Source organism: Durio zibethinus, chromosome 2, assembly GCF_047325235.1.
Source record: "Durio zibethinus cultivar Kanyao isolate XHJ-2024 chromosome 2, ASM4732523v1, whole genome shotgun sequence".
Taxonomy (NCBI): Eukaryota; Viridiplantae; Streptophyta; class Magnoliopsida; order Malvales; family Malvaceae; genus Durio; species Durio zibethinus.
In genome coordinates this window covers 34,331,446-34,451,770 of record NC_143163.1, presented here as the reverse complement: position 1 = coordinate 34,451,770, position 120,325 = coordinate 34,331,446, and the positions used below count along the sequence as shown (strand labels likewise).

The 120,325-nt window shown below is 32.3% G+C and overlaps 11 protein-coding genes, 1 non-coding gene and 6 pseudogenes across 24 annotated transcripts in view; 9 read left to right on the top strand and 9 right to left on the bottom strand.

Annotated features, from left to right (window-relative positions):
* Positions 1–3,932: 3,932 nt before the first annotated feature.
* LOC111317687 (protein Iojap-related, mitochondrial-like) lies at positions 3,933–11,585 on the top strand (annotated as a pseudogene).
* Positions 11,586–12,459: 874 nt separating this feature from the next.
* LOC111317969 (3-oxoacyl-[acyl-carrier-protein] reductase 4-like) lies at positions 12,460–16,993 on the top strand. The gene is made up of 11 exons (XM_022920523.2): positions 12,460–12,827; positions 13,086–13,228; positions 13,762–13,815; positions 14,279–14,359; positions 14,435–14,480; positions 14,565–14,659; positions 14,742–14,774; positions 15,054–15,188; positions 15,520–15,613; positions 15,962–16,044; positions 16,666–16,993. Exons 1-11 carry the CDS (start codon positions 12,644–12,646, stop codon positions 16,696–16,698), a joined length of 981 nt encoding a protein of 326 aa, XP_022776258.1. The 5' UTR covers positions 12,460–12,643; the 3' UTR covers positions 16,699–16,993.
* Positions 16,994–17,613: 620 nt separating this feature from the next.
* Positions 17,614–18,655, top strand: LOC111317473 (TLC domain-containing protein At5g14285 pseudogene; annotated as a pseudogene).
* Positions 18,656–19,320: 665 nt separating this feature from the next.
* Positions 19,321–24,126, bottom strand: LOC111317968 (uncharacterized). Of its 5 annotated transcripts, none has more exons than XM_022920515.2 (16): positions 23,946–24,126; positions 23,775–23,850; positions 23,474–23,605; positions 22,679–23,039; positions 22,500–22,595; positions 22,334–22,413; positions 21,930–22,005; positions 21,670–21,846; positions 21,333–21,437; positions 21,139–21,234; positions 20,960–21,052; positions 20,822–20,860; positions 20,660–20,701; positions 20,299–20,429; positions 20,050–20,176; positions 19,321–19,848 (listed from the first exon to the last, which is right to left on the bottom strand). In XM_022920515.2, the coding sequence occupies exons 1-16, from the start codon at positions 24,019–24,021 to the stop codon at positions 19,687–19,689; spliced, it is 1,869 nt and encodes a 622-aa protein (XP_022776250.1). In that variant the 5' UTR covers positions 24,022–24,126; the 3' UTR covers positions 19,321–19,686. The 5 variants fall into 5 exon arrangements, with proteins under 5 accessions (XP_022776250.1, XP_022776251.1, XP_089609007.1 ...); XM_022920516.2 differs by having other exon boundaries at positions 22,334–22,410; XM_089752881.1 differs by having other exon boundaries at positions 23,775–23,825; positions 23,946–24,076.
* Positions 24,127–33,609: 9,483 nt separating this feature from the next.
* On the bottom strand, positions 33,610–36,148 carry LOC111317472 (lysine histidine transporter-like 2). Its single transcript, XM_022919897.2, has 7 exons — positions 35,598–36,148; positions 35,009–35,392; positions 34,520–34,913; positions 34,304–34,409; positions 34,114–34,205; positions 33,951–34,019; positions 33,610–33,811 (listed from the first exon to the last, which is right to left on the bottom strand). The coding sequence occupies exons 1-7, from the start codon at positions 35,771–35,773 to the stop codon at positions 33,713–33,715; spliced, it is 1,320 nt and encodes a 439-aa protein (XP_022775632.1). The 5' UTR covers positions 35,774–36,148; the 3' UTR covers positions 33,610–33,712.
* A 4,981-nt stretch (positions 36,149–41,129) lies between these two features.
* Positions 41,130–43,439, bottom strand: LOC111317966 (glyceraldehyde-3-phosphate dehydrogenase, cytosolic-like). Its single transcript, XM_022920514.2, has 11 exons — positions 43,384–43,439; positions 43,243–43,275; positions 43,041–43,141; positions 42,832–42,947; positions 42,641–42,740; positions 42,338–42,545; positions 42,145–42,242; positions 41,870–42,012; positions 41,694–41,777; positions 41,467–41,556; positions 41,130–41,373 (listed from the first exon to the last, which is right to left on the bottom strand). The coding sequence occupies exons 1-11, from the start codon at positions 43,385–43,387 to the stop codon at positions 41,322–41,324; spliced, it is 1,029 nt and encodes a 342-aa protein (XP_022776249.1). The 5' UTR covers positions 43,388–43,439; the 3' UTR covers positions 41,130–41,321.
* Positions 43,440–45,788: 2,349 nt separating this feature from the next.
* On the bottom strand, positions 45,789–45,862 carry TRNAV-AAC (transfer RNA valine (anticodon AAC)). The gene has a single exon. It is a non-coding gene; the product is annotated as a tRNA-Val (tRNA).
* A 995-nt stretch (positions 45,863–46,857) lies between these two features.
* Positions 46,858–48,488, top strand: LOC111317965 (uncharacterized). The gene is made up of 3 exons (XM_022920513.2): positions 46,858–47,363; positions 47,905–47,993; positions 48,144–48,488. The coding sequence occupies exons 1-3, from the start codon at positions 47,331–47,333 to the stop codon at positions 48,289–48,291; spliced, it is 270 nt and encodes an 89-aa protein (XP_022776248.2). The 5' UTR covers positions 46,858–47,330; the 3' UTR covers positions 48,292–48,488.
* A 2,281-nt stretch (positions 48,489–50,769) lies between these two features.
* LOC111317964 (putative ABC transporter C family member 15) lies at positions 50,770–56,481 on the bottom strand (annotated as a pseudogene). The gene is made up of 10 exons (XR_016333126.1): positions 55,765–56,481; positions 54,255–55,684; positions 54,065–54,151; positions 53,380–53,982; positions 53,106–53,270; positions 52,636–52,930; positions 51,990–52,510; positions 51,858–51,921; positions 51,530–51,768; positions 50,770–51,233 (listed from the first exon to the last, which is right to left on the bottom strand). The product of XR_016333126.1 is annotated as a putative ABC transporter C family member 15 (transcript).
* Positions 56,482–62,332: 5,851 nt separating this feature from the next.
* On the top strand, positions 62,333–63,958 carry LOC111317471 (mitotic spindle checkpoint protein MAD2). Its single transcript, XM_022919895.2, has 7 exons — positions 62,333–62,619; positions 62,722–62,737; positions 62,848–62,978; positions 63,098–63,218; positions 63,326–63,429; positions 63,521–63,642; positions 63,736–63,958. The coding sequence occupies exons 1-7, from the start codon at positions 62,547–62,549 to the stop codon at positions 63,790–63,792; spliced, it is 624 nt and encodes a 207-aa protein (XP_022775630.1). The 5' UTR covers positions 62,333–62,546; the 3' UTR covers positions 63,793–63,958.
* Positions 63,959–64,688: 730 nt separating this feature from the next.
* Positions 64,689–69,697, bottom strand: LOC111317962 (trihelix transcription factor GT-1-like). Its single transcript, XM_022920507.2, has 5 exons — positions 68,738–69,697; positions 67,610–67,648; positions 66,136–66,267; positions 65,650–65,874; positions 64,689–65,213 (listed from the first exon to the last, which is right to left on the bottom strand). Exons 1-5 carry the CDS (start codon positions 69,282–69,284, stop codon positions 65,014–65,016), a joined length of 1,143 nt encoding a protein of 380 aa, XP_022776242.1. The 5' UTR covers positions 69,285–69,697; the 3' UTR covers positions 64,689–65,013.
* Positions 69,698–69,827: 130 nt separating this feature from the next.
* LOC111317963 (uncharacterized) lies at positions 69,828–72,513 on the top strand. 4 transcript variants are annotated; one of them, XM_022920510.2, is made up of 2 exons: positions 69,828–69,976; positions 71,442–72,513. In XM_022920510.2, exons 1-2 carry the CDS (start codon positions 69,965–69,967, stop codon positions 72,336–72,338), a joined length of 909 nt encoding a protein of 302 aa, XP_022776245.1. In that variant the 5' UTR covers positions 69,828–69,964; the 3' UTR covers positions 72,339–72,513. The 4 variants fall into 4 exon arrangements, with proteins under 4 accessions (XP_022776245.1, XP_022776244.1, XP_022776243.1 ...); XM_022920509.2 differs by having other exon boundaries at positions 69,840–69,976; positions 71,354–72,513; XM_022920508.2 differs by having other exon boundaries at positions 69,854–70,218; positions 71,354–72,513.
* A 138-nt stretch (positions 72,514–72,651) lies between these two features.
* LOC111317470 (uncharacterized) lies at positions 72,652–73,894 on the top strand. The gene has a single exon (XM_022919894.2). It carries the CDS (start codon positions 72,984–72,986, stop codon positions 73,170–73,172), a length of 189 nt encoding a protein of 62 aa, XP_022775629.1. The 5' UTR covers positions 72,652–72,983; the 3' UTR covers positions 73,173–73,894.
* Positions 73,895–75,581: 1,687 nt separating this feature from the next.
* LOC111317961 (F-box protein SKIP14-like) lies at positions 75,582–78,299 on the bottom strand (annotated as a pseudogene). The gene is made up of 2 exons (XR_016332698.1): positions 77,229–78,299; positions 75,582–76,302 (listed from the first exon to the last, which is right to left on the bottom strand). The product of XR_016332698.1 is annotated as an F-box protein SKIP14-like (transcript).
* Positions 78,300–79,617: 1,318 nt separating this feature from the next.
* Positions 79,618–84,505, bottom strand: LOC111317960 (uncharacterized). 3 transcript variants are annotated; one of them, XM_089752818.1, is made up of 7 exons: positions 84,266–84,505; positions 84,042–84,178; positions 82,838–83,190; positions 82,018–82,114; positions 81,622–81,903; positions 80,459–81,484; positions 79,618–80,087 (listed from the first exon to the last, which is right to left on the bottom strand). In XM_089752818.1, the coding sequence occupies exons 1-6, from the start codon at positions 84,405–84,407 to the stop codon at positions 80,483–80,485; spliced, it is 2,013 nt and encodes a 670-aa protein (XP_089608944.1). In that variant the 5' UTR covers positions 84,408–84,505; the 3' UTR covers positions 79,618–80,087; positions 80,459–80,482. The 3 variants fall into 3 exon arrangements, with proteins under 3 accessions (XP_089608944.1, XP_089608943.1, XP_089608949.1); XM_089752817.1 differs by having other exon boundaries at positions 79,618–81,484; XM_089752823.1 differs by having other exon boundaries at positions 79,618–81,484; positions 82,838–83,173.
* Positions 84,506–94,355: 9,850 nt separating this feature from the next.
* LOC111317686 (respiratory burst oxidase homolog protein D-like) lies at positions 94,356–96,113 on the top strand (annotated as a pseudogene).
* Positions 96,114–97,825: 1,712 nt separating this feature from the next.
* LOC111317959 (putative thimet oligopeptidase) lies at positions 97,826–115,117 on the top strand (annotated as a pseudogene). Its single transcript, XR_016332682.1, has 19 exons — positions 97,826–98,192; positions 98,330–98,451; positions 98,567–98,730; positions 98,964–99,054; positions 99,302–99,459; positions 100,715–100,742; positions 109,754–109,834; positions 110,268–110,348; positions 111,206–111,298; positions 111,962–112,042; positions 112,129–112,291; positions 112,385–112,506; positions 112,598–112,670; positions 112,860–112,967; positions 113,102–113,197; positions 113,273–113,318; positions 113,647–113,743; positions 114,423–114,496; positions 114,594–115,117. The product of XR_016332682.1 is annotated as a putative thimet oligopeptidase (transcript).
* Positions 115,118–119,468: 4,351 nt separating this feature from the next.
* LOC149520149 (uncharacterized) overlaps positions 119,469–120,325 on the bottom strand; it is a 1,089-nt gene continuing 232 nt past the window's right edge. The window contains exons 2-5 of the mRNA XM_089753447.1: positions 120,188–120,325; positions 119,972–120,063; positions 119,642–119,857; positions 119,469–119,536 (exon numbers count right to left, since the gene is read on the bottom strand). The exon at positions 120,188–120,325 is cut by the window's right edge and continues 113 nt beyond it. Of these exons, the coding sequence (XP_089609573.1) occupies positions 119,469–119,536; positions 119,642–119,857; positions 119,972–120,063; positions 120,188–120,325 (514 nt within the window). The remainder of the gene's footprint in view (positions 119,537–119,641; positions 119,858–119,971; positions 120,064–120,187) is intronic.

The following is a 120,325-nucleotide window of genomic DNA, read 5'->3' as shown; positions in this document are numbered from 1 at the left end:
ACATAAACTAAGATATAGCACTAATAGAATATATAATATCAGGTCTTGTAATAGTTAAGTACGTTAAGCTTCAAACAAGTTGTTAGAACTTTCTTGAATTATTCAATAACTTTTCTTCCTTTTTCTTCAGCTTCAAATATGGCTCAATGGGTGTAGTAATTGGTTTTGACTCCATTATACTAAAACGCTCCAAAATGCTTATAGCATAGCTCATTTGAGATACAAAATATCCTTAGTCTGATTTTTCAACTTCAAGAACAAGAAAACATCAAACTTCACTCAAATTTTTCATTTTAAATAAAGTTGAAAGATCATCCCGTAGACAAGAAATTTCAACTTTATTGTCTCTACTAATTATCATGTCATCCACATACAACAAAACTAGTACATACATATTTGATTCTAATTTCACAAAAAAACTAAAATTTGAGCTTAGAACTTTAAAACCACAAAAAGTAAGATATTGAGCAATCCTATAATACCAAGCTCATGGTGCTTATTTCAAGCAATATAATGTCTTTTTCAATCGACAAACATGATGAGAAAACTGCTTAGAAATGAAACCTTTAGGTTGCTTTAAGAAAACATCATGGTCTAGCTTTTTCATAGAAAAATTCACTCTTTACATCAAGCTGCCACAGCTTTCAACCTTTAAATACAACAGGTGAAATAATTGATCTCATAGTCACCATCTTTACGACTAGATTAAAAATCTTTTCATAATCCAACCCATAACTTTGAGAGAATCTACAAGCAACAAGTTAAGCCTTGTGTATCTTAATTGTTCCATCTAGTTTATTTTTCAATTAATAAACCCACGTGCAAGTAATTGGTTCTTGATTTTCTAGTTTAGGTACAAGCTTTCAAGTTTCATTCTTTCTTGAGGCTTCAATTTCATTTTGCATTACTTTTTCCCATTCAAAACATCCTTTAGCTTCATTATAACATCCTAGTTATTTATCTAACATTCCTAAAAAGAAACATAAAATGACCGAACAATAATTTAGTTGTATTTCATAATTTTTAAGATGATCTGGCTATTTTTTCTCCCTTGTTGATCTTTTTGTAATATGTTGACCACCTATTGAATCTATGTTTTTCAGTCTGGATAGTAAAAGAGTTTTATTTCCTTCACGTTTAAACCATCATCATTTAAAGCTTGCACATTTGGCTTAGGGAATGGCTCCAAAATTTTTAGATCATCACCATTAAGAACAACACCATTGCTAGTGAGTTTTAGGGTGAAACAAGAATATGGCACCTCATTGAACACAACATCTTTAGAAATAGTGAATTTCTTTGTCTTTGGATCCATACACCTTCATCATTTCCTATATAAGTGATAGCCAACAAATACACATTTTTTGCCCTTGGATCAAGTTTAGTTCGATTTTGTTTAGGAACATAAACATAACAAGTTGATCCAAATACATAAAAAGAATTTACATTTGGCTTTATCTCATATAACAGTACAAAAGAAAACTTTTCTTTACTTAGTCATGAAGGTAATTGGTTTACCACATGACATACACACCAAATAGCTTCTACCTAAAACTTTTGATGAAATTTCTTGTCATGTAGCCATGACAAATTGTTTACACAAAGGTGAGCCAATATATGTTTAGCTACTCCATTTTGTTCAGGGGTTTTTAGACATATCATTTGGTGTTGATGTTATTGTCGTTGCAATATTTGAAAAATTGATTTGATATGTACTCACCACTATTATCACTTCTTAAACATTTTATCTTTCGGTCAAATTCTTTTTTATGAAATTCTTGAACTCAATGAACTTGGATAAAGCTTCACTCTTTTCTTTTAAAAAATGCACCTAAGTGAATTAGAGAAATACCATTACATAATGCTAACCACTATAACTTGTTTTTGTTAGGCCCATCAAATCTATATGAATTAGTTTGAACAAATATAACCTAAGGTTAAATAAACTTTTTTAAAAAAAAAAGATGTGATTTACCATATTGACATCCCTGACAAGCCATATTTTTTTGTACATGTTTAAAGGCTGAAATTCCATCTAGCATCTTCTTTAAGAAGCTTATCTTTAACATTTGATAGCCTAAATGGCCTAATTGCGCATGGTAAATTGTTGCATTGTCAGTTTGTCTTGTTTTTTTTACATAAGCTTCTCTCGCTATCATCACGAACAAAGTCCTCTTCTTATCACCAATAAGAATTACCTTTAGCTTCAACATTTCTCATCGTATCAGCTACTTTGACATTGTTTAACCCAAACAAAATATACTTTTCAAAGTTAGTAATTTCAAAAACTAAAATTAGATTTTTCTTCAAATCTAGAACTGGGTAAACATTGTTTAGAAGAACACTCCTAGCCTTGGGTTCATCATAGAGTTTCACAACATCTTTTTCTACTGGATGAATTAAGTTATCAGTCATGATAATTACTCTTTCCTTGTCATGCTTTCACAATTCTGACAATAATGAAACATTACCGATCAAATGATACGAACAACCAAAATCTAGAATCCAGTCATTTTTATAGTCGTGTAGTTAATAAAAGTTTTAATTGAGTTTGATTGGCAATACCGATGTCACTATTTTTGACCATTTCAATAGCAAAACATTATTTTTATTTAATTTGATTATCTTTCTCATATTCGTATGCAATATTTGCCTTTGAGAGCTTAATGTAATAATTCTTCTAGATGTGCTTAATTTTTTCGCATCTAAAGCATTTGATAGGATTATTGTTATTTCCCTTCCTTATATTTGAGCCTTTTAAAGAATTATTGTTTTCAGTTGTAGTAGCCTTCCCATTTGATTGATCTTTTGATAATAAGATAGTTTTGTATTCAACACATTTGCTTGTCATTTGCATAGCTAATGCCTCTTGATTAGAGAGCAAGTTCTCTAATTTTTCATTTAATGGTTCTTGTGCCCATCCTTTGATTAAGATAATAAACAACATATATTCTTTCATCAAGCCTCGAATAAGGTAGCATAATATACGTCATTCACTAATCTTTTCATCTAATTTTAAAATTTTAGAACAAATATTCTTAATTTGCAAGAAATATTTTGAAATTGACATACCTTTTTAGGTTATTGTTTCTAACTCATTTTTCAAGAATTGTACTATTGTCGTGTTTTTATTAATGAACATTTTCGCAAGGATCTCTCATACTTGTTTTACAAAGTTAACATCATGAACATGATTAATGTCCTCCTTGATAATTGAATAATTTAACGCAAAAAGTGTTTTTTTACACTTAATCTTTCTTTTCCTTTGAGGTTCAACATTCTCTAAAGTATTTACAAAAATATTTATGTTAGTACCAGTGATAATCTCCCATAAATCTTGACATTGTAGGTAAGACCTTGTACCCATCCTCCGATACTTATAGTTTATGCCTACAAGTCTCTTAAAACCATATTGTGTACGAGAATTTCCTTTAATAGCTTACATCTCCTGAGTAATTTTTTTTCTCAACAATGTTCAAACTTCTCCAACAAACATTGTTTGATAAAAAAAATACTAACGAACTAGAAATTTTAATCAAGGCTCGATACCAACTCCGATTTGAATCAAGCTTTGATACAATTTAAAAAAAAAAAACAGAGAAAAAATTTATAAAACTAAGAAGAAAAGATAAAGGAAAACTACTAAACAAGAATGTTATTATTCTTGCTTAATCAAGTGTTATCTAGACTACACTTTGGAACGGATAAATATAGACTCCTCATTCCAATGTTACAAAGCTATACTGTTCAAAATAAAGCTAATTCATTAACTCTTAATAAGACTTTACCTCTTAAAAATAATCAATAAACTAACAAAACCCAACCATAAAAAAATAAGTGTAAAAATTGTCCTTAAACACTCTAAGATTTTTGAGTTAGTATAAAAGATTATTGAAATAAAATAAGTTCTAGTAACATGCACTACTTTTAACATGCATCTATCTACAACATCATTGCCTTCTCCTCTCTCACTAATCGATCATAAAAGCTAGGGTTTCTAGGTTTAAACCAAAAGTTTTTTTCATTCAGTACGGATAGTAATAGTAAAAAATTACTGAGCTGCAAGAAGTGAAAGAAGTTCTTAGTGATTTGAGGACAGATGACTTGACTGTGGTTCCGATTGAAAGGCAATGCTATTGGGCAAATTTCATGGTCATTATCACCGGTAGGTCCACGTGGCATGTAAAGAACATCGTTCGAGCCCTAATTTATAAGGCACGCTTCTTGGGTTTTCTTTTTTCAACATAAATTTCTTTCATTCCCTATTTTTCTCCATAAATCAAAGAATTACTAGCCCATTATTAGTGATTATTTAGAGGTGAAAGCTGTTCATTTAACAGTAGTTATCTCATATATACTAGAACAGGTTAGACAGAGGTAAAAATGAGCTAAGCTGATAATGCTAACAAGTGTTCGAGGGTAAGAGACGTGAAAATGGATTTATGTTAACTCTGGTTCGTGCTGCATTCCTTATTTTTCTTTAACTTTATCCTTTTCTATCAGTCAAGTCTTTACATGGTTGTATACTATTGAAAAGATACAAACCTTTCCATGTTGAAAACAAATAAAATGAAATGTAAGGAGTAAGGTTGCTAAGATAGTGTTGCTATCGATTTTTATGCAAAAATCAAAATGTCAAATAGAATGTTCGTAATTTGCTTTTGTATTTTACTTTCTGAAAATAAAAGGTCAATTGCTATCTATTGTAATTTGTTTGTTGTTGAGGCAAACCATAGCTAGTGTGCTTATCTTTGAGAATTTTTCTTAGGGCTTAACATATATTGGTGGTTAGCAGTTTTTATTCTAGAAAAATATTCTAGAATTATATTATCTAATTTTTATATATTATCACTAGTTTCTTGCAAGTTGTATACCTCGCTGATAATTTATTTTTATGAGGTGTTTCTTTTCTTTAGGTAGAGTGATAGTTCATGCTCTTGAGGAGAAGGCAAGAGCTTATTATAATTGGGAAAATCTTTGCACTATGAAGATGGTTTAGAAGAAACCAGTTAATTTAAGTCTATAAACTTTGATATATAATGATGAACTTCTAATCTTTTGGTGTTGATTTTTATAAAACTGTTTAGAACCCTAGATGACCAGAGATACTTAGGTTTTGCTTTTCTTTCGGATAGCCCACGATATTTGTCTCATGCAATTTCATTGGTTTCATGGTGTTACACCTCAGGAGAACATTCTAGAAAACCTTTCTTGATTGCAGACTATAGTAGGTTCGAGAAATCTAGCCAAACTTTGAATATAACTATGAATGTGTTTATATTTCAATTAATTGCAATAGCGAGCATTTGGTTAACATTGGCACATTTTACAGTTAGGTAAAGTAAAATAAAATTAGGGTCATAACTATACAACCACTCGTGTATCAAATGTAGACTCAGAGTAGAGAACTAGAGATATTCAATTCACTGAGATACAAAAGCAAAATAATCCTTATATATTGTTTACAGTTCAGTCGTAGGATTGCCAAAATCTACTTTATTTGTTGATTACCTATAACTTATAGGTCAACCTTATCTTCATCTTATTAAAAAAGTGGGGGTTTAACCCAATGTAATTGATTTTGGACTAATAAAAAGGTCATGGGCCTTAGTTTTTCTTTTTACACAGAGCTCTAGTTACTTAATAAAAAAAGTGAAACTATTCTAAGGTGAAAAAAAAAAGAAAGTGGCATCACAAATCAAGAAAAAAAAAGCTAAAAAATAGAGAAAAAAAAAAGAGAGAGTTGATTGAACGAAAGTCAATCCATGATTGAGCTAAAATTTTTTTAGCTGATGTATGATTCAGAGTTCTATATTCTTAATGGTGAAGATCGAGTTTGAAGCTCTCTATGAATAAATCTAGGATATATTTATTGAGTCACCTATTTGATGAAATTTTTTCAATTATCTATCTAGTTATCGATTAGCTCTAGTTTTAGCCAAAGAAGAACTTTGTATATCCATTATTTGATATTGAAGTTTTTTTTGGTGATTCATGATTTTTTCCTTTACACTGAAAGATTTTTCATATAAATCTTGGTATCTTTATTTTTTTTACATTATTGATTATTGATTGTTGTCTGTTACTACGAATTTATTACAATATATTACTTTTGTGTTATTATATTTATTGCTTTAGGCCTAATAAATATTATCAAAACAATGGTTATTTTAAGACATCGATACAAAAGTAGCTCAAGATAGAAGTAAATTTTATTTAAGATCATTGAGGGTGATACATGTTTCATGATAAAATTAATAGCATCAAATTATTCAATTTAAAAACCTATGATAGAAGATATTTATACTATAAAGATTTGTATAAGCCAGCACAGGTGATTCGACTAAACCAGCAAATATGAAGGATGAAAGCTAGAAGAAGTTAGGCAAAAAGATGCTGGTTACAATCAAAAAATAGGTTAATATTAACGTGTTCCATCATATAACGTAAGAGACAGATGTCTACACTATTTAAGAAAAATTAGCAGCATTGTATGAGAAAAAAATAAGTATGAATAAAGTTATACTTGTTAAAAAGCTTGTAAGTTTATAGTATAGGGATGGATGATCTATTACAAAGCACTTGAGTAATATTCAAAATATATCTAATCGGATGACTACTATAGAGTTTAATATGGATGATGAAATGAAAGTATTGTTTCTTTTAAGTTCATTGTCAAACAGTTGAAATACTCTAGTTGTGACTATTCTTAATTTAGCTCTTGATTATAATGTGACATTGAAGATGGTAAATGATAGTTTGCTTAATGAAGAAGCAACGTAAAAAGATGTAGACCCTAAAAATCAAGCTCTAGTAACAGAGAACAAGGGTAAAAATATAGACAAAAATCATAACTCAAAAAGTCATAGTAAAACTAAACATAGATCCAAGTTTAAAGATAAAGTGAAGTGTTTCTGTTGTGGTAAAGTAGGTTATATAAAATGATACTATAAAATCTTGAAGCAAAAGTGAAAAGATGAGAAAGATAAGAGTTTGAATGATGGTAATGTTACAGTAATAAATTCATATAGTGATTCAGTTACTTTAATTTATACACATGATGATTGTAATCATGTTAGTGATCATGACATTAAGTGGATAGTTGATACATGAGCGACATATCATTATATTTCTAAGAGAGAGTTGTTTACAATTTACGAAGTAGAAAACTTTGGTTGCACCAAGATGAGAAACAAGAGCGTATCACAGATTATTGGGATTGATGATATTATGATACAAACTAATACGGGTTGCATGTTGAAGCAAAAATGAAAAGATGAGAAAAATAAGAGTTCGAATGATGGTAATGTCACAGATTGTTGGGATTGATGATATCTTAAAGTAAAAGTGAAAAGATGAGAAAGACAAGAGTTTAAATGATGGTAATGTTACAGTAGTAAATTCAGATAGTGATTCAATTATTTTAATTTATACACATGATGATTGTAATCATGTTAGTGATCCCGACATTGAGTGGATAGTTAACACAGGAACGATATATCATTGTGTTTGTAAGAGAGAGTTGTTTACAACTTACTAAGTATAAGACTTTGGTTGCACCAATATGTGAAACAATAGTGTGTCACAGATTATTATGATTGATGATATTGTTGTACAAATTAATACGGGCTATATGTTAACTTTGAGAGATGTTAGACACATTCTAGATATGAAAATGAACTTACTTACTATTAATATCCTTGATAAAAAATTATATGAGAGTCGACAAAAAATGGACAATGAAAACTTCTCAAATGATCTATGGTAGTTACAAAGAAAAAACTATGCTGCACAATGTATAAGACATGGATGCAATTAAACTATAATCAGATAAATGCCATTGAGGATGATGCTTCAATAAATTTGTAGCATAAAAGGTTGGCATACATGAGTGAGAAAGGGTTATAGGTTTTGGCAAGGCAATCTCTCATTCTCTTGACCAAAGGTATATCTCTTGATTTATATGGTCATTATTTATTTGGTAAACATCGTAGAGTTTATTTTTGTAAGAGTTCTCAGAGAAAAAAATAAATTAGAATTGATTTATTTTGATATATATGGTCCCATTGAGGTTGAGTCATTGGTGGTAGCAGATATTTTGTTACTTTTATTGATGATGTTTCACATAAGACTTGGGTGTATATGTTAAAAAACAAAAGCCTAATATTATAGTATTTTTAAAAATTTTATGTCATGGTAGAAATGATGATAGGATTACCCTTAAAGTGTATTCAAATGGATAATGGTAAAAAATACACATCTAAAGACTTTGAAGAGTACTGTTTAAAGTATAGGATCAGACATAAGATGACAGAACTTGAAATATCGTAGCATAATGATGTAGCTGAAAGAATGAACCGTATCATTATGAAAAAGGTCAGATGCATACTGAGAATGATAAAATTACCAAAGTCATTTTGGGTTGAAGCAGTCAACATAACTTGTTATTTATTTAACAAATCATCATCAATTTCTTTAGGCTTTGACATTTCAGAAAGAGTGTGGATAGAAAAAGATGCTTCATACTCTCACTTGAAAGTTTTCGAGTATAAAGCATTCATGTGTGTATAAAAAACCTTGAGGTCAAAGCTTGACAGTAAAACCATACAATGTGTCATAAGATATGATAATGAGAAATTTGGTTATAGGATATGGGATCCAGTAAAAAAAAAAGACAGTCAGAAGTAAAGATGTGGTTTTCTATGAAAAAAATCATAGCAGACCTAAAAAAAAATGAGAAGACTACACGAGTTACTATTGAGTGTGATGTTTCAACACTAACAAAGGTTTCATAGGAAAAAACCACATAAAAATAAGTAAAAAATAAAACTTGAGGATATGAATGAGCCAACCATAGTTAGTGATGAGTCAGATGCAATTAGTTTTGAGCAAATTGAGCAATCTATTCCATCAGAGAATGTTAAGCAAGGGGAGCTACCTTTGGCATCAGGTGAAGTAGAGTCTCAGTTTATGAGATCTACTAGAAAGCATAGGCCATCTATCAGGTATCGAAGTTTAGATTTTATTTCAATTATCAGTGAATGAGAATCAGAGAGCTTTCAAGATGTGCAAGCTACTCCGGATGTAGTGCACTGATTAAAAATAATAAAAAAAGAGATAGAGTCATTGTGAAAAAATGATACATATGATCTTGTTAAATTTTCAAAAAGAAAGAGACTGTTGAAAAATAAATGGATGTTCAAGTTGAAAAAAATGGTGACAAACTAATGAGGTACAAAGCTTGATTGATAATGAAAGGTTTTTCTTAAAAATCAAGCATCGATTTTGATGAGATCTTCACTCCAGTTGTGAAGATAAGTTTCATTCAAGTGGTACTAGGATTAACAGCTAGTTTGATTTTGAGCTTGGGCAACTTGATGTCAAGATTGTATTCTTACATGGTAACTTATAGAAAGACATTTATATAAATCAGCTTAAAGGTTTTGAAGTAAAAGAGAAAGAGCACTTAGTTTACAAATTAAAAAAAAAACTTGTATGGTTTAAAACAAGCTCTGCGACAGTGGTATAAAAAGTTTGATTATTTTATGGTGAACCACAATTATAAAAAAATGACAGTAGATTCTTATATATATATAAAAAAAAATTCTTGATGGTAACTTCATTATTCTCTTATTATATGTTGATGATATGTTAATTGTGAGACAAGATGCTGGTATTGTTTGTAGGTTAAAAGAATAATTGTCTAAGTCATTTGATATAAATGATTTAGGTCTAGCAAAGCAGATTCTCGGTATGAATATTATTTGAGATAAGAAAGCTAAAAAGCTATGGTTATCACAGAAAAAGTATGTTGAAAGGGTGCTTAGTAGATTCAATATGTAACATGCTAAATCAATTAGTAATCTACTTGCCAATCATTTTCATCTGAGTAAGAAATCTTGTTCGGTGTTTAAGAAAGAGTAACTAGTTATGTCTAGTATTTCTTATTTTTCTACAGTCGGTTATTTAATATATCTTATGGTTTGTACATAGCCTGACATCGCTCATGCAGTTAGTACAATATGTAAATTTCTTTCTAATCCAAAAAGGTTCACTGAGAAGTAGTAAAATAAATTTTTAGATATTTGAAGGGCACCTAAAAAATGTGCTTAAGTTATGGAGTTTCACAACCAGTTCTAGAAGGGTTTATTGATACTAACATGACAGGTGATCATGATGGTATGAAATCTATTTCGGGGTATTTGTTTACTTTTACAGAAAGTGTTGTATCTTGACAGTTTAAGTTACAGAAATATGTTACTTTATCAACTACAGAGGTTGAATATATTGTAGTAACCAAAGCAAGTAAAAAAATGCTTTTGATGAAACATTTTCTTCTTGAATTAGAGTTGAATCAGAGAGAGTAGTGATGTTTTGTGATAGCCAGAGTGCTTTAAATTTGAGTAAAAATATCATGTATCATGCTAGAACAAAGCACATTGATGTTAGATTTGAGTAAGAATGTCATATACCATGCTAGAACAAAATACATTGATGTTAGATATAACTGATTACATTCAATAATTGAGGACAGCAGATGTTGTTGAAGAAAGTCTATACTGATAAGAATATAATAGATATGTTAACTAAGATATTTTTCATGAAGAAGCTTAAGCTCTACAGTAACTTGACCAAAGTGAGTTTATTAGTCAAGGTAAATTCTAAATGAAACTGCTATGGTGATGAATTTTCTTCTAATGGGGATAGAGGGAGAGATTGTTAAAAAAGTAGGGTTCAGCCCTATATAATTGGTTTTGGACCAATCAAAGACTATGGGCCTTAGTCTTCTTTTTTACATGGAGCCCTAGTTACTTAATAAAAAGAGGTGTAGCTATTTTAAGGTGAAAAAAAAAGAAGGTGGCATGGCAAACCAAGAAAAGAAAAAAAAAGCCAAAAAAATAGAAAAAAAAAAAGGATGGAGAGTTGGTTGAACGAAAGTCGATCCATAGTCCGATTAAGCTGAAATTTTGTCAATAGATTTATGATTCAAAGTTTTACATTTTGAACAGTAAAGATCGGGTTTGAAGCTCTCTATGAACAAATGGTATATTTGTTGAGTCACCTATTTGATTAGATTTTTTCAATTATCTTTCTAGTTGTTGATTAGTTATAGTTTTAGCTAAAGAAAAATTTTTGTATATCTATTATTTGATAGTAGAGTTTTTTTCTAGTGGTATGTAATTTTTTTTCTCTACACTGAATGATTTTTTACATAAATCTTGATGTATTTTATTTTTTTTTGTATTGTTGATTATTGATTGTTATCTATTACTATAAATTTATTATAATATATTACTTTTGTATTGTTGTATTTATTACTTTAAACTCAACACATTTGATTCGTTTAATTGAGAAAAACACCCAACATTCTCTTGTTTATCTTCTAGGGGTCTCTCATTATTTTCCTTTCTTGCTTTTTGTAGCATTTTTTTTGTCAAATCTTCCATGCAGATGCAAAATATCTTTTTGCTAGCCTATCTCTTAAACTAATATTTCCTTATTGTTTCGTTCTAGAGTTGGCAAAAGCGTTAGTAAAGGTCCGTCAAATTAATAATTCCAAAAAGCCAGCCCCGAGAAGTGCTTAATCAAATGAACTCATTTGTACGAGTTGATCACTCGGATTTTGCAGTTGTAGTTTGTTAGTACACGATAAAGTTGTTTGCTTGCTGTACTTGAAAACTATAGATAGATATATGATACAATAGTTCTTTCTGGAGCGTGTGTTGTGCTGCTATATTCAGCCTTTGGATGGCCTGTTTCTGTTTATCGAGGAGAAACCATCGTATTTAATTTTCAACAATTAGTAGTCAACTTCGTGAAGCTGATTGAGTATCAAACTTGAAAAGAAAATTATTGCGGCATGAATCATATCTTATATAAATATAGAAAACTAAAGGTTTAGGCAAATCTTTATATTAACATGCTTGATGATTTATATGCATCTCATGGTTTTGCTGCCATATTGCTCAATTTTATGATTATTATTTTCATATTTGACATATATGAATGTGACCATACTATTTTAATAGTTATACCAAGAATAATAAAGAATACTATGTTGACCGCAATTTGCAAATTTTTCATCAGAAAATATTTTACTCGGAATCATATAAACAACAAAAAATGCAATGGTATAACTTGTAGGAAACGCCGTCGTCTTTACAAATCACACCTGATCTGTGAAGGACTTGTGGTGGGCCACTGGCCTCCATCCCTTGCACAGTTGAGCTGACCAACTTAATTTTCGTCTAATTAATTATCAGATTTACATTAAAGCCCTCAGAACACCGTTCATATTACTGCATTGCCACCCAACGGGTACTAGCGTTTGTCATCGGCCATTGATTTTCATTGTAATTATCAGGGAAACAAGACCCATTTTTGAACACTCATCAAATCCACCAAGGGGGAAACACAGGTCCTACAAATTGAATAACCGTCCACACTCTCTTCGTTGGAATCGCCCACTCTCAACAGTCTCCGGACTTCCCAAAGCAGGACAAAACCACACGCCAAAAAACAATTTTCCTCTGTTCTTTCGGCTTTGTATAAAGCATCACAATCTTCATTTCTGGCTACTCTATTCGCTTCTCGTTCTTATTCTCCTCTCGCTCTTCGCGGATTCTTCGGAGCTTTGATTCCAATGGCATCTGTTGCCGGATCCAGTGTCATTGCCTTGAAATCCCCCTCGAAATTTGGAGTTTGCGGTGACCGAAGAATTGTTCAGGTTCGGCAATGCTCTCCGATTTCTGGCCGAATCGGATCGGTTCATACTCGGCCATGCATCAGTCTCCAGTGCAGATGGAGGAGATCGTTTGCTTCCTCTGGTATTTGTTTTCTTTTGCTTTTAAGCATTCATTTTCATCTTTATGGGATATTTTTCTGCTCATTTAGCAGAAAAGCTCAGCATGTTTAGGAATCAAGGATACTTAACTATAGTCAAATTTATCGTCGGAGCTTGTGGAATTTGTTACTTAGCAAACAAGCAACATTTGTTGATAATCTGAGAAATTATTGAAAATTTGGAAGACAAATTTTAGTTAACTTGGCTTTTGATTTTCTTTTTTTTGTTCTTCCTTTTCCAGGTGTAAGAGCGCAGTTCGCCACTGCTGAACAAGCTAGCACTGAAGCAGCTCAAAAAGTGGAAGCTCCCGTAGCCATAGTTACTGGAGCTTCTAGAGGAATCGGTAAAGCGGTTGCATTGGCCTTAGGAAAAGCAGGCTGCAAGGTTAGTGGGTGTTCCTTATCAGTATCTGACTATCTTTTCGAAGGAAAAGAATATCTCTCTTATGTCATTGGTCATTGCCTCAAAATATGAGGCAAAGCCATAGTAACAATGCAACTTGTGGCGGCTGAAGTCTTGACTAATAGGATAACTTTGTTACATGATGTATTAAATTTGTTGTTGACTTAATAATAATATGATTTGCAACAGGTTTGCATCGAGTTCTATCTCTTGAATATGGAACTGGTTACCATTCTCATGTTAAGAGTAAATTGTTCATGATTACTGTAATGTAGATTAAATTACCACTCAAATCTTGTTTAAACTTTAACTGTTGAGTAATGGGGTGGACTCATGGTTAATTATGCACTGCATAACGTCCTTAAGCCTTACCTTCTTCTTCACTGATAATAATTGCTTCTGAAGTGAACTTCAAAGCACTTTAAGAACAAGTCTTTTAACTGCTAAAGCAATATTTTATATTTACTACAATTTTTTGGAAAAAAGCGGTAGTTGATGCCTTTGTGCTATTGCAGGTCCTAGTAAATTATGCTAGATCATCAAAGGAGGCTGAGGATGTTTCAAAAGAGGTGACCAATATGCCCTTTGAAGCATTTTATATGAACATTTGAGTGGGATTTTCCTTCCATTTTCACTGATTTTGTTGTGTAATGCATAAGAATTCAAATCAGTAATCTGCCATGGTTTTCTAGAATGGAGTCTTCCATTTCAGTAGCAGAGGAGAGTTTGTTGGCTGCCTAAAGCTACAATCTAATTCTAGGATTTCTTATGTGCTCATTTTTGCATATGCTTGTATGCATCTAAAGGAAAAATCACAAATATGACACGTTTTTCCAGATATAATAATTGGATTTTTTATACTTGACTTTTTGTCACCTTTAGTTTCTACTTAAATCTTGCTTTAGAGTGCCTTTTTGTTTTTATTTTTTTATTTTTTTATTTTTTTTGTCTGTAATGTTCTTTAGGCAGTGGTTAAACTATACTGCATGGATGAAATGACTAATGTTAGTAGATCATGTGACTGTTTTGTAGATTGAGTCATATGGTGGTCAGGCTCTTACTTTTGGTGGAGATGTTTCAAAAGAAGCTGATGTGGAGGCAATGATAAAAACTGTGAGTGCATGTGTCCTTTAATTCATATTTTGTAATTTACTGGTCAATTCGTGTTTCATGACTTTATATCTGCAGGCTGTTGATGCATGGGGAACTGTTGATATATTGGTGAACAATGCAGGTTATTGAAAATCCTTTCTTTTCTTGTTAGTTATTCAATTCTTGATTTCAATCTAGTCCCTTAATCTGGTGACCATGATTTCAGGAATTACTCGGGATACTTTGTTGATGAGGATGAAGAAATCACACTGGCAGGAGGTTATTGATCTGAATCTTACAGGAGTGTTTCTTTGTACACAGGTTTGAATGCTGGGCATCTGACTGATTATTGTAGTGGATGCTTGTATTATTTATTGGAATTGAGTTACTTTTCTTTTTGCAGGCAGCAGCCAAAATAATGATGAAGAAGAAAAAGGTAATAGGATATTTTCAATTTTAAGGTCACTGACTCATGGGTAGAATACTTGCTTTGTCAATTTGTTTGAAATTGAACTTTGTACCTGCAAATTTACTGATTTAGTCTGTAAACCTGAGCTTTAGTATTTTAACATGTCATAGCTTCAAAGACGCATCTTTCTTGTTGATTCTTTCTCTTTTGTAGTGTCAGAAATAAAGAAAAAGATTTTTTTTGAGCATGCATCAAGATTGCTGTTTTAGAATATGAGCCATGCCTCAATATATGTTATAATTTCAGGGAAAAATAATTAATATAGCATCAGTTGTTGGTCTGGTTGGCAACATTGGGCAAGCCAACTACAGTGCTGCTAAAGCAGGAGTTATTGGATTGACAAAGACTGTCGCAAAGGAATATGCCAGTAGAAACATTAATGTAAGTTTCTAGAGTTATTAGACTTTTGTTCCAGTAATAAGAAAAATCCTGGGTTTTGCTTTTTAGAATTATGTTGATACTCCAACTCTTCTCTTGTGCAAGATTTGCCCCTTTTGCTTAAGGGGAAAAAGAATTACAATATGCAATGTTGGATAAGGTGAAGAAAGATGAAAGTTAATGTTTTGAATATTCAGTTATTGACGTATAATGAAACATGAGGAAACGAAACAATAAGAATGCTATCCTTATATGGGGCTGAGGGAGTAGGGTTTATGTTGCTAATGCTGGGTATGCTCACTTTGATAATGTTTTATAAAAAAAATTCTTCCAGGTCAATGCTGTTGCCCCAGGATTCATTGCATCTGATATGACTGCCAAGCTTGGGGAAGATATTGAAAAGAAAATCTTGGAAACAATCCCCTTAGGTGAGGGATGATTATATAAAATCAAAGTTCATAATTTCTGTCTTTGTGGATTTCTTGTTAGTGCTTCTCAAATTGTTAGCTTTCTGAACCCTAACAAAGTCACCAAATATTTGATACCTTTCTTCTGAAATGCCTGAGAGTTCTTATTTATGCTGATCTTGCAATGTACCAAATACATCGTATCTTTGTTGATTTTACTGTACTTGCACAACTATCTTCCATTGCCTTTATTACTATAAACTCGTATTGATAATCTGATATCCTAGTTTCACTGATTCAAATTGGATTTTTAGTAGTAATGCTTTGTAATATTCACAGCAGTGATAAAAATATTTGTTATTGATACAGGAAGGTATGGTCGACCAGAAGAAGTTGCCGGACTGGTGGAATTTTTGGCCCTAAACCCTGCTTCCAGTTACATCACAGGACAGGTTATAGATCTATTTTATCATTATGCCTTTTTCTATATAAAATTCATGCAGTGTAATTGACGAGCTTTTGCTATGACTCACAAGTATCCATGACTCCACTGGCTTGCTAATAAATGATGCCTAAAGATTAACTAGGCTGAATGCTATCGATGTATTGCATCTTGCCTTTGCGTGCTGCATGTGCATTTGCTTAGGCTAATATATAACCTTGGGGCTTGGCCATGCATGCTACGATATAACTTTCTTTGCTAATTGATTGCATTGCCTCAGTCAGCTTTATCGAATTTGCTGCCCTTGCTACATGTTGGCATTTATATGGTCTGGCTTTAATAATTTCCTTGTCTTACTTGTCTGTGAGCTATATGCTAGGGCAAGCTTATTGAATTCTTCTCTTGGCCTTGGCATTTAATTGCCCTGGTATTGCACTGCTTTGTTTGGCAATTCATGAGCTTTCATAAGGTGGATTGACCTTCATGGAAAAGCTTGGACAAAAACTTTGCTGAGGTGCAAGGTTACTGTCTAAATCAATCCCTAGGCTTACCATGGTCATGCCACATCAAGTCTCATGGTGATTTCTCTGACCTTCTCGTAACTGATAGCCTCGGCACTGTTGTCTTGCAGGTGCTCACCATTGATGGGGGAATGGTCATGTAAAATTGCTACCCTCTCTCCCTCATTAAGCTCTCGGCGGTTGTTTCCGCAACTACAGCTGGACTTCAATTAAGATATAGCTTGTTTAGTGGAAGCTGTTGTTCGTCAGTTATAGCTTTTGTAGTTTGAATTTTGGCAGCATTTAACTTAAAGCATGTTGTGAAACCAAACGAAGCTATGTAACAGATTACAGTTTGTAGGCTTCGTTTGGCTTTGCGGAAGAGTGGTTTTTGAGCATTTTGTCAGCCTCATACATGAAGTTTAAACATTTCAACCAAAGCTTCTTAAAATTCTGTTACGGGGAATGTTTCCGACTGGATGAGGTTGGTTCTTATGACAACAACCGACAGCATTGATTATTTATTCTGATACATGGTTCTGGATTCATGAACATGGTTCCGTTCAAGTTGGATTCGTGCTCGAATGGGCTACGTGATTCTAGCACAGTTAAACCAAAATTTCATAGCAAGTCTAAAGTAGAAGAGCATATTGAGATGCCCGGAAGCAATTATAATAAACTATAAGAGACTTGTTCAAGTTAAAAATAAAACTTGGTCGCGGGAGCTTTACTGAGCCATTTATGTATGACGGGGAAAGTGGAAAAGAGAAAGGAAAGAATTGGAATAACGAAAGAAGGAAGATGTTCTCTTTCCAGAAATATGGAAATTCCCGAAGAGGCGAATATCCGGCGGAGCATAAAGGATAACGTAAACTCGCTACTCGGGTGTACGTACTCTTTACCTGGGCAGAGTCGTCCAAGAAAAAGAACAAAGAAAACTCGCTTCTTTATTTTTTTGGATTTCTGAACGTATCACCGATCGCATAGCCCCTTTATTCACTGTTTATGTCTAAGCCCCCTTACGTCACACACATGAAGGCACCGCTCTGAATTAATCGGCAACTTACAAAAAGGTTAAAGTCCTCTCAAAATTCCAGGTTTCTCCCCTGCCTTTACTCTAAGTCCAAACCTAAAGACCGGGAGTAAAGCCCCAACTCCCAAGCTCATCCTGGTTTCCTTTTCAATTTTGCAAAAACTCTCTCTCTCTCTCTCTCTTTCGATTATCATGGAGATCATAGCCCTTTGCAGCCCAAGTTTGCTGACATTCTTCTTTTTGTTTCTTTCCATTTATCTCTTTGCTTACTTTTCAGTCATCCGTAACTTGGGTCCCAAACACCGGCCTGAAGCTTCAAGCTGCTTTATCTCCTTAGCTCATGGAACGCCTGCAGTTTTCATGGCTATTAATGCATTAATAAACACCCAATTCCCTCCTTCCTTTGCTTCTCCAAACTCTGTTTTACACAACATTGTACTCGAATACAGTATTTCTTACTTCTTGATGGGCCTTCTCCATTATTTAGTCTTTTTCCCTACTGATATTCTCTTCATTCTCCACCATTTAGCCACATTGTATGTCTTTTCCATGTGTCGTTACATGGTTCATCGTGGGGCATTTGCCCTTCTCATGCTACTTATTCTTTCTGAAGTTACAAGCCTTTGTCAGAACGTCTGGACTATTGCTGGTTTCCGAAAAGCTGATGTTCGTGCTGCTGCAAAATTGTGCAAGCTTTTGTGTCCTCCGTTTTGTGCTTTGTATTCTGTTGCTAGGGGGATTATGAGGCCGTTCCTTGTATATAAGATGGGGATCTTCTATATCAATGGATTGGCTGAGAATTTGATTCCAACATGGGCTTGGTCTTCTTGGATGGTTGTGATTATTACAGCAATCTTGGTAACTACAATTTGGGTATTTGATCACTGGATGGACTGGTATAAAGAAACTATACAGCTGTGAAGAAAGTGATCTAGAAATTGGGGGTGCCTCCAACTTTCCAAGAGTGGATAGCTCGTCGGAGGAAGATTATAGAAAGGTGATTGAAGGGGTTGCAGGCAATGTGTACAGGAGTTTTGATGTACTTCCACCATTCAGTTGAGTAAATGTAATCTATAAAATTCTGAATGCTTCCTGTGCTATTATAAGACTTCAGCTTATAATGTACCAATGCCTTTTCCTGTGTCTCACTGCATTATACATTTAAAATAAAAATCTTTATTTCTTTTTGATGCACCTTTTCTGATAAAAAGCACATTTTTTTTTCTTACTCTTTTAATTATTTTCTTCATTCTAAGCTCTAAAAACTTATTAGTCAAAATCTTTCCGTTAAAATCATTCTTTACGAAAATGTATTTTTTGAAAGTTTTAAAAAATTTTTAAAATTCCATTTATGAAAGTTTAAAGATTTTCATGAAAATAAAATTTCGAAAACTTTTTAAAATTCTTAAAGATCTAATTTTGAAAATCTTAAACATTAAATCAAATGTGACAGGAGTGTAAAATTTAAAACTCTATAAAATTCATTTTTAAGAACTTTAAAAATTCAAAAGAATTTCGAAAATAAATTTTCAAAAATCTTTTAAAGTTTTCAAAAATTCATTTTTAAGAACCTTAAACGTCAAATGAAATGTAAATTAAATATAAAGCTTTTCGTAAAAATTATGCCTTTCTGAAATATATTTATGAAAATTTTAAAAAAATTTTATAAATCTATTTTCAAAAACTTTGAAAGCTTTTTGAAAATTCATTTTTGAAAGTTTTGAAAACTTCTCAAAAATCTTTAAACATAAAATACAAGGTAGAATTATAATTTATTAAAAGATAAAATTGTTATTAGAATATCAATTAATAAAGCCACTTAAGCGCTCTAATGAAATGTAGATAATTACAATTATAGAACAAAACCAATGGGTTCTCCACCTGGTTTGAGCTAACAAAAGTACATAAGACAGTTACATCATACATGAACATACATCAAAAACGGTAGGGACAAGTCTATCATCCCATCCCACTTTTTCTGTACTTGAACTCAGATCCGTTAATCCGCGAACTTTGCCTTTTTTGCTTCCCTAGGGCAATTGATTCCCCAATATGGTGGACCAATACCATATCTATCTGCATGTTCAGGATATCTCTTGCATTGAAAGAATATCAAGACTCATATGCCAATAATTGAAGCATTCATCTTATCAGGACTCCCTTGGTATTTGAGCTCTACAAACGTGCCTCCACCCTCTCCCTTGGCCAGTCTTCCTGGGTTAATACAAACACATTTTTTCATTTGTTCTTCCCCTTCACTTGTTCCCCCAAGAGATACCACCTGCAACCAGGGAGAATATGCAGCAGGATGCACGAGGATTACAATCCTTTATAGTTTCTAGTATATTACAACATTTGTTGCAGAAAGTTAGATAGTATCCTCTAGCTAATGCTAACATCTTGGAGCCATGATTTCTTTGTTGCTGTTTGAAAATTAAGTTTGCACTGAAAAGCAGTTTGGCATTGATGCATCGTCACTAACCTTGACAAAGTATTTGATGTCTGAAGGTAAGATGAGAAGATCCGGAACTGAAGAAATATTAAGAGCTTCAGGGGCCAGGGAGAAATCCAATGGAACACCTTCTGCTGGTGGATATAGTGGATAAAAGCTGTCTCAGAAAAACATCAATTAGTAAATATGCTTTGATAGGTTAATGCATCTTATTATTTGAAGCAACTAATAAATTATCGAGTGAACGAGTCTCAACCAAAATAACTTATTAAGACATACCTACGTTGGCTAAGAATGTGACTGGCAAGTCTACTCAAGCGATCACTAGGTGTTCCATCCACTGAATGTCGTGACAACTCCTCTCCACTAAGATGTTTGAGAATATCTACAGTGCAGCAACCTATCTTGACCTGAAACCCAAAATTATTGGTATTAATAAACTGATGCATGCTCTTTCTCACTCAAGTTTAATCCTTCTTAATTCTGCAATCAGATTAAAAGTGAAAGCTTTATATATCATCTACATACTGTTGATGATTGCTTGTAAATTCATGTGGGTCACCATCAAGCACAAGTTTGACAAAAAGGTAAATATAGCAAAGAACGGATTTAAGTTGTATAAAGGTTGTCATTGCTTTACCTCATCTGCCTCAAAAATCCCTGGATTTGTGAGACTGGTTATCTAGATAAGAATGAAGAAAAAAGATCTTGTTAATTTAGGAAGCAAATTGCGAAGCGAGTAGGAAGTCAGCAGTAGTTCACCAGATGAACAGCTCCTTGACTATTAATACATATAATATACCTGATGTTTAATATCAAGTGGATCAAGATCAAAAGCAGGCTGCACAAAGTTCAAATACAAATCTCAGTATTTACCCTATTTCAAAATATCATCAAATCAAGCAAAGTACTGTTCACTTTATTTGGCAAAAAAATGAACCTGAGGGAAAACAAAATCATGATTTGCATCCCGTACAGATGGAATGATAACCACCTGTGCATTGGATCCCATGTATCCCAAATAATCTTGCACCTGAAAATATCAATGAGAAAAACAGATGATTAAAGAAGCACAAGTACTTTGTCCCGAATTGAAATAGACTTTTGCTTCATATATACCATCCTAAGAACCTCCAATCGGAATACTTCATCAAAACTCAGATCAACAGTTCCTTTCTTGATCTGTGGATGTTCAGAATCGATAAAAGGTCCTAACTGAAAATTATCAATATGCCAACAAAAAAGTTCCCTAGTTAGTCAAAACGGTAAAATCATTCAAAAGCATTGGACTAAAAGATGCAGGAGGTGCACACCAGTATAAGCAACTGTGTGCACTTTCTGGTTGCGTAGGTGAGCAGTTCTTTCAGAGGCTCAAATAATAAGTTTTCCGTAGTAGTGAATGGGCCAGCTGCAATAATCTGTCCAAACATCCATCACATACAAATAATCTGTTATAAACAAAAAAAAAAAAAAAACAGAAGTCTTAAGAGAAGACGAATCAACATTAAAGAGAATTCAAAATTACCATGATTGCCTGTGTCCAAAAATTAAAACCTAAGATTCAATTGGTGGAGTTGTAACTTTATAATGAGGTGCAATTAACAGTGTATGCTAAGAAAGTTATTTGATAAAGAATATTATCTTACACACCAATGTTATCTCTGTTGGTGAGCTGGGAAATTTTGTTGCCTGAATCTCCTCATCTAAAGCTTGCTTCTTTGCAGGACGCAAATTTGTATCAGCAGCAAAGGACAAAGGAACAGAATCTACCAGCTCTGATGCAATCAAACAATGCCCACTAGGATTGTGACCTTTGATGCCTACAACCTGCATAGAAGAAATATTTCCAGGCTGATCTGGGATTTTCAACAGACCAAACAAGACTAATGATCTCTTATAATGTTTATTACCTGGCCTGGAAAAACAGAGAAATGGCTCAGTTTATTTAACTCTAGTCGAACACGTTGCCCTCCAGAATGCTCAACACTGTCAAAAGGCAGGAGACTTAATAAAATATTAAACAACAAAAAAAGAAAGCTAGAACAGCACAGGGCCAATACTACTTCCTAAATGGAGAAAGGTGTCAAGAGTAGTCAGGTTCTCCATTTACCATGTGATGCTCTTGTATACAAACTAACATATGCCAGAAAACATTGAGTACCTCATCTAGAGAAAATAATTCGAGAAAGAGAAGACCTCTCAATCCTGATTTAGGCTGAATAAAAGTATCAAGAAAACCTATTTATTTCCTCTTAGTTGATTGATGTACACGAAGTCAAGAATATAATAAATAGAAAGTCCAGGACATTTTTACCTGCTTTGTAACAATATGGACTTATCATTTAAATGACCCTCACCATCACAGCAGATCATTCCAACAGCAAATATGCTCTTCTGAAGCAATAAATTTCTTTAGATGCATGGACAATAAAAAAAAAAAACTAGCAGAGAGAAGAAAGACTGGTGAAGCAGTCAACTACCTGTGAAGCAACTGATGGATCCACTGGTTCCTCGTAGAGCCCAGATGCAACAAGTGCAGCTGCATGATTTCTAATGCGGTTTTCAAGTGCATTGAACTGCACCAGCAACAAGCCATCTTAGTAATATACATTGCAGATAAAAACAACAAAGTATTTATTCTATAATAACTTTTAGGTACCCTGTCTTCAATCCTGTCATATATGAATCTGCAACCTGGTTCTAGCCATGATCTGTGGACCACCAATGAATAGCTTTTATTCGGTTGAATCCTTTTAATAATGTCATCCTCAAGATTCTCATGATGATGCATGCCATTCATGGTCTCCGTTGTAGGAAGATTATCAATTTTTAACTTCACCACAAATTTATTACTCCGTTTACCAAACGGTGTCACTAGTTTTGATATCCTCCCAGAAGAACAAATGTTCCCATTTGTTTTTTGTGCGGAGTTATATTCATCCAAATGGAGTATCTCAGATTTGTCTGATGGAGTTCCAAGAACAACTTCATTTGAATCTTCTCCTTCATCATTTAAAATCCTAGGCAAATCACATCCCATGAATTAAAAACTACACTTACATCTGCTCTATAATGTAATCCATAATGCAGCACTTGGAGCCTGGTTATGCCCATCATAGAAAAATAATAGAGTTACGTACTTAACAAATTATCCTTGCAAATTCACTGATCTCATATAAGTGGGCAGGAAGTAGCCCTGGGTGCATTTAGAATCACCAAACCAAACAAAAAAATGTAAACATCCACGAATGCATATCAATTGTAATAGGGGATTCAACCACAGGGAGACACACAATTCTTATTCTCTCAAGTCCCATGCTTATCCACTCATTTGATCTAACAGGCAGGATACACCAGCAAATTCTTTTTTCTTTCTCTCAATAACCATGAACAATTACAAAATAAGCAAGTGAAGAGAATGTTTACATAAAAAGAAAATAAATAAAATGCTTACATGTCCACGTCTTTAAAAGAGTACATATGCAAACCCGGCTCCCTTTTAACAACCGCCTCTACTTGCTCATCCTGCAGGTGCCCTAAAAACCCGTACATGTCTGCATCCTTTACAACTGATTCATCAAGTTGTCTGCACCAAGATTAGCTTTTAACCAGATTATTACCACTTCTATAAACCTAATAAATCTTCAAAATTAAGCAAAAAGAAAAAGAAAGATATTATTCTCAAAATTTCTCCCTACTTGATAATACAAACAAAAGAATGTAATTTATAAAAGAAAAGAAAAGGTCGAAATTACCGATTGAGATAATAAACCTCCCAGCTTGAGACGAGATCTGAAGGTTCGAGACTGTAATTTAGACAGAAAGCACGGCCTAATCAAGAAATAAAAAGAGTTGAGATCTTTTTTAGCGAAAAATAAGAGTGAAACAGTGAGGGGAGAATTGAAATTAATAAAAAAAAAACTCACATTTCTTGAGTATCTCTTCTTCGTCTTCAAGAGTGAACCCGCTCTTCAAGAACTCTGCTTTGATCTTCTCTTCCATGTTCCTCTCTCTCTCTCCTTCTCTCTCCCTCTGTCAATCTAGGGTTTACTTTTCGCTGATGCAAGAAATGGCGGGAACGTATTTGCTTTTGATAAATAAATGAAAGAGCTTCTGAATGCATCACAGTTTTTTCATCGTGCATTTTTTTTTTAAATTAATTTTTAAGTTAAATTATTTAATTATTTTTTATTTTTAAAATTTTAAATATTCATAACTTTATAACTTGGATATATAATTTAACGAATATACATATGATAAGATATTTAACCTTAAAATTTCTAAAACCTAAATTTAAAAATTCAATTGAAAAAAATGTTTCGTTGATGAATTATTACATCATTATAAAGAAAAAGTATGATTTGTTTTAAATATTTTATCTGCATGAAGAAAATATCATGCTTGGAAAATTCTTAAGATTGTTCAAACCCCTACACAAATGGTACAACCTCACTTGACACCTTCTACAGTCCTAACATATCATCCTCATGTTTCATAAATCCTATCAGATCTATAAAGGTTTTGTCATTTTCGAGATACATTCAGATATCTATGTGTGTAACCCATACTCTTTGTAAAACTCAATCTTTTTATATACTCATGAGTACAAACTCCTTATGAAATGACTCTGTAAAATAAACTAGATTTAGATTCCTGTAGAACTCCTTCATTTTAAAAAAAGAACCATGATGATAGTACCTTACAGAATACATCCAAAAATTATATAGTCACTTTGACTTGTAGACTTCTGAACCACTTTTCAATAATTGGTGGAGTAATCTATCTAGAAGACTTGTAAAATTAGATCTTCTTAATCCAGCCACATTAGCTTAACTTTCTACAAATCGTTATTGGCACAAAAAGCTACTCATAGAGTTAGAAAAACCATGTTCCTATTATTCTTATTGACTTTAGTTCAAATATTTTTTCAAAGACTCTACATATCTTTATAATCACAGAAAAAAAAAGCACATTAGAAGATTTAGACCTTCTAGAAATTCCTACTTTTTCAGGCACAAAAAATTGCAAAATCTAAGCTTTACAAAAATCAGATCCAAACTAACCCTTACATCATATATGCATGATGCAACCGGCTACCTAGGATATTCTTATGATTTAGATTTCTCTCATTTTCAAGAATTTCACAAAGACTAATACAAACACATCTTAAAACTTTCAAATCCTATTCACAGAGATGAATATGAAAACCAAAAAAATGTTTCTCATGCTAAAATAGTTTTAAATTGGTAAACTAAAAATTCTCTCTAGTAGAATACATACTTGCATAGAATTGAAAACAAGTTAGACAAGTTAGTCATCATTTTAACCAGAGCCTTATTAATTTTCAAAATATTATTTTTGAAATCCAATCAAAGATAATAATTTTAGATCAAGAACTTAGATACATGGCTAAAACCAATACTGAATTCACTTACGCTTTCACAGAAAGAGAGAAAGAGACGAAAAGCTTAAAGATTCAACTTGCAGATCTGTAGAATCAACTTTGTCAAAAACAACAACAACAACAACAAACAACCTTTAGTTATAGTTTTTTTACTCCCATCAACATTGAAATGCATGACACCTCTTATCAAGCTTACAATCATCTTCCTTACTAACCATACAATCTTCCAACCTCACCCTCAAAATCTTTTTTCACATCATTTCAGTAAAAACCACCCCCCAAATCCACACTAACATCCTCACAACCAAGACAATATTTCACTCTCATATCAGACTAACTAGAATAACTTCCCTTTAGTACAATTGAAAAATGGATTCACAGATTTAGAAAAAAAATAATCAGTTGATCCAAAACCAAAAAAGAGTTATAAAAAAAACCACTTATTCAACCTTTAAAACCAAACCAAGCTCAAGTTTTACACCATCAAACTCTACACCTCAACCAGATCAAAAACATGTACAACTCATCATTTCTCTTACACAAACCCATTCAAAAATGATTCATCATATGGCACAAGAAAATCCCCCTCAATTTTTCATTAAAGATATCTTTTCCTCCACTTTTGAGATAGAATCTCAGATGGAAACAATTGAGTCAGATGTTAATGGGTAAACAAATGTTTATCCATCCAGTATCTAGAAGATTTTTCAGAATGATACTATGAAGCCAGAAGAATTTCTTGTTTTAGTCTAAAAATTATGTATAATTATGTGTGATGATGTTTTTCAGCTTTCCTCCATAAGCCTACTAGCTAAGTTTATGTTGATGCCTCACCATCAAACTTTCAAGTCTACTTTATATCAGCTTTGTGTCTCTAGTTTGAGTTATGTCTACTTTTTTGAAGTACTTTATTAAAGTAACTTTAAGTAAGTCATGAGCTTTAATCATGATATGGTCCTATTAGGTTAATATATTTTTTTGTATAAATTGTAAGCTTTTCTCTCATAAGGAATAAGGTTTTAAGGTTTTAAAGTTTTTAAAAAGTTTTAAATCCTATATTCTTCAAGAAGTTCTCATTTGTAAGAAATCCTCTATTATAAAATATGTTTAGGTAAAAAATTCTTTGTTCCAGAAGAACTTGTACAATAGACAAGGACACAGCTAAACCTCAAATTTTTTTATTTTAAAACTATCAATCTTGGTGATATTTATAAGATGATGTTAAAAGCCTTTGATAAGATTTACAAAGAGTATGGATACACTATAAACTTAGTGAACAACTCTAAAAAGTTAGAAAAATCATGTTCTTATTCTTCCTCTGGACTTTGTACTAATGAATATACAAGAAGATTGATTTGTATATAGAGTATTGGTTGCACACATAGATATCTAATATGTCTTAAAAATGACAAAACCTTTATAGATCTGACAAGGTCTATGAAATATGAAGATGACATGGTAAGACTGTGAAAGGTGTCGAGTAAGGTTACACCACTTGTGCAAGGGTTTGAACAATCTTAAGAATTTTTCAAGCATGATATATTTTTCATGCAAATAATCATAATTGGATAAGGTCACAATAGTAAAAAATTAAGGTGCTAGTGATTAAGGTCCATCTAATATCTTTTTGGATTAATGGTTGACTGATAAAAAAAGTAAATGAGTCTTTTAAGCTTTGGGATTGAGTATAGCCATGTAGTAAAGGTGACAAAGACACCACATAAAATAAACTATTTTTTTTTAGAACTAAAGTAGGTCAAAAAATCTGAAGGGATGGATGAATGGGTATTCAGGATGTATTCCAAGTAATTGAATGAAGGTATCTCCAAATCTTCAAAGTATTTTGGACTAGTATTTGAACATGAGGTGTGGAGCTTTTTTGTTAAGAGATTTGATTACAATGAGTCTTGGTAATTTTGGAAGGAGGTTTTCAACTGAGATGTTAAGAAAGTCATATAGTAAGTCAAATTCATCATCAAAGTAAGGTGTTGTGGAAGAAAGAATAGAGGGATTTTTAGAGGATAAAGCTTAGGAGGAAGAGGGTGAGGAATTCATCATTGAGATTACTGGAATAATCTTTAAGGGATTTGATGGAGGTCTGGGAGAAAGTCTGGTTAACATGTATTGGAGAACATTGTCCTTACCTTTTATATACTCTATAGTAAAAGAATATTATGAGAACCACTAAAAAAGTCTGAGCAACTATGCATTTGGCATCTATTTTTTTTTAAATTAAGCATCTGGTCAAATGCTGACATATCTAGTTCTATGAGAAAATGGTATCCAATGAGGTCAATTTCAAATATTTAAATTTCATACTTTATAGCTAAAATATTTTTTAGTGTAAAGTGATAATCAAGTTTTGAATATTTTGAATCTACTGCTTTTGTAACTACATATTTGTCTGGTTTCATCTTTTTTTCTAAAATGATTAATAACCTAATAAAACCATGTCATGATTAAAGTTCATGACTAAACAAATGACTTGACTTAAAGTTACTTTAATAAAGTTACTTTAATAAAATAACTTTAGAAAAGTAGACATAAATTGACATAAAGTAGTCTTGAAAGTTTGATGGTGAGGCATCAACATCAATTTTTCTTGGAGGCTTTTGGAGAAAAGCTTAAAAACATCATCATACATAATTATACATAATTTTGAAGTAGAACAAAAAATTCTTCTGGCTTTATCAGCATCATTTTAGAAAATCTTCTAGATACTAGTGGATAAACAATTGTGTACCCATTGAAATAATTCTTTTTCAATGTTTTCAGGATCCTTGTCATAGTGTTGGAATAGTTGATTGTACATTTTGTTTTTAAATCCATCTTTTATTCTTATAACATCTTCTGAATTCTACCAATAAAGATTTATAAAAAGTTGAGCTAATATGGCTAAATTAAGAAGATCAAAGTTTACAAGTATTTTGGATAGATCACTCCATCAATTATTGAATGGTGGTTCAAGAGTCCATAAGTTAATGTGATTGTGTAATTCTTAGATGTACTCTAGAGGGTACCACCACCATGGTTATTTTTTAAAAGAAGGGAGTTCTACAGGGATCTGAATCTAGTTTATCTTATAGAGTCTTTTCATTAAAAATTTGTACTTATAAGCATACAAGAAGATTGATTTGTACATAAAGTATGGGTTACACATATAGATATATGAACGTGTTGAAAATGGCAAAACTTCATAAATCTGACAGGGTCTATGAAACATAAAGATGACATGGTAAGACTATGAAAGGTGTCAAGTAAGATTGTACCATTTGTGTAGGGGTTTGAACAATCTTAAGAATTTTCCAAGCATGATATATTTTTCATGCATATACAGGTTTATATTGCAAAACTCCCTTCTTTAAAAAAAAAAACTATGATGGTGGTACCCTCTAGTGTACATCCAAAAATTACACAGTCACCTTAATTTATGGACTCCTGAACCACCTTTCAATAATTGGTGGAGTGATCTATCCAAAAGACTTGTAAACTTTTATCTTCTTAATCCAATCACATTAGCTCAACTTCCTACAAATCTTTATTGGCAGAATTTAAAAGATGTTACAAGAATAGAAGATAAATTTAAAAATAAAATGTACAATCAATTATTCCAACATTGTGACAAGAATCCTGAAGACTTTGAAAAGGAATTATTTTAATGGCTAGACAACTGTTTATCCATCTAGTATTTAGAAGATTTCCCATAATGATTTGATAAAGCCATAAGAATTCCCTGTTGAGGAAATTCTTTTGAAATTTGAAGAGTAACAAAGTGCTCTTGAGTTCTTGTTGAAAGAATACATTGATCAAAATTTGTGGCTTAAACATATTTTTTTGGAGCTTGATATTTTGTTTCAAAAAGGTTTTTATAGATCTGGTAAGAAAAGTGGAAGAATTTGAGAAAGCTATATAGGAGTTTATAAAAGGAAAAACTATTTGTTGGGATTTTTTCTTTTTTAGGATATAATCTACTTTATAAAAAAATTTCAACTTAGAGGAAAAAGATTTTTTAAGTACAGAAGAAAAGGGAGAAGATAAACTAAAAGAATATCTAAAAGTAGAAGGTTGAGAACTACTAGTATTTAATAAATCCGTCATTGCTTTCTGGAAGAAAGAGGGAGCAACTTTTAAACCTAAAGGCATAACTATCTACTAAAATTGATGTTGAATGATGTAAAATAATGTTTTGTATCTATCATGTGGATGTATACCTAATTGCCAAAATATTACTTTCAAGTCAAATTTGGAAAAGACTTTTGCTTAAGAAAGGTTTACAAACAAAGATTTTCTGTCTGGAAAAAAAAACTTATCATTTGCAAGAAAAATGTTAAGTGGCTTGTAATTAATTAGCAATATTAATTTTTCATGTATTTGTTTTGAATGTTTGTTGACATAAAACGCTTTACATGTCCATAGAGAAGAAGTTGGTTCAATTAATCCTTGAGCCTGGGGAAGTGAACATTCTTAGGTTGTTAGCTTGAAATAAACTGGGTTTATGCCTCAATGATTTGCTTTTGTTGGGTTGGCTTTTTCATCTTTTTTAAAGGGAAGAGTAATGAAATTTTCAAGATTTTTTCAAAGAAGGTGGTTGCATTTCTGGAGGAATTCTGAATGATTTTCTGCACATAAGATTTGAATGAATTTTTTTCTAAATTCCTAGAAGAAATTTGTCTGAATGGTTATGGTGAAGAGGTTGAGAAGGTTTTTTCAACTTCTAAAATAACTTTCAAACTTTATACTTATTTTCACTGAGTCTTAAACCTAGTATGCTGGTAATAACATTAAAACCAATAACAAAGTCTTTCTGTGAGAGTGAAGATGCTAAAATCTTTTGAGTTATTTGATAACCTGAGAAAACCTGAAAGGTAACAAGGTTGTTAATAAAGTTTGTAGAGAATACGTTTTCATCAGTGGTCTTGAAAAGGTTTTTTATTTTTTTCAAGTTTTTTAAGTAATACAATGAGATTTGCTATGGTTTGCGCTACACCAATATCAAAAAATACAGTAACTATTATAAAAGGTGAGTGTTTGTGAGTGAGGATCTGAACTAGGGCTAAAGGCAATTTTGGAAGTTACAATCACAAAATAAATGTCATGGGAAAGGAGAATTTGGTGTTTCGAATTAATTTTACATTTTAATCCCTTCATTTTCCATTATTAGCAAGAATACCCCTCTTGGGCTTTTTAAGTATATACGTCGATAAACGACAGCAGGAAGCACACAATAAAATATTAGGGGAAAGGAGATTTTGGTGCTCCAATTTAATTTTATATTTCAGCCTCTTGCTTTTCCTTTATTAGCAAGAATACCCCTCTTAGATAGGCCTGTTAAGTATTTTCCCCAATAAACGACAGCTGGGCTCCTTCCACTAGCCACACATATTCTTGGCCTAACCCATTATATTTATTTATTCATTCTTAGTCAAAGCCCATTTTATTTATTTATCTATCTTTTAAATTAATAGAAAAGGATAAATTTTTTTTTAATTGATAATAATTTTACTTGAATATTTTAAATTTCATTTTAACAATGACTAAATATTTCTTAAATGGTGTAACAGTAAAAAATTAAAAAGTAATCCACAACATCAATTTTTTATGTCTGATAATTTTGTATAATTGTAATAGACTCAAATTTTTTGGATAAGTAGCACTTTTATTATCAAAAAGCAAAAACATGCTATTAGAGATGAAAAAAAAAATTGAGAAAATCGATTTAAAATTATAGTAAAAATATAATGTTTGATCTGATTTTTTTTATTTGATTCAGATTAAGTTCAAATATTAAATATATATATATATTAAGTTTGAATCATATTTTGAATCAAAAAAATAAAAAATTAAATTAAATCGAATTATATATTTTTATTAGTTTTTATATATATATTTAAATTTTATAAAATAAAAATAATTATTTTATATCTAAATCTATTTAAATATATTAAAAATTATATTAAAATAATATATAAAAAATAAAAAAATTTAAAAAATCATTGAACTAAACTGAATCAATAAAATTAAGTTCAGTTTAAATTATATATAAATTTAATTTAAATTCCAATTAAAATTTAAAAATTCATAATTTTATTCACTGTCCATAAAAACCAAAACAAATTGAACTTAATCTAATCTATAATCACCCCTACTTGCTACCAAGTTACTAGAAACAATACACGTGCTGTCCAATTGCAGGTCAAATATATCCCTACTTAGCTCTCATCTCTTACAAATTTTTTATTTAACAAGATAAAAACAAATACTTTTTAAGTCCAGTTAAACGTAGCCCATTTACATCTCTTATTTATCCGTACTGTTTCCTCTTACTGGTAAATTCTTCTGTTCCTTTCTGTCCATCCAATACACAACGACAGCAGACTCAAATTGTTGTTATTTATTATTATTATTTTTAATTGGACTTGCTTCACAGTCTACTCTCTTTCATTCTTTTCTTTTTTATTTCCCTTTTTTTTATTTTTTAGAATGCAATAATAATAACAAAAGTAAATTACATATATATACCTTATCATCAAATACGATTTGAGTTTATCTTTTAAATTTTAAAATATAATATTTAATTATTTATAATTTATTTTATTATATTTTTACCTAAAATCATTATTTTTTTTCCTTCATTTTCATATTCAATTCATTCTCTCTCTAAAATCAAATGAATTCAATAGTTTACAGAAACATTTTACATAAATTTACAGAAGCAGAGTCGGTACAACACAAACAAGCATTAATTGCTTGCAATTAAGGAATCAAGCATCAAACAGACAAACAGTTTACAGAAGCAAAATTTCAACAGAAGCAGAGTTGGTACCACAAGGCCATACCCAGCTGCCATACTCACAGAAGCCAAAAGCCAACAAACACAAATCACCAAATTGAGAGCTTCAACCCATTAAACCTAGAAGCAAACCTGAACCTTACACTCGACCAACCCAAAAACCCAATAATCTAGTAAATTCAAGAACAAGCATCCCCGAGATACAATTCCTAATAACAAAAATTTCATTCTTTAAAAGACACAAAACCCAAAATTTGCATACAAGCAGATAAGCAAAAAAATTCAAAATCTCAACCAAGAACAATCAATATAAGCAAAGAACACCATTAGTAGGAACATCCAATAGCAAAATCAAAATTTTGGGTCTTGGCTTGAAATTGTTTTTTTGGGTTTGTGAAGAAGAGTTTTTCAGTAGTTTTGGGTTTGGTTGCTTTCAAAGGTTTCTTTTCAGACTAAGGAAATGATGCGCTGCTGCCGAAAAAAGGTGTGGCAGCACAGTCCCTAACTTTGGTGCTTTGATTAGGGTTTCTTTTTCTGGTTTACAGTGGTGGTCACTGGTGACGAAGGAAGAAAACGGCAACTGACGATGGTAGCGCAATGGACAGTGATAGTGAGTTTCGACAGAATCTGGGATCTTATTTTCTTCAATTCTGAAATGAAGGCATAGAACTTAACCTGTAGAAAGCTATTGTAAAAAAAATTGAAGCATTAGAAAAAGGAGAATCAATAGAAATAAATTTTATTGAAAATAACTTTTATAGAGAGAGAAAATTCATCTGATTTTAGAGAGAGATAGTGAATTGAAGATGAAGAAGAAGAAAAAAATTAAAAAAAAAAAAGAAATGGAGAAAGTAATGGTTTAGAATAAGAATACAATAAAATAAATTATAAGATAATTAAATATTATATTTTAAATCTAAAAAGATAAACTCAAATCACGTTTAAGATATATTTATATAATTTATCTTAATAATAATAATAATAATAATATACAGCCAATTAGAGCCTTAATTCAAAATCAACTTAAATAATGTTATGGAATTTTTTTTATACAGTTCTTCCATAAAACTGTACTCTCCCTCTCCTTGTGCATATTATGGTTTTTGAATGTGATCTTCAGATAACAATTGCAACATTCTGAATTTCAAGTTTTTGTCATCATAAAATTTTTAACATTGTGGAGTTTCTAAATTAAAATTTGTCCATAATAACCACAATTTTAAAGAAACTATTGATTACAAATTGAATTAAAAGTAATCAATTAAATTTGACAACTACTTGGATTTTCAATAAAAATGTAAAAAAATAACAAAGCAACTTTTTTTTTTTATGATACAAGGAAACAATACAACGTAGTAACAGGAACATATGAAGTGCCAAAAATTATGAAACATATGCACAGATAGACTGTCTCTTTTGGGCGCTATTTGATCATCATCAATATTTCAATGACTTTGAGATGCAGGTATATTCTATCCCTGTGGTAACTCGGGATAGAATTACGAGAAGAACTCGTAGTCCTTGGCTGAAATGATGATTTTCCTCAGCCCTCCAATGGGTGAAAGAACCATCAGCAAAACACCAAGAACAATACATATCTGAATGGCATTCATTTAAAAATTTAAAAAAAAAAAAAAAACAACTTAAGAACTGTCAACGTAGGAAGTCCAAAGTTTTAAAAAGATGGTCAGGATGTTGAATTTGACAGGTTCAATATCCAATGTCGGGGTTACTTACCCAGTTTATTATCCAACTTATGCTGAATCTTTTGGGTTTGCAGATGATAAGCCAGATGATGCAGGGGAGCTGTAAAGCAAGACATTTATACAGTTTAATATTTTACCGGAAAGGATTGTGTTTGGTTCCAAGTAAACGGTAAGAAAGAGTAAGAAATCGTTACATAGTATGATGTTGGTGCAAATGCAAATCCTCCAAAGAAGCTGAGAAGACCTCCAAAGAATGGGAAGCATATCCCAACTAACATTGTGAATGCTTGCAACATAGGAAGATTAATAATGACCATAAGATATGGTAAAACTCAGATTTTGTGTGGGAGATATAGAATGTTGGGGCAAATTGGGACCATTTACCAACATATAGACTGCGACTAATTATGCGAAGCCTCAAACAAGGTGTGAAACGCATTTTCTTTACCAAAAAACTCTCCATCATGTCAAACACTGGCATTGCATATAGCTGCAGTTTATCATGTTAAAGGGAAATTCGGGGTCGCATAAATTGTTACTTCAATTAGAGGACAGAAAATGAAATGCGAATGTGTAGATAAAGGAAGTAGCAAATTCTACCTGATAGCTACCAATGATATGGATGATGACAAACATGTTAGCTGTAGCAATAAGCCAGATGGGCTTCTCCAATGACAAGAGGATGTTGTCATCAATGGCGTTTCCGAAAGCCCAGTAACCAACAAAAGCGACAGGTAAGTAGCAGATTGCCACAATGAGATATGCAACAACGACACCCTTCCACATTGGGCCCTTGGAAGGTTTTTCAGGAGTGGAAGCGATTGTTGCTTGGATCTCCAAAACCACATTATGACCAGCATAGGCAAAAGCTACTTCACCCAATCCGGCAAGGAAGTCAAAGACTTTTCCGGGGGTGGTTGAAGCCTTGTATGAATAGTCCACCTTTGGTTGAACACCCTTTTTAACAGATGCCGCCCAAGCAATGGTTGAGTAACTGCATAAAACAAGAAATAAAAGTATCAATTGATGAAACAATAAACAGTGAAAACACACTGGAAAATGTCACTAACAATTTTAAGTGATGTTTACCACAATGACATGACTGCCGCAGCCAGTGAGACACCAGATATAGAGTTAAAGTTGGGGAGATGGGAGAGAACAAAGTGGACAGAAGCGAAAATCATAATGAAATAAGTGAGCTTGATATCTTTGCAGTTGGGGCAAACCATATCATGAAACTTCTTCAATGATTGCCCTCCAGTGACCATGTAGACAATGTCAGTTCCAACTTCTACAGTTAATTGTTGGGGTACGATGAGCCAGAGTCCAAGCTTTTCACCAAATGCATACTGACCAAGCTCATGGTACCTGTCGAAACGCTTACCAGGGATCATCTCGTGCATTTGAACCATTTGCCAAAGGGTGTACAATGTGATGACCCATGATAAAACCATTATAGTAACCCCAGGACCCCTGCAATCCATCCAAGTCAAAAGCATATGCAAAATCTTTGTCCCATATCGAGCAATTGCATTTCACGTGACATTGGCTATTTTATTTTCTGCTTAAATTTAATGCAGAAGTTTCGGGAGGATCTGAATGCTTTCAAAACTCCTTAATATGTATATTGTTCATCAAAAACCCTGAAAAACAACAAAAGAATAGAAAGAAAACATACCATCCAAGCTCTGCCATGGCATACGGAAGGCTGAGAACACCAGCGCCGACCATAGCAGTGACATTGTGGAAAGCTGAGTACCACCACTTTGCATTCCTGGAGGAAGTAATGGGAAGCCAATCATTGATGGCCTTATCATTGTCTCTTGCTTGGCTTTCTGACTTATTGTACACCATCTTTTTTAATTCGAAAATGGGAACCTTAAAACAAATCCGTCCGGTCTTTAACACAAAGAAACCCTCTCTCTATACATATATCTGTGCAATGGGACTCAGTTGCTTACTTAAACCGCCATTTCTCTTCCTGACTGAATTTTGAATCCTGACAGGTTTGGGATAAGCGGAATGGATAAGCAGATAGCTTCAGCAAATCTCCCTCTCCCGATATTCCCCTTAACCATGCATGGATAGATTTCTCTTCATAACTGAATTTTGAAGTTTGTGGGATTAGCGGAATGGATAACGATATAGCTTCAGCAAATTTCTCTCTTGATTTCCCAGTAACCATGGATAGATAATAAAGGAAGAAAACAGTAATATATATCCGAAAAATCAAAATCAAGTATGGCAAAGTTCGTTAAAATCCATGTTTAAAAATTAATACACCAAAAATACTTTGTTTGCGTGTTTTCGTAATTTTATTTTTAAAAAAATTAACAGTATAAAGCTTTATTACTAAGATTATCTAGAAGAAAAAAAAAAAAGGCCTACCCGGTAGGCTTACAGACCTTAATTTTTTTTAAACAAAATATAGATACTAAATTATTAAAATTTTGACATTTTAATATTTTAAAATATATTTTTAAATTTAAATTAAAAAATTTTAATTTTTTATTAATTAAATAATATTCTAAGACGAGTTGAGCGGGACTGAATGTCAAAAAAATCTTATCAAAAGCTCCGTACGAGTCAAGCTAAATCCATTGAATTAGACGGATTATCTGACTAGACGGATAATTCTAATAGAATTCACTCTTCTTTTTTTAAATGATAAGGGATCTAACAACTAGAACTTCGGACTTGTACATTAATTTGCAAAAATATACTGTAGACTAATAAAATGTTCGTTTAGTGATAAGTAATTTGATTTCAAGCGAATTTTATTTTTTAAAGACAGAAATTCTCTTGAAACTTAGAAAAAACTCCCTTGGAAGGAAAAATAATTTAGGTGATCATTATTTTTAGATCACTGATATTTCATTCCTCGAAATAATGACATCATTTTTGTCACTATTTTCTTACAAAATATATATAAATATATATGCCACGCATCGAGATTTAAGCTTTGAATCCGCACGACTTCGAGACCTGGACATCCATTCATCCGACGTATCAAATCAGCTTACTTGTCACGGTTCATACTATTATAAGGTATTGTCCGCTTTGACCCCTTTGACCTCACGATTTTCTCTTACAAAAGGCATCTCACAAGGAAGAAAAAGGTGGTGTGAATCTTTTTATACTTCAGTGACCATCCTATTATATTCGATGTGAGATTCAAGACTCTTCCTTAGGTCCGTGACATTTTCCTTCACCCAACCTCGTGACATCTTATGGAAAAAAAGAGGATCTTGTATCAGATGCACAAAAAAAAAGAAATTTTAGATCCGTTCTTTCAAATCAAGAAAAAGATGTTGAAGAAGATTATGATAAATCATACAATCAAAAAAAAGGTAAATCATACAATGAAGAAAAAGATAAATCATACAATCAAGAAAAAGATGTTGAAGAAGATTATGGTAAATCATACAATGAAGAAAAAGGTCAATCTTCCGGGGCCCAAATAACTCAATTTTCTCCCATGAACTATTTGTGTCAATGGATTTGTTCGATCCAAAACTTGAGACAATGGGTGTAATCCGAAAAAGGATTCATAAGTGGTTGTTAATGGAGTCGAAGTTACCAAATTATGAGGAGTCGGTATCAATTTATGCCTAATTGCTCCGCATATAGTTCCTCTAACTACATTTTCTAAACGAACCAGAGCCAATCCGAATTGATCTTATAAGAGATCCGCTACAGAACGAATATGCTTATTTTTCAAATGATTCATATCATCAAGTGTATCCATTTTTAGGTCCGTGACATTCTCCCTCACCCAACCTCGTGACGTCTTCATCACGGAGGCTGGCCACCCTATCTACTTCCCTCGAGGTGCTTGGCGTAGATCGAACGGTTTAGGACTAGCTTTGATACCACTTGTCACAGGTCGAGACTTAAGTTTCGAACCCGCGCAGCTCCGAGACCTAGCCATCCACTCATCCGGCATCCCAAATCAACCTACTTGTCACGGTTCACACCTTTGTAAGGTATTGTCCGCTCTGACCCATCTGACCTCACGGTTATGTCCTACAAAAGGCGTCTCACAAGGAAGAGGTTGTGTGAACCCTTTTATACCTCAGTAACCCTCCTATTATATTCGATGTAGAATTCGAGACTCTTCTTTAGGTCCGTGACATATACTCTATAAAAAATACTTAAGTATTTAATTGTATAATAACAGCCAAAAATTCATATAAATTAAATACTAGTAAATTATTTTTTATTATCTCAATATCATTTATGAGATTTTTTATGTGAGTGATTGGATTTTAAAGATAAAAAATTTTTCTAGTTATTATACATTTAAAATTTTCTAATAAAATTGACAAAAACAATTTACTATTATAACGATCATAAATTAAAATTTAATTACTATCAAACTAACCCAACAAATTAATTTACAAATTAATCTCTTAAATAATTTTAAAAAATTAATCACTTAAATAAGCTTAATAAAGAAATATTTATATTATGAGTCAATGGTAGTTTTGGCACTTAAAAAATTTGAGAAACTATACAATTGATATTTAAACTAGAAATATGTATTTATGGATACTATGTAATATTTTGATCATCAACTAATACCATTAATGAATTTATTCACTGATATCTAATATATATATATATATATATATAAAATAACATACAAAATTACAAAATAAGGTATGTCATGTAGATGCTTATATAGATAGTTTATATTTTTTATACATAAGAAAACAATTTAATTTTAATTCTCTATTAAAGAATCCTATTCAATTAATTATTTAATTTTAAAAATATTTGAAACTTTAAAAGTTAGGATTATTTAATTCTTTCAACCATTTTATCTTAATTTGAATAAAAATAAATTTATCTCAAAATTCACTCTTTTTAAATATATACAATTTAAAATTTAAATAGTTTTTTCATATTAAATTCCTAAATATTAGGAACAATAAGAGCATTTTATATCATTTTCAATTAAAACTACCAAGTCTATATTTCAAATATATAGATATATATAGCATTTATAAGGAATTTGATTTCTTTTTTATCATTTATTATGTTTTATTTAAATTAAAAAAAAAAAAACCATGTGTCTTAATTCCCATCCAAAAATTATCTTAAGATTTTAAATCTTTTTTTTTTTAGTTTACAATTTAATTTTCCCTAAAAAATATGATGCATGTGTCCTATGCAAACAGGTATGATACTAAAATGTTATGAAATAAGCTTTTTGTTAACAAGATTGACGAACCAAAACCTGAGACTACGATCATGATAAGCTTTAATGAAAAAATCGAGAAAAGCAATCATGTTAGCTGAGGAGAATGATCTTCAAGGAAGTTAAAACCTTTATTTCAATCCTCTCTGTTTGAAGCAAGATAACAGATAGATAGATATATCAAGTGAAGAATTGATTACATTTCTGTTTTTTCTCGTGTTTTTAATATACTGTTTGTTGAATAATTGATTTCACTTCAGGCTGCTGTAGTCTTATAAATAAACGTAAAGATTCCATTGAGGACACTGATGGAGCTGATGTTGGTAATGAATAGGCTATCACTAAATATGTGGATGATATCTACAAGTTCTACAAGCTCCCAAGAGTAATAATCTTTCGCTTTTAATAATATATTTTTTTCTTCTATATATTTCATATTCTAACATTATAAGTCTTCTTATGCAGGATGAGGGTCGATTAAATGATTGTATGAATTTGCAACAGATATCAATGCAAAGATGAGATCAATTCTCATGGGTCGGTTGCTTGATAGTCCACCGTAAATTCGACCTTATGCCAGAAACACTCTTACTCTGACTATTGTTGATCGATTCCTTTCGATGAAGGTTGTACCAAGAAAGGAACTTCAGTTAGTAGGAATCAGTGTAAAGCTTGCTCATAGCATGCAAGTATGAAGAGACGTGGGCACTAGATGTCAGGGATCGAGATTTAAACTTCGAATCCGTACGATTTTAAAATCCGAACATAAATTCATCCGACGTTTAAAATTATATAAATTTATAAATGTTTAAAAATGATTTCACAAGATGAATATTATTTTTGTAGGGTAAGAAATAAAGTAAGCTTTAGGTACATTTATTTTAGTATTTAAAATTATTATTTTTTTAAAATAAATAAAATTTATCTTAAAATTATATAAATTTGTAAATGTTTAAAAATGATTTCACAAGATGAAAATGATGCAAATGGAAGAAAGTTAATTTGAAATGATGAAATTTTTAGTTTTTACTTTAATATTTTGTTGGTATAATTAATACTATTATTTATAATATCTTTTGGATATTTTATTATTCTTTTAAATATTATTTTATATATTTGAAATTTGTTAAATTTTTAAATAAAAATTTTAATTTTATGATGATTTGATATTTTAATTATATTATATATATTTTTATATATCTTGAATATAAAAATAATTAAATAGTTTTTATATGTTTACATATTTAAATAATTAAATATAATTTATGGCTTGCACGGGAAGCAAAATTAATTTGACTAATAAAATAAAATCAATCATGTGTATGTCACGTGTGAAATAAAAAATTTTAAATAATTTTAATATAAACATAGATGTCATATCAAAATTTTCAATTCTTTAAAATTTAGTAAGCAAATGTTTTTTTTAATTTGTTTTTCAAAAAATGAAAAGCAAAAGAAGGTGGGTCTCGGGAGGGTCCAAGTCGCGCGGGTCGAGGAGGACAGAATTCGGTTTCGAGACCGTTTTTGAACGGGAAGGTGGCAGGTGGAAATTGGGTGGTCGGTGATGCACATTTATGATCTATATATTTTCATGACATATTCTTACTGATTTGTGTATGTATACACTGGCCGATGGATGAGCTTGGATTTTATGATTGAAGCTTGGCCCAACACCCAACCTTAATTGGCATAAAGAAACCTTTTCTGTCGCTTGAAAGCCCAAACTTGGATTATGTTAGGTGAAGAGTTTTTTTTTTTTTTTTTTGTTTTTTTTGTTTTTTATCAATCATAAATATAAAAATGATCATGGGGATACACACCAAATACAAAACACAATTTTAATTTTTTTTTATCAAATTCATATATATTTTTTCTAAAACTTTAATATATTTTCTTTATATTGTTTTATTTAAAATTATCAAATTTAATAAAAATAAATAAGGAGAAATCCTGTCATATGTGGAAGTTAAAGAGATAATACTAATTAGAAGAGGAAAAAAAAAGCAATAAGAGAAAATATAGTATTATTCTGGTAAAATTGTTCCCTACACCTTGACATAATACTTATTGCTTTATTAATGCGAAAATGCAGAAATAGAAACAGCCAAGAAGGTAAATCTCAGGTTTATTACAAAGTACAAGCAACTTTCAAAAACCAACCATCTGCAACACAGATCACACAATCGAATTGGCTTAACTTCAACAAGCTTGGGTGGATGCCATGTGAACAATCAAGTCAATCACACGAGAACTGCAAAACAAGACGGGCCAAGTGTCATACGACCATAACCAACAATTCAGAGGCCATGTATCCAAAGGAAAATAAAGCGAAAGGCTGCATTACCTATAACCCCATTCGTTGTCATACCAGGCGACAAGTTTCACGAAGTTCTTATTTAGAGCAATACCAGCCTTTGCATCAAATATACTTGACCTGAGTACAGCACAAAAAAACAAATAAAAATCAACATTCGGACACTAGGACAACTTGTACGTTATGATCACCAATTCCTGTCTAGTAACATAAATGCAAAACCTAGACATGGAAAAACAACAAAATTTTTATCTTACCTGCTGTCACCAACAAAGTCTGTGGAGACAACATCTTCTTCAATGTAACCCAAAATGCCCTTAAGCTTGCCCTCAGACTCCTCCCTGCAATCATCAGATCGTGGATGAGAAATCAAATAATGATACCATAAAGACATTGAGGTTCCACAAATGGTATTATCAGAAGACTTAATTACTTGATAGCAGCTTTGATCTCGTCATAAGATGCAGACTTCAAGAGCCTAACAGTGAGGTCCACAACTGATACATCGACTGTAGGAACTCGGAAGGACATTCCAGTCAATTTACCATTAAGGGCAGGCAGAACTTTTCCAACAGCCTACATATTTACAAAATCATACAATAAATATATAAGAAGGAATTGAACTGCTACATCTGTTAAGCTAGCATACCAAATTCCATAACTTTATATTGCAAAAAAAGAAGGGACTAATCAAATCAAAACATATACCTTGGCAGCTCCAGTGCTGCTAGGAATGATGTTGAAGGAAGCAGCTCTTCCACCTCTCCAATCCTTCATTGATGGTCCATCAACAGTCTTTTGTGTGGCTGTGACCCAAAAAGAATTAAGAAAAAGTTAATTAACCCATTAATCCATTTTAAAGAGTTGAAAAAAAGGTTAAAAAAAAAAAGTCATCACTTACCAGTGATGGAGTGAACTGTAGTCATGAGACCCTCAACAATTCCAAATCTGTCATGGATAACCTTGGCAAGGGGAGCAAGACAGTTGGTAGTGCAGCTAGCATTAGAAACAATGTCAAGCTCAGGCTTATATTCTTTCTCGTTCACACCCACTACAAACATGGGGGCATCTTTGCTTGGAGCAGAGATAACAACCTTCTTAGCACCACCCTGAAAACAAACACCAGCAGCAACGAAATTCCAGTCAAGCTTCCAGATAATACTAACTAAAAAACAAAAACCCAACAAAATTATTTTAAAGAAACCTTCAAGTGAGCAGCAGCCTTGTCCTTGTCAGTGAACACTCCAGTTGACTCAACAACGAACTCAGCTCCGGTCACCGCCCATGGAATCTCCTCAGGATTCCTAAACCATCAAACAAAAATAATTAAAACCAAAAAACAAACAAACCCAGATTAGAAATGGGATTTTGTTTAAATAGAATAGTTATTTTTACCTGATTCCGAAAACCGTGACAGGTTTTTTGCCGATGAGAAGGGTTTTAGAGTCTTTGACCTTAACATCATGGTGTTTCCATTGTCCGTGAACGCTGTCGTATTTGAACATGTATGTCTACATTTTCCCCGCAAATATTAAAAGGAAAATGACGATTAAGACTTTAACCACAGCTTTTAAAATTATAACCACTGGAGTAATTAGTTATACCATGTAATCAGTGGAAATGAAGGGGTCGTTAACAGCAACGAGTTCAACATCGTTCCTCTGAAGAGCAACTCTGGCAACCAAACGTCCGATTCTTCCAAATCCTGAACCATTTTTCATTTTCATGTTTAGCATCTAATTAACCATAAATCCACACATGCAAAAACATTTAAAAACAGTACAAAATAATAGATCGGATAATTACCATTAATCCCGATCTTAATCTTCTTGTCTGAAGCTGCTTAAATCAAGTCAAACGAATGATTACAAAAATAAATTAATGAAGAAAAAACTTATTAACAAAACGAAATGAATTGAAAAAAAATGATTGATATGAAGTCATTACCCATTGGCAATTTATGATTTTAGAGCTACGCAAAGGGTTTTAAAGTAAGATTTAGTGAGGAAAGAAGGAGGCAATGAGGGGTTTTTAAAGGAAGGAGATAGAGAAATATGAAGGTGAATTTTCACGTGACGAGAGGCGTTTAAATTTTCCTTGAGGAAAAAGAAAAGCCGAAACCGGAATGGTAGCTAGGGCCGTGGTTTTTTTTTTTTTTTAAAGGATCTTGTATTAGCTGCTGGATTTACTTAGGACTTAGGAAGAGTACGTCCACGCGCAATAATGAGATATGACTTTCACTTTTATTAATTAGAGAGGAGGTTGATGAAGACGGTGAATTCACTTGCTTGATCGAGAGTGGGAATCGGAAATTTCTACTTTGAACATTCAGCAGCGTCAAAGCCGCTGGGTTAGAGGAGTCAAAATCAAAATGGAAGAAGATTTGAACATTACCCAATGGGAGCTTTACATGTCTCTGGAGCGTCTTTTACACATTTGTCCAAATAAAAGGTAAGATCACGACTGATTTAATGAAATTGGTGAAAAAAAATGAGCACGTCGTATCAACAAAGAATTCTAAGAATATACTTTTTTTCAGAACAGTCCAAAAAAATTGTTTTTTAATTTTTGGTGTGAAATAAAAAAATTTAATTAAATTTTAAAAAGTAATGAGTTTCTGTTCTTTGAATGATTATTTAATCCAATTAAATGCTAAAAAGAAATTAATATCTGATGTGATAAAAGTTTTTTTCACGAGTAAATTATCCAATTTTTTTTAAGTCAGGGGATGCACACTATTATACGGTATCATATGATATTATTTTTAAAATTAGTATGATAATTTAATTATCAAAATGATTTTATTATTCATGATTTAGAATCATTAATTCTTAATAATTAAAGATCATTAGATTTATTTCTATTAAAAATCAAATATTATTTTATTTAAAAATATTAAAATAATCATGCACTTTATAATAGTTATATAAGTTAATGATTTTAATTTTATTTTAAAATAATAATTTGTATATAAAATATTAATAATATTTTATTTACTTCATAATAAATATAATTAAATTATTAAATTAAAATTATATTTATTGGTAGTAAATTAGTTTTTATAGTATAAATTATGTAAAAATATATTTGAATTAAAAATAAAATTAATATATTAAAATAAAAATGTTATATTTTAAATAAATTTAAGAAATTAACAAAAATCACACAAAATATTTTTGAACTTTTTACAACTAATATTAGCTTTAAAATATAAAAATTATAATAATAAAATAATTACAATTAATTTATAAAAAAATATGTTTTTAATTCACATATTAAATTAATAATATTAATTATTATTAATTTTATATATTACTTTGAATTGGTAATAAAAGTTTCTTATTCCTTTAGATGATAATTAAATTATCCTATAAAATAATGATTTAATAATTCTTGATGATTTAAAATTAGTGTCACGTAAAACCATTAAATAATTATCAAATACACAAATTTAATTATTATGTATAAATTATCGTAATTTTTTAAGTGATCATTTTATACCAAGTGAAAATTTTGATGTTTTGTTCTCTTTTCTTTGGATATAATTTTCCAAAATTTATTATGATAATAAATAAATAATTTCTTCTAGAATGTGCTTTACCGTTTATTTGTCTTTTTGGCAGAATATTCATGTAATCATTTATCTGCAAAATTATTGATTTTTTCTTTGGCATTTCTTTTCTAATTTTCAACGTTGTTGTTTTGTATTTGTCCACTTTACTTTGGGTTAATCATAATTTTGGAATTCAAATTTTAAAAAATATACAAATTCATATCTTAATTAAAAAAAATTGATCCTGAACTTTTAAATAAATAATTTCTCAATTCAAATTTATAATAACTCATGTATTTGTGTAGAATAAAATATTAATAATTCATATTATATTTTATATCAAAATTATAAGTTACAATTTGTGTAAATATGAAAACATAAAATATTTTTTATTTTGTTAATTTTTATATAATTTTTATTAAAATTTTAAATTATGTGATTTTTACATTTTTTTTTTATTATTTTTGTAAGATGTTATCGTATGATTTTTTAAATAATTAAATTTAAATTCAAAAATTACTATACGACATTCGTGTGAAAATTCAAACAAATATTTAAATATTTTATTTCACCCATGACATACGAATGGCAGCTTATTAATTTATTTAATATTAAAATTTTCGGCCAATTTTTGCATTAAAAATTAAACTTGAAGATGTTAAAGTGTTTTATTTCGTTTTTGATGGTCAACAGGGAAAATTAAAAGCCATGAAATCTGAAAATTGAAAGCAGCAGTGTGAAGCCCCGAGCCATTGCTCGGTCGCAAAGGATAAAATAAACTTCAAAAAGAAGATATTTATGGCGTCGCCCGGACTCGAACCGGAGACCTTCAGTGTGTTAGACTGACGTGATAACCAACTACACCACGACACCTTCTGGTGGTTCTTAAAGCTATTAATTATTATTAATAATAATTAAACCAAAATTCAAAATTTTACTGCATGTTTTGTCGTTGTAACTATGTTATTGTAATTTATTTATAAATCTAAGTTTAAGTAATGATTTTATTGTTTTAATTAAATAAATGGTAATGGTTATTATTTTGGTTTCATATTGTAACAATAAATAGAAATTTAGAAATAGTGCCATTGCCAATCTTCCCTCATGAATTCCAGCTAATGTTAGCTGGTGAGCATTCGTGGTTTGCTTCGATTTCGTGTAATTAATAAAGGAGTTTTCTAACGACTTTCTTTTATTATACGAGTCATGTTACTTGTTCAATTAATTATGTCCCAAATTTAATAAATAATTTTTTTTATAAAAAAATTACATGCATTGAAATTTAAATTTTAAATTTATTAGATATTATATCTTAAAAATAATTATATAAATTAATCAAGTTAAATTTTGGATTCAACATTTAAATATAGATTATTGACACATTAGGAGAGACAAATGTGAGGGGATAATATTTTCTTTACTATATAAAGTTATATAGTTTCACCTGTTTGCATTGAAAATTATCAATGAAGTTAACTATTATTGTGTTTAATTCGAAATTATAATAAATAAAATATTAAAAAATTTTAATATTATAATTATAATTATAATTAAATATTATATTTATATGATTAATTGAATAATTAATTATTACATTATAATTTTTTATCAATAATTATTATATTATAATTAAATTATAATAACTGAATAATCAATTAACAAAATAAAAAATCCTAAGCATAATAAAACTTAAATATAAAATATCAGGTTCGAATAGTAAATAATCTTAAAAATGGACACTCATTAGCAAAAATTCATTAATAAATACTAATCAATACTATTTCTTTAATGTCACAAACGTAACCAAATTCAATGCTTGAAACTGAAACGCAACTAAAAAAATGCAACCATTGCCGCATTTCTTCTTTGTACAGAATATTCCACGGTATAAAGGCATGAAGGAAAACCGAATAAAGAGGGAAGCGCGAAGCGCAAAGCCCACGCCCACGCCCACGCCCACGCCTACCGACTACCGACCGTTCTTTTTCAAGGTTAACAACTCACACCCAACTAAATTGACCAAAAAGGTTGGCGGCTGCTATTCGCTGACTGCTTATTTTCCTTACCGTACACACATGCATAAACGGTTGGTTTCATGTCAAAGAAAATGAGGAACACAAACCTACGTTTCTACGATATTCTAGGAAGTTCTGTCCCGAACGCCCAGTCAATTCCGAAATATCAGCTCTTGGCATAAATTGAGTTCCATTCAAACTTTCCTATCTCTTTTTAAATAAGTTTTCTTGGAGAAGGGGTTATTGGGTTTGGTCTATCTGATATCTCTCTCTTCTCTTTTGTCTCGTCCGAGTTATCTCTGATCTTTTCCAGATCTCTAGCTAACATGGCTTCTACAAACAAATGGCTCAGACCTGAGGTATACCTTTTTTCTTCTTTACTTCTCTTTGTTCTGTCATTCTCTCGGCAACATTATTTTTTGGTTTCAACAGGAGATATATACCAATGCACATAACATGTTTAATATATATGATATAGCCATGTATGTTTTGTTGTTTGTCGAGAAGAGGGGTAAAGCTATGAAATTCAAAAAGTTTAGATCCGATAGGGAGAAAAATCACCTATAAGGTTTCTTGTTTTCTGTCAAGGAAATCTAATATACTTTGATATTCTTTCCTATTTGTTTTGGGGTTTTACAATTTTTTGTGATCATTCTAATATACTAATTTGAAGTCAGAACTCGAATCCTACCTTGTTTTCCCAACTTGGCATCAAAATCTCGAAAGTCTTTGGGTTTTTGTTACCTTTAATTATTTGATGTAAGGGCTCAACTCAGAATCTAATACATTCAATATGTTAAGAACTCTGTTTCTTCCATGATTGTTGGTCATCTTTTCTTCCATTTACAATTCAGAAAAATCAAATCAATTTTATGGTTTCTTCCTTTTCATGCGGGTTAGGTGTATCCGCTATTTGCATCGGTCAGCGTCGCTGTTGGCATTTGTGCCATGCAACTTGTGAGGAATATCACCACTAACCCTGAAGTGAGGTATATCTCTGTTCTTGGCTCTGCATCATATTTTCTTTTTTGGATTATTGATTAATGTGTTAGACAATTTCATTTTAACTAAAGTTAGATGTAAGATGAAAGTTAAATGAAGAAATCGAAATTAATGTAACGTTTTTGAATTTGATTCAGGGTGACCAAAGAGAACAGGACTGCTGGAATTCTTGAGAACCATGAAGAAGGTGAGAGATATGCAGAACATGGACTCAGGAAGTTTGTCCGCAAGAGGCAGCCTCAGATTATGCCATCCGTCAATAACTTCTTCTCTGACCCAAATTAAAGCGAATGCTGAATTCATCCACCTTGTAGGTTGAGAATGTTTTGGTCATGAGATTTTTATTGAATTGGAGAAAGTTGGACAATGAGATTGTTTTTCTAAATAAAGGGCTTAGTGCATAAGACAATACTTTTGTTGATTGACAAGTTGTTGAGATATTCTTCTTGAATAATAAAATTATCGAAAATCATTCCCCTTTCTTTTTTTCCCTGGTATTGCCTTTTCACAGCAGGATTCACGGCTTGGAATTTCCTTTCTATCTATTATTATTCAAGAAGCTTAAGCAGTTGGATCATGCAGTCATCCTTAATACAGTCGTCCTTAAGTGACAAGAATTCAAATTTCAATACTAGTAATATCTTCTTTTGTTCTCAGACTGTAACTTTCTTTGGAAAAAAAAAAGCTGAAGCAGCAGTGATCATATTAAAATAGCTGGTTATATTTGGGATAAATGGCAGATCTGTAAGTCTCAGCTTAACCAAATGATATGATCCTATTTTACCATCCTGAAGTGGTCCTCTTCCTAATCTTTTAATTAATTATCCTGGTTCAGATGAGCATGTCTAAGCTACTTTACGTTTAATCCCTGATCCTTGTCCAATATCTGGACGAAATGTGAATGCCAATTGGAAAAGTCGAGGAGTAATACTTGCAACGCTTTTATAGTTTGTAGCGTCAACATCTGAATAGGAGAAGTATGAAAACTGAATCATTGAAAACAAATTCTTGTACTCCGATGAACATCAAAATCTTGAAGGTGAATTACTGTAAAGTTGGTTTCCCTCTTCTCATGCTTGATATTATGTTCCGCGGCCGACCAGGCAACCGGACTCACGAGGAAGATGATGGCTAATCAAGGAATCAGTTTAAAATTCTACTGATAATTATCTTTAAGGAAATTGGTGTCTTCCATATATTGATCAATGGAAGACAGCAATGACCAAAAGAAAAAGGAAGATGATCATTCTGCTTAGATGCAAGTTGGAAGTTCCAGTGGCAATCTTGGTTCCACATTAGGATATTCCAATCAAAATAGGAAGAGGATAGTGACACTATTGAGATCACTTTGTTGTATCTTGTATGCTTTCATCTGCTAGCAACTAATTTTCAAGTGGAAGATTTTGTCATATTGCCAGAACTCGTTCCAAGCTGCTGGAAGAATAAAATATGCTGGATGCATCTTGAGTTTTATTTCTACCAAAGTTGAAAATGTTTTTTAAAGTACCATCTTTTGAGTTCAAATTAATTCATTGCTAAATTGATGATTGTTATTGTCATTCTTTTCTTGATTTTTCTATACGGAATAGTAATTAGGTTAAAGTATTGTTAGAATCGAATCGGATCAATCAATTAGATTGATTGAATTAAAAACCGATGATCATTCTAATTTTTAAAATTAAAAAAAAATTTCAATGTTCATTGAATTATTAAAAGTCAGTCAGATTTTGATTACATCAGATTGGATCAGATCGAATTAATTGGATTGGATTTGATTTTAATTAATTTTAATTATTTAAATTAATAATTATTCTTAAAATTTTTTAATAATTGGTAAGATTTAAACACTTACCACATGTTAACCAACAAGTCAAATATATTTATTTATCAAATAATTAGGTAGTGTCCCGTATGTTGTTACGGTTCAACAATAAAAATAATTAAAAACATTAAAATATATTTACACATACTTATTTTATTAACTTGTGAAATATTAAACTCTTTAAAAACAAATATAAAAATCTGCCATGAATAATAAAAGAAAATTCGAAATAGATTGAAGATTTTGCAACACAAATCAATAAATTCATAATTAAATTCTTTTAATATCTTTCAAATTTATAAACTAGATCTTTTAACTAATGGGTTCTGTAAAAAAAAATTATAAATTAGTTAGTATATTTATCAATAAATCATAAGAGTTTAAATAAAATGATAAAAAAATATTTACAAATCAGCTAATATTTTTTAGAGAAGTAAAATCAAGATGAAAATTAGAAAATAAAAAATGAGTAATTTTTTTAAAAGTTTTCTTATAAAAGATTTTGAAAGATCAACGACATTAAATAGATCGACAGAAAAAATGATTAGATAAAAAAGAAAAAGAGATTTTATCATTTTTGGGTTTAACAAATTAAAATTTTTACTTTTTTTTCATTCAATGAATCAATTAATTGTGATATTGTGATGAAAAAATGGATAATTGCTGAAATTAAATATTTATTGATTTGAATATTCTCTTGAATAATTATAGAGCTTTAATTTGTAAGTAAAAGATCAACCTGGCTTGTGAAATTATTCAGTTAAATAAATAAAAAAATTTATTTATAAAATTGACATGTAACATTTTTTCATAAAATTGTAAATTCAACTAAAATTACGTTAATTTGTTATATTTAATATATTATTAATAATATTTAAAACTATAATTAATGTTTTGATTAAATCGGTCGGTTGAATCGAAAACAAAATATTTATCCACTCCAACCATCGGTCCTATTATTAAAATATTGGTTACAGTTAGAAAACAAGGATGATAGCATTCATCCCACACTGACAAGAGAGACCGGTAATCAGCTCCAGAACAAGGATAAAAAGAACCAGGTATCCCTTTTATGTATTCATTAACCGTGGGACGGGTAGAGAGCATGCAGTAGCTTAAACTGTTACTGAAAAATACCTTGTGAGCGAGCAGCAGCTAGCGGTGTGAGTTTATTTTAGGGGGGCTCTTCCATTAATAGAGGTGCCCAAAAGCTCTCGTGTTGGTACATACTACACCATTAGATACCTTCCACATGTTTGCCGTCCATGTATCATTTCTGTCCATCCTCAATACAGATTCTTATGGTTGTTCTTGGATGATCTCAAGAATTCAGCCGCCAACTTTGAGAATGAAGAAGATTTGTCCTCAAGTAATCACCGGGGCATATCAAACTCTACAATTTTCCCTGGCATTAAGCAAACATATTTGTTGCATTCATCTAAAATCAATCTCCAAATGCAGCATTATCTAAAATCCAAAGCAGTGCTACTTTGTGCTATTGGACTTTATGCCTATCTGATAATTGCCATCTGTAGTCTCAAAAAACATTAACTATGTTTCAAATTTGTCATATTGATGCATGTTTAGCACCAGTAATAGTTCTGCATCAAGTGGTGGAGCACTTCATATGATTGATCCCATTAGTTATTTTATGTTGGTTCGCAGGGAAACTATAATTTTAATAGGATTACTTCAACTTACCCTTATCAAGAACCAGAACAAGTCATTGTCAATAACAGTTGGTATCCGATGTGCCACAGTGATGACAGTACATCTGGTTGTCTCGTCTCTTATTGTCTTTTGAATCACATTATCTGTGGCTGTATCAATGGAAGCTGTGGCCTCATCCAACACCAAAATTCTCCTTTTCTTTAGGAGCACCTTAGATACGCAAACAAGCTGCCTTTGTCCAACACTCCAATTCTCTCCATCTTCAGCTACTGCACAATTTACCAGATTTCAGAATCAACTACCCTAACAATTATATCAAGTGACTGAAATATATTTTTCAATTATTAAAATTTTATACCTGGAGCATCAAGAAGCCGTTGATCCTGCCCCACTATATCCGCAAGACGACACTTTTTGAGGACCTGCCGTGAGTTTATTTCAATGAAACAGGATACATATATAAAGAGAGAAACTAAGTTTTAACATTTACCTCCCAGATTTCTTGATCCGTATGTTGTTGCAAAGGGTCCAGATTGGTCCTTATAGTTCCTTGAAACAATATTGGGTCTTGCGGGATTATGCCCAATCTAGACCTCAAATCCTGCAAACCAATAGTAGAAATATCTACTCCATCAATAATAATCTGTCCTCCTGAGAGCTCCACCACCCTGAAGAGAGCCTGGATTAGAGTGGACTTTCCACTCCCTGTTCTGCCAACAACTCCAATTTTCTTTTCTCCGGGGAATGTGCAAGTTATACCTTTAAGAACCATAGGGAGAGTAGGTTTATATTGAACCTGAAGGTTTTCAAGTTCAATTCTTCCTTCTGTTGGCCAGTCAGGCTTTGGCCTGCAATTCTCGATCACTAAGGGAGCTTCACTTGGTATGTTTGTGAATTGAAGAATTCTCTCAACTGATATCATTTTGTTTTCAACATTGCATAAGTTCCATATCACCCATGCCTGCAGTACATTTAAGTTCAAACCATATGTGGCTGCCAATCCTTCCAAGCCTGATGTCACATCAGCATACTCTTTAGTTAGAAACTCGACATTAAAGATTTCAAACGGAAGAAACTTCTCAAAAACCAACTATCAAAATGATCAAAGAAAGAAGCAGCGGAAGGAAGGAGCTTACTGGGGTCGATAGCGGATCTGGGCAGGCTAAGTAGGATGATCAACACCAGGAAGAAGACAAAGTTGAAAAGAAAGTTGATTCTAACACACAGCCACTCCATTGTGCCATAGTTATGGAAGGCTACACGAGAATAATCATCAATTAAGCTCAGGCTTTTCTCCATGAACCTGTCTTCCTGGCCGAAACAACGGATTGTTGCTGCCCCTGTGATAGATTCAGAGAAATGATTTAAGATAGGAGCCTTTCTAATTCCAACCATCCTTGCTAGCTCCCTAGCAGTGGTAATATAATAGGTCTGTAGATAATTTAGGGCGTTTAGAATTTGAAACATCAAAAAGAAATAAAAATAAAAGATATTTTCTACACGTAGATGCAAGTTACATTAGTAATTGTCTTTTGCAATTTCTTTGGCACCTTTTGCGTATTGTCGGAGACAAGTAGAATATGTTTGATATGAATTTGGTACTTGCCTGATACCAGAAGGAGATTCCGAGGATGGCAAGGAAGAGAAGGAAGATCTGCCAGGCGACATGGGACATAAGAATGATGATACTTAACAACTGAATTAGAGCAAATGCCAGTCCGGCTAATCTGTAAGGAATGTCTGTGTCTAATGTGCTTTGATCTGTAGAAGACTGTAATAACAATAGTGAAAGAGAGAATTAAATTATGATTTCAGAAAGAATTAGGCAATATTATGGGAAGTGAAAAGCAGTTGAACTTTGCTGCAAACAAGAAACTAACCCTATTGAGAATTCCACTTGAAGGAGTGGAGTCAAAGAACGAAATGGGTGCACGGAAAACTGATGTTATCATTCCAAGGAAAAGATGTTGAGCCGTCTCCACCGCAATAGTTGCCAGCAAAACTGCCCTTCCCAGTATGAAGATGGAGCTTCCACCAGACAGCAAAATAAATATGCCTATTAACTGTTTTCTTGATACCCTGTGATTTTTCTCTGTTGCCCAAGCAATCCAGTAATTGCTACCCATTTGTAGTACCTGGAAGAGAACTTGACAGGAAAGGATGACAGGAACAAGTGCTCCCTTATAAGCTGCACTGACAAGGGTTGAGTAAACACTCCATTTGACACGACCAGTTTCTGTTTCTTCTTCTTGACTCCTTTCGAAGAGCTTTGCATAGCAGATGGGCTTTCCATGTTTTTCTTCTATGACTTCAATTTGACTTATCTGACAGGGTCCAGCTGTCAAGGAATCGTATTCTTGGGGTGGTTTCACTTCGTCTAGTGATTTTCTATGAGCATTCATTTGCCTAACGAGTTCACCATCAGAATCACCAATCAACTCTTCATATTTTCCTGACTGAACAATGAGACCATTTTTCATCACCTACAAGAACATGCACAAAAGGCAGAATGAGACTTCAACAGTTGGTTCCTTGTAGTTTTCTATGTGAACCATAGGATTTTACCAGAACAAGGTCTGTTGCATCTAAAAATTCCAATTGGTGTGTAGCATAAATGACAGTCTTCTGAGACAACAATCCTTTGAGACATTTCTGCGAAAAAAAAAAAAAATCATGCATTAAGCAACCTAAGAGTACGAGTATGCACCTTGAATAACAAATAGCAATTGAAACGAGAGTTAGGGGTGTCTTTTACCTTGAACAGATGTGTTCCTGTATGAGCATCAACTGCACTGAAAGGGTCATCTAGGATATAAATATCAGAATCATTGTAGACAGCCCTTGCCAACTGAATCCTCTGCTGCTGGCCTCCACTCAAGTTCATCCCTCTCTCTCCCACAACACTCATATCCTTATTAACCCACATCTCAATATCTTGGTTCAAGGCGCATGCTTCAAGAACTTTTTCATCGAAAGCATTATTCATATCCTTCCCAAATAATATATTCTCTCTGATAGTGCCTGTTTGAACCCAAAATTTCTGAGGCACATAAGCCTTTTTCCCATAAACCTTAATAACTGCACCAGAAATCCTAGGGATCTCACCTAGTATGCTGGAAAGTAGGCTTGATTTACCTGAGCCAACAGAGCCACAAATAGCTATCTTGTAACCTTTCATTATTTTCATCTTCTCTGTGATTTTGATGGTTGGCTTCTCTAAGTTTTGGCTACTTGTTTCCCAAGCATATTCCCCAGTCTCAATTTCAATTGCAACATCAGATGTTTTTGGACCACAATCAGGTATGAACTTCCTTTGATCTTCTTCTCCAAGGAACTCCTGAATTCAATCAAGTGAGACTTTTGTCTGAGCAATCATGGAAATGAGCTCCGGAAGATTGTGTATAGGTTCTTGTAAAATCCTAAAAGTTGCTAGAGCTGAAAGTACTGTTCCTGATGTTAATGGTGTTTTTAACAAACAGCAGACACCAAATGTGATGACTGACACTAGAGTTGGTGAAGCCCAAAACAGAAAAACAACGGCTGAGCATGTATATAGATACTTATTAAGCCAGTTTCTCTTTGTTTCTCTAAGTTGAATAAGCTTCTTCAAGAAAGTGGGTTCCCATGAGTGGAGTTTTAAGACTCTCATGCCTTTTAGAGTCTCCGATGTTGCTTTTATTCTTGAATCCTTAGCTTCCATGATCTTGGAGTGAAGTCTCTCTTGACTGTTGGCTAATGGTGTGTTACTCACCATCACCAAAATTGTAGCAAAGACAGCAGCAATGGAAGGAGCAGCACCCAGATTCCTGTACAGTATTACCAAGGCAAGAAAGACTTGGATAGGTAGCAACCACACTCCATGAATATACCAGCAAAAGTCCCCAATTCTCTCTGTATCCACATTGATGAGATTTATGATTTTACCATTGCTGGGACCAACAAACTTAGTTGACAGAGATTTTTTGTAAATCAATACTGTGAGAGCTGCACGAACCCTTATTCCAATTCTCCGAGCACCGAAGTACCACAGTCGTTGAGTTAGTGATTCCACAGTCTTTGAAAAGAAGAAGATAAATGCAAGAACCAGCCCATATTGGTAACTTGAACCATCATGCTTTTCCGATAAGAAATTCACAAAGCTGGTGATAAGGAAGGGTCCCATATAGGAGGCAATTGTATTAAGTCCTACAGAAAGTAAACATAAGAATTATAATCTGCTGCATACAGAATCTGAAAATAGATACAATGAATTGAGAAGAAAATACCTGCAAAAACCGCATTTACAGCAAGGGATTTCCGTACAGGACGGGTTATTGCCTTTGGAAACGAAGAAGATTCTGTTTTCTGATTTCGAAGTGATTCTTCGAGCAACAACGAGGCATTATCTACCGTTTCTGATTCTGGAACTGGAGGAATATGGTGCAATTCAAGTTTTCCAATTCGACCCCTTTCAGGAAGGGGGTTTAGCCATCCGAATGTGAGTTGGCACCAAATGCTAGCATTAGTAAAAGTACTATCATCTTTGGAGGAATTTTCATCCTCCCTGTGGAGCAATGGATGTTCAAGGTCACTGTTTTTGCTAATAGCAAGAGGCAGACAGCAACAAAGCAGTATCAATAAGGCAACGAAGCAATATCAACAACGTTGGCTTCTGGCAAAGGATATGGCAATTCTTTGGATTTCAAGTGGTGGATAAGGTAAACAGCTACTGAAAGTGAAACAAAAATGCAGGAAAGCACCCACCATAGTATTAGGACTAAAGGCCATGTTTTCTGCCCCCTGAAAGTTCTGTTCTTTGAATAGATTGTAACTAAACTTGCTAGAAACCAAGTGATAGCTGAGCAGAAGGGTTTGGTAGAGACAATTCCACGATTCCAGTAAATATAAAACCCAAAACCCAAGTAAAAAATAGAGATTACAACATTAGATAGAACAGTTATAAGAGTAACGACTCTTACTTCTCTCCCTACTCTACGTTTGCATCACTATCACTATCATGATCATGTCTCCTACGTTTCAAAATGTCTAAGGAAATCCACGTTCGTAAAGCAATGACAAATGGTGCATTTACAAGTTCTAGAGAGACCTCCATCGGAGCTGACTCAGAATCCTATAATTCCCCAATCAAAAACCGAAGACACTGAGAAGAAAGTCTCAGGTTTTGGGAAAAGTAGCCTGCAAAAAACAATGCCTCTATCAGTGCACTGACGACGCAAAATATCAAACACCCAATTTAAATAAGAGGATAAAAAATGGTACAAAAAACCAAAACCGAAACCGAGGGAGTAGTCATTCACATTAATGACACAAAACAACAATTTAGCGGTGGGTTTAAAAGAAGAAAAGTGCAAAACAGGAAAAGCTGTTTGAAGGTTTGAACAAAGCATGTGGCTCGTTTCAAAGAGTACTGCCGAGGATGGTTGAGAGCTTTACACATAGTGGGATAGTTTCGGCTGCATTTTTAAAAGCAAACAACAAAGAAACAGTCACCATTTTGGCATCTCGCCTAAGACCTAACTCCAAATTTTTGTTCAGACTAATCCTGTCTTTCCCTTCAACATTGAGACGTATATTGAACAATGCCTCCAAACTATTTATCGCTTTAACATCGAATATATCCTTGGGACCTGTATCTTGATATGGTAGTTTCTGCCAACATGTTTGAAAGGTTTGGCTTAGTCTTTAAGAAATTATGTCAAATTGAAGCTGTTGATTTTATGTAGCCTTAAAATGTCTTCAATTATGTCGACATTTCAAAAACATTCATAAATTGTGTCTATTTTCGCCCACCTTGCCCACTCCATTCCGTACTGGACTGACTGACTTTACATAGGATTCTTGGATTTGCTTTCATATTTATTATTATTATTATTATTATTTTTGCATTAGGGAATCATAGCTGAAGTCACTTATTATAATAAATTCGGTCGCTCATAAATTTTCAAGACTAACTTAACATTTATCAGATAATTAATTATAAAAGAAGTGATCAATGTTCTTTGAACAGAAAGCGAGGAAAATATAGATCAGAAGGACGCCAAATTTTACCAACCAACGTTTCTATCACAAAACATTTGAATTTTGATTATTAAAATTAAAAATTCAATAAAAATTAAATATTCTATCACTGAATCACACTGTTGTCGACAAAATTCATGTTGCTTTCCAAAACTATCTATCTTTCCAGGAACCCACCAAGAAACATGATAAGAAGAAACGTGGGTGTCAAAGATTAATTTGCTTTCTCAATTTAACAAATGGAAAGTTCAATTGCCTACCATTCTTGATAAGCGGGCAGATTATTTTAACATTTTCTTACAGAATTTTCCCGTTGCAAACATTAAAATATATCTCCCTTATCATAATTAGTAAGATCATTATATCTTTTAAGAGATTAAATTTTGAAAATATGTGATGATTTTACGTCTTGATATCTTACAAAAAGTAAATACTTTATAAAATTATTGCTCTATATTTATCCCATTTCAGTGCTTGTTTTGCTTGCCATAAAAGCAGTGCTACTAGCGGTGCTGAAAAACGATGGTTTCCTAAAGAGAAAAGTCGTACAGACTCTTCACTCCCACTGATTGAACGTCACAGTGCACAGTGCCTGCATGTGGAAAGTGGAAACATTGCTTTATGTTATCAGAGAATTATGGATATTCTTTGACACGATCAAAGGAATTCTCGGACGTCCGATCTTGGTAATTAGGACTAGGGGCCCCATGATCTTGGTAAGGCCCACAGTGCATGGATGAAATGATCAAATTTGAGAATCATGATTTCGGTTTGGATCGATTTCAGTCAGCCAAAGATTCTTGTCTAATAGCAACGGGGGGTGTGTGTGTGTGGCGCAGAGGATGGCAAGGGGGGATGCGGCGAGAGAATTTCGACTTTTTCCAAGGAACAGAAGGACTGAGAGTCGAACACGTGGAGAAGATGCAGTTGTGTGCTGGTTTCGTTTCGTGGTCGTCATGGTGTGGTTTTGTCACTTTGCCGATTCAAGAATTCTCCACAATGGCAAATGTTTTTGTTATTTGGTTGAGGTTGAACAATATGGCAAATGCTGCGTCTCCACGAATGGCATCTAATCCCAATGCCATTTGCCTTTGATAAAGACATTAAGTAATTAAGTCTTTATATATGTTGTAGCATTTAATTAAAGTGCAAATGTATGCATTTGTATGTGACAATTTTTTTTTTTAGAGTAACAAGTAATTAAAGAGGTAGATGTTTAATTGTTTATTATTCTTTAAGTTTGAATGTTCAAAACGACAAACATCCATGCTGCAATGGTCGAATTCATTAAAATATACAACCTCCTATATTATAATATTATCCAAACTACAAAAATTTTTAAGGTTTTATATATATATATATATATATTTTTTGTTCTTTGAGCAGGAATATACGTTGGCAACTTGGCCTACTTGTGTTCTATATCCATTAGGCAAAAAAAAAAAAAAAAATCTTTTTGTTAATTATCAACCATGTTTTTATTGAAAAAAAAATATTTTCAGCTTAATTACTGCTTATCTCAACTAAAGGTCCATGACAAGGTTGGTGACGATGTGATCAAGAATCCAAGATCCTACATATGTTGGCATGCATCAATGAATAATTATATAATATATGTGTTAACAGAAAATGAGGAAATGGATGAACACAAAATGTCGACACATCCTTATTCACTGGGTCTGGGTGGCGATACCAACGTTTGTCTAGAGGTTTCCAAATCATCAGCAGCTGTGACTGTGATACAACACCTTTTGTTTTTCATCATCTTTGACTTGCATTTGCTTGCCCTCTCTATATTTACTTACAGTAATGAATGACTTTTGATTTTTTTTTTTTTGAATTCGAATGACTTTTGATCTTAGTGCACGTCACATGCTTGCCTTCTCATTCACATAATATAATAATATAGTAATTAAATATATACAAAAAAAAAAAATCAATAACCAATATGCTTGGAATACTGCTGTCTGAAGAATCTGTCGTAGTAAAACATTTATACGTGGCCTCATTCTTTAAACAAACTATACACAAAGAATATCAACCACTTTGGTGAGCTTAAATATTTAAATATAATAAAGAAAACTAGCAGTCCAGATTTTTTTTATTCGAAATTAAATTAGTTCATCATTCCATCAACAGATCACAATTGAGGATGGGTATTTGATTCAATCATTGTTTTATATATATATATATATATATATATATATATATTTTAAGAGTATCATCCAATTTTAATATATTTAAAAAACAAATTAAAAAGGAATAATAATAATAATAATAAATATATTCCTTGCAAGAGAACTTAATGCAAATTTGTAGCTAAACGAAGGGAGATATTATTATTTGAGAATTACATCTTAGAAGAGTATCCTCTAATCTGCCAATTCAATAATGAATCTGAGCTTTGACAACCGATGGTGGTGGTGGCGATGGAGGCAGTAGGTCGTCGGGGCAAACACAGAACTCATGTACGCAAATGCATTTGGATGGGCATTTGGAACACACACTACCACAGTCTTCATTTGTGCTGCACTTAAAAGAAATAACAGGACCCCTTGCCTCACCTCCCATCTCTGAATCTGCAACCAAAATTTTTGTTTACCATCTCAGTGCTTAATTCATAAAAAAAAAAAAAGAAAAGAAAAAGAGTTTTCAATGTATCAAACATGTCTGCAAATTAAAGAATATATTTCTTTAAAAAATGAGTAAGATTCAGACAAAAATGAAAGAAACTAACAAGATGAAAGGATTAAGAGGACAGCTAAAAGAACCAAATTGAGAGACGACTTATCCATATCTTATAGTAAAGAAGTTGATGGGGAAAATGTGTATATATATATTAGCTTGGTTCTGTTAGTACATATATATATATATATATTTATATAGTCAGTACTTGGACTTAATTCTTTGAGTGGATTTGTATTAATTTAATTTCATTGTGAAGCTATGTGAATAAAGAAGGAAAGAAAATCAGCTTAAGGAGAATTTGACCTTGTATTAATTTTTATTGTGTAATTCTCTGATTAAAAAGGAAAGAAAATCAGCTTAAGGAGACGTTAATTTTGTATTAATTTTTATTGTGAAATACTCTAATTAAAAAGGAAAGAAAATCAGCTTAAAAATGATAAATATTCTCTTTTGATTTAATTACTTAATTAGAATGAATTATATAGAATTTACCATTTATAAGAATGGACTCTACGTAATATTTTTATGAATTTTATATAGTTTTAAATTACGATTCATTAACTATAATATAATAATTACATATGATATATTCTCCCTTATTTCATTATTAAATAAAGCAAATTATCACATCATATTAGTATGATATGTTGACATATCTTATAATTATTATTGATAAATTATAATACAATAATTATAGGTGATATATTCTTAAATTTTTTTAATTATTTTTTTATTTTATTATTAAACCAAGCAAATTATCAAATCATACTGATATATTGTGATATATAAAAGTCATCTTAAAGTAAATATTAAAATAAAAAGTAAAATTATCGGCATTTTTTGTTATTTTAACTTTTCTCACACATCTTATAATTAAGTTCTGATCTTTCATGGAGTTACACTAGTAATTGTTATCAATAGGATTATAAAAATATCCTTCCTACCTTATTTGTTCAAATTTAAGGATGTTTTTATAATTTATCATGTAAAATTAGGATGTATTAATGATAATGGATTAATATTTAATAATATTAAAATTAATTTTAATAATATTCAATTAATATTTTAAAATTGGTTTCATATTAATGAATTTAAATTAATAAAACAATATTAAAATTAGTTAAATCATATTAAAATATTGTTAAATAAATTAAATAATGTTAATGTTTTATATTATTATTGAATATTATTAAATATTACTTTAATTTAATATTAAAACAATATTTAATAATGTTAAACAATATTATTTAATTAAATTAATATTTAATAATATTATTGAATATATTGAATTGATATTTAATAATATTATTGAATATATTGAATTAATATTTAACAATATTATTCAATATAATTTAAATAGTATTTAATAATATTATTTAATATAATTTAATAAGAAACTAATATTAAATTAACTAAATAATATTTGAATAATATTACAATTAATTAAATATTATTAAATTAAATAATATTAAATTCATATTTAATAATATTAAAGTCATAATTAATTATAATAAATTAATATTTAATGATATTATAATGATATAATACTATTATATTAATATATAATAATATTAAATAATATTAAACCAATATATAATATTATTAAATATTTAATTTATATATTAAATTATTATTAAATTTTTTATTCATTCTTATTAATTAATAATTCTTATAATAAATTATAAGGATAAAATAACATTTTAAACTTATATATTCTATCAATATTGTTTGAACTAAAAAATATATATTAATATTAATTCCTTTTTCCTTTTAATTTTAATGAATCAAATTTTATAATACATATTTTATTATATTTTTATATTTTATTTTCAAGTAATACTAATTTTATTTTTTTTTTATTTTGTTTCGCTAAACGTGTGGATAATATTTCTCATAAAAATAAAAAATAAAGATATAAAAATAGGGGAAAAGTATTTCGCAACCAAGACGTTGACGAATACAGAGGTCAACGCTGCCCTCCCCTTCTGATTATCCTACGTGGCAGGACGATTCGCACTTACCAATAAAAGCGGACCCACTTTTTTGCGGTTAAAGATTTAAAGGCGCAATTTAAAAGGTTACCGTTGGGTCCAAGACGGACATCAAGAAACTAGCCGTTACTCTGCTTTTCTTTTTACTCGCTCTGTGTTTAAATTTTTTCAGAAACCCATATTTCTTGAAAGCTCATCACCTCATATTCCTTTTCATGTAATCCAAACCTTAATTTTCTACTTCCCTAATCCCAAATTCCACTTTCCCTTTCACCTGATTTTACCAATTACAGCATAGATATTTTGTTCCTTTCAAATACAATTGAAAAATTGATCGTGGAAGAAGTCGAATGGCGTCAAGAACAGTTGCCAAAGATATAATCACTCTACGAGGCTCAGCAGCAATCGTGAGCGAGTTTTTTGGTATGCGATTTCTCAAACATAACTTTCTTTCTTTTACTATTTTTTTAGGTTTTGTTTGGCGGTAGAGAAATTTTGTCTGATTCTGTTCTTTTTCTTTTTCAGGATATGCGGCGAATAGGTAATGATGAATGGATGTTTGTTCCTGGGTTTCTTGTACTTCTTTTCTTATTGATTTTTCTGAATCTAGTTTTTTTTTTTCTTATTAATAAAAAATTTGTTTTTGTTTAGCATTCTGTACAATCGAGGGGTTTATCCAGAAGAAAGTTTTGTGAAAGTGAAGAAATATGGGCTTCCAATGTTGCTTACCCAAGATGAAGGTGTTAAATCCTTCATTTCCAACCTAACATCACAGCTTTCTGGTAAATCTTTCTTTGCCTTTGGGTATTTTGGTTACTTATAAAAAAATGTACGACAATGTGATACATTTAAATACATAGTAATCATTTCTCTCATTCTGAAAATGAAATTGTTGGGAAAGAATGGCTGGAAGCTGGGAAGCTACAGAGGGTTGTATTGGTTATCATGAGCAAGGCAACCAATGAAGTCTTGGAGAGGTGGAATTTTAGCATTGAGACTGATGATGAGGTTGTTGAGAAAGGGTAATAGTAGGTCATCTTTTTTTTACTCGTCAGTTATCAGTCTGGTTTTTGTGTGAAATCTGAAAGATGGATTTTCATTGGTTCCTCGTTTGTGTCTTTGATTGCAGTGTGTCAAGGGAAAAGAGTGACAAGGAAATTATGCGAGAAATACAGGCAATCATGAGACAGGTTGCCTCGAGTATTACTTACTTGCCATGCCTCGACGAACCATGTAAGAAAAAGACATCTGATTGAAAGCATTTTTGTCATCTTTTTCCTTACCAGATATCTCACGCTGTCACTCGTATTTCTTGTTCTTCCAGGTGTGTTTGATGTATTAGCATACACTGATAAAGATGTTGCTGTACCATTCACTTGGATCGAGAGTGACCCCAAGTTGATTGCCAATCCTCAAATGGTGAAGTTGCATTCATTTGATACCAAGGTAATGTTACAAAAGCAAATCAAGTTACATTAATAGAATTAAGGGCAAAATTTTGTTTTGCTTCTAAGTATTTTGTCTGTTGGGGTTATGCAGATACACAAAGTTGACACTCTTGTATCATACAAGAATGATGAATGGGACGAGCAGTAGAGTGATTGAACCCTTTGTTTTTTCTTTCTTTTCTACTGCAATATATTTCCTTCACGTGAATCTTCAATTCACATATTTCCAATATTGCTACGAGAGATGACAAAAATTGTTTGTGTATGTGTATGGTTGTGAAATGTTTGAATGAAGAATTTATCAGCCGTATCAACCTGGTGCCGAAGAATTTCACTACTGTTCTTTCACAGATTTCAAGTTGTGTTCATTTTATCTTAAACAATCTATCTCTCTTTTATTTTTATTTTTTTTTATTGTGAACTTTCCATTGAAGAAGTATTTGAAGTGAATTCTGCTCTCAATTGATGCGACATTCTGTGGCTGGATTATAATCCTATGGTTAGATGGGAGTAAAATTACCGTTCCTTTTCCCGGTAAATAACAAAATACAATTCCAGATCAAATATCTTTACTCAGCTACTATAATTTCATGGTATTTTTATGTAATCAATCCAGCATCTACAAGTCAAATACCAAACAGTCTTACCAAAAAGCAAGATACAATCAAATACCAGTTGAATGACAAGGTTTCAAATATAAACCCTGAAAATACCATAAATACCATGAATCCCAGATCACATAATCCTTTGGTTGCCCGATTAAGCATGTATAAAATATGAAAAGCTCTGGTAGGAAATTTTTTATTTCCCAGGTTTCAAATACAAACCATGATTAAAATTTGCTTTCAGAACTTTCTGCCACTGATCTTGGCCGTCCTTCAACTGTCACTCTCAGAATATTTTGGTTGCCTGTGGTTTAGGCGTGGAGCTGTAGCATCATGCACTTGAGATTAAGGTTTCATGCAAATACGCAATGTTATGAAAGGGAACCAAAAGCAAGATATATTCTCAGAACTTTAGTTCAAGCAGCAGACAGCAATCAAATGTTGTCAAATTGACCCACGGAAGACCTTGCTAGAAATACTTTGTTTTCAACTGAAATACATATTTACAAACAAGGGATGTCCAGACCGCATGAACATAAACAGTAATGGAGTGAATACCTAAGAAGAAATATTATACAACATGCTAATAACATCTAAGTTAAAGAGTTCATTATTAGTAAGCAATAATAATGAACATAATGACAATCTTCAGAAAGCACTAGAGCAAATCTTAGAATCCCACATATACGCTTATGTCAAGACTAGGCAACTTTATTATAGCCTCTCGAGAGAACTCCAATTGTGCAAGCAAGATGCGCCAGCTTTCAGCTTACACCTCGATATATAGCATTAGTTCGAAGGTCGTCCATATTATCAATGTTTCTGTATCCATCAATCTCCCTGAGACCTGTGTAGCCCCGACGAACTAGATACTCTCGGTAATCATCTTCTGTGTAAAAGATCTCCTCCGTGTGGACCGGTATATGATCTGACTCATCATAGAGGCATACTTTTATAGCCAAACCTGAATGCAGGAGTTTGAAATACACAAAAAATGAGTACCTTGTTTTTCTCTTCTGCCAATGAAAAAGAAAAAAAAAAAGCCTGCAGGTATATTTGATAGCAAAATGAAGGTGTTGACTTAAAGTTTTGGAGTTTGTGCCATGTAATATTTCATATGGAAGCAACTCTGGACTATTATGTGCAGGCTATATCTCTTTTATATCACTAGACAACAGATCACAATGTTAAACGGTGGCCAATGCATAAGGCTCTCACATAGTGGGGATCTTGGGAGCGTTAGACATCTATAGGTTTTACCTTTAACCATGCTTTGTAGATGATAAAAGATTATTACATCATTCAGAGCTGTATCTTTCATCTATTAGATTTTAATGAAATCAATTATTTGAGAAATATTGTCGGATTGGTTGTAGAAACAGCATGCACGTCAATGTTACCTTCATCAAGGTGTAGAGTATAGTTCCCTAAAGGCATTTCCCTGTCAAGACTACGAACTATATGGTCTTCATCCTCCAACCAAAATGCGCGCTTAGTTCTCAATCTAAAAGCAGATTTAATAGCCTCCCTGATGGCATCTGCAGTACCATCTATACCAATCCTTCTGGTGTAGTCCCCAAACTTGACAGTTATAACCCTTCCTCCATATGACTGACAGTCACCACCTACCAAAAAGGGTGTGAAAGAGAATAAGAAGTCAATACAAAGATTTCCATCAGAATTAAAATTTTCATCTCAGACAAGATTTGGGAGCCAGTGCTCATAATCAAGAGCATTTAACCCAATCACATTCAGTTGAGCAAGTACGAAGAAAATGTGCCTGTAATGCACCACCAAAACACCTAAACATTTTGCTACATGCAAAACCATTATATCTTTTGGTAAAATCAGTTCAGCAAAAATTCTAACAGAACTTACAAACTTACCATTTCCAGGGGTTTCTCTCCAATTCCAAGGAGGAACTCCACCAGCTGCAACTGCCTCAGCTGCGGTGATAGCAAGAGGATGTCCATCATGATCTAAACGTCTTTCAAGATTAAGCGGCGGCCTACCACTATCTGCACAACAGAAAGCATAACCAGAAGGAGATGCATAAGTTTTTAAGGTAATTTGAGAAAAAGGCAACATGGAAAATAAAGCAAGTATGCTATGGTGAATAGATGAAAGATGTGCTTAAGTAAAAAGTCGTTCACCACAGATCAGGCAGCAATTCTGCAGTGTATATAATTTTTTCTATCTAACTTAAATGTTGATTCAGTATGGAAGTGCATCAACATGCACAAACGATATTCCTTTTACTGTTCAACTCCATATTCTAAATATTCCCAGTAAAAATTTCATCAAGATTGAAACTAAATAGAAGGCATAAGATTGCATAACCACATAATATAGAGAGCAGGCTTAAGAACCCTAGTGATAGATGCACATGTAATTCATTAAATTAAATTATATCCACTTTTTCAACATTCAGTAAACAATATTTCAGCATTGTGTATGTCGCTAACAAAAACGTGTACTTTAGATGCAGCTAAAGGTTGCCAAAGGCATAAGCTTTTGGAGCACAAAAGCCACTTATGGTCATGTGCAGACATAACAAAATCGTTCAAATGGAAAGATACTATAATGAAATATACTATTGGCTGTATAAAGATGCTAATGGCGCTCTAGGCAAATACATTGTTAGAAAGAGCAGTTTCCATCAGATAATTATTTGAGTGCTCCATGAAATAAGGATAGTATTAAGAGTAAGACAGTGTAGATAATCAACAGGTTTCTATCAGCACATGACTGTTTCACTCTTAGGAGAACTTATCCTGGTTGGGAGCAGGTGGTATATTGGGCTCACTACAAGGCTAATGACAGTCACTACAATTAAAAGGTCTGAATTCACAGCAAGAGATTGAGAATAAAGGGAAAGAAACAAGCAAGGCTGTCCATGGAGGTGTCTTGACTTCATGAAAGATGTTAACAATGCTGAAAAGAGAAAAAAAAAAAAAAGAAAGAAGAGATTGTTCAGTTTTAAGTTCAAAAAAGTACATCCAGTTTAACTGATGAAATACATAGAGGGAGACAGTACCTAAAGATTGCCTGATTGGTATGAAAGGTAACAGTTTTGATATTACGAAAAATATGCACATAACTTGGTGCTCTCAAAATAGGAGTTTCAAGATAGATACATTCTTCTCTAATTATGCCTCATAAAACTAATAAATTAAATCCAAGCAAGAACTTTATGAGGTACAGGGTTGAAAAGGTTAATGGCATTGAATCCAATAGATTCTATGTATGATTTACCCAAATTAACTTGAGGAAAAGTATTAGTACAAGATTAAAAAGGAGTGAAACAAAAAAAATCAAGATAAACCTTCTGATAGGCAAACTAAAATTACAACATCATACCTTCAACAGGACCAAATGATATGCCAGTATCCTCAAAACCTGAAAGAGTCAAACCATATTGGTGGTGATTATTAAAGTCATTGTAATAGAAAGAAAGACTTAAAATATGTTGCAATAAGAATAAAGAAACAAGACAACTATCCATCAGTAGCCTACATGAACACCCCCGCTACCCAAAGAGAGAGAGAGAGAGAGAAAGAGTAAGAGAGAGATAGACATTGAAATCTCCAAAAGCAGGAGGCTAAAACTTATGCACTGCTTTCATGAGGTGATATGCAACTGCAAGGTACTATGTCTGCATAAGGCAAAACCCAGGGAAAACCTTGTAAAACTGGAGTGAAAGTATTGGAAATGGATCAAACTGCATTAGACAACAGAGAGGAAATCAATAGACCGTATACAGATAATTATCTCTTCCAAAATAAGATTTTAATATATCAACATACTACTTCCCTGCTCTTATTAAAAAGGTGGTATTCTAAATTTTAAGGAGACCAGAGAAGTGTACTGCCTTTATGCCATATCTTGAAGCTTCCTTTGCAGTCTAGTCATTCATGTTATGCTCAGCATGATTCATGCTGAATAACTGAAATTGAACCCGATATCATATTTTGAATAACTTAATTGTTCTTAGACATGACACCTTGCTTCACTAGTAGATGTAATACATGTTGAATATTTACCATCTAAACTCCATAATAAAAATATAATTTAAAAGCAGCAGTTTTGTAAGTACCAACTTTCAGAAGGATACATGAAAGCAAACAAACCTTCTTCTAAAGTACACATTACAACCATAAAAAATAAAAATAAAAAAAAGAAAAGAAAAAAAGGAAGTCAAAGAATCTCATACACTGAAAGAACCAAAAATAATTTCTTTTTCAGCCGCAATTAATACTACCATCTTAAGTCACTTCAACTTCAAAAATTATAGCAGTCTTTAGACAAAAAATTCAGATGTTCTAAAGCTAAGACATCAATATATACAATGGAAAAACATTTAAAGCCATATCATCCTAAAACAGATTCTCAAATCCAAATAAAGCCTTTAAACAGTAACAACAGAACAACAATGCAATAAAAGTTCCACTTTTTAAATGCAAAAATATATAAAAATATAGCACATACCCTTATCTGAGAAATGCATAAATGAATCAACCTTAGGAGGAGGGTTTGGACTCTTATAAGCATTCTTCGTCCTCTCCCTTAAAATTTCTTCAATTTCCTTACAATAAGACATCTTAGCTGACCCACTCCCTCTATCTTGATGCTTAGCTTTTTTAAACTCTTTCAACAAGTTCCTCCACTTGTCGGTACACATAGTGGGGGATCGATCGAATCCTTTCTCTCTCATCTTAGCCGATATCTGCTCCCACAAGTGCTTGTTGGATTTGGAAGTATTGAAAAGGCTGTCCATTTCCCTTCTAAAGGCGATAAGGCTTCGGGTTTCGTCTTGGACCCAGGTCTCGGCACGTTTCTTGGGGGCTTTGATTTCTGGGTCTTCGCCGCTGCTTTCACCTAAGATCATTTGCTGTTGCTGTTGTTGGTGAGGAGGAGGGTGGTGGTGAGGTGGCAAATCCCCATTGCTAGTGACCTCGATGATCATGTCACGGGCGGTGGCAGGACCTTCCTCCTTGTATAAGTCTATCGGACGAGGCTTCTCCGATAAGTACATAGCCGTTTTCAATCTGAATGGAAATGGGTTTTTTTTTTTTTTTGTGGATATAGGGGGTTTAGGATTTTAGGAGTTGAAAAGAGTGAGGGTTTTGACAAGGAGAAGGAGAAGGGAAGTCATGGGGGATTAGACTTAATTATGATGAGTCTTTTTAATATATATTTTTTTGCTAGGATTTAGCAGAGAAAGAAGAGGAAGAGAGCGTTGAGTAGAAGCTTGGGCAGTGAGTGTACGATTAATTTGCGGAGCTAGAGGGATGAGTTGAAAACTTGACTTTGCTATTTTCCTTCTCTTTGCCTTTGGCCGTTGTTGCGGTTGCGTTGCGTTTTGCCCTTTTCTCTGTCCTAATCAAAGCCCAATCCTTTTTTATTTCCACGGGGGTAATTTCATTTGATAGTAATGGATACTTTATGTTAATAACAAAAAAGGTTTGGCTTTGTATTTTAAAAATAAAAAGAATAGGTGGGTGAGAAATTAGAAGACAAATAGTGGTGGGATTTTTATTTTTGATGATAACTTTGGGGCTCAACCTTCAAAAAGGAAGTGTATATGTTTGTATAAGATATGATTGGATTGGACATGAAAGAGATTGAATTGGATCCTTGGGATATGTAATAGGTAAATTCCAATATTCCATCCTTACACCGGGGTGATGCAACGACGCCGTTTGCAAAGAGCAAATGAGAAACATGGTGCGTTCTTCGAATACCTGTTTGCTCCCATCTTTTTAATAGTTCCAGTCTTCATTTTTTGGAGCCAAACCCTAAAAAATCAGATAAATAACCACCAAAATTAAAAAAAAAAAATTCTATGGTTATAAGCTGATTATGTTGGTGGAGCTGATTTGAGTTCCTTATTTGAAATCAAGAAATACCCATAGCCATTCTTTCAGCTCCCATTTCCGTATTATTTAGCAACTCAAGTTCTTTTTCAGGTATTTGATCAAATACTTCTTGGCCAGTTTATTTTTTTCATTTAAAAGTTGTGGTTTTACTAGGTTCTATGTGACTTTTGTCGTAGAGGTGGTGTTATGTGTTATGTTTCCTTAATGCCCATTTTCGTTATCTGATGGAAGAAGAATAAGAAAGATGCATACTTGTTCTTCTTCATGGGTTTCTTTTACCTGTTTGTGAGAATCCCAGATTTGGTTGATTTAGATAGTAGTGAAAAGTTGTGATTTTGCTTCCCTTTTTTTCTTAATTTTGGGTCATATGCATTTGTATGAAAAGTCACAATTTTCTTTTGGTACAGAAAAGTTCACAATTTGCATTTATACGCCGACATAGTTACTTTCTGGATGCAATTTTCTGGAAGGAAGTGGTTGCATTGTTAGAAAAGAAATTATCATTTGGTTCTACAAGCCAATGTGTTTGCAAGTAGTTTTATCATTTTATTAGACTTAATGTTTCTACATAAATCTAAAAAAATAAAGGGTTCTGAAAAATCTGGAAAAATCTAAACTAAGAATAGAAATCTTTGATGAATGGGATCGAGAATTGTTATTATTTGGACACAGGAAAAGGAATTTTGCACATCCCTTTCTTGTGCCGAAGACTAGGAAAACGAAGAATACTCCCTGTAATTATTTGTTCCCCTCATTTATCCTTCCTTTCTATTGTCCGCTTACTTATCTTATGTTTAGTTTCCAATCTAATTGAATTTAGAAAACAAAACCCATTCTGCGACACTTCAAGCTTTGCCATTTCCTTTGTGTAAATGTAAATGTAAAGAATATTGAAATTCACGTTAACTCAGTTTTAAAATATATTTTTTGGTTTTCTTTTTCCCTGCAAGATGAAATATTGATCACTTAAATTGCAAGAATAGAATATGGTGCATTTCTTGAGGGATTTGAAAGAGGCTTTGGATCTTTTTGTTAAGGGTGTACATGGATTTGGAACTAACTTATTCCACACTATTTTAGAATAAGTTTTTTGTTGATTTTTGTATTCTTTATATTTATGTCTGTTTTTATGATAGATTGTGATGTAGGAAATCTATCTAATTATTTTCTTCTCTCTTTTGGCCTTGAAACTGAAATCCATAACAAATTTGCATGGCTTTTTTAGGATCTTGTATCAGAATAAAGCAGTTATTCACATGCCTAGTTCCTTCACAATGAGCAATTGCAACATGACTAAATTTTGTGCCCTTCAGCATAAAGCTTTGGTTCCCTTGTCCATGAGCAGAAGGTGGAGAAATGGATGTCAAAGAACTCTTTCCACCAACATTGTAACACATATCCTTCCAAACACCCAACTTATTGTCCGTTCCCCATCATCAATAGTGCTTGCTGTCAACCTCACCCCATTTGATGCACCTCAACGCTCAGATGAATGGTTTGCCCTTCGGAGGAACAAGTTGACCACAAGCACCTTCAGCACTGCTTTGGGTTTTTGGAAAGGAAAACGCCGGTCTGAACTCTGGCATGAAAAAGTATTTGCATCAGAAACTCAGGTTTTGGAATCTTCTAAAAAGTGTGCTCTGGAGTGGGGTGTACTCAATGAAGCAGCAGCTATTGAGCGGTACAGAAGTATCACAGGCCGTGAGGTTAGCTCATTAGGATTTGCTATCCATTCGAAAGAGCAATTTGATTGGCTTGGGGCATCCCCAGATGGTCTTCTTGGTTGCTTTCCAGGAGGTGGCATCCTGGAAGTGAAGTGTCCATACAACAAAGGCAAACCTGAGACTGCTCTGCCATGGTCCACTATGCCATTCTATTATATGCCTCAGGTTCAGGGTCAAATGGAGATAATGGACCGAGAATGGGTTGATCTATATTGCTGGACACCAAATGGAAGCACAATATTTCGCGTGCATAGAGAACGCAGTTATTGGGATCTTATACATGGCATTTTACGGGAATTTTGGTGGGGAAATGTAATACCTGCTAGGGAGGCCCTATCGTTAGGTAAGGAAGAGGATGCTAAGACATATGAGCCTGAATCCACACACAAGCTGACAGGGCTTGCAATTTCTAAGAGCATAAAGTTAGCTAGTGAAGCAAAGATGTTATGTAGGGAGATTGCGGGTCATATTGAATTTTATAGATGATCCTAAGTTAAAGTTGGAGCATCTCATTTGCCACTGCCCATTTTGACATAATTGCTATTGATTTTTCCCCATGTATTGTTGTATTTGTTGAACAGCATTCTAGTGGCAATTGTATACTTACAATTCTATTGAACCATGATTCCTCATAGATGGTAAATGGTTTAGTTCTTATTAACATGTGGTGCACAACTGTTCGAAGTTTGGCTCATTGCAACACATTCAAGATTTGTAGAAATAGGCAAGTGTTACTGTTTTTAATTTTTTATTTTTTTTTTGCCTTGCAAAAGAAGGGCGAACCAATCCTCTGTCAAACGTTTTCCCTTCTCTTTTACTCTATATATAGATAATGGCTGAATTTAGCATTTGCTGAAGAACAACTTTGTTCCTCAAAATGACCGGTTTAGGAATCGACTCTAGAAGACAAATTTGTTACAGGTGTTCATCTAAAATACCAAAATGAATTCGTCAAATGAAAGAGAAATGACCCAGCTGGTTAAGCAAAATAGCTGTTGAAGAGAAAATCTAATGCTGGTCACACAAAAATAACTAACTTTTGCCAATCCTGTCTACGATTGTCTTTTCCAGTCAAAGAAGACATAAAAGCATTTAAGCAACGCAGGGAGATAAAAGAGAAAGAAAGGAGAGATGGATTCTGGGTTATCCTGGGCTGATCAATGGGACTACAACTCTGACCCTTCACCACGAGCATCGGACAAGAAGAAAAAGAAGAAAGAGGAGGATTCGAGCAAGAGCAAGTTTGGCAAGTCATTATTAAGTTTCAAATGGATGAAAGAACTGCGTAAGAAATCTCAGCAAAAAAATGACAGCAAATAAGAAGTTCATCATCTGCTGACTGCTGCGCCTGTGCTCCTCCATGGATCCTCCAAACTCCATTCTTATTGTCTTTGTTTTACCATAAAATTCTATTACAACTCCTACCTCCCCCCTTGTTTCACAGATAAAATTTAACTGAAGAAAAAAAAAAAAGATACTCTTAATAAGTTTTTTGCTTGTTTTGCTACTTCTCTTCTTATATGGTACACCATTGCTCAGGGTGGGCAAATTATATGTAAAGTGTTAAACCAAATGCAGATGATAATTCTAAATTCATTTGTTTCTCTTGGACAAGTCATGGCTTATTTGTTAATTATAAGTATAATATAATGTCTGATCATAATCAAGCTCATACTCCCAAAGGGACATGCATCTATATGTTGATTAAAGCAGTTAAGATTTATGACCCTGTCTCGGCTTTATTTTTATGGGGAAATCTCTTGGCTAGTCTTTTGGACGTTCAAATGATTTTCTTTTGAACATGTCATCAAGAGAAAATTAATGTAAATTATGGGGTTTGGTTTTGGATCATGACTTGCAACCTGCAGCCTGCGGCTTACTAAGCAGAATAAAATAAGCGTGAAGAAAATCTTTGAGAGAAGTGCTGGACAACAGCTTAAGCTTATGAAAGTTTTGCAATAATTCTTGAACTTTAATTTAAAATGCAAATAAATTCTCGATCTTTTGCACTAGATTAAGACTATAAACTTTTATTTTATTGTCCAATTCATAGAGCTTTTAAAATAGTATTCTTTTAAAATTTTGTTATTTAATTCATCCGAATAAATTAAAATAAATATTTTTTTACAAATCAAATCATCCAATTAAAAAAATTTAAACAAAAAAAATATTATATACCATCAAAGTTCTAATTATAATAAAATAAAAGTTCTAATTATAATAAAATAAAAGTTCATAACATTAATTTTATGCAATAAAAGATTGAGGACTTAGTTGCATTTTAAAATAAATTTTTGAGGGCTTATTTGGGTATTACACCAATTAATTAATACTCCTTCTTCGTTGAAAGGAAAGGTTTGTAAAAATAAAAAGGAGTTGTTGACTAATTGAAAATTTTCTTTCAAGCTTCGCAATTTAGACATCAAACTTGTATTTAAAAAAAAAATCAAATTTGGGTGAAATTAATATATACAAGTATTAACTTATTAAAAGGTTGTGAAAAACTACTTTTTTATCAATTCATTAAATTTTATATAACTTGAGATTGTCAAACTCAAGTCACATTTGAATATTTGATTTGTCGATGTGATAACTAGGAGACATCAAACAATTGGTTTGGGCTATAAGGAGAGAGGATATTAAGCCCCTTTCAAGGTAGAAGAAGGGTCCCCATCTCCACGAGGAAAATTTATGTTAGAAAAATATATACCTCACAAAAAACACTGCAACCTAAGCCTATCTACATTGGTGATGGAACATTACTAACAATCTCAGTATTTGCATGATTAAAGAAATTATCAAACAAATTCGCAGCCTTTGCCTTCTCTCGAGGACAATAGATACTCCAGTATTTGTTCAAAGCGCCCCAAAATCACAACTCAACGAATTTAGTTGAACTATCTAGCACAAAATCCAATTCGAATTCACTTCCTTCAAATTGAACTATCTAATGTTCTTTTCTTTTCTTTTTTTTCTATAAAAACCTAATAGATGACAAAGTAAAACTTTATTTCACGACATTCAAGCGTCATATCTTATATTCAGGGCAGTACACTACCCTGTGATGACCAATGCAATCCAACATGTTTTTGGGAAGCAAAGGTCTACAATTTTTACATCAAACAATGGAATAATAAAGTCTTTTCATAAGCAAGTAAGATAATTCCAATCACATGGAAGATAAGGATACATTCCAATTATTAAGGAAACAAGCCCGGATCAAGAGGTCGGCTGCTAAGATTTCCCAGCTCATTGCAGAAAGGTTCAGGAAACAGATTCTTCTGGGAACCAAATAAGAAAATACTGTCTAAAAAGCATGGCCTGCCTTGCATAGTACCCCACAACAAGAAGACTGATCACAACAAATTCATCTTGCAAAAGAGGCCAAAAATGTTTCTCAGTCTACAGTAACAACTAGATGAGTGCTTCCTTAGGGAGTCCATGTTCAAGTTGGCAAACTCGCACTATCCACCTTATTCTTGACAGCACAAAGATTACAACACAGAGCAATACTTCAAAAGTCATGTCCCACTAACTTCATCATTGACCATCCACAAGCAACAGAAAATGTCAACCAAGTGCCAATGCCAACAACAGAAATCACCAAAACAAGATTATTTCTCTTGGAAATACATGCAACACAAGATTTTATTGTCTTTTCCCTTCTTTTCTCCAAATGTCACTAAAGCTTGGCTCAGAGGACACACACCAGTTCACTGCTCACCCAAGTTAAGTCCAGTAATAGGCTGACCATGTTAGCAGATTAAAAAGTCAATAAGCAAGATAAGAGAGATACAATAATCTTTACATTGCTTTCTGGCTGCCTTGAATTATTAGGGATGTGACACCTTAACCAGAATCAGAAACCAGAAAATGTGAAATGTTTTCAGTCTAGCCATGGAGATGAAGGTTGCCAGTTTGTTGAAAAGCAGGTAAATTGGACAGGCCAGTCATCCTATTCTGCTGCCTCTCCTGGCACTTTGCAAGTTGTAGTCTCCAAACAATCTGAACAAAGCAACTCCAGACAAAACGTTTCCTCATACTCATTGTCATTAATGCAACGACCACACTGAACACACCGTGATATACAAAGGGTGCATGCCCTGCATGAATGAGCAGCATGGTCTTTCCACTGACAACACTCCACAGGACAATCATAAACAAGCCTCATGCTTTGGCATCTTGGGCACATTTCAATATCAACGGCACGATCATCATCACAAGAGAGATACACATTTCTTCTGTTATAAAAATGTGGCTTGTGCACAATCTGCTGAATCTGGTTGTCCATGCCCAACAAGAACTTCAGTTCTTCAAAATGCTTCAGAGTCACACCATAAAGCCCACCAATCCTCAAATGCTTCACCCCTTGTGAGCCCATAGACTTCAAAGCCTTTAGGCTATTCAAAACACCCTCGATACTTAGTCTTATACATCCAGGTACACTAAGCTACAAGGGGGAGGAAAATATTTAGTAGCTTAAAATAGAAAAGAAAAAAAAAAGTAACCTGAATATATAGATGCAGAAAAAATACATTGAACTAAACCAAAATATTTCATAATAACAGCAACTAAAATTAAAAACGACACTCCCAAAAAAAATACAGTTATGAAGTAGCCCAATTAAGTTTGAAAAATGTTTCAAAAGCTACTATTCCCGCAACACCAGCCGATATCTGTTTGTTTCGTCCAAGCCTTAGGTTTTCCATGCATTAAAACAAAGCCCTCAAAATAAATTTCCTATTTATATCATTGCATTAAAATGCAAATCTATGATTTTGATTTAGAGTTAGGCAACAAAACATGATAGCCAAATAGAAGGAAAAACATTTAATCCAAGAAAGCTAACAGTGACTTTGAGTAGTTTAGTAAATGCATTGGACCTACACATATATGTTGATCGAGCAGAAAAACACGGGCAAACTAACCTGTAGTAATCCTCCTTTCTTACATGCCTCTGCTAGGGGAGAAACTATTTCTCGGTTTGATATATTTACATATCATTAGAGACTACACATTTAGATCTAGTGGAAGTGTCTAAAGATTTTTAGGATTTAGAGTTAAAATAAGTGTTTATAACTTTTTTGAAGCAATCTCCAGCAAACAATCAGAGTGGGTACAACATAACAAAATCAGAGAGTAGATAGAAATAACCTTCTGCCGAAATATAAAAATATTAAAGCCATATTACACCATGAAAGCACAGTCAGTCATATTCCAGTTTGCATAAATCTTATACACGATATGGTTAACTAGCGTGCAGACAAACGTTTGCAAGCATTAGGGCATGAACAAATACACCTACAACTTGATACCCATACAACCCAAGATTCAGAAACTGACACAAGAATCAAAATTTCAAAACATCAAACTAACCTTGATTAGCTTTGGATTATCCGCAACCACGCGCTTAAGACCCTCATCAGTAATCCTTTGGCAATCTACCAGGCTCAAGCATTGCAAGCTACCTTGAGCCCTACTAGTTATTTGTAAAAGAACATCATCAGTAATCTTTTCACTAAGTGGCTGGTCAATGTGAATATTCCTCCATAAAAGGGGATCATTCTGAACTATAGATCGCAGTGATGTGCAAACATTTTGAACGATGAACAGATCCCTCACACCCAGATAACCAAGGGCCAAAATCAAGGCTTCATGAGGAGCTCCTTCATGTCCCTCAGAACAAACCTCACAATCCCGATATTCTTTATTTTCCTGATCAACAGAAACCGTATATTCATTCCCAAAACATAAAATGTCCTCTCCATTACAAGCTGATCCAAGACCAGTATGACCAGATACATCCCCTCCTTCCTTCACCTGAGAACACCCACCAAACCCATCAGAGACACTACCTTTACATTCAAACCCCATGCTTCCAGGGAAAGTTTGGACCATGACGTTTTTCCAAATGAAGTTCAATCCAGCAAAATGATAACTCCCATCGCCAGCTCCCATGTCATCTCTCACATAGCGGCCACAATCAATTTCCAAATCCTCAAGCCAACCAGTAATTGCAGTGAAAGTAGTGGTGATATCCATTCCAAATGGATCCGATGGCAAAAGATCAATGATATCATTAGAAACAGACTCCTGAGAACCACTTCGATCACCACTTCTATCCCTTCCATGATCAAAGCAATCCTTCATTTCATGATTCGCGCACCAACATATGGAACACCCATCTCCATTCTTCTCCAGGACACCTTCAAAAAGGTACCCACTCGCGATTCTCATGGGAGAAACCAGATTATCTTCAGTCAAATGAGCAGGAAAGATAGGCCGATGGGAAAGATTTAACGCCATTGATCAATATACAACCAATTTCCCAAATATTTCTTTCCTCAATATATATTATGCAATAATTTTAGCCAAAAACCGTAAAGATCTTTTTCTTTTTTTGTTGTTTTGGACTATGAGAAGAGCAAATAGAAAGAAAAATTAAAAGAGAAAAAAGGATAATTCGTGGAGGATCTAATCTAACAAGAAAAAACCCTAGATTTTGGATGACTAACTAAAACAACACACCAAATATTTCTGAGTTTTTTCTGGTGTTAAGATACGAAAATATCAACTACAATCCCAAAATAGGGTAAAACAAAATCGGTGGCGTAACCTAACTTCTGTATACACCAAAAAAAAAAATGAATGAATTAAATTTCCTAATCAATTTTTTATATTTAAAATTTTATTTTCTTAAGTTTTAAATCCCTCAAAACGTACTTAACCAAAATTAGGGTTTGCAGGTCAAAGAAAGTAAATAAAAAGAAAGAGATAGACGGAAGAAGAAAACGTGGATTGAGCGATAATCAAATCCAAATTAGGATTGAGATTACCACCAAAAAAGATTCCCTAATTTCACTCCCGCGAAACGCAATCGACAGAGATTATACCAAAAAGTCTCTCTTGGCTTCGAAATTTAAAAAAAAAAAAAATCGTCGAATTTGGGGCCAAATTTGGCAATTTTTTTTTTCTTTTCTTTTCTTTTCTTTTTGGTTTGGTGGTAGTTGAGAAACTGGGAAACTCGATCCAATACAGACAAGGAGGAATAGGGTTTTTTTTTCCCCTGTCGAGAGCAAGAAAACGCGAGAGAGAAAGCAGAGATGAAAAAGAGAAAAGGATATGTTTGTTTAGCAGAAGGGGAAGAAAATGGGGGGCAAGTAGTAACCGTTAATTTGGGTCCTTGTTGCAGAAGTTTTAATATGTAGCGGTAAAAGGACAGGTCACAGATGTGGGTGTAGTAGACAAAAAACTTGAGAATTTTGTTAATTTATGATTTTATTTACTGCTTTCTTGTTTTGTGGGGAAAGTGAGGGGGAGATGTGGCGGGAGGCAGTTGGAGGAGGGAAATCCTAAATGTGACGATCTTTGCCTTCCCTCCCTAATCTCCCGCTCTCTATCTTTCGATTTCTTTAAAAAAGGGCAAGTGTGTTTTTGAGGGTTAGATTTTATCGGGGCGATTGCCGAGAATGCTTATGGACAAGATAAGATGGAGTGTGATTGGTGGAGAAGATCAGACGAAGGGCCAGAGATTGGGATCTCCGCACCCGGACCCACTACGGCCCGGATTTGGTTTGTACTTACCATTGGATTTAGATCCGAACCCGCTTTTTAAATTGGATTGAAATCATGCTTTGTGGAAAATAACCAGGTTAATGGAATAGAATAGAATGGGATAGAATCAATTATCTGATAATAACACTATCAATGAAAAAACTCAAATTGTCAACTACTTCCTTGGTGAGCAAGTGCATGGCCGTCACGATTTCAGTTTAGAAAAATATATATAAAATAAAAATGGAGTAGGAAATAACCATATGTCACAGCAAAGGTTCAACAAAAAGCACCTTCCATCCGGTTTCGCTTATTGATTTCCAAGACTGGAATAGGAATCCTCCTTAACTTGCAGCCATTAATAACCCCCCGTCCAAGGAAGGAAATCTCAAAAACATTCTTCAACCCATTGCTTAGAAGAACATCATTGAGATATCCAAGCTCCGTTCCCCAGCCGCAGAAGCAGCTGTTAGTCCCCCCACCATTTTTCCCTCTTCCTCAAGCCAAACCACCCGATTCCTCAGAGATGAGAGAAGGTGACCTTCGAAGTTACCAGGCTCCTAAGTGATACAGTTACTTCAGCTAGGAGGGTGCTAACCCAGACAGACTCCAACGACATTTTCTGGTTCTTTTAGGATAGCTAAGAACAACCTTTAGCTGACTGACAAGAAATGTCGACACCTAGAAAAAAAAATGGCAATCAATTCAAATGGGAAAAGAAACTATCCTCAACAATAATGCTACTGGCACTGCATCAGCCGAATCAGCCTTATTTAGCAAAGAAACAATAATCTTCTTAATGTCTCAAAGCTTCTTGGAAATGCCATTGTAAAGGGTTAACAGAGGTCATAGTTCACTTCCACGGAAATGATCAGCGAGAAAGTTAACAAAATCCAATGAAATTATGAAACACCAACTCTCCCTCCAAAAAAATCCTCAAGATTTGAAAGGGTTTTATATGAAGCCAACATCATAAATTAGTTAAACCTTGTCTATCAAGATCAATGAAGAACATGTAAAGTTAAATGTGAAACAATTAGAAACTTTCTGACCCCAAAAATGTTGTTTCCTCCTAATTAATTTCTTGACTTCTTTCTTGACGACTTAGATTGAGGTCTGGATGGCTCAGCATTCTGCAAAACTCCTTTGTAACTACTAGCTTGGTTTGATTTCAAGTTAGAACTATTAGAATTGGTAGCTAAGGCAGTAGCTTCACTCTTTTCTCTAACTACTGCACCTTGAGAGCCTCTAACCTGAGCTGCTCTCTTATCCTTTCTTTTAGGCCTGTAACTTGACCTTTCTCTCTTAGGGAGCCATCTCTCTGGATCAGGTGGAGGACCTGGATTTGCAGGGTCAAACCCTTTGGGATACCTTGGCTTTCTCTTCCTCTTTTTCTTCGATTTCTCCTTAGTCTTAACTTCCTCTTGAGCTTCAGCAAGCCCACCATGAGGAGCTCCTTCAACATGTTTCGCTCCAGAAGTTCCTTCCAAGCCATCCACGTCAACCCCCTTCAAACCTGGTAATGGCTTCAGTTGCTTCTCATAAGCTTCAGCCTTGTCAACATTCACATGAGCAACTGTAGTTATCAGCCCAACTAATGCGTCCATGCTTCCATGACATTTTACAAGCTCCTCATATAGATGGGCAGCATCCTCCTCCTTGCCATACCTGAGCTTGAAGGAAGCAGCCTCTTGCATAATAATGCTGAGCTGGTCATCTTCAGTCATGGCAGTTTTCCACCATTTGATTGCGGAGTCAAGCACAGCAGCTGCACCATTTATATCTCCAGCACGCTCTTTGAGAGCGACAAGAGTGGCAACAGTGGAAGGCATGTGTTGGATATCGGCCACCTTAGAAAGGGATTCAGCTGCAATTTGAGGGTGGCCGGCGGCAGCAGCAATCTGTGCCCTTGCTAAGAGAATGATCTTTGACTTTTCAGGGAATTTCTCAGCAAACTGCCCCAACATTTCTTCAGCTTTCCCTGCCTTGTTTTCTCTCACAAAGACAGCAGCTTGAAACAGTACTGGCATCACACTGTTAGGAAACAGCTCTGGCAAAACAGCAACAAGTTCCCGAGCCTGTAAAATTTCACGAACAAATAGTCTTAATAAGGAGAACTGCCAAATTCATTAGCTGGCTTTCTTTGTTCTCAAAAAAGAGGGCTGAAAAGAACGCAGACCAAAAGTGAGAAATGCAAAATCCCAAAATAGAAAACCTGATCCATCTTATTTGCATGAAGAAGTAGAAGAACACGGTTTGCATATATTATCTCTTTTTGTTTTGGTGAAAGCTTCAACTCAATTGCATGTGCAAGCTGAAACTTTTGTGAGTCTTTCTCTTTAAGCCGATCGAGTTTCCTTAAGCTATCAGATATATCTTTTGGACCTTTCACTGCAATAAGGTTGTTCAATGCCACTGCAAGTGATGGTTCATCTGCCAGATTTCGGTTTACAATATCTGTATAAACTCCAACAGCCTCATGTGTGTGACCAAGGAGCTGATAAAGCAAGCCGATTCACATTAGTGGCTGCTGTGTTACCTCCCGTCACAGGGAAGGAGAGAAAATAAGGGAACTAATGAGTCAAATGCTTGCATGATGCTGTTGTTTTACCTGCTGAACATAAGCTAATTGGACAGCAATAGGAGCTAGTTCAATCTCAATATCATCATCAGCAAGGTTCTCCTCTGTCAGTGTTTCCTGACCAATTCTATCAAAAAAACAGATGAAAAGAAGAAAAAGCAGGCATATTAGCATTTGATGTCAGTAAATTTATGGTCCACAACTATCTAGATACATCTTAACATCCCAGCGCACAAGCTAACAACAGGGTTATATCAGTTTTCCACAAAGCCAGAGCACGGGACTGGAAAACCTTAATCTGAGGTCTGAGATGAAACTAACACAACTGTCATTATGATATGAGTTCAAACTTCTACCTCCACTTTTCAAAATTACCCCTTTCTCCAACAGAAAAAGGATTGATAGAATATAATCACCCGAAAGCTGATTTAAAACCTATGCTTCATTTGACATTAATTTTCTCAAGCATTTTATTTAGTGCCTAAAGAAGAGAAAGAGGTTCCTGTTTCAAAATTATGCCAGATGGAAATGCATATCTATTTATTAATCTCAACTGTGTATTTTCTGAAGTAAAATTGATAATGAAAATAAAATAAGTGACACTACTCAAAAATAGATCAAATTACAAATACAGACAGTTAGCAAGCTTAAACTATTTTTTATAATGGAAAATTCCAAGATAAAGATGGCCTGCCAACATTAGCTCATGTTATTGCATTGATAGTATCCTAAGACACAAGTAATATGTGGATCTACTAATAACATTAAACATTAATCCGTCAATAATTATTTAGTATCAACAAAAATTTTCTCATGATAGCCCATATTCAAACAAAGAATACTGCAGTACCTTCGAGCTGTGAGCAAGAGTTGTTCAGCATCCTTATGCTTATTTCCTTCAATTAAAGAACAAGCAATATTATATGCCAACTCAAAGCTGCTAGTTGCCTTAACCTTAAGTGTGTCCAAAGCTCCCTGTACTTCAGACGCTTTCCCAGCCGAAATCAAACCAGCAACCAAATTTATTTCCAAGGAATCAATCTTTGCTCTTTGAAGATTCCGATAGATTTCAACACAAGCATCCATTTTTCCTAGACGATATAGAACCTGGGATTCTAACAACATGCTTGGATGAGTCTTATCTTGCTTCTCCAATAAATCCAAAGCTTCATCCAATTTGTTTTGTCTGTATAGGCAATACGCCTATTTAGAGATAGCAAGATAAAAGAGAATATCATTAAAAGTAAGTAATCAAGTTTTAAAACATTAATGCAGCCAAGATGCAATGATCTATTATTGATCAGATAATTAATTAAATATCAAGAAAGCAAACACAAGGTGCAAAGTGAAACATGAACAAACAGCTCAAGTTGTTTTATACTTGTATACACTATGTCTAAATTATTAAAAAGACAAAAAGAGACAAAGACCCTTTCTATAGACTATTGAAAAGTGTGATCAATAAATCAAGAACTCGAACTCTGAATTATGATGACTTGTGAACTTCCCAAACCATTCTACTAAATATAAATCAATCAAAGCAAATACATTTAACTTTAATCTCTTTCTGATTGTTGCTTTTGCTACTTGTTTTTTGCTATTTAACTTTGAGTAGGGATCCACTTACACTAGTGAAAGTCTTATACTTTTTTTTACCATTGGATCAAAATTAAACCCATGACTAATTTGTATCAAAATAATTTTTTTTTATCTTAGCCATTTTGATCTTTGGGTTAAAAAAAAGAGTACGACTTACACCAGAGTAAGTTGGATCCCTCCTCTTTAACGTTTGCTTTCCCATGAATTGCTAACTATAATTAAGAATGTTCAAATAACTAAAATGTAATACACATTAATACATAATTGCTCTATATAAAAGTAAATGCCTGCATATTGTGAGAAATTCGCTCGAATGGGTAGCGAAATTCAATTAAACTAATACGATCAATTTACAAAATGCAGTCAAAGCAAGCCATTTGCTAATCGAACAAAAATGAAATTAAGAACAGATTAATATAACAAGGAACATAAAAAAAATGCGGGAATTAACCAACCTTGTAGAAACTGAAATCAAAAGAAACCTTCTGAGCAGACTGAATTGTTGAGAGAGCCTCCTCAATCTTATCGCCCTTTATCAACGCCACAACTTTGCATCGAATTGCGTCCTCATCTCCCGGCGCAACTGACAGGACTGCGTAAATTTATAAATAAATAAATAAATTTCAATTCATCAGATTTGATCAATTTTGAAAACCATAACATTATTAATGAAATGGACCTTGATTTGCAACTTTGACGGCTTGTGTGAATTCGGATCGTTGGATGTGTCTGTCGAGTGAAGTGAAAAGATCTTCGATAGGGGAAGGAGACTGCGACATCGATGGAGCCGCTTTTGGCTTCTCTTTGGGCTTTGGAGCCATGGATTTCCTCCGATGGAGAAAGCAGATTTCTTTTTCCACTTTTTCTCGGTTACCAAACGGATATAGGAAAATGATAAAATGAAAATTTTGAGGGCATTGACGGTCTTTCTTGCTCTTCGGTTTTCTCTTATTTTTCGACTCCTAGAACAACAATGAGCACGGATATTCCTCTCAAATGGGCCTTAAGCCGAACTGAACAGCCTTAGCCTTTGAAAATAAAATAATGTTGTCTACTAAATGGGCCTTTGGGCGGATAACTAAATGGGCCTGAAGCAACAAGAGACTACCAGGCCCATCTGTTAGGAATAGGCTCTATGTCATCCACGGCGGAATCGACATCTACAAAAGCAAAGGCCTGATTTGGATATGTCCATGTATATTTAATATTTTATTATTAAAATAAAAAAAATATTAATATGCTCAGATTTTATATTTTTAATTAGTAAAGTAAAATAAAATATATGAAATATTAATAAAATAAAATTTCTGAACTAGGATGGCTTTGACGCGAACTTAAAAATCTAAACCCATTCTTAGTTTAAAGTGGGCAAAGGTTATGGACTTTTTCGTTAATCTTATTAATATGTTTTAGAAAATGCAATTGATATGAGAATTTTGACGGTTATGTCATTGAGTTGTAATTAAATCTCATAATTAGTAGAGATTAATCATTTGAAAAGAAAATTAGACGTTAATTTTTTATTATGTTAACTTATTATAAAAACTTTAAACTTTGAATTAAAAGATATAAACAAACGATATACACCAACAAAATATATCATTATTTGCATCGTGCAAAAAAGAATGATTGGTCAATTTTGATGTATAAGTTATATTGATATGAATCCCATGTGTAATTGTGTATCGTAGATCATTAATCCAATGAAGTGACCTATGATGTTTTAATCGAAGAGATAAAAAATTAGAGTCAAATTGATATAATAAGAAGTGTGATTTAAAATTTATTGTTTGAAAATTAGTTAAAGTTTGATCAAATTTTAATTTTTAAATTTAAGCTTGATTTTAGATAAAAATTAAGTTATTTGAACTTGTTTGATTAGGTTTATTTATCAAATAAAAAAATTAATTTTTATTTTTTACTTTAAGTTTAATTATTTATATTTAAACTCGAACCTAACTTGAATTGATATATATATATATATATATAAAGATAAAATATTAATTTTTTTAATTAAAATATAAAAATCCAATTAGGTTTATAAGTTACTTAAGCTAAATATTAGAATGTTTGATCTCAACTCACTCAATAAGTTAAATAGCTCGAAATCAACTCAATAATGATTGAGTTAAATTCGATTTTTATCTAAGTCGAAACTGAGTTATTTATGAGTATTGATATATTATTTACATCCATAAATAAAAAGATGGATGATTAATTTTTTACGAAAAGTCAAAATTGAACTTTTAAGTGTGCTTCTTGACCTAGTGGCTAAAAAGATTTGAAGAAGGCATATAGGTATGGGTTTTAACCCGATCAATTCCACTTTTCCTTGTCAAGGTTTTGTCCTTCTATGAATAAAAAAATGTCTTTTTAATGCAGTCAAAGGTATTTTTCAATATTTTGAGAGATTAAAATTTTTTTCAAACAAATTTAAGAATACATTTTTTTACACTCATTTGATGTATTAAAATTTTATGTTTGAAATAATGTTGGAATTAAACAAGTATTATATTCTTACTATTACTTTTTACTAGCGTAAAAGTGTAAAAACCTGCATTACACTATAAAAGTTGTCAACGAATTAAAAGCTATAATTTGAACGTAATGATAATCAATATAAAATTATAGTAATTTTAGTTTTAAAAAGTGCTAATCTATAAAATGAAGCTAACTAAAGAATACATCATCACAAATCCCTTCAAGAATTGAGTATTAAAGTGCAACTTTATTATTTATGCATATCTAGCCATAGTAGACATTTTGCAAACTTGACAAAATAGAGCAAGTAATACAAAAAAATCAGTTGTTATATTCGATTTGATTATGGAAAGCAACATAATTTTTGCCAATTGTTTTCAATTGCTTCAAAAGCTTTGTGCATGGCAATAGATACATAAATAAAAGGATCTTTCTTTAAAGGACTTTTTGCATGGTAGCAGAATACACATATAAATAAAAATCCAAATAACCACATACACACCATAGCACCCAAAATCCAACAAATTGTTTTCACTTCTCAATATAGTCAAAGTTTGAAAACCACATTCATCTTGTCAACTACAGTAATTAAGAGAGCCGAAAGCAGTAAAAAGCTCTAAAATCCAACTCTTAAAATTTTGCTTGAATCAAAATTTCTTAATATTAGAATTGGTATCTTGCACAATAGCAATTATTATTATTACAAACTTTAAATAACCATATACTTACCATAACACCTATCAAAACAATTTAATTTTTGTAACCATTGTAAATGGTAGATAATTTTTTTACCACAATTACAAAAATCCATGGATAAGACATCAACAAATTATTCCCACTTCCCAGCACATAAGAATGCAAGAAACAATATAATGTTAAGTAACAGACCAAATATAGTATTCAAATACTATTAAAGACCCCCTGATTCATTATGCATTCAAAAGAAAAAAGAAAAAATTTTGAAAAACCTATGTGCCAATTTCTAATCATTTCATTAAAAAAGGCCACCAATTTTAAATTTAGAAACCAAATAACTTTACTATCATATGAATTCACAAAATTCAACCATCTATATAAAAAATTAGTTTAATAGAAATCAATTGAAAACCAACCATAAAACAACCAAAATTTAAAATTTAAACAAAACTGGTATTGTTAAGCTTATAAAAAACATCTTGAGCCTTATTAGCTAAGGCTTGGTACTGAATTGAAGTAGCCACATTAACAAACACATTGCCCTAAAGATATTATAAAATATCAGAATTAGCTGGAATAATCGATGAAGGTCTAGAGTGAAAAGCACATGCTTTTCACTTAAAAGAGCATAGAACCAACTATAGAAAACTGGTATTGCTAAGCTTATAGAAAACATATTGAGCCTTATTAGCTAAGGCTCGATACTGAATTGAAGCAGCCACATTAACAAACACATTGTCCTAAAGATATTATAAAATATCATAATCAGCTAGAATAATCGATGAAAGTCTAGAGTGAAAAGCACATGCTTTTCACTTACAAGAGCATAGAACTAACTATAACATCAACCTTATTGAATATTGTTTCTCACAAGTTTTTACAATAACAGTCTCAAATCAATTTATAGATGGGAAAAAAGAACTTAAAAAATAATTTAATGTTAGGAAAAATAATTTAGTGTTCTGAATGCCATTATTAGACTCATTACATCTTTCTCTTTATATTTTCTTGAGAATGAAATTAAATTTAAACTTTCATTACTAATGACTCATTCCTTTTTTTTTTTCTATGAGAAGCATTATATCCATAACACATATACTATGATCTCACAATAATAGCTACTTGGGATTAAAAATGAAAATTCAAAATACATATGATGTAAATTATGCAACAAACCTTGGTTTTGGTTTCACATCAAACATTTAGTTGCTGTACACACAATGAGAGAATACTAATCGATTCTTTTTCAAGGCACCAAGGTAAACAATGACAACTAGGCTCAATCACATCATCAAACTTCCCAATGGTTTTTGTTATAGCTACAGTTGATTGCTACACTTGAATATGCCCAAAAGCTTGCATAATTTTTTGATTAAAATCAATTATTCCAACATCTATACTCATAAACAACCTTTAATCAATACAAAATTCATATAAAAAAAAACAAATCCATATTTCTCTTACAAACATTTTGACATTCAATGGAGATGGAATGGACTATTTGGTCCAGCTTCACATTTACCCATTTCATCCCCAATAACCGAACACGCACCTATACAATTGGGTAGAAAAAGTGATTTGAAACTTGAAAGGATTTACATAAATTATGTACATCATTCTCTTTGGTCACTAGGTTAGAAATATTATTTAGTTAACATTATAGGTTGGAAGACAAAAAGCTTGGCTAAGAAATGACACAATTATCACCTGATTAATGCTACGTTCATCCATATGCATTATTTACTCATTGAAAATTGCAACCAAGGCAAGTTAATTGTGAATTACCAGCTCAAAAAATAATGGAGATAATTATGTTAGTGGTGTCAATAAGATCAAAAGGCTCTACAGAGGTTTTTAGCCATTATGTTAGATGAACATTATTGCTTTATAGGTCCTGTAAGACTACAAAGTCTGCTCTTCTTTAATTCAAAAATCTTGACATAAAAATTGTCACAGCAAGCATATCCACCACACCATTTCCATCTTATTCCTTTTATTTGCTGCTTGAACTGTTAGATGTTAAGATTACCTTGGGACCTTGACTATGAGAACCACCATCTATCCTCCTTAGACTGAGCTCAAATTTAGGATAACTAGTAATTTAGATAGAAGATTTTACATAATTATTTGACTTTGATTTAATGTATAATATCTTTAATGAGTGTTTACTGTAGAATAATATCCAGGGATGCCCTGAAATTAGATAATTCCAATGTCAGCAAGTAAAGTCTAATAATTAAGCACTATAGAGTAAGTCCTATTCGAGTTTTACAGTATATTTCTAATCAAATCATAGATTGTTTGGAAAAAAAAATTAAACATAATCCATATAAATTGAAAAGAAGCAAACATAATGAGTACCAGAAACAATCCTTAGAAAGTAAAATGATGAAAATATATTAATGAATTATCTTTATAACGGCTTAACAGTCAACACTTTAATATATAATTAGGAAAGTTACATGATTCATTGATGAATGTAAGGCTAATTCCAAACTTCTAGTTATTATATATTATTTAATTATTTTAGTATTTTAAAAAGAGAAAATAAGGGTTTACTTAGCATTTCATTGGCAAATATTTGTGATGAAACATCTCTTGTCAACATCTTTACCAACAAATTAAGTGTATGTTTAAATACATATTCCCATGAGTTGCTAACATCTTTAAGTATATGAATTTTTCTCTTCTTAGATGGTGCAAGCTAGACCAATCCAAGAATACCTTGTTGTTCATGAAAATAATTAAAAACATAAAAATAAATTTTAAAAAGTTAACCAATTAAAAAGAGTTCTTGAAGATATTTTTATTGAGGAGATAAAATATCAAACAATAAATATGTCTCAAACTAATATACTGCTACTAGTTATGAAAGAAAACACAACCTAATAGTAAATTTAATTTAGAACCATAACATAAATGCCTTTAAACAAGCATGCCCTAAGAAACAAAAGAATGCAATATGAATCTTACCTATAAATGTGAGACTTCCATAGTGTTAGAAGCAATAGATATGTTGGTCATTATGTCCTTTAGAGCTCTAACCATAATATCATGTTCAAATGCATATTTTTTATCAAGTCTGCTAAGTGTAAAAAGTTTTGTCAGTGCTTGTTTGACTATTAACCATAAACGTGCCATTATAACTATTCAATACATTTTGTAAAACCATATTAAAATCAACAAAAATAATTATCAAATCATACTTAAAACTAAACTATCTCAAAAGGAGAAAACAACCAATTACAAACCGAAAATACAAACATAATTAGGGGGATTAAGTCACATGTATGGAGTTTTCAAGATTGGTATATAGTTAACAATTGCTACAACTTTATAAGCACGCTTATAAGAGGCAGTTTCTGTGAATACTTCATCAAATTTGTAAGATTAAGAATTCGAGTTGTTTTTTCACAACTTTGATCGCTTAAGCTACATTGCTCTGAAAAAAAAAATCAATCTAAGATTTCAATTCATAGTTACATGTCATCTAATTGATAGTTATATATGTAGAATGAAAACAAAAAACATAATAATGATATATAAAAATTGATAAATGAACGAACCCATAAACCCATAAATTAATAAAAATCGCAGCATTACTGAATCAAGAAAATAAAAAATTGATCGACAGTCATGATAAACGAAATTTTCAAGGAAAAAATTAATGTACATGTAGAGGTAGGTTACTAGTAGATGAGGAGTAAAGAATGAGGGAGTGTATTTTTTTTATGCTATTAATACTTGTTACACGCTTTGTTATTTTGTCCAAGCCTGGCCTGACTTTGATTTGACAGTTTTGTTGGTGATTGTTAGATTTCTTTATATCATCTTCATTCTCTTATTAAACACCAAGCTTTCTTCTTCTCTTTCTTTTTTTTTTTTTCCCCTTTCTCTTTTTTAATTTTTTCGATTGTCTTTTAAAAAAAGCTTTTTTTCCCTAACCCAGAAAAGCTTCACGCTTGAAGCTTTAGAGAAACTTATGGAGCCTTTTTCAAAATTACCCCTTAATTTTTTTTTTATTTACTTTGCTTATTTGTCCCTTTAAATTGGAGAAAATGATAACTTTTATCTATAAAATAGATTTTATTTATTATAGTTAATATTTTATTAAAACTTATTTTAGTATAAAATATTGTTTTGTATAAGATTTAAGTGAGACTAAGAGGTTATGAAATAAAGGTAATGAGGTGTGATTTTGTGTAAGGTTGCATAAAGCTCTGTAAATACTTTATCAAATTTGTAAGATTCATAACTCTAGTTGGTTTTTTGCAACTTTAATCACTTCAGCTACATTGCTATGAAAAAAAAAATCAATCTAAGATTTCAATTCATAGTTACATATGCAGAAGGAAAATAAAAAAATAATAATGATACATAAAAATTAATAAATGAACAAACCCATAAACACATAAGTCAATAAAAATCCCAACATCATTTAATCAAGAAAATGAATAATTAATCAACGATTATGATAAAAAAAAGTTCAAAGAAAATATTATCATATATACAAATGTGGCTTATTAGTGAATGAGTGAAAAATGAGGGAGTGTATTCTTTCTATATTACTAATACTTGTACATACTTTGCTATTCTGCCTAAGCTTAGCTTTGTTTCGATTGGCGATTTTGTTGGTGGTTGTTAGAGCTCCTTATATCCTTATTAAACACCAAGCTTTCTTTTTCTCTTTTTTTTTCTCCCATTTTTTCTCTTTTAATTTTTTTGGTTGTCTTTTGGAAAAAAGCTTTTTTTTCCCAACTCAAAAAACTTCTTGCTTGAAACTGTGAAGCAGTTAATGGAGAAAGCCTTTTTCAAAATTACCCCTTAATTTTTTATTTACTTTGCTTATCTGTCCTTACAAATTGGAGAAAGGGATAACTTTTATCTATAGTATAGATTTTATTTATTATCGTTAATATTTTATTTAAAACTATTTTAATATAAATATATTACTCTGTTGAAGATTTAAGTGAGACAAAGAGGTTATGAAATTAAGGCGATTAAATGTGATTTTGTGTAAGGTTGAATATAGCTCTGTGAAGACTTCATCAAATTTATTCAATTCATAACTCTAGTTATTTTTTTTCAACTTTAATCACTTTAGCTACATTGATCTGAAAAATAAAATAGATTAATTTAAGATTCCAATTCATAGTTAAATGTACAAAAGGAAAACAAAAAAATAATTGTGATATATAAAAATTAATAAATGAACAAACCCATAAACCCATAACTCAATAAAAATCCAAACATCACAAAATTAAGAAAATGAAAAATTAATCAACGATCATGATAAAAAAAAAGTTCAAGAAAAACATTACCATACATGTAGAGGTGGGTTACTAGTGGATGAGAAGTAAGGAATGAGGGAGCATATTTTTTTAATGCTACAAATACTTGTACGTGCTTTACTATTTTGCCCAAGCCTAGCCTGGCTTTGATTGGTGATTTCATTGGTGGTTGTTAGACTTTTTTATATCATCTTCATTCCCTTATTAGACACCAAGCTTTATTCTTCTCTTTCTTTTTCTCTCTTTTAATTTTTTTATTGTCTTTTAGAGAAAGCTTTTTTTCCCTAACCTAGATAAGTTTATCACTTAAAGCTTTGGAGAAGCTTATAGAAAAAACCTTTTTGAAAATTACCTTTTAATTTTTTTATGTACTTTGCTTATTTGTTCCCTTAAATTAGAGAATGAGATAACTTTTATTTATAGTATAGATTTTATTTATTATACTTAATATTTTATCAAAAATTATTTTAGTATAAATATATTACTTTGTTTAAGATTTAAGTGAGACTAAGAGGTTATGAAATAAAGGTAATTAAGTGCGATTTTGTGTAAGTTTACAGCTATAACATATATAAAAAAAGTTATCCTAATTGATTTTATAAGGGACAACTAAGTAATGTATAAAATAGGAATTGGGTGGGTAGATTTGGTAAAAACACTTTACTCTTCAATTACGTTGAAAACTTTTAGAAACTTTCAGAAGCTTCTTCAAGAAACTTTTAGAGATGAAAAAGAAGGTTGAAACTTTTGAAGAGAAAAGGTTTTAGAGATTGATATGAGCAAAAAAAAGCAAAAAAAAAAAAAAGTAATGGCACAACAAACAAGATGAGGGATAGAATCAAGGAGAGAGCTTGGGTTGAAGCTTACGATATTGCATTAATGAAGGTTCTGAAAAAGTTTATAAGGAAATTACTATAACAGAGAGATCATGTGAGAAAAAAGAAAAAGAGTTTATTTCTCAGCTTCTTTCTTTTATGGTTTTAATACATGCACTGATTAGTATGATTTTTCATATTTTTTTTATTTTGAGATTTTTATTTGTTTTTTTTCCTTTTTCTTAAAGATTATCTTTTAAACTTTTATTTCTTAATTATTTCTTTTTTTTTTTGTTTAGGTTAGCTGTGCTTCAGTTATGTAAGGTAGGTGATGAGGTATTCTTTAGAAAAATGGGTTCTAGTTTTGTGCCTATGATTCTATGAAGGCTTTGTTTTGTTTATTTTAGAAAATGAGCATTGCTTGGCATGTGCCTTTTTAAAGTCTTCTTTTGTGTTTACTTTTGATTGATTCTCTCCCTTATATGTTATTTCCTAAGTCTCCATATTAAATTATTAATGATAAAGTTTAAAATGATTTTGTTGCTTTTTGTTGAAGAGATTAAAAAAAAAAATTTCTTATCTATTTTTTTGTCTCTTGAATTTCCATAACTTTTACTAGATGGCGTGAATATAACAGATGTTATAATGGTTTCTTTTTGTTTTTGATTAGCTTATAGTGATGGTTGTTTAATTATTATTTTAATTACTTATAAATTATAATTTAGTTTGGCATTGGGAGGATTTTCAATTCCATGTTGCATATCTTTAATTTCTATGAACTTTTGGCAAAAGTTTTCAAATTTAGATTACAACATGTTCATTTAACATTTTCTCTTAGTTCTATTCCATGCTTTTATTTGTGGGCTATAGAGGTTAGCAAGTGTAAATGCATAATATATGAATCAATCATTTCCTCCAACATCAACAAGTGTGTTTATATATATAATTTTTAAGTTATTATGACTTTTTCTATATTTTTACGATTAAGTTGGTTTGTTTCTCTTGGCATTTATATGTGAAAATAGTAATTAATGTAATGGTCTAACTTGATATGTGTCTTTTGAGTTATGAAGTCAATTTTCTTCATAAGTTGGTTATTTGGTTATCAGATTTTGAATACTTTGTAAATTAAAATATTTGAAGTATCTTCTAACTTATTTTCAATTTTTTTGCTTTAGTTTGCTCACAAGAAATGTATTGAAAGATAGTCATAACTTGTGAAATATACAAATAGGTTGGAGATTTTTAACCTTTTTTTTTTTTTAAGTTTAACTCTTGCATATACTAAAAGAAAAAAAGATACCATTGATTGATAAAATTCTCAATATTTGTTTTTTTTTTTCTATTAGGTTTGATTGATAAATTGGTTTTTCTAGTTGATAACATTTGTTATCAATCAAAAAGATGCCACCTCAATTTTCTATAATCTTCTAACGGATAACATTTGTTGTTGCAACATAAATCCACCAGAAACAAAATGATATAAATGTTTTTGAAGAGAGTAGAAAGTGTAATAGGCATTATAATGGTGGTGTTAATGCCCATAGCCTTTACATTTGCCACTCATTGGTTCAAGCGCAACAAGCTCAACCTTCCCAAGTTCCTTAAGAAGTTTACCGGATTTAACGTATTTTGATATTATCATCACCTTTTTGTTATTGTCTACACTCTCTTCATTGTTCATGGCATTTATCTATACCTCACCAATAAATGGTACTAGAAAATGATAAGCTTTTTTTTTTTTCATTTTTGTTCCTTCTCTTAATGTATTGTTATATCAATAGCACAATACAATTAACAATAGTCAATCTCCATACCTTAATTATAGATATGGGTGTATATAGCAGTGCCAATTACTCTTTATACTTGTAAAAGGTTGATTCAAGCTTTTAGATCAAGTATCAAGGTAGTTAAAATTCTTAAGGTATAAAAGCCTATATAGTATGCTTTCAGTATCTTGAATTTCATCCAATTGCATTAAAATTTTTCACTTTTCACATTTATTTGAAAAATACTAATATATTATTTCTTTTTTCTTCACAAATATGAAAGGTTGCTGTATATCCTAAAAATGTATTGTCACTACACATGTTAAAGCCCCAAAGATTCAAATATAAAAGTGGGTAATGCATGTTTGTTAACTGCTTTACAGTCTCCTTATTTGAGTGGTATGTATATATTTTGGTCCTTATTTCGATAGCTCTCGTTTCATGACCATGCTTTGTTTCAATTTTTATATTTGTTTAACCAAACCAACCATTGGGAATTGCAGACATCCATTCTTCATCACTTCAGCACCAAGAAATGACTACCTTAGTGTTTACATTCGAACTCTGGGTGATTGGATAAGGCACCTCAAAACTGTTTTCTTTGAGGTTGGTTAATGTTGTTTGCTCTTTAAAGTTAAAAGTTGAAACTGAAATCAAATGCTTTATAGTTTTACTTGTATCAAATACTAAATAGGTCTGTCAACCACCATCTGCTGGGAAAAGCAGACTGCTCAGGAAAGAAGAAACCAACACCAGGTAAGATTTCCTCATGTTTCTATCTAAGTTATTGAAGGAACCAATAATAATGTGTCATACATATATTGAATTACGTTATAGGTTTTGCTTTTTTACTTTTTTGTGATGATTGTATTATCATGTAAAGCTTCTTAAAGATTTTAATCAATGACTTATATAGAGCTCCAACATAAGATTACAAGAAGTATGATATTGTGTTGCTGGTGGTGCTTGAAATTAGTGCCACCTTCATGATCAACATTTTCAAGGACATCATTGACAAAATGAAAATGGAATAAAATTCGATTCCAAGATTTGCCTAGGATAATAAAAATTTCAATAACAATAATAAGAACTAGAACAAGAACAATAAAAGGTTCAAGACAAGGAAAACCTACTTCTATTAGGTAACAAAAGAGCAAGGCTCATTCAAATGGTTCAAAGGAATAATCAACGAAATAGCAAAAATGGTTGAGAAGAGGGTAATCGAGCTCTACAACTATTGCACCAGCATGTACAAAAAAGACGCAATATCAACACTAATAACTATGCTTCAATCTCTATACCATGCCAAAAAGGGTATGGACATCATTTTTGGAATTCATGTTAAATTATACTTTGTTGAGCCAAATTTGCATAAAGTCTACAGGAAGATTGCTTTACATCATCTTGACGTAAGAATTTGTCAATTTCACTTTTGGCAAAAGTTTTCTAATTTAGATTGCAACATGTTCATTTAACCTTTTCTCTTAGTTTTGTGGCATGTTTTTATCTGTAGGCTGTAGAGGTCAACAAGTGTAAATGCACAATATGTGAATAAATCATTTCCACCAATACCAACAAGTGTGTTTATATATATATATATATATAATTTTTTAGTTGTTATGACTTTTTCTATATTTTTTGGGGTTAAATTAGTCTGCTTTTCTTGGCATTTATATGTGAAAATAGTAATCAATGTAATGGTCCAACTTAATATGTGCCTTTTAAGTTATGAAGTTAGTTTTCTTCATAGGTTGGTTATTTGGTTATCAATTTTTGGATACTTTATAGGTTGAGATATGTGAAGTATTTTTTAATTTTTTTTCAATTTTTTTACTTTAATTTGCTCAAAGAAAGTGCATTCAAAGATGGTGCAATAAAAAATGTGACATAACTTTCGAGTTGGAGAATTTTAGCTTTTTTTTTTTTTTTAAGTTTAACTCTTGTATATACCAAAAGGAAAAAATATACCATTGATTGACAAATTTCTCAATATTTGCTTTTTTTTTTTGACAGGTTTGATTGATAACATTTGTTGTTTTTGCTTATAATATCAATTTTTTATAATTTTTCAGCTAATAACATTTGTTATTTTATATATATTTATTTATTTTTATAATCATTGATTTTAAAGCTCTTAATTGAAAGACAACAACTTTAATTCTTGCAGAGTCTATATTTATTTTACTTCCCCTATATATATTAACAATTATATATTATTGTTATAGTAATATGCTACTCCAATACAAATAATAATAATAATAATAATAATAATAATAATAATAATAATAATAATAATAATAATACAACTCCACGTGCAGCATGGTTAACATTCTTATATAGCTTAATAAATGCATGTGAAACTCACTCAGTGCAAATAAAAATTATCTGATTATATAGTAGCATCTCAATTTATTAGTTGACCTTAATAGTTATCAATTTGTCAAAATAATAAAATTATGTGTGATATTTCTAAATGTTTTCAATATTTTTGCTTTCATTAAAGAATCCCTTGACAAATACGCCTTTTATGATCAAACCCTATTTTTTAAATTATAAAAAAAATTAAAAATTAAAAATAAATATAAAATAATAAGTATTTATGTCTCTTTGATTTTTTAAAAACATATTTTCAATTTTAAAATATTCAAAAATATCCACTTCTAAGTACTTAGAAAAAACAACCTAAATAACTACTTTTTTATTTTTAAAAAATACTCATACAATAATTGTATCAAATTCTACTCCAATTAAGTTATATTTAAAATAAATTAATATGATAAATGAAAAAAATATGTAATAATATTTTGATTTCCTTCATGAAATTTAAATCAATATATTTAATAATAGTACATAAACATTTATGTATATTCTCTCCTTAAAAAAAAAAAAAAAAAAAAGAAGAAAAGGATTGATGAATAACGGTAAAATTATGCAAGTGACAATAAAACGCACCGCACAGAACTGCCAGCGTAGAGCCCAAAATTGTAAGGACCAGGTTTCTATCCTATAAGGCCGTGACTGTTTTAAGCCCACTTCAATTCCAGCAATCATATGCAATCCAACCAGATCTAGGGTCACGATTTCTTTGAAGGGCCGCCCTTTCACGTTAATGTAACGATCGCAAATGATGATCCTACGGCTCTACCAAAACTCGTATCCATTTTCTAACAATTTAAAAAATTGAAAGCAAAAATCACTCCTCATTGCGCGGCTTCCATTTAAAGAAAGTTAAAAATCTAATTTTGTTTGCGTATCAATGTCCAATTCATCAAATTAAATTAAAATTTTAACTTTTTTTTTTCCGTTCCGAATGACAGAAATTTCCCTCCCAATCTAACCTCCTCAGTTGTCGTTTGGCTAAATTAAACAAAACAACGGAAGAAGGAAAAATCAAGAAGCGATGGAAAGTGAGGGAAACAATCAGAAGAAAATAAGCAGCAAACCGAAGAAAGGAAGTAATATCGTACCACTCACTAGAGCTGCCGCTCTTCTCACTCTCGCTGTTAGCCTCATTATCACCACCATTAACAACCGAAGAAACTCCAAGAAAAAAGGTCACTTCAATTTTCTCTACTTCAATAGATTTTTTTTTTAGCGCGTTCCTGTTTACTCGCTTGCTACTCGCTTATATATAGTTAATAAATTACTTTTTTTTTCTTTTTTTTGTTATTAATTTTGTTTAAAATTTTAGATCTTCCGGGATGTAATTTTCGAGTTAATTTGTCGGCGAGTGAGATTCTCAAGTTAGCTGACCGAATCGTTGCAAAATCAAAGGAAGTTCATGATGCCGTTGCTTCGGTACCGCTTGATAAGGTTTTTATAATTACAGAACTTATTTTCTCTCTGATTTTCTTTTTGCCTATTTCTTCATTTGAAGGACTTTGAAATTCATATCTGTTGATATTTGTTTTTAATAAAAAATGGACAGGTTACGTATAGGAATGTTATGTCACCGCTGGCAGAATTGGAGGCACAGCAGTTTCCATTGGTGCAATCATGTGTGGTTCCAAAGTTGGTTTCTGCTTCGGATAAAGTGCGTAAAGCAAGCGCTGAAGCCCAGAAAAAAATAGATGCCTATGCCTTTTCCTGCAGGTTTAATTCACTTGCTTATGACTTATATCGGAATTAAGATATACTATTTGCTTTTTTAGTCTGTTTCATTTATTTTCTAACTTTTTTTTTTTTTTTGAATCTAAACTATTGATCTAACTTAATTTAGAGTGCATTTGTAAGTAGTTGGTTGTAGATATGAAATTTTTGCTTTCCAATTTGTTTACAGAGAATAGAATTCTTACATTTTAATGTTTTTATTGGGTGCTGATCAGTAAGCGGGAAGATGTTTACCTTGTTGTTAAAGCTTTTGCTGCAAAAGGGTAATGGATGGGTCCAGAAGCTAGATGCTATGTCCGGTGCTTGGTAAGGGAAATGTTTACTCTTTTTTTATGTTTGTTATTAGTACTGTGACATGGGGTTCAACATTCGTAACTAATTTCCTGATAGGAAGTGAAAATGGTAACTTTAGTTTTATACAGAAGGAATGGCTAGATGAGGTTATATGCTTTAATGTACTGTGCTTAGAAACACTAATGTTTCATTGTTTTGAATCTTCTTAATGTTTAGTGGTTGAGTTGTTCAGTCCTAGTATTGATTCCTTTCTGACCAGTGACATATCAGAGACTTTGAACGGAATGGATTGAATCTTACAGCAACAAAAAGAGAAGAACTACAGCGCTTGAGACCTCAAATTGATGAGCTAAGTTTTCAATATGTTCAGAATTTGAATGATGATACCACTTTTCTTTTGTTCCATGAGAATGAGCTAGCTGGACCAGGGATTTAAATTGCGGTAACGGTCACATTTTTGGTCGTATCGCATTTGTCACGGTTGCGGATATAACGGAGACCTTCGCGGTCATTGCGGCTATTGCGGTCGTGAATTTTTTTAAATTTTGCTCAATTTGCTATAAAATATAATAATTTTAATTATTAATAATAAAATCTCTTATTTTATGATTTTTAAAGTAATTTATATCATATCATGTGTTTTATTTATTTTAAAAAAAATATTTATAGTAAAATATTCATATTTAAAAAATTATTTATATGATAATTAAAAAATAAAAAGAGATAAATAAATATGTGAAAAATAAATAATCATAACGAATAATATATTTAATTATTTAATTACCGTACTCATCAAATTATTACGGAACTATATTATGCATAAATCAAATAATAAGTGATTAGGTATTCATAAATTAAGTAAGAGCATTATTATTTATGAGTCAAAAGAATTGCTTTTTATGAACTTACAGTAAATCAAACTTGATAGCCTCCATGTTATAGTCGATTTTCAACAATAATAACCTCAAGTCTACTTTTTTTGTCTCTTGACTAAATTGCACAGATCCACACAACTTCTTATCCCTTCACCTTACATTCAATAATTTTTTTTCTCCAAACCTTCATCTTCATCCCCATCTCTCAGTTCTCTTTTTATTTGGTGTGTGCTATCTGCTTGCTTCTGTAAACCTCAAGTTTCACTCTCATCTCTTATCTCTTATTTTAAGTCCCAGCAACTTTTGCCTCCTTCTATCAATGTAACATAGCCCAATCTAATCCCAAACACAAAATCATGGCAAATTTGGAAATTAAAAAAAAAGATAATTTGAGTGTTGAATTAATTGTTTACTTTAAATTGCATATACTTGGTTTTGATTGAAGTTGAACTTGAGAGAATTGATTTTTTTGAAAGTTTAAGTTTTGTGGGTTTTTTTTTTTTGAATTTGTAAATTGATGTTTATTTTTTTTCTTGTTGTTTTTATTTTAAATTTTTTTAAAAAATCAAATGAATTTTTTTTTTTTTTTGAATTTTTGAATGAAAATAGGAATAGTGGCAATAGCGGACCGCTATTGCCGCTATTCACCGTTATACCGCAATTCACGGCTGCGATTCATCCGCTGCAGACGAGATTCAAATTCTCCCTCGTTTTTTCTCCAATAGCGGTGGCGGATAGTGGCGCGACCGCAAAATAGTGGCCGCGACACCGTTATCCGACCGCTATTTGAATCCTTGAGCTGGACTGCCAACAGAGTTCCTGAAGGTTCTACATTTTCTATATTTTTATTTACTCCTCTGTGCTGTTGCTTTACTAGTTTATATTTGGAAAATTCTAATTCAATATCTCTCTTTTAAACAAAAACTTCGACATTCACATTATTTTCTGCATTTGATTTGAGCTTGTTTGCTGGTGATAAATTTTCCTATGATGATAATTTATTACATACCCTATTCATGTCATGCTTAAGTTGTTGAACTTTGACATTCTGGAGAAGTGGTGGTGGTCACTGATCACGTGTTTTAAAATGTGAAATATTGATTTATTATTGAGAATAAATTCTATTTTGAGCTTTGACCATTGGTTGTAGTGGAAATCTGTAGAAAACTTAAAGAATAATTGTCCTTATTTATCCTTATTCGATCTATAATGAAGGAGTACATCTAAATAATTAGAACAGTGAAGTTTCTTATTAGGAAACAACTTACATAAAATAGAAAACAAAAAATAATAAAAGGAAGGAGAATTATTCAATTCTAAGATAGAAACAAATCCCTAAAAACTTGACAATCAGAATAGTTGACTAAATTAGAAGAGTAAATGAGAAATATTCCTAAAATAAATTAGAAAATCAAGTTGCACTAATGTAGGACAATCAGACCTGGGTTGTGAACGTTAATCATACTCAGCTTGGATTTCAGTCCGTCAAAAATGTTTCTAGGAAGAGCTTTAGTCAGAATGTCTGCAATTTGTGAACTTGTAAGGATATAGGCCAGTTTGACTGACTCATTTTCTATCTTTTCCTTTATGAAATGTCGGTCCAGCTTTACGTGCTTGGTCCTATCATGGTAAACATGATTTTTGGCAATACTTATGGTTGTCTTATTGTCACAAAATAGTGTCATAGATGTCATAGTCTGAACTTTTAATTCTCTAAGTAACCTCATCAGTCAAATTCCTTCACAACTACCATGGGACATTGCTTTAAACCCAGCCTTGGCATTGCTCCTAGCTACAACAGCTTGCTTTTTACTTCTCCGATGATCAAATTGCCCCAAACATAAGTGTTATATATAGTAGTGGACCTTTCATCTGTTACTGATGCAGCCTAGTCAGCGTCTATGTAAACCTCGATTGCCCTGTCCATTGACTTCTTAAAATATAGACCTTCACTAGGACTCTTCTTTAAGTACTGTAGGATGCGATGAACAACCTTGAGATTCTCCTTGGTTGGATTATTCATCTATCTACTCACCATCCTAATGCAAACCTGATATTAGGTCGTGTGTGGGACAAGTAAATAAGCTTCCCAACTAGTTTTGGTATCGCCTTTTGTCCATGAGAGAGCTATCATTTTCATTTCCATTTTTATTAGTTGAGTTTATGGGTGTATCTGCAGGTTTGCATCCAATCATGCCATTTTCTTTGAGTAGATCAAGTACATACTTATGCTGAGACATTGATATTCCCTTCTTTAACAGTCACTTCCATCCCAAGGAAATATTTAAGGAACCCTAAGTCTTTTATTTCAAACTCTTTTGCAAGGAGTTTCTTCAAATCATCTATTCCTTCCATGTGGTCTCCGGTGATTACGATATCATCCACATAAACAATAAAAATAATTCTTTTTCCTTCATTAGTGAACTTAACAAACATAGTATGGACAGATTGTCATTGAAGGAATCCATGTCTCTTCATTCCTTGGTCAATTGTTCAAACCAAGCCCGAGGAGACTGCTTAAGTCCATACAAAGATTTTTGGAGTTTGCACACTTTGACCATGTTGTCTTGCCTTCCGAAACCAAGAGGAATTTCCATGTAGACATCCTCCTCCAAGTCACCATTTAAGAATGCATTCTTGATATCAAGTTGGTGGAGAGGCCAATCCATGTTGGTTGCTAGTAACAATAGAACTATAATTGAATTTAGTTTGGCTACTGGAGCAAATGTTTCCTCATAGTTTATCCCATCGGATTGAGTGAATCCCTTTGCAACAAGTCTAGCTTTGAACCTATTTATATTTCCATCTACATTGTGCTTTATTGTGAAGATCCATTTACATCCAAACAATTTTTTTTTTTTTTTGGGCAAATGTGAAATTTTCGATGTCCCATTTTTCTCTAGTGCCTTGATTTTTTCAAGAACTGCTGCCTTCCAATCTGGTCCATTTAGGGCTTCCTGAATATTTTTTAGAATTTGCACATTGTCAAGATTAGTAGTAAAGGCTCAAAAGTTTGGATTTAACCTGTCATATGAGATGTACTTGCAGATAAGGTATCAGATGCATGGTCTCACACCTTTTCTTAATGCAATAGGAATGTCAAGTTCACTAATTGGCTCACAAGTTTAAGTTTCAGATTCAATCGGGACATTACCTGTGTTAGTTTTAGGTGCTTGGAGACTCGGATCAAGTTGATTCTTAGTGCTGGATTGTGCACAATTGTACACTTATTCCTGTGGTTTTTGCTTCATTGAGTAGACAATCAATTCTTTTGTTTTTTCTGGAATAACCTTAGGGTTTGAAGAATCAAAAGCTGTCTGAACAGGTTAGGTTTTGGAATCTGCATGGCTGATAGGTTAGGTAGGTTGAAAATTTGGTTTTGAAAGGGCTGGTTTGGAATCTGATTTTGAAGGGGCTGATTGGTAAATTGGCAAGTCAACAGCTAATAATTGATATTCCTAAGTAGTATTCTTCCCTAGAATATCATTCTTGCTGTAGAATGGAAAATTCTCAAAGAATGTGACATCCATAAAGCTGTAGAATTTTTTTGTGATAGGTGAGTAACATTTATAGCCTTTTTGGTTTGGGGAATAACCAAGGAAGATGCATTTTAAGGCTTCAGAATCAAGCCTGTTGTGGTTTTGTTGGCTAATATGAACAAAGGCAATGTAACCAAAGAGTTTGATGGGAATGGAAGAGATCAACCGAGTTTGTGGGTAGGTAGCAAGGAGAGTTCGACAAGGTGTTTTGAAGCCAAGAACTTGAGAAGGCATTCAGTTAATCAAATAAGTTGCAATGAGGATAGCTTCTCCCTAAAAATGTTTAGGCACATTGAAAGTCAACAAAAAAGATCTAGTCAATTCTATCAAATGTCTATTTTTGTGTTCGGCAACCCCATTTTGCTGTGGAGTGTCAACGCAAGAGCTTTGATGGATAATGCCATGATTGGTGAGGTAAGGGCATAGAATAGAGTTGAAGTATTCCTTTCCGTTGTCAGTTTTAAGGACTTGGATTTTGGCTTGGAATTGGGTTTGTACCATGCTATTGAAGTTTTGAAAGATTTGGCTAACCTTGGATTTTTCTTTCATAATGAATAACCAAGTTAATCGCGTATGATCATTGTGGGAAAACACTTATTTACAGCTGGTTGTAATCTTGTAATCTGTATATTTATAATTGTATCTCTAGAATTAAATATTTGTATCCCTAGAATTAATGACAAAAAATTAGGATAGATAATTCCTCAATTATAGGATTAGTTTTTTATAAAGATTTAGTTTCCTAGTTTAACCCCTAGTTAGTTGTGTATAAACCTAAAGTTTTTGTATAATTATATATGAGCAGTTTTTCAATATACATTTAGTTTTCACACTGATTTGTTTCTTAGTTTTTTCACATGATATTAGAGCTTTAGGCTCTTTTTGGGAAGCAAAATTTTCACCCTTCATTACTGATTTCTATTTTAGGCCTTCATTACTGACTTCTATTTTAGGCCTTTATTGCCGAATCTTGTTTAGGCCTTCATTGTCGAACCCTTTCAAAGAAAGATATCACTATCACCCAATTTGAGAAAATGTCAACAGGAAAAATCATTGGAGTACTACAGATGTCTCAGAAATAAGGAGAGTTCGATAGGGAAGAGATTGAAAAGCTGAGAAACTTATTGAAAATCCTTGAAAAGCCTATTGTGGTATGTTCCTTGGGTAAGGTCTCTAGTTCATGTAAAGCTTCTGGTTCTCATGGATTAAATATCTTGGTTAAGCCTATTATGAGTTCTTGGGTCATTGACTCTGGAGCCACGACCATATGACGCATTCCTCACAGAAGTTTAGTACATATACCCTATGTCCTAGTAGTAAGAAAATTGTTGTTGCAGATGGTTCACTTACTACAGTGACAGGATTAGGAGATGTTCAAGTTAATCCCTTGTTTGTTCTCAAAAATGTTCTTCATGTTCTTAGATTGTCTACTAATCTGATATCTATACAAAAATTTACCAGAGATATGAATTGCAAAGTGACTTTTTATCCCGCTTATTGTGAATTCCTGGATTAAAGTTCGGGGAAGATGATTGGACTTGCTAAGGAGAATGATGGACTATACTATCTTGAGACATCAAATAACACAAGTAATATCAAGAATAGTTTACCTTTGTCATTTCTTTCTGAAAAATCTTTCAATAAAGACAAAATCTTTCTTTATCATTTTCGTCTTGGACATTCATTTTTTGGAACCTTGAGAAACATGTTTCCTTCTTTGTTCAAAGGATTAAATGTTGAAGATTTTCATTGTGATGTTTGCGAACTTGCAAAGCATAGACGTGTGTCTTTTCCAATTAGTAACAAAAGAAGTTCTATTCTCTTTTACTTGATTCATAGTGACATTTGGGGTCCTTCTACAATTCCTAATATTTTTGGTGCAAGATGGTTTGTTTCATTCATAGATGATTGTACCAGGGTCTCTTGGGTTTTTTTACTTAAATCCAAATCAGATGTGAATAGTGTATTTTTAAGCTTCCAAAACATAATCCAAAATCAATTTGAAGTGAGAATCAAGAGATTTAGGTCTGATAATGCAAGAGACTACTTTAACCAAAGTCTATCCACCTATTTCCAAAATGAGGGGATTATCCATGAGTCATTTTGTGTTAATACTCCATAGCATAATGGAGTGGCAGAGAGAAAAAACAACCAATTTACTAGCCACAACCTGAGCCTTTCTTTTTCAAGCAAATGTACTGCAATCTTATTGGGGAGAAGCTATTCTCACTACCACACACATTATAAATGGTTACTTTCAAGGGTTTTGGGATTTAAAACTCCTTGGAACTACTCTCACAATTTTATCCCAACCTTAATACCACAAACAATCTCATACTTAGGATATTTGGTTGTACATCATTTGTTCATGTTCATAGTCATAACAGGGGAAAGTTGGATCTAAGAGCAATTAAGTATATTTTTGTGGGGTATTCCTCAACTCAAAAAGGATATAAGTGCTATCATCCTCCTACCAAAAAATTTTATGTGTTTGTAGATGTCACTTTTGAAAAAAGTAAACCATTTTTTACTCAACCTTATCTTCAGAGGGAGACTTCATTCATGGAAGATAAGGATAAAGACTTCTTTTTGCTTGATTTGTCTCCTTCTTCAGCATTTATATCCATTAATTCTTCTGAGTCGAAACCTGTTTCTACTGAGCCCAAGTCAAACACTAAATTTGAGTCTGAACCCATTTCAAATACAAAAAATGTGACAAAGGATAATATTGTTCTTGATTCTATGAAGGAATTATAGGTGTACTCAAGAAGGAAAGTTCCAAATCCTGAATCAGTGCCAGTCCAAGAACCTGATCTTAACTCTGAAAATGAGGTAACTACAGTTTTTGATTCTGTTTTTCAAAATGAGGATGAATCTCCTAAAACTATAACTAGTGATTATGATCTGCCTATTGCCATTAGGAAAGGAACCAGAGAATGTACTAAGCATCCATTATACCCAATCTCTAATTTTATGTCATTTGAAAAATTCTCACCATCCTACAAAAATTTTCTTGTGAGCCTAAACACTATTTCTGTTCCAACTACATTATCCGAGGTATTATCTAGTGAGAAATGGAGGCAAGCCATGAAAATAGAAATGGAGGCTTTAGAGAAAAATTAGACATGGGAACTAGTAGAGTTGCCTAAAGGAAAAAATCCAGTGAGGTGTAAATGGGTTTTCACTGTAAAATACAAGGCAGATGGTACTGTTGAAAGGTATAAAGCTAATGGCTAAGGGCTACACTCAAACCTATGGAGTGGATTATCAGGAAACCTTTGCTCTAGTTGCCAAGATGAATACAGTTAGGATTTTGTTATCATTGGCTGCAAATTACAATTGGCAGCTTCAACAATATGATGTAAAGAATGCTTTTTTACATGGCGATTTGGAAGAAAAAATATATATGAAGGTTCCACCGAGATTTGGAGGTCATCTAGAAGCAAACAAAGTATGCAAGCTGAAAAAGCTTTATATGGCCTTAAACAGTCTCCTAGGGCTTGGTTCAGGAGATTTGCCAAAGTGATGCTAGCAAAAGGATATAAACAGAGTCAAGGAGATCACACATTGTTTATCAAGCACTCTGATTCAGGGAGAGTTGCAGTTCTATCAGTGTATGTTGATGATATAATTGTAACTGGGGATGATGAAAAAGAGAGAGAATCTTTAAAATAGTGTTTGGCTAGAGAATTTGAGATAAAAGAGCTAGGGAGATTTAAGTACTTCCTAGGAATTAAAGTAGCTCACTCACGGCATGATATCTTCATCTCACAACAGAAATACGTGATAGATCTTTTGAAGGAGACTGGGAAGCTCGCATGTAAACCTGCAAATATCCTTATAGATTCTAATCATAAAATTGGAGAAGCTAATGAAGATGAGAGATGTACCAAAGATTAGTTGGAAGACTCATTTATCTCTCACATACTAGACCTGATATAGCATATGCTGTGAGTGTGGTAAGTCAATTTATGCATAGTCCTAAAAAAGTGCATTTACAGGGTGTCTACCGTATATTGCACTATTTGAAAGCCAATCCTGGGAGAGGTATCTTATTCAAAAAAAATTCGGGCTAGTTCTAGAAGCCTATACAGATGCTGATTATGCAGGTTCAGTAACTGATAGAAGATCCACCTCAGGCTACTGCACTTTCTTAGGTGGTAATCTTGCTTGAAGGAGTAAAAAATAGAATGTGGTGATAAGATCAAGTGCTGAAGCAAAGTTTAGAGCAGTGGCTCAAGGAATTTGTGAACTACTATGGTTAAAGATTATCCTAGAAGACTTGAAGATCAAGTGGGATGGACCAATGAAACTCTATTGTGATAACAAGTCTGCAATAAGCATTGGACACAATCCTGTGCAACATGACAGAACAAAACACATTGAAGTAGATTGGCATTTTATAAGGGAGAAAATAGACAGTGGGTTGATTTGTACACCTTATGTATTAACAAAGGGCAACTTGCAGATGTGTTGACTAAAGGTCTCAGCAGTGCAACATTTCAAGAAATTATTTCCAAGCTGGGAATGAAAAACATTTATTCACCAGCTTGAGGAGGAGTGTGGGAAAACACTTATTTACAGCTGATTGTAATCTTGTAATCTGTATATTTATATTTGTATCTCTAGAATTAAGTATTTGTATCCCTAGAATTAAGGACAAAAAATTAGGATAGACAATCCCTCAATTATAGGATTAGTTTTTTAGGAAGATTTAGTTTCCTAGTTTAACCCCTAGTTAGTTGTATATAAACCTAAGGTTCTTGTATAATTATATATGAGCAGTTTTTCAATATACATTCAGTTTTCACATTGATTTTTTTCTTAGTTTTTCCACAATCATCAATGAATGTAACAAACCACCTAGAACCTATGGTATTGTTAACTTTTGACGGACTCCAAATGTCATTATGAATCATTGAAAAAGGTAGAGATCATTTATAGGAAAGGCTAGGGTAGGTATTTCGAGTGTGCTTGGAAAGTTGACAAATTTCACACTGAAAGTGTTTAGAGATGTTATTGAATAATGAGGGAAATAGCCTTTTTGGGTATGAAATATTTGGATGTCCTAATCTATAATGCCATAACATGATAAGGTCATCCTTACTAGTACTACAGGCTAAGGTTGAACAAGAGTTTTGTGGTCTCTCAAGTGCATCATCTTGAAGAAGGTAGAGCTTTGCACACATCTTAGCACTGTGAATAATTTTTCTCGAGCCCGATTCCTAAAATTCACACAAGTTGGGAAAAAAATTTAGTGATACAACATCTATTCTTCGTAAGCTTACTGATAAAAAGTAGGCTACAACTTAAATTAGAGATATGGAGGATAGAGTCAAGTGTTATGTCTTTCGAAACTATAATAGAACCTGTTCCTGCCACCTTTGAGAGAGAGCCATCAACAATTTTTACAGTAGAACTACCATAGCAAGGTCTATATGTGTTGAATAAAGGTGCATCTCTAGTCATGTGATTTGATGCTCTTGAATTAACAATCCAAGATTGTATATTTCCCCATTGAACACTTAAGGCGTTTAGGAAATTTCCTTTTTGTGCTAGTAAACTAGTTCCAAAGATTGTAGACTTGTTTTAAAGGGTTTGTTGGAGCATCAACTCTTTGTGACTTTCTTCATGCTATAATTCTGCAGAAGAAGAGTTCTCACTTCTGCTAGCCATAATGGAAACTCGCGTGGCTATAGTCTAATGGTTCAGGCCGACTAGCTTTGGTACAATTGTCCTTATTTCTTCTTATTCTATCTACAATAAAGGAGTACATTTAAATAAATAGGAATAGTGAAGTTCCTTATTAGGAAACAACTTACATGAAATAAAAAACAAAAAATAATAAAAGGAAGGAGAATTATTTTATTCTAAAATAGAAACAAATCCCTAAAAACTGACAATCAAAATAGTTGATTAAATAAAAAATGTAAATGAGAAATATTCCCAAAATAAATTAGGAAATCAAGTTGTACTAATGTAGGAGAATCAGATTTCTACAAAATCGAAGAAAATATGCCTCTAAAATGAAGATTTCAAATATCAATAAAGTCAAAATTGCATAATATGATGCTTTGGTACTGCATCATAAAAGCCCAAAGAGCAAAGCTCTTCCATTTTGGGAACACACCTATTCATAAATATCGCTGCTATTCCTTAAATGGAAATATAAATTATGAGCACAAAATTTTAATCCTGGAAATTTGCATCCCTTTTTGATGAATTTTTCTTTTGAATGACTCGGCTTGGTGATATAAATTCTGTAATGAAATTTGTGTCACTCTGCTTCTTTCGCAGACTTTAGAAAAAGTGGAAAATGGGATGCTCAGAATCACTTTGCAAAGTCATCAAATTGCAGCAATGCTGGAGCTATGCAAAGTATGATTATCCATGTTGATTAATATTCTGCTTGCAATATTGTTGACAATGGCTGCGCCTTCTCTGTTGGCAAAAATTTTGCCTAAACTTACAAGAGTGTAGATTGCTTATGGAGTCCTGATTAATTTTCTTATTACAGGCTTTTAAAGATATCCCGTAATGCAACAATAGCATGACAATGAAATCCAGTAAATTTTCAATGAAGTGCATGTTACCACTGCTGTGGTGAATATGCATCAAATGCACTGCCTTGCAAGTGAATGGTCATGACAGCTGCTCAACTAAGATAAACTTAAATCTGTATATTTGTCTTTATGTTGGCTTTAAATAGGAAATCTAATACAGTTTTATTTGGTTTGTATTATTGCGGTATTGCCTGAAATATGACAATGACTATTGTGAAGTTTCCTATTTTTATTTTGAGTATTTGCAGATAGGAAAGACAAGAAGGTTAGTAGCTATGACGTATGGAAAGAGATGTGCAAAAGTGAATCTCTCTGTCTTGGAAGATTTGGTAAATATCACATTGTCCCCCCGCCCCCACATTGGGGCCTCCTTCCTTTTTCTTTAAAAGATGTTTACATAGGAAAGTGAACTCAGCATATAGAAGAACCTCATTCTTAGGCTTGAAATGAAATTATATTCTAAGTTCAGACCAAGGACGATGTTCACAGTGAAGCCCATTTCAACAACGTGGAGTCAATTAACTTTGTTGATCTGACATTTTTAATATTTTTTACTGGCATAAGCTATTAAATCCTACTTTCTGCATTTTTTTTTTTTTGCATTTATGCCTTTTTAACACCCCCCCAACAAGGTAGGGGGGGGTTTTGCTAAAATTTGTCATTTTCTATATTTATTATCTTCCATGCACAATACTTTTACAATTTATGCCATGTTAGAGGGAAAACAGAGCTTAAGGCTTCATCTTGGAGGTCTTGAGTTTGTATCCTGGTATGGGAATATAACACGTATCAAAAAAAGAGGGAAAACTGTAAGATCAACAGATTGAATTGGGGGTTTCTGTAATTAAGTTTTTATTAAGACAGAATCATGTTTAGCATGTTGGTATTACATTTTATAAAAATTAAACTGTTATGACTGTTCTGATAACAACTTCTTGGTTGCTGATGTCCTGGTTTACAACTGTTTCAACTTATCAGCAACTTTAGGATTTTCATACTATCGCAGCCTCTCTTTCTTATCTTGAGTGTCCATTTCTGCAATGTTCCTACATTTGGATCAAAACATTGAGTTTCACTTAAGCCTTGAGTTTGTCTTACAGTCTATTTGCATTTCTAATTAAAATGTGTTTGAGCATAAGAAAACCAATAAGTTTTCACTTTTCTCTTCTTGTGGTAATTGGTATAGGTTCAAGTGCGTCATAAATTTGCACGTTTGCTTGGCTATTCAAACTATGCAGACTATGCTTTGAATCTTAGAATGGCTAAGACTTCCTCGAAGGTTTGCAAAGTATCATTATTTTCCTGGGAATATTTGAATGTTATTTTCTGCATGAACAAAAATATGTAATTGCCTTGTCTTTCAGCTTTTACATTCTTTTAATGTTCTTTTTTTTTAAAAAAAAGGTATGGAGTCTTTAATAGGTTAAATTAATTGAATAAAAAATTGCTACCTCTATCCCTTTTCCATTCTATTCTTGCTCCTTTTTCATGAACCACAATGAACTTTTGTTGGTCTAGTTTACTTCGGTTTCTTTTTCATTGACAAGGTTGATCCAGATGCTATTTTTTTCCCTGAGCTTGTAGAGAATTTGCAGGCTGCCTCTTAGCCTGTCATCTATCCTAAGGAATGTGTTGTTTTATGTAATAACTCCTGGAATAATTAAGATCTTAACAATTCATTTCCTGAGTGATATGAACCGAACTATGTCAAAATAGCCCTACTTGAGCTGAAATTTTATGTTTTAGCAATAATAGTAATAGATGACATTAGAAAATGTATAAAGGAACAAGTTCTGGGATTGTGCTTTTTGGAATCTAGCAATCGTATAAAAACACCAGTACAAAAATGTATTTTAAAGATTAATCTAGTTCGTGTATTATTTCTCAATGCTTCATTAATGAATGTAATATTCGCTTCTTAGGACTTTGCAAATGTGATCAGGTATTGGAATTCTTAGAGGAGATTTCCTCCAGTTTATCAGACTGAGCCAATAAAGAGCTGGCTGTGTTGAAAGAGTTAAAGGTCAGAACATACACACCATTTTCCAATTCCTTTTTTTTTTTTTCCCTTTTAAATTGATGTTTTATTTGCATTTGTTTTCTCATCAGAAGCAACAGGAAGGAGGGCTTCCATTTGGAGTTGAAGATCTCCTGTACCATGTAAAGAAGGTTGAACAACAGGAATTTGATCTGGACTTTGGAGCCCTCAAACAGTACTTTCCTGTCAATTTGGTTCTATCTGGAATTTTCAAAATATTCCAAGATCTTTTTGGTAAGTCATACATGCATGCATATACGCATGCAGTCAAGGTGAATGTTTATCTTTATGTATCACATGTATCATACACTCGACTTCTTCCTGCAGGTTTAAGGTTTGAGCAAATTGCAGATGCTGATGTCTGGCATAGTGATGTTCGAGTTCTTTTCTGTTTTTGACTTGAGTTCTGGTGAACTTTTGAGTTATTTCTACCTTGACATGTACACAAGGTTTACACATTACCTTGAATTTACTTCTTTTTTATTTGTTTTTGCACTTCTTGCTCTAGTTAGAAAGAAATGGGCTCTCATTGTGGAACAGGGAAGGGAAATATGGTCAGACTTGTATGGTTGCTCTTCAAAATGGTTCAGTAACATACAATGGAGCACGACCAGTGATTGATATAACATAGTCATTATGCTTCCTCTCCCTAAATCACTAAAAATATAAAATGTTTTCTTGCCATTTTCTTTCTGCACCTAAATAAAATTCATTTGCTCAAATCTTACTGAGATTTGCTATGTGCGTTATCTTGAAAACCAGAGAATGATATTAGTTTTTTACCCTTGCTTTCCTCAACCAGATTCCAGTGGCATTGCTGATTTCTCAACTTCAGAAGGACATTGGTGACATTCCAAGTTTGCTGAGATTCTCTGAAATGGTCAGTCTTTTCCATGAGTTTGGCCATGTGGTATGGTTGATTCTAAATTATCTTCTTGGTTTTATCATTTATGATTATTTATTACATTGGCTTTTGGGGTAAACAGTAGATTGTATGTTATTTTACTTTGGTGTCATTGGTAGATAATATGGATTTCTCTTTAGGTCCAACATCTGTGCAACCGTGCATCATATGCTAGATTGTCTGGACTGCGTGTTGATTGACTTTGTCGAGATCCCTTCTCAGGTGCTAGAGAATTGGTAGGTCATGGGTCCTACTATTCTTAGTCTTTTTGGACAGATGAAACTGCCAGATAATTGTTTTTTAACATGTAGGTGTTATGAGAGCTTTTCGTTGAAGTTGATATCTGATTTCCATCAGGTGATGCATCTTTACAAGTTCTGCATATACGTACTGAATATATAAGCAGGCGTTTATGTCTCTTACTGTCAGATATTTATTCATATATGCATAGGCTTGGACTTTTGGCTTGCTTGTCTGTTTTGGGGCATTAATGTGTGTTTATGTTCTATTATAATCTGTTTGGATTGGTCCTTTCTTTCTAAAATGATTGAGAAATGAAGAATGGTTGTGATTTTCAAAGACATGGTAGACAGTCTTTTCTTTTTTGAGAAGGGTGGACAGTGTTTTAAATATCTAAAAGAAAACTAATTATTTGAAGTTATATCTGTGACGTTATCATTTGCAGGATATTACAAAGCCCATCAATGATGAAATATGTAAATCACTTAAACGGTGGCGATATTCCTTTTCAGCACTTAAATTGAAGCAAGAAGTTCTTTACTGTAAGCATCTTACTTTGTCATCAATCAGGAAACTCCAATTTTACTAAAATCTGTTGAGACCTTGATTTTCGAGTATTAGGGAAATCCTTTGTGATCTGTTAATAATTTCATTTTCTCCATTTGATAGTGTTTTTTGAATTAGATCCAATTTGTGATGTCTAGCCTTTTGGAATGAGATCCCAATTTGTGGACAGCTTTCAATAAGTTCAACCAGGATCAACAAAATTCTATGATTCAATAAAAATGTTGAAAACTTAAAGAGAGAGAAAGAAGGGGGAGGGGTATTCAAAGTAATGGGATACATGAATTCTTTTGTTCTTGGTAGCAATAGCATGAGTAAAATGCCCAGGTATGTTGGGCAATGGTTGTCCATGGCTCCTTGATTCTTTACTGCAGTGCTTAGGTTGACAAAATTACAAATGCTTCCTGTCTGTTCTTGCAACATAAACAAGATTGCTTCCTTTTTGAGTTACAAATGTATATTTAGTTGCTTTATGTTGATTTGTTTAATATTATGAATAAACTTGCCTTTATATGGAGCCAATGCATTGAAATTTGTTTTAGAAGAACAACAGGCATTTCTAATTTAGCACTCCACATAGATAGACTGCTGTCTGCTGTAATACACATTATTTCCCTCTCTCTTCATATAAGCTCTGAAGATGTTTTCGTCTTTCAGGTCTTTTTGATCAAATTATACATTCCACTGAAAATGTTGACATCGTTGAGTTATTCAGGCATCTTCATCCAAAGGTAAGCACATTTTCCTGTTATTGCTTTGGACTTTGTACATTTAAGAGGAGAATACTTGTATCTTTTTTTTTTTCCTCCATCTTTTCAATATTTATAGGTAATGTTGGGATTGCCAATGTTAGAAGGAACCAATCCAGCTTCATGCTTCCGAAGTTGTGCCATTGGTCATGAAGCTGCTTGTTACAGTCGTATTTGGAGTGAGGTTTGATTGGTTCAACCCTGTCTATCTTGCCTGTTTTACTTTTATCGTCTAGATTGTTACATAATGTTGTAGCTTTTAGCAACTTTATGGGTTATGACTGTTACTGTTTTATTGTGGATGATCTATTTCTGCATGATTGTGCACCTTATGAAAATCATTTGTAATGCCTCAAATGTATAGGTATTTGCAGCCAATATATTTACTTCGAAGTTTTGTGATGGTCTTTTGAACCAGTATGTTGGTATGGAATTTAGGACTAAGGTAACGACCGTTGGTATGCAATTGCTAAAGTGCATTCTTTTATATGTTACTAAGTTGTTTACTGTTTTTGAAAAGTTCCCTTTAGGATACTTCTCTCTATGGTTACTGTCATGCATACAGCTTTAAACAATAAAAGTTCTCATACCGCTTTGTGCATGTATGCACACGTGCTTATGTCCATGGTGAAATAATAATGGTTATTATTACTTGACTTCTTGGTACGTATTGGCACCGGGAGGAGCTAAGGATCCATTTGAAATTCTGTCTGACTTTCTTGGAAGAGAACCATCAATTCAGACATTTATTGACAACAAAATTGAAAGTAGTTTGTCACACTGAAAGTTTTGGTAATTTATCTCTACACCTTTTCCTAGTACACTGCAAAATAGGAGTTCACATAGCATCTTGTTGCATTGTAGCCTTTCGCCATAAGCTATCAGCATTACTTCTGTTTGTGTATAAAATTTTGTAGATACACTCTTGTTTCTATGCTAACAATTGATCATCATTCCAGGCTTTGATGTCTATATTAACTTATACCCTGATGAACAATAATTTGATTTCAGTAATGCTTGGATTTAGATATCCAAGTGTCGTGCGGATAGTGTAGGTATTTAGTGCTATCAAGTTAGTCAACGCCTTTATCCAGTTGAAATATGGGTTGGTAAAAGTAACAAGTTCAGATTGAACTCCCACATCAAAGCTGTTGAAATGTGGTGGGGTTAGAGGATAGACTATAGAAGCGGTTTGAGAGGGAAATGTATTTTCTTTGGGCTACAGAGCTTGATATTAGTTGAAACCCTCCTAACCCATCTATTTACTTTACTTTTACTAGCCTGCGGTGGAGGGCATTACGCCTCAAACCGTGGCCACCTCCCAAGTGCACCAAACCTCATGCCTTATGAGCTAAGCTACTACCACTTAGTGGCCATTTCGTGTAGTTTATTGAAGAAAAGTTTAACAAAAGGATGGGGCATTTTGGAGAAAGGTGATTGCAGGGTTGCAGTAAAATTTAACTTGGATTTTACAATGTCCCACGAAATTGATAATCCGCGGGATCGTGGGCCATCCAAATTGGGTTTTGATGGGTGGAATTCAATGCGTTCACCAATTTCCCCTAAGACTTTGTCTTCCACTGTTTAGTTATTTTATTTTATTTTTAAAATGTACTGACTAGTTTGTAGTTTCTTAGGATCTCAAAAATAGAAATATATCGTCGGATCATTGTGAATGATCTGAATTCGAAAATGAGAAGATAATAACATGATATGCTCGTGCGAAATGATTTGAATTTGAAAGTGAATATATATATAAAAAAACAGTATTGTTTATAAACAAATATATAAATTTAATTGTTTAACATTGGATTATTGTATGATATTTCCTTGATGGTAGCAAGCGACAGAAATGTTAAATTGAGTTCACTTGAGATGCAATCGAATGCAGTTTTATAAGAACAATTTCTTTTAAGTAATTACTTTTCTCCATTCTCTAAATCAAGTTGAAAATATTCAATTCTAGGAGTGTAATTCATACAGTCAGTATGATTATCGAAATTTTAATGAACTATGTTTAGGATGTTGAAGTTAGATTAAGATTTCGAATTCGAAATGCAATTGTACCCTTTAAAAATCCAATTGTGCAGACCATGTAATAATTTTGCCGCACAATTATTTAAAACCAATAATCCGTGCACGTAAAAGAATATAACCAAAATTTAATGTCTGGTTTTTATATTTTTTCTTATAAGATTGTTCCAATCCATTATTTAATGGCGTTAAAAGTAGTTAATATATTTAAATATTGAATTCAATAATTAATGTATATTTTAAATAAAAATTAATTAATTTCAAATTCTTTTATTAAAAAAAAAGCAATTTAAAGCTTTTATACTTACCTACAAAGCCCGTTACAATTTTTTTTTTTTTTTTGAAAAGTAAAAACTTCATTAGATCATAAACTTAGTTTCTCAGCAAAAATTACATCTAAAATGATTTAGGGGACATTCATTAAACCATTTACAAGAGGGTACGGAAAGGATCTATATATAAAATTTTAGATAAGCTAATTTACAAGTGGAGGATGGTAGATAAGAGAGAGATAGAGAAAGGATGGTAATAAATAAATAAGGGGAATTGAAAAAAAAGAAGACTTCTCGAGCTAAGATATAATGAGGCTTTAAATAAAAAAAATTAATCTATGAATAATATCTTTGTACTGTTTTTCGTTACAGTATACAGCAAAATTTTTATCTACAGTACTTGCTACAGTATTTTCGATAAAATAGGTCTCTGTCTTTTTTTGCTACAGTGATGTTTTATCTGTCTGCTATAGTGATTGTTACAGTTTTTTCTGTCTGCTAGTCCTGAGCGTCGAATGAACTTTGTTGTTTTGTGTCGACAACTTATTCTGGCTTATTCTTGTTTGAAATTTGCATAGATATTATCCTTCCATAATATTGTTTAAATTATGAAATTCTTTGTCCAGTACATTAAGAGACTGTGGTGATGGAGAAGATCTAGAATGTGATTTGTTTCACATTTACCATCCATCTTGATACTAATATAGTAATTTTGTGGGATGATTTAGATCTTTCATTTTAGATAATTTTTTCAGTAGCTGGATTACTTCTGGTTCATTTTGAATATCCAGATCTTCATAAGGTTTAAGAAATCTAAGGACAAAAATTTGTCTGCCATCTGTCCAGCAGGCTATTTTAGGGTAATCTGGTTTTGTAGCTAAGTGGAGAAAGAATTTTACTTTTTTCATTAGGTCAATTCTTGTTTGGAAATAATAACTATTTGGGTTTAAGTATTTAGTGATGATTTTGTTTAAATCATCTGGGAAGTCGATATGGTCAGTTGGTGGATCAAGTATAATGAGGGGTTGAAAGAAATGTCCATCAGATATTCTATCAAATTCTCATATTTGATAAGGTTGGTAAAATCTTTCTTTTTGAAAGGTACCCAAAAGACTATATATAGTAAAATGGATGTAATAAAAATGTTTTGACCATTTTATATACCCGTAGAAATGATGCTTAATAAAAGCAGGAAAATCTTTTAAAAGATGAAAAGAAAAGTAAAATCTTTCTCTTTGAAAGGTATCAAAAAGACGGTATATAGTAAAATGGATGTAATAAAAATGTTTTGACCATTTTATACACCTGTAGAAATGATGCTTAATAAAAGCAAAAATATTTTTTAAAAGATGAAAAGAAAAGTTTTGAACGGTAATTTATCTGACTAAACCAAGTTCAATGCTTTTTACATTAAAGGTTTTGTGATCAAGTCGAAATTTAATTTTTGGTATAAATTCACTAAGTGTTGTATTATACATGTATATAGAAGTATAATAATCAAAAATATTTTCTACCAACAATTTTTTTGTTGACTGTAAAATAAAAGAATTAATTTGCTGGAACAATTCCTTGGTTAGGAATATTGCAGCTTTTTCAAAAAGAAGTATTTTTTTAAGCTTGTTTAGCTTAGAAGAATTATAGCTTTCTTTTTCGAAATATTCACATAAATTCAAGAAATTATTTATCTCTTGAATACTGTACTGATTTTCTTCCAAAGCAAAGAAATCAATATCTTACTGTTTTAGCAGATTAGTTGATAGAAGGCTTTGGAAAGCTATTTCTTCAAAACTCTGAAATTTTTTAGCCTGGTTGACTAAGAATTCAGCTAATTGGTCATCTCTTTTCTAAAACTAGATTTATTTTTTGAGAGATGAGATTTCCAAATATTGTTTAACAAATTGTAGACTTGTAATTCAAGTCTAAGGTTGTAAAAATATTTGATCTCTGGGTTAGAGAGTTTTGTTCTTTCAAGCAGTTATTCTATTGAAGAAATGATTTGGGAATAATTCATAGGTGTCCATTCATTTGGATCTTGAGCGAATTGAGAGAATTCTAGTTGAATCCTCATAAAAAGAGGTTTATAAGGTGACTGTTGGTAGAGATATAATCTTCGGTTAAGATTATTGTAAAAACTAAATCCTGGGTTAGGATTTGTAGAGAAAACATGATGTTTTGAAGAAGAAGAAGATGATAATTTTTTACCTGTTTTCTTCTTAATGGTTTGCCATTCTCTTGTATCATGAATAGGTTGTTTTTCTCGATCCATGTGGTCGGCTCAGATAGTCTGCAAGGAGATTTTTATCTCCGTTGATGAATTCTACCTAAAAATGATATTGACAAAGAAAATTGTACCACATAATTCTCCTGAGATTATCAGAGAGCTTTTTGTTTTGGAGAAAGTTTCTTACTGTTTGGTTATTTGTTCGAATAACAAAGATTTCAAGGACTAAATAGATATGAAATTGTTGTACACCATTTTTTATAGCTAACAGTTCTTTTTCAAATATAATATAATTTATTTCATTTGGTTTAAATTTACTGAAATTATTGCCATAAATCAATTCATCTTTTTGATGAAAATTTTTTGCTTTAAGGATACATCCCCAATGTTCATCATTGACATTTGTCTCTAAAATCAATAGGTCACCTTATTTAGGCAAATAGACTTTAGGGATAGAGGTTAGCTTTGATTTGATCTGTTTGACAATATCAGAATCTGTTGTGGTTCAGATAAAATCATTGTCTTTACGTAATTTACCCAAAAGATAACTTTCTTTTTTAGAAAGGTTTTTGAAAAATTACCTTTCATAATTAAGTATACCTAATAGTTGTTGTAGCTGTTTGATATTATCCAGTTGTTCTGGAAACTCCTTGATCTTTGAGATAATGTGATCCTGCAATGTTAGTCCATTTGTAGATAAGTTGAGGCCAAGAAATTCTATTTCAGTTTTTTCAAGTTCTACCTCTTTGGGACTCAAAATAATACCATGTAAAATAAATTCTTGAGCAATAATATTCAGGTGTTTCTTGTGCTTATCTAAAGTATTAGAAAATACTAAAATATCATCAATATAAACACAGCAAAATTTTTTATGTTTACAAAAAATATTATCTATCCAACTCTAAAAAATTTGAGAGGCGTTGCATAGACCGAAAGGTATAACAGTCCATTGGTAGTGGCATGTTGGTGCATTAAAAGCAGTTAAGGGTTTGGATAAATTTGTAAGCATGATTTGCCAAAAGCTAGATTTACATTCAAACTTAGAAAAATATTTAGCATTTTTAGCTAAATTTATCAAAACATTTTTTCAAGGAATAAAATGCCATAAAAAACAAGATTTTAATTTAATTTCTTATAATTGATAACCATTGGGGTTTCCCTCGTTTAATCTCAGAATGGTTTCTTACCATAAATGCTAGACTGAAATGAGGGCTGATAGTTGGTTCTATTAGACCTTTGTCAAGCAATTCTGAAATTTGAATTTCGAATTCATCTATATCCTGC

Bases quoted from the DNA above. Each gene is read 5' to 3' on its own strand.
- LOC111317969 (XM_022920523.2), top strand. From the start codon at position 12,644: ATGGCATCTGTTGCCGGATCCAGTGTCATTGCCTTGAAATCCCCCTCG. The intron at 14,660-14,741 runs GTTTGAATGCTG...TTCTTTTTGCAG, and splicing joins GAGTGTTTCTTTGTACACAG to GCAGCAGCCAAAATAATGAT. The intron at 15,614-15,961 runs GTGAGGGATGAT...TTATTGATACAG, and splicing joins CTTGGAAACAATCCCCTTAG to GAAGGTATGGTCGACCAGAA.
- LOC111317968 (XM_022920515.2), bottom strand. From the start codon at position 24,021: ATGGAAGAGAAGATCAAAGCAGAGTTCTTGAAGAGCGGGTTCACTCTT. The intron at 20,177-20,298 runs GTATGTCTTAAT...TTTCTGAGACAG, and splicing joins CACATTCTTAGCCAACGTAG to CTTTTATCCACTATATCCAC. The intron at 19,849-20,049 runs GTTAGTGACGAT...CCCTGGTTGCAG, and splicing joins ACATCAAATACTTTGTCAAG to GTGGTATCTCTTGGGGGAAC.
- LOC111317472 (XM_022919897.2), bottom strand. From the start codon at position 35,773: ATGGTGTACAATAAGTCAGAAAGCCAAGCAAGAGACAATGATAAGGCC. The intron at 34,020-34,113 runs GTAACGATTTCT...CTTGCTTTACAG, and splicing joins TTGCACCAACATCATACTAT to CTCCCCTGCATCATCTGGCT. The intron at 33,812-33,950 runs GTAAGTAACCCC...AATGCCATTCAG, and splicing joins TAAGTTGGATAATAAACTGG to ATATGTATTGTTCTTGGTGT.
- LOC111317966 (XM_022920514.2), bottom strand. The intron at 42,013-42,144 runs GTATATGTTTTG...GTAAATATGTAG, and splicing joins GCAGCACTGGAGCTGCCAAG to GCTGTTGGAAAAGTTCTGCC. The intron at 41,557-41,693 runs GTAAGATAAAAA...TGCTGTACTCAG, and splicing joins GACTTTGTTGGTGACAGCAG to GTCAAGTATATTTGATGCAA.
- LOC111317965 (XM_022920513.2), top strand. From the start codon at position 47,331: ATGGCTTCTACAAACAAATGGCTCAGACCTGAG. The intron at 47,364-47,904 runs GTATACCTTTTT...CATGCGGGTTAG, and splicing joins ACAAATGGCTCAGACCTGAG to GTGTATCCGCTATTTGCATC. The intron at 47,994-48,143 runs GTATATCTCTGT...AATTTGATTCAG, and splicing joins ACCACTAACCCTGAAGTGAG to GGTGACCAAAGAGAACAGGA.
- LOC111317471 (XM_022919895.2), top strand. From the start codon at position 62,547: ATGGCGTCAAGAACAGTTGCCAAAGATATAATCACTCTACGAGGCTCA. The intron at 62,979-63,097 runs GTAAATCTTTCT...TTGTTGGGAAAG, and splicing joins CCTAACATCACAGCTTTCTG to AATGGCTGGAAGCTGGGAAG. The intron at 63,430-63,520 runs GTAAGAAAAAGA...TTGTTCTTCCAG, and splicing joins GCCATGCCTCGACGAACCAT to GTGTGTTTGATGTATTAGCA.
- LOC111317962 (XM_022920507.2), bottom strand. From the start codon at position 69,284: ATGTACTTATCGGAGAAGCCTCGTCCGATAGACTTATACAAGGAGGAA. The intron at 67,649-68,737 runs GTATGTGCTATA...TGACTCTTTCAG, and splicing joins TATGCATTTCTCAGATAAGG to GTTTTGAGGATACTGGCATA. The intron at 66,268-67,609 runs GTATGATGTTGT...TCTGTTGTGCAG, and splicing joins ATCATTTGGTCCTGTTGAAG to ATAGTGGTAGGCCGCCGCTT.
- LOC111317963 (XM_022920509.2), top strand. From the start codon at position 71,385: ATGCCTAGTTCCTTCACAATGAGCAATTGCAACATGACTAAATTTTGT.
- LOC111317470 (XM_022919894.2), top strand. From the start codon at position 72,984: ATGGATTCTGGGTTATCCTGGGCTGATCAATGGGACTACAACTCTGAC.
- LOC111317960 (XM_089752817.1), bottom strand. From the start codon at position 84,407: ATGGCTCCAAAGCCCAAAGAGAAGCCAAAAGCGGCTCCATCGATGTCG. The intron at 84,179-84,265 runs GTCCATTTCATT...AAATTTACGCAG, and splicing joins CGTCAAAGTTGCAAATCAAG to TCCTGTCAGTTGCGCCGGGA. The intron at 82,115-82,837 runs GTACTGCAGTAT...TTTTTTTGATAG, and splicing joins CTCTTGCTCACAGCTCGAAG to AATTGGTCAGGAAACACTGA.